The sequence below is a fragment of the Trematomus bernacchii genome, unplaced genomic scaffold, assembly GCF_902827165.1.
Source record: "Trematomus bernacchii unplaced genomic scaffold, fTreBer1.1, whole genome shotgun sequence".
Classification (NCBI taxonomy): domain Eukaryota; kingdom Metazoa; phylum Chordata; class Actinopteri; order Perciformes; family Nototheniidae; genus Trematomus; species Trematomus bernacchii.
In genome coordinates, this window is record NW_022987641.1 from 3,481,812 (window position 1) to 3,616,171 (window position 134,360).

At 40.7% G+C, this 134,360-nt stretch overlaps 6 protein-coding genes and 1 long non-coding RNA gene across 13 annotated transcripts; 5 read left to right on the forward strand and 2 right to left on the reverse strand.

The window, feature by feature from the left end:
- Positions 1-10,267: 10,267 nt before the first annotated feature.
- Positions 10,268-10,889, forward strand: LOC117485089 (leptin-B-like). The gene is made up of 2 exons (XM_034133704.1): positions 10,268-10,420; positions 10,569-10,889. Exons 1-2 carry the CDS (start codon positions 10,268-10,270, stop codon positions 10,887-10,889), a joined length of 474 nt encoding a protein of 157 aa, XP_033989595.1.
- A 6,306-nt stretch (positions 10,890-17,195) lies between these two features.
- On the reverse strand, positions 17,196-20,951 carry LOC117484998. Its single transcript, XM_034133544.1, has 3 exons — positions 20,803-20,951; positions 19,526-20,181; positions 17,196-17,882 (listed from the first exon to the last, which is right to left on the reverse strand). The coding sequence occupies exons 1-3, from the start codon at positions 20,826-20,828 to the stop codon at positions 17,521-17,523; spliced, it is 1,044 nt and encodes a 347-aa protein (XP_033989435.1). The 5' UTR covers positions 20,829-20,951; the 3' UTR covers positions 17,196-17,520.
- Positions 20,952-29,425: 8,474 nt separating this feature from the next.
- LOC117484897 (proline rich transmembrane protein 4) lies at positions 29,426-49,757 on the forward strand. Its single transcript, XM_034133359.1, has 4 exons — positions 29,426-29,536; positions 34,312-35,507; positions 40,832-40,966; positions 47,021-49,757. Exons 2-4 carry the CDS (start codon positions 34,403-34,405, stop codon positions 49,072-49,074), a joined length of 3,294 nt encoding a protein of 1,097 aa, XP_033989250.1. The 5' UTR covers positions 29,426-29,536; positions 34,312-34,402; the 3' UTR covers positions 49,075-49,757.
- A 1,575-nt stretch (positions 49,758-51,332) lies between these two features.
- impdh1b (IMP (inosine 5'-monophosphate) dehydrogenase 1b) lies at positions 51,333-67,881 on the reverse strand. Of its 5 annotated transcripts, none has more exons than XM_034133360.1 (16): positions 67,427-67,881; positions 62,470-62,568; positions 62,210-62,287; positions 58,962-59,010; positions 57,358-57,459; positions 57,173-57,247; positions 56,598-56,804; positions 56,415-56,502; positions 56,136-56,335; positions 55,722-55,812; positions 55,494-55,589; positions 54,907-55,050; positions 54,586-54,730; positions 54,361-54,504; positions 54,191-54,274; positions 51,333-53,464 (listed from the first exon to the last, which is right to left on the reverse strand). In XM_034133360.1, exons 1-16 carry the CDS (start codon positions 67,642-67,644, stop codon positions 53,443-53,445), a joined length of 1,842 nt encoding a protein of 613 aa, XP_033989251.1. In that variant the 5' UTR covers positions 67,645-67,881; the 3' UTR covers positions 51,333-53,442. The 5 variants fall into 5 exon arrangements, with proteins under 5 accessions (XP_033989251.1, XP_033989255.1, XP_033989253.1 ...); XM_034133364.1 differs by lacking the exon at positions 67,427-67,881 and adding an exon at positions 64,702-64,767; XM_034133362.1 differs by lacking the exon at positions 67,427-67,881 and adding an exon at positions 64,615-64,747.
- A 5,126-nt stretch (positions 67,882-73,007) lies between these two features.
- On the forward strand, positions 73,008-74,579 carry LOC117484992. Its single transcript, XR_004556185.1, has 2 exons — positions 73,008-73,260; positions 74,036-74,579. It is a non-coding gene; the product is annotated as an uncharacterized LOC117484992 (long non-coding RNA).
- A 1,492-nt stretch (positions 74,580-76,071) lies between these two features.
- si:dkey-159a18.1 (sortilin) lies at positions 76,072-85,423 on the forward strand. The gene is made up of 21 exons (XM_034133713.1): positions 76,072-76,656; positions 77,147-77,209; positions 77,499-77,575; positions 77,677-77,773; positions 78,149-78,316; positions 78,447-78,520; positions 78,747-78,793; positions 79,183-79,319; positions 79,411-79,494; positions 80,544-80,604; positions 81,998-82,150; positions 82,637-82,734; positions 82,856-82,955; positions 83,070-83,244; positions 83,345-83,538; positions 83,955-84,147; positions 84,234-84,347; positions 84,426-84,573; positions 84,666-84,772; positions 84,856-84,973; positions 85,087-85,423. Exons 1-21 carry the CDS (start codon positions 76,399-76,401, stop codon positions 85,099-85,101), a joined length of 2,481 nt encoding a protein of 826 aa, XP_033989604.1. The 5' UTR covers positions 76,072-76,398; the 3' UTR covers positions 85,102-85,423.
- A 775-nt stretch (positions 85,424-86,198) lies between these two features.
- Positions 86,199-97,873, forward strand: fam3c (FAM3 metabolism regulating signaling molecule C). Of its 3 annotated transcripts, none has more exons than XM_034133618.1 (10): positions 86,199-86,285; positions 86,966-87,017; positions 87,133-87,237; positions 91,479-91,505; positions 91,862-91,985; positions 93,313-93,371; positions 93,580-93,630; positions 93,716-93,800; positions 93,894-94,020; positions 96,363-96,452. In XM_034133618.1, exons 2-10 carry the CDS (start codon positions 87,002-87,004, stop codon positions 96,450-96,452), a joined length of 684 nt encoding a protein of 227 aa, XP_033989509.1. In that variant the 5' UTR covers positions 86,199-86,285; positions 86,966-87,001. The 3 variants fall into 3 exon arrangements, with proteins under 3 accessions (XP_033989509.1, XP_033989511.1, XP_033989510.1); XM_034133620.1 differs by having other exon boundaries at positions 86,202-86,294; XM_034133619.1 differs by lacking the exon at positions 86,199-86,285 and having other exon boundaries at positions 87,002-87,017; positions 96,363-97,873.
- Positions 97,874-134,360: the final 36,487 nt, after the last annotated feature.

The window sequence follows — 134,360 nt, forward strand, 5'->3', positions numbered from 1 at the left end:
CATGTGGTAATTGAATGTTTTATACTTCCTGTTTTGCCTGTAGGACAGTTTGAGTTCATCACAAAAGGTAATCACTGCCTTTTTTTGTTGATTTCTCGAAAGATTCAAATTTCGATTAGTAATAAATTCAAGCCATTTGTCATGTTTTCCTTCTAACTGTGTCAGCTCGATGAGGTGTGGATGTTGTAATTGAATATTTGTGGTTTTGTTGCTGTAAGCAACCTTTCAGAGTTTCTAAATAGATATGTGATTTTGTCTTAAAGCTAATGGAGTTGAGTTTTGAAATATCTGTATTCAGTTTGAGATGTATTGCCGGTGCTGTATTTTGAATGGAGCTCTATACTTGAACTATACTGGAGGAAAAGTGGAATAAATTGTTAATCGTTGTCTATGTCTCGGGATAAAACTTAGATTTAGATTTTGGATATTACTTTTTTTCTGAGATAGATAAAAAAAATCGTTAGGAGTGTGTTATGTTGTTCAAGAAGTCCAGATGTACCTGCAGTCCACTACAACAGTCAAATAGATCAAGGACACTTTTTCACATAACTGGAATGCTGTCTTCCATATTTACAAATACTGTATATTGATTTCTTCGGAAAAAGTCAATTCAAAGGAGATGAAAGTTTGTAGAATATTTTTCATTTGATACCATAGCCTATTCTCAGATCGTCTCCTGCCACAGCCGGTGCAGTTAGAGTTTGAATGTGGTGAAGGTGGAGGGCACTACGTCACATCGAGGGGTTTAACACCCGAGGCAAGAACGAGCCTCACTCCTTTAAGGACCGGACTGTACCAGCTCACTGCTGTGTAGATAAGATCAGGGCCAAGAATCAGGTCCACAGGTTGTGTCTCATCAGGTGAGAGGACGGGGGGAAGATGTCAGGTGTACCCTAAAGTCACTTTGGCTCTGTGTTTGCAGATGGGGACATCATGTATCACATATATGACAAAGATGTTAAAGGAAGATCTAAAAAAGACATCAAATATAACCTGACCTCTGGAGAATTCGGGTCTCACTCACACATTGTGGGAATAATCAAATCGATTATGATGTCTTTGTCCAATGATTTATTTGAATCTTTTTGAATGGAGACTCTGAGCAGCTCATATATTGATACTCACATCAACAACAATGTTACTTTTGCAGTTTCAAACATTTGCACTGTAATCCATCATAGATAGAATTGGGAGGGATGAAACCCTATTTAATGGAGAGCACACACAGTGACATGTGTTCTCTGCATTTAACCCATCCTAGTACCAGGAGTCTAGTACTAGGAGCAGTGGGAACAGTATATCAAATCCTCATATTGCGCTAGCGTGAAAGATCGCTAAAAAGACATTTACGTATGTTAAATGTGAAGATAACACTTTAAAGGTGCAGTTATTCAGAAACACTGACGTGAACCTCCAAACTGTTTCACTGCCGGCTATCGTCTTTTTTTATAAGTTAAGACCAAAATCTATCGCTGATTGAACCCTGATCGAATGTAAGACCCTTCATTGTATTTCAGTAAGATACTGGCACAAAAACACGTTTCAACAATGTAGACAAACCAAAAATCTAAATTCCCATTATGATTTCATCCAGCCAAAAGTCTCCTCTGAGAAACATGATACATGATTTCAGATTGTGAGTCCAATTAATAATCAATAATATGCCACAGTTCTTGCCTTGAAGTCTTGTTTCTATCATGACATGTCTTGTTTTTCCTGAAGTAGCAGTATTCAGAGTCTCTACATTTTGTCAGAGTAATCTCAGAGTAAAACGTAGCCTGTTGGGCTCACTGGAGAAAGAGTTCAAGCCTTTTCAAAGTGTGTGGCATCAGATGTGCTAATGGCTCTGTTTCTTTCTCTAGATGCTGAGGAGGTCACCACAACATGATGAAGTCCATTTCTTTTGTCCTTTGTGGGTCTTTTTGCGGTCTGGGCTTGCTGTTCCTAAGGCAGTAGCCAGGAAGCCCTTACCCCAAAAAGTATCTGCACTGGACTCTGGCATCTGAACCAGGAGTCACCTTTCCTCCCCCCCACCAACCCCTGATGGTGCAGTGAGTATCTCTCATCACTGTGGGTGTTTCAGAGTGAGGCCGCTACTCATTTGTGGCGTACACAAAGCACTCGGAAGTGATCATTCACAATCCGACATGTTAATGTAAAGCATTTGAGAGGCATAACACAGGATGTGGCAGAAACAATGTCTTGATGTCTTACCCAACCTGAATCCAATCTGATTTCAGAGTCTTATTACAGTTAGAAAACACATAGCAGGTAACCCTAACATCATAATGAACCTCCGGGGAAACACCTGTAGTATTTACTTTTGCCAATTTGAACTTACATTCACCACTGTGCACATCAAGGGAAGTGTCATTAAGCTGCGGACAAAGAAGGACATCTGCTGTAAATATATGAAATAAATGGGGCGAAGCCTGCGAGCTAGTTCAGGCAGTCAACTCGAGCACTTATGCTGCATTCATACAGAACGCCCCTTGCCACTCTACAACCAACCAAACAGAGTCTCCTTAATATGCCGCTCTATTTAACCTGCCAGATATCTCTCCATGCATTGCTTGCTGCTGCTATTGCTGCAGCTACCTCTACGTCGCTGCTGCTTGCCTGCCCCACCACCACCCCAGCTTCCACCCCAGCTTCCACCTGTAGGCTCGGGGGGGTTAGTTATTTAATCATCACTCATCGTGCTATGTAAATCTGTGGAGTGATGAGGCCCGAGCCTAGACGCCAAACTCAACTATATGCTGCTTCTAATTAACATGTTAAAGAAACACGTGAGTTGTCTGACTGAACTATTTTCACAGAGGAATCCATGTAGAAGCGTTAATCCATTTCCAGTTCATACCAATAACAATAATAACGACAAATGAGCAGGTACAGACATAGACATGCAGATAAGTTGGTGAGAATTTGAAGTACTCAAGAAGTGGATTTGAAAAGAAGGCTTAATTTCCAGCAAATCATGAATACCTGGACATTAAAAAACGTCAACAGGCTGTATTCACGATTTCATTTTGTATATGTTTTATTGATTTTTCCCTTATCTCTGATTTGTCAAAGTGTGTGAAATAACTGATGTAAATACTCCCTGATGCTTTCCACATCCCCATTACTTCAAAGGACTAATTGCTCATCAATGTGTGCATTACGATACTATAAATTGCATATAATGTTGTATTTAAAGAGGATACTTTCAAAATAAAAAGTACATCATGGTATATATAGTGTTATCTCCTTCATTGACAAATGACATCATTATCAATGGAATTGGTATACCTCAAGAAGACGCATACAAAGGATGCACAGTGAACAAATGGGCTGAAGGAAAATGAACGTGTATCTCGGAGCCTCTGACGCATGTGTTACGTGATTATTAACGCAACCCGTGAGCCTTCACAATGTGGTTTTCTACGTGAAATCCTGAGGCGCTTCTCGTGCGCTGACGAGGCCACTTACAGTAACCGCATGACGTCATCGCTCAGACTGCTCACGTGCATCTGTAAAATACGTTTAGGAGATTATTCAGATGAGTAGCGTCCCTTTCTTTCCATCTCAGCATCCTTTCAACGTGTCTCTCTTTTTCTAAATCTACATTGTTCCCTCTTCTCCTGACTGTTTATTTGTTTAATCCATGTTCTGTTGTGTTTTATTAAAATGTCTTCTCTGCCATCTGAATGTTCATTATTGTGAGCTCGACATTTCCTCTTAAGTGTTGTGAATGTTTAAATAAAGACTCAATCAAATGAAGATAAGATTGTATTTTCTTATTGTCTGTGCAAAATAAACCTTTCTATAGTTGTAGAGTTTTACACACACAAAATATTACTAAATACACAATTACACAAATGCAAACGATTGAAATTATAACCAGTGAAAACATTTACAAATTGAGTGTGATTTTTGTATCTAAATTTCAATAATTGCTTCACATAGATAACATGCTACTCTACAGCTGCTACTAAATCAAATAAAAAATGACAATGCACAGATTATTTACATCTTAGAGTAAAACTGCTTAACTAAATCTCTAAATCTCCTTCCTCATGGGTGGTTACAGTATCAAACTATTGCCAGGGACATGTTTTCCAGTAGACCGGGCATCTGCATCCAATAACTGACCTAACAAATGTCTGACTGACCTTCAGAGTCCAGTGTCCCATTTGAAATACAGCGTCCCACAATTTGTGTGTCACACATCGCCCTGGGAAATAGGCCAGTGCCTCATCCCTGTCATCAGATAGAGACGTGGGGTTGGTGGATGCACTTTTTCTCCTCTCCCACTTGTAATGAATCTGTCGCTCCAAGCCATTGATATCAAATAATGTTTGGTAAGAAGAAGGAACATTGAGGTATTTTTCATGTCATCAAATTATGATGGAGAGTTTATTTTCTCTTTAAAAATGTATCAAGTGTGTCAAAGGGTTTAAATATGGATTGGACAGAAGCATGTCCTCCAACAGACCCAATGAGCTTTAAAATGTTAAAGATTCAAACTATGAAATGTATAAAAACAAGCAAGAAAATAATTTTTGTGAAGGAAAATACATTCAATCAATCATGAAGAGCTGTGAGCAAACACCACAGGAAGACATCTACTGGAGATCCATCGTAGTTCAAGGATATAAATAAGAAAGGAAGAATGTCCTACAGTGCTAACACATGCTCAACACAAACTGACGGATCTCTGGGTGACTATAGCTCTCCAGAGGATGTTTTGGGAACTGCAACCAGCTCAGAAAAAAACACCAAATTGGTTCAGGAAATAACGGAAGTGTTCCAGTATGCTTTTCACAAACTGGACACAGAATGTAAAGCAGGTTTAATCAATTAAATATGATATTCTGGTCATCTGCTCCCCTGTGACGCGTTCACAACAAAGTCACGGTAAAACTGTGATTATTCCATGCCTCATTTGGTGTCAACAAAACATCCTGTCTGGACAAGATCGCTATTCTTGGCTTTTGGACTTTAAGAAATATGGTCTGTTTTTTGGTTATTTGTAGGTCTGGCAACAATGTTGTGTTTCCATTCACTGGGTTGTGTTACTGCTAAGAGCAACCACTTCTTTACATGAGAATTACACTTAAAACATGGTGTCGTCGTGGTGTTCAAATCTTCGTAGTTTTACAAGCTCCACATTGGGTTTTGGTGAAAATAATATATAACTGCCATTGATTTTGACTTTGTGTATTTCTTCATCACTGCAGCTGTCACTTCTATAAGGGGTATACATACAATTCAAGACAGGTCTGGATTCAAAAGTATTTCTTCTTTACTTTTCAGAAACCCTGTTTGAATATGAAAAGCGCAAACACTTGAGGTCGAGGTAACACTAACTTAACTCAGTAGTTTATTTATTACATTTACACAAAAGACAAATCAAGTTATTAGAATTCATCTTGAGGTCGGACAATGTCTCAAACTCTCATAATCCATCCAACAGTCAAGATATTTCCCTTAGAAATAAAAAAAATAGTAAAGATATTAGTAAAAACTAGTAGAAATATTAGGTAAATATTAGTAAGAATATTAGTAAATTTTAGTAAAAATACTAACCTTGTTTTGGTGCAAAAGGAGACGTTAGTGTATCACCAAAGTCTAAAAGGGGCTCTATAGAGAATTGCCTTTCCTGTATCAGTTGATAAGAAGAAGAAGAAGATGATTGCATTTTTGGAGAGGTCTAGAGCGGTTGGTCCGGCGCCAAAGGTCAGTTAGGGGTTCGGTGCCTTGCTCAAGGGCGCCTCGGCAGTGCCCAGGGGGTGAACTGCACCTCTCCAGCAGCTACCAGTCCACACTCCGTTTTTCTTTTGGTCCGATCGGGATGTGAACCGGCAACCCTTCAGTTCCAGGTCCCTACAGAATGGTATGCATTGGCTGGAAAATAAATAAAAGATAAGTGATATCATGGAAGACATATACCAATTGTTTTCCAAGATTCCAAGGAACATACACTTTGACAATCAATCACTGAACTAATCAAAAGTGTGTGTCATATCTGACCCTGAGGGAGCTTTAGAATCCTAAGTATTAAACCACAGCTATTTCCTGTGCCGATAAGTTGTTCTATGGTTAAAAAGACAATTAAAAGGAGGTCCATTTCTCCATTCTAGTTTCCATCAGTATTTCCCTCTGCATTGTTTCTCCGACATAAAGTAGTGATGTATTTCCACGATCCGTGCAGAGGGCCCACCTGGATTATGACACTGTTTGTTTTGGCAAAGTACACTTCATGATTCTTCCTCTCTGACAAAACTATTGACGTCGATTTCAGTTCTGGGAATATTGTGCCACTGAGTCACTGAGTTTAAAAGGGGGGGATAAGAAGGTAAAGACAAGAACAATGAGCTTCAAAAGAATAGGTTTACTACCATAGTCATCTCAGTGATTGAAAAACATAATTCATCCATTAAAAAAAGATATATTGCGTGAAAAAAAACGTTGTTGTTTCCCTCAGAAGTAAAACACATTTAGAAATGTACCAAAAATAACTAGGGCCTACAATTAGCCAATGGCTCCATGTTTCAGCTAATGTACCGATCAAATAAATAGGTCAGTATATTAGGTGTAATTATTAACAACAGACCTGCAAACACAAAATGTCTTGAAGGCTTAATCAATCAATCAATCAATCAATCAATGTCTATTTATATAGCCCAATATCACAAATGTTACATTTGTCTCAGTGGACTTCACAGTTTGTACAGAATATCAGTATGACAATACGACACCCTCTGTCCTTAGACCCTCACATCGTACAAGGAAACACTTCCAAAGAAACCCCACAGTTTAAAGGGGGAAATGGGAGAAACCTCAGGGAGAGCATCAGAGGAGGGATCCCTCTCCCAGGACGGACAGACGTGCAATAGATGCCGTGTGTAAATCGAAGAGATAATACATTTTACAGCATAGGTAGACCAAATGTTTGGAAATGCATGTGTCGTGTGTTGTGTGTGTGACGTTACTATGTTTCTATTTTTAACTTTGCCTCTAACAGTTGTTATACATGTCGGAAACGTGTAAGGAACTACGTTCAAGTAGACAATTCCTTTCACAGTTCTTCATTCCACGCATATCTCAAACATATGATCAATGCTTTCAGAGACACAGAGGACTGTTAAAGATGGTCAGAAACAAGTGCAAAACTTAAAGGATTTGACCTGAGTTTAAAATAGCTTTATTTCCTGATTCTTTATTGCTCCATTTTGTGATTCACATTATCTATTTGTTATTTGTGCACAAAAGGTCTAGGGTGTTTGCACTGCATGGTAGTTCAAGCTACAATCTACTCACACATGAAACAGTACAAACATATTTAAATGACAGTTAAATACACATCATTTTTAAATTAGGGTTAGAATAATAGACAATTGTTAAATAGTCTTTTATTATTTTAATATTTGGTTATTTATATATATTTTTTTTATAGGCCTCGACTTAATTTGACCATTTTATTATTATTATTATTCATTATTTCATTTGTATTATTATTGTCTTATTTGGATTCTATTTTAATGTTATTTTGATTATTTAATAGGTATTTATATTTTATCCTATTTATTGATTTGGTCTTATATTATTTTACAGAGAGGGATCACCATTTCATTGTGTTTTTTTTTATCATACCTTTTAAGTATGTCATGATGTGTTTTGTTTTGTTTATTGCTGCATGTAAAACTGGTTGTGTTTTAAATTGTGATTTGTGCCTTTTTAAAGCACTTTGAGCTGCACCTGATGCATGAAAAGTGCTATACAAATAAAGCTTATTAGGGTCTGAGACCTAGGTCGGCGAAGACCCTATTGAAATCGGTTGCGCAGCGACCGATAAACCTTTGACCCCCGCAACATATGTGAAAACTCACCAAATGTTGCACGCGCGTCAGAAGTGGTGCAACTTCAGATGTGTAATTGGTTCCGGAACTTTGCGTAAAAAATTGCGTAGGCCACGCCCACTTCCGTTTTTAACGTAAACTCCCCCCACTTTAACTTTCACGTAAACGAACGAAACTCGCTACGCATATCTAGGGTGCGGAGACAAACCAAAAAGCCTCTTGGAGGGGTATAAAATAACGTACAGGAAGCCGGCCATTTTGAATTTGGTGTCGGAAAAACGCGATTTATCGCGTTTTTCGTCCTACGCACGAAATCTATCTTCTCCCAGGGACTTTATCCGTACGACTCGAAATTCGTCGGGTAGCGTCTCGAGACATGGGCAATTCAAAGTTATCACGGAAGTTTTTTTCTTTCGCACGGCATAGCCGTGAATTGGCGCCAAAGTTTGCGTTCGCTCCGATGCTAGGCGATCCCTCGCCATGGAACACGATGATGTCATAACGCCAACTGACATACTCAGAACGCCACCAAACTTCACATGATGGTTAACACTGCGGCCCTGAACAGCTCTTCATCAAATTTGATGTTACTTAATATGGCGTTACCATGGCAACGAATCCCTCGCCATAAAACACGGTGTCGCTGTAAATCCAATGGACACGGTCCCATCGTCCCCCAATCTTCACCTTTATATCACTGGTCCATGACTCAACAGCTCTACGTGAAATCTGAGATCTCACCGTATGCCGTTTCCATGGCAACGCATTCCTCGCCATAAAACACGGTGTCGCTGTAAGTCCAATGGACACGGTCCCATCGTCCCCCAATCTTCACTTTTATATCACCGGTCCATGACTCAACAGCTCTACGTGAAATCTGAGATCTCACCGTATGCCGTTTCCATGGCAACGCATCCCACGCCTTAAAACACGATGTTCTCTTAATTCAATGGAAAAGGTTCAAAACGGCACCAGACTTCAGATGACAGTTAATGGTCCGGCCCTCAACAGCTCTACGTGAAATCTGAGATCTCACCGTATGCCGTTTCCATGGCAACGCATCACTCGCCATAAAACACGATGTTGTCTTAAATCAATGGAAAAGGTTCAAAACGGCACCAGACTTCAGATGACAGTTAATGGTCCGGCCCTCAACAGCTCTACGTGAAATCTGAGATCTCACCGTATGCCGTTTCCTTGGCAACGCATCAGTCGCCATAAAACACGATGTTGTCTTAAGTCATTGGAAAATGGTCCAAACTGCACCAGACTTCAGATGACGACTACTAGTCCCTCCCACAACAGCTCTACGCCAATTCTGGGATGTCATCATATGCCGTTGCCATGGCAACGCATCCCACGCCGTAAAACACGATGTTGTCTTAATTCAATGGAAAAGGTTCAAAACGGCACCAGACTTCAGATGAGTTAATGGTCCGGCCCTCAACACCTCAATATGACAAAAGTAACTTTTCCTCAAAAGCTGTTGCCATGGCAACGCATCCCTCGCTGTTAAGCACGATATTGCTCTAACTCCTCTGTAAATGGTCAAAAAGGGTTCAAATGTCACATGTGTGCTAACCGTCAAGCCCTCGACACATATATGTGTCAGTTTTTAGATTTCGTCAAATGTCGTTGCTATGGTAACAAAATGGTCGCCGTGAAACACGGTTTTCTCATAACTCCAGTTAACATGCTCCAAACGGCACACAACTTTACAGGTTTGATAACGATGCAGCCCTCAACACATCTAAGCGTAGTATGGGGTGTCATCAAATTCCGTTGCCATGGAGACAGATCACTCGCCATCAAACACAATGTTTATGATACTGCTGTAACTCCTAAATACATTGTCCCATCGGCCTGAAACTTCCCACGTTGGCCGAGTCCTCGAGACACCTACACACCTTGACGTGCGGACAACAGCCTGCGGAGCGTCGAAGACCCGCTCAACGCTGCTTGCAGCTTTAATTATTATTATTATTAGATTGAACTTTAACAACAAAAACAGGCTTACATCAGCAGACGTGTGTTTCAAGTGAAATCACCTTACAGGATTTGGTGTGTTAACTTCCTGTATGACGAGATGTTGACCTGGAAGGGTCAGGTTCAGGTTTGAGTCAGGGGAGGAGAGAGGAGGGCATTAGGAATGAATCCAGAGACTATTTCAATGGGGGAAACCTGCAAAGCAGCATGTGTCATCTCACTATCATTCAGTGTTACAGGAGCAAAACCACCAGTGGGAAAACAAAAGGTAAGATCATATTTTACAGTTTATGAGACCATTATTGAGAGGATAGAAACTCTTTAATAAATGTATAATCTATTTAAAAAAATGAATGTATTTAAAAAATGCAATTTGAAATGCATGAATTTTAGTTTTATTGTGGTGTCTTTATTTATATAACTGATTCTTTTTTAGGATGTACATCTTCCTGGCCCTTCTTTATGTCTCTTTGGTGGCTCCTGGGTGCTCAAGATTTCTAACAAAGAGAGACTCCACCAGAAATAGTATACAAAGCATCATAACCATAGCCAAGATAACCCTGGTCCACATCAAGATGGTAAGGACAAAGGTTTGCTTGCAGTTGTAAAAGCACAATTTGCCAGATATTAACAGTGGAATCTAATAAGTGTGCTTCAAGAAACATGTGGAATATTTATCCTGCTTCACTTTTAGAAAGTTTAGGTATAAAATGACATGTTCTCCTTGTTTTTCTTTAGTTTCCATTGGATCCACAGATAGAAACCAGCACTCCTTCCATAGAGGGACTGACTAGTATCTGCCATGACCTCGGACATTTAGAAAATGAGCTGCAGAACCCTTTCACAGATGTCGTCGGCCAGATTGTGGCTGATGTCTCCAGTTTGGAGGGAAGGGTTCGTTCCTTCACCCTGACTATGGACTGTCCCATCCAGGCACGACCCAGAGGAGAGACGTCCAACACCAACTTCCCCGACAGCCGGCTCCAGCTGACTCTGACCAAGGTGCAGCGCTACCTGGATGAGTTTCTTCTCCAAGAGGACAAACTCAAGGTCTGCTGAGAAATCCACACTTCTATCAAACGTATGCAAGTCCTTCCATAATAGCTCAGCGACGTCAACAACCTTTGCACATATCTTGCACTTTATTTCATATTTCTACAATAATGCTCCTCCAATGGTTGCTAAACTTTTTGCATGTAATCCTAGTAGCTTTTTTTATAAAATGTTTTAAATGGTGCACTTATTTATTGACTAGACTATTATTAAAATTGTTTTAATATTTGAAAAAAACTGAATATAGCAAGCTTTTTTGCCAGTATGGTTTACAATTAGAAAAAGGTTTTTTGGTTTTTAGTATGGGTGATATGTTAAAGTTATTTTAGAGGAAAAGTACACAAAACTATTTGATGATTGTGCAATGTTATTGGTGTTTGTGATAACAATGTTTGTATACAATAAAAGAAGACCTAAATTCAAACAAAAAGAGTTGGGTCTCATTTTCATTGAGTGCACTTATAACATATGGTATGGTTAAGGAGTTACATGACATGAATACCATTGGAAAGAATTAAGACTTTTCAAACTATATTTTCATTGAATTATTAATGAATAATTCAATGAAAATACAGTTCGATGATATGAATGTTAAATGAAAGGTGGATTAAAATCTAATAAAAGCAGTGTGAACTACTTGTACCCTGTGGTATAACAATTTTGCATTGATTTTGACTCATAAAGTCTTCGAGGCTTTCATCAAAAAACATTAAATAAATATATCCAGATAAAATAGAAAAAGCATTACAATCCCAAGAGGTGTTCCTTCTCTTATAGTGTAGGAATAGCCTACAAATCTGAATCTGCAAGAAAGGAGACTGCTGGGTTGTCATACAAAAATCTGAAATGTATCTTCTTTTTACATTTTAGTTAAATACATGTTCACTAATACTGGCAAGTTAGCGTGAAAGTAATGACAATAAATGGTTTTGTGTCTTTCAAACAGAGGTGGGGGAAGTACTCAGATCTTGTGGTTACTGAGTATAATTAGAAGTACTAAAGTGTAGGAATAGTCCTGCATTCAAAATGTTACTCAAGTGAAAGTACAAAAGTATTGGCATATAGGCCTACATATACTTAAAGTACCAAAATTAAAAGTAGTCATTCTGCAGATTGGTCCATTTCAGAATAATATATATGATATGTTTTATTATGATTGATGCATTAAAAGTGTTATCAAAGCTGGTAAAGGTGCAGCTAGTTTTAATGACTTTGTATACTGCAGGGTAGCTTGTGAATTTACTCCAGGTGGAACTAAAGTCTGATTTAAGAGTTGATTATATTTCACATTAGGCCTATTTATCCAAATCTGTAAAGTAACTAAAGGTAGTAAAAAAAATGGGTGGAGTAAAAGTTAACAATTTACCTCTGAACTGTAGTGGGGTAGAAGTACAAAGTAGCAAAACATTGAAATACTCAAGTACAAGTAGGCCTACCTAACAATTATATTTACTTTGTACTGAGTAAATGTACTTAGTTAATTTACACCACTGCTTTCAAACGGTTATTTATTCACGGTCTATCAAGTGTAACCCTTTGACTGAATGTCTGTTAAATATCCAACCTAAAACTAATGTCATCTTGGTTTAGCCAACTACCTAGCTAAAAACCAGCAGACATTTTTAGCTAGCATGCTGCTCCACGTCACATATTTGTCTACGTCACTTAACACTCTCTTTAGACATCCATGCTAGCTCATTATAGCAAGCAGCAACCATAATCTACATTTATGTCTTCAATATAACACCACCAGTTAGTATGAGTGCTGACGGTACACTCGAAACGCACATCTCTCCACAGGTTCATCCGGGCCTCACATTAAATGCAGAAAGCCACTTGCAATACCAGTGTTTCAACAGCAGATGTCACCATTTCCTACTGTATCAAATGCTTGGAAAAGGTGAACCACAACACAAGCGCTTTCAGTGCTTCAGAAGGCCTCTTCCCCAAAACCCTTACGTTAAAAGTTTACAATTCTGCAATAATCTCAACACTCACCTTTCTTCTATCCAACTGGAACTGGTTGCAGTGTCGGCCATGTTTCCATCACCTGCTTGCTTCAAATTCACTTTTTTAAATCCAGTTCAGGTAATGGATACACAGTTCTCTGATGTTTTTAATGCTTCTCCGATCTGTAAATTAGATGTGAACTGTGCTTTTAATGCTGATGAGCTTATCTCCATGTTTGACTCGACATGCACACTAATACTGGATTCTGTTGCTCCTTTTACGCTTAGACGCACCAAAGTTCTCTCAGAGTCGTGGCTCAATGACTGTACTCGCGCTCTTAGAAGCACCTGCAGGCGTGCAGAGAGAAAATGGAAAAAGGATAAACTCAATGTCTCCCTAGAAATCCTTCGTGCTTGCCTTTCTGACTACCAGACGGCAGTCAAAGCAGCCAAAACAGAGCACATTTCTCTGTTAATCTCCAAAAACAGCCATAAACCTCAGGTTCTTTTTAATGTCCTCAACTCTATCATTAATCCCTGTGATGTTTCTTCTATTGTCCCATCGACTACTCTCTGTGATAAGTTTCTTACATTTTTTATTGAAAAAGTATCTGCTCTTAGGCTAGCCCACACTAGTGCTATCCCAGATCCTGCTCCTTTTCTGTGCCCTGCTGTCCTCGACCACTTTGAGCCTGTATATCCCTCTCTTCTCTCTTGGATGTAGTCAAGCACCTGCGGCCGACAAACTGCACCTCAGACAGCATTCCCTCTCGCCTTCTCAGAGATGTTTTTGATTCAGTTGGAGCAAGTATTTTATTACTTTTAAACACCTCTCTTAGCTCAGGATGTGTCCCAGCTGCCTTCAAACATGCTGTGGTTAAGCCACTACTTAAAAAGAAAAATCTCGACCCCTCCATTCTCGCAGATTTTAGGCCCATCTCCCAGCTACCTTTTTTATCAAAAGCCCTGGAGCGAGTAGTCTACGCCCAGCTGCAGTCTTTTTTAACCATGCATGGAATCCATGAAAAGTTTCAGTCTGGCTTCAAACCCATGCACAGCACTGAAACAGCCCTTTTAAGAGTTTTTAATGATCTGCTCCTAGCCGCCGACTCAGGTAGCCCAGCTGTCTTGGTGCTGTTAGACCTGACAGCTGCCTTTGACACTGTGGACCATAGCATCCTGTTGTCACGGCTTGAACAGTCCGCTGGCATCACAGGCTCTGCCCTTGCATGGTTCAGGTCCTACCTCACAGACCGTAGCTTCTCAGTACAGCTAGGTGCCTTCTCCTCTGCCAAAGCCCGTCTTACCTGTGGGGTTCCCCAAGGCTCGATTCTGGGCCCCATCCTTTTTCTACTGTACATACTGCCCCTAGGTTCAATTCTCACTAAACATAATATTCCCTTCCACTGCTACGCCGACGATGTACAGATCTATCTGCCTCTCAAAGCAAATGTCAAACACTCACTACAGCAGTTGATGGACTGCTTAACAGAGCTAAAATCCTGGCTGAGCAAAAACTTTCTCAACCTCAACGAGAACAAGACTGAGGTCATCTTTTTTGGACCCCAACCTCCGGCCTCTCCGGTTGATATTCTGGGCTCTCTCAAAAAAAACATCCTCCCCTCGGTCATGAACCTTGGAGTGACCTTCACTAGCACTTTTAAATTCGACAAGCAGGTCAGCACCGTAGTCAAATCCTGCTTTTTTTAAATAAGACTATTGGCCAAAACCAAGTCGCATTTATCTTTTAATGACTTAGAAAGAGTTATTAACGCCTTTGTAACCTCAAGACTGGACTATTGCAACACTCTGTATGTGGGTATGGACCAGGCCTCAATTAAACGCCTGCAGCTAGTCCAAAACGCAGCTGCACGTTTGCTGACTGGCCACAAAAAGCGTGACCACATCACCCCAATTCTGGCCTCACTACACTGGCTTCCAGTTCGGTTCAGAATTGATTTTAAAATCCTTTTATTTGTTTTTAAAGCACTAAATGGGCTGGCTCCGGCCTATATAGCCGAACTCCTCCAGCGCTACACCCCAGCCAGAGCTTTAAGGTCTGCTGACCAGCTGCTGCTGGTAGTGCCCAAGACCAGGCTTAAAACCCGAGGGCACCGAGCCTTCGCAGCAACTGGCCCTAGGTTCTGGAACACTCTGCCCCTCCATGTGAGGTCGGCCCAGACCCTAGGGGTTTTTAAATCTACACTAAAAACACACTTCTTCTCTCTGGCCTTCTAGTTAGAGCGGAGTACGACTCCTGACTTTTCCTTGTGTTTTTTATTTTATTTTTTTATATATATCTGTTGTAATTTATTGTCTTTTATTGTGATTGTATTAATGTGTTTTTATTACATGTACAGCACTTTGGCTCGACCAAAAATCGCTTTTAAATGTGCTTTATAAATAAAACTTGATTTGATTTGATTTGATTCCTGCTGCCAGCTGACAATCCATTGCTGCCTTAGCTCCCTGGCCTTCCGGCCCTAGCCCTTTCTTGGTCCCCCGGCTTCCTTTATTTTTTGTTTGTCTGTTTGTTTTGTTTGTCCACCATGTACAGCGACCTTGGGTCCCTTGAAAGGCGCTATATAAATATCATTTATTATTATTATTAGCTGTCCTACATCATGTTGAAAATGGCTTGCTGCCTGACCTATTATCCCTCAAGTAACAAAATCCCACCATGCACTGACTATCTAAAGCTGCCTTTGCCGTTCATATACATTGGTGTCGGGAAAAAAAACACGGGTGACGAGAGAGGTTAGTAACAATTAGGGATGTCCCGATCACCTTTTTTTGCTCCCGATCCGATTCCGATCATTTGATTTTGACAATCTGCCGATACCGATTTTTCCCGATCCGATCTTTATGCAATGCATTAAGAGGAAAAAAAAGGTAACAGATAACGGCTGGTCATCCAACGCGATGAATTCAGCTATCTTGGCTGTTCTGGGGTAGTTTCTCTTTCCTTTTAAAAGTCTCTGAAAGTGTCGGTTGTTTCAGTGCCGTTACCTGAGTGGCCGCTGTGTACTCGTCGTGTTGTTGTTGGTGGTGTTTGTATTATGGCGCATTTCCACTACACGGTCGGCCTCGGCCACACTCGGTACGGCTCGGCTGCGTTGGGCCTTAACAGGGCCGACTCACTTCATGCTGCGCTTCCATTACAGTTTAGGAACTGGGGTAGTTACTATAGTAACGCAGTGTAGGCGGAGCCGTGACGTCATCTTCAATGAGAAATCCAGAAACACAACACAGCCGTTAGCTGTGAGCACTCAGAGCTCACAGCTCCTTATATATGTTCAGAAACTCGACAAAAGTTAAACAAGTACACACCACAGACTGCCTGTGTCATGGTGAATACAGTCGCTGCTTTATTTATGTCTGTATAGGCCGTTGTTGTGAGTGTGGACGGTCGGGGCATATACTGCGTTAGCTTAGCCAATCTCCATCTAGAAAAACACGAATTTTAAAAGGTTTTTCGCCTGCCGTCTGTCTGCAGACTTGACAAAGCATTAATTCATGGTTTTTACTAACCGGTATCAGTATGTTGTTACTTCGGCATCATTTTGAAACGTGTATTACAATTAAATCACGGTCAAATATGTCCATCTTGTTGTAGTTCTAGCCCTCTTGCCAGCGCTCCTCTCTCTAGTTTAGCATACTCAGCCCGACTCAGCCCTGTTTGTTGGCCCCGATAGAACCACAATTTTCTAGGGCCAGAAAAGAGGGGAAAAAGTGGCCCCGCGCCGTGCCGCGCCGGAACGAGGCCTAGTGGAAGCACAACCAAAAAAGGGGACGGCACGACACGGCACGCTTAAAGCGAGCTACGCGCTGCAATGGAAATGCGCCATTAGATTGGTCATGTTGAACGTAGCTCTGTTCTTTCCACCACGCGGAACCTCCGCCTTGCAAACATTGCATCTGGCTGTTACACTGCCTTCGCTTTCAATTTTATAATACTTCCAAACTCCTGACATTTTCTCTGTCCCGACTCCCGAGTCACCAGCTGAACGTAGCCTCTTGTTAGCTTACTGCTACTATTAGACACTGCGCCCTGCCCACTCTGTTGCCAGATTTGAGAGAAATCAGCAACCAGGTCTATGCAAACAAGCCCAAAAGAAGCAACACATACATGATGTTGTGTAATTTTAACCCAAAACTAAGGCCTCAGGATGACTTTAAGACGTGAACATGGTCATTTTTGTTTTGTAACATTAAATAAAATGTATAAAAATATTTTATAAAAAAAAAAAAAAAAAAAAAAAAAATTCCGATCCCCGATTTTTTTCTCCCGATCGCCGATCACGTGAAAATCACGTGATCGGCTCCGATCCCCGATCACGTGATCGGATCGGGACATCCCTAGTAACAATGCAATGCACATTTAACTTTATTTCTAAATATTATCTTACATTTTGTGCAAAAACCTGGTCTCTGATATCAATGTGCAAACACAGGTAGTTAAAGAACACGTCTTGTGCAAAGCAAGCATCTCATGACAAAAGGCTACTCAATCAATAGTTAAATAGTGCATATCAATTTAAATATATCCTTAAATAAAATCTGAACTAAACAATACAGAATGCTTTACAAGGAGTCAAAATGATCTGTTAAGTTATACTAGTAAATAATGCCACAGCTGCAAGATGAAAGGATCAAAGAGCATTGTCTTTGAATTCATAAAAAGCAGTTTACATTTCTGCTTTGAGGGAGGAAATAGGCAGCAAGTTCAAGAATTTCTCCAGCGTGGACAGGTAGTCTTCTCGGTGGCATCGCAAGTGGGCTGCATGTTTGGACTCCTTCCACTTCCTGCTCTCCACAGTCATACCCCTCCTCTTCCATCGGTCCATTAACGTTTCCATGTCAGCCGAGTTGGATAGGGCGTCGTTTTCACTGAAGAAGAAAAGTGCTGGCGCAGTAATCGGGATGTCTTGGAAAACTTGGATGCTTTTGTTGTAGAGGTCTGCTGTGTGGGTTTTGAAGAGCCAGAAGTAAAGCATAGCGATATTTTTGACAAAGCTCTCTAAACGCGGAACGAGAGTCTTGCCAAGGCCTGAATAGAGAGAAAGTAAAACAAGAGGGTTAATATTTAATAGTAAGTGGTATTATTACATAAATATACACAACATATTACTGTATGTGGCTGGGTTTCAAACTTTAATACTGCTGAAGGTTATGAGCCACAGCTGAAGTGCTTTCTAGTGGGTTTTTTGTCTATATTTTCTTACATTTCTGAAGAATTTTCCCCATTTAAAGAATGCTGAATTAGCCATTAGTGGTCCCTGTTTACAATAGTTGAACACGCGACCATCACTGGGTTACGTTGATACTGAAAAAAACTTAAAGGTCCCATTTCATGCTTTTCCGGTTATTACCCGTCCCCTTGTGTGTTATGTAGCTTGTTCTGCATGTAAACGGTCTGCAGAGTCACAAACCCTCAAAGTACACCCTGTAGCGAGTAAAACTCTAACACAGAAAAGACCTGTCTATGCTGCCCCAGAACGCCTCGTTGGAGATTTTTATTTTTCCACTTTAATTCTTCCTGGTCATAGTGACGTAACGGCTCCGAGCTCCACACACACACACACACACACACACACACACACACACACACACACACACACACACACACACACACACACACACACACACACACACACACACACACACACACACACACACACACACACACACACACACACCACACACACACACACACACACACACACACACACACACACACACACACCACACCACACACACCACACACCACACACACACACACACACACTCACTCACTCACTCAGCCTTATCTTTTCCACACACACACACTCACAGCCTGGCTCTGAGTGTGTGTGTGTGCTCAGGCTGAGTTCCGCGGTGTCTCGCTGTCTCGCAGACCCCACGCAGCAACCAGGAAACAACACCAGTAATCCAGCTCACACTGTCCGCTCCTCGATCCTCAAAGGGCGGAGCAGCGAGCCCCGCAACGTCCCGCCAACACGGCACCCAGACCCCACGCAGCATTCTCATCTGTTTGTCATTACTGGTGTCATTTTCTGGTTGTTAACAAACGCCATTGTAACACATAATCACTGATGTTCCGCTGTAACGGTGGTGGACTCATCAGAACAGTGTGGGCTAGCTGACCAATCAGAGCACAGTGGGCTCATAGGGAGGGGGGGGGGGGGGCAGGAGCTCCAACAAGCCGTTTAGGACAGAGAGTGAATACACATACTATACAGAGATGCTGTATGAGAAACCAATGTGATTTTGGAACATTGAACAATGTAAATCTATTCTAGTAGACCTCAACAATGGAATTATGATCAGTAGAAATGGCCATGTCATGGGACCTTTAAAAATGTGAAATGTGTGGGTAGGTTCTGAAACCTTTTCTACAATTTTAAGGCCGATTTATAAGAGATTATGATATACTGGCATATTTAAAGTCATACTAAAGTTTGAAATAACATGTTAAGTCTGTTATATGCCTAAATCGTAAAAAAATATGAACACCATGTCCAAATATTATAACTGAACTGATGAATGTATAAATCGTTTGCACACACTCTCCTTAGGCAGCACAGAAAGGAGCAGCCACAAATAAAACTGGTCAGCTGACAAGTTAATTATTTAAAGATCTGACTGGCATATAACACGAAAAGTAACCTGAGGAGAGCGACACTCACTCACCTATCGCCATATGCTCCAGACTCCCAACCACCAGGCTGTCATAGATGTGTCCTATCACCCTCTTGGCCAGGCCTGCATGTTTTTCCTCTCCCTCAGCAATGTGGGTAAGTGTCTGTGTGAAAGTGTAGCCCCCGATGGAGGAGGCATGGACCAGCACCGCCCTCCCTGCAAACTGAGGCTCCTCCAGAACCTTCAAAACCTCCATCCCGTAGTCTAGCCCCCACCGAGGCCACAGGAAGTGCATCACACTGCTCTGGACCAGCAGGACATCCAGGCCCCGGTCCAGGTAAAGGTCCCGGTACTTGGCCACTGCCACTTTCCGGGCACCGAGCCAGGAGAAGAAAACAAGAAGGGGCCGGGCAGTGGATTCAGATTGTGATTGGTTTTGGGAGGAGGCAGATGTGTGTGAAGGAGAATCTGAGAGCAATGGAGAGGAGGAGGAGGGGTCTGCGGGGGAGGGGTCACTGAGGGGCTGAGCTGAGGGTGATGGGGTAGAAATAGGGCAGAGTGCAGTGTGCAATTGAGATTCTTTGACAGCAGATAATGTCTGTTCCTCTGGCCCCGAGAGTGGAGCGAAATAATAAGTTATGCCCTTGCTGATACTCCTGGCAACGCACTTTCCTCCATTGATGTGATCAGACGGGCATATGTCACGCCTAAAGAGAAATCAGAAATCCTTTATTGGAATGGGTAATATGCATTGCTACAGCAAAGGGACCAGTGCAGATAATAGGCACACATAAAACAAGACAATCATATATAGACAAGCTTCACATACATGGTAAAACAAATATAAAAGATTTAAAAACTGTCAATTTTAATTCATTCCTACACTCAGGGAATATGGAAATGGTTATTTTGTATTTAACTGACGATTTCACTCCACATCGTCCTGAGAATCAGAAAATCAAATATTGCAGTTTTGTTTGGCATCAACAAAAAACTAAATATTATTTTATTTTTCAATAATGTCACTAATCTCCTATGTGACACGTCTGCTACATCCATGATAATCATGAGTTTTTCATCTTGCCTGGGGGGGAAAGGTTAAAATAGATGAGATCTGCTTTAAAACCATGTTTAAAACGCTTCAACTACAACTACCAATGGCGATGCAACTGGAGAAATATTCCTCGCTGATTATAAATGCGTATTGCAAAAATCATAACCGGTTCTCAGTTTTTTAGACGGATGTAGAACAACATCAGCTTCTTCCTTTTTATTTAAATGCTCATGCAAGTTGCCCTTGATATCAAAGCAGAATATAATCGTGTTACCCAGAGGAGAGCAGCAGGTTCCCCATTCTGCGGAGTTACAATGTCCCGGGCCGCCCTGGTGCTCCTGTTCGCCTGAAAATGACTTCGGTCGGCCGGCCAGATCTGTCGCGGAGGCGGAGGTGCCGGCTCGGTGACGTATGAGGTGCTTCTTCTTCTTCGTGTGGTTGGTGGTGTTTTATTGGCGGTTGGCAAACAACGACATGCTGCATTACCGCCACCGTCTGGTGTCTGGTGGATTGGGACAGTAGCACCAGCGCCATATAGATAGATTCTATTATACGGCTCTGAGTAGCACTAATAGAAAAATACAATAAGAAATATGACATTATGAATGAATTCAAACTACATGATGCTTCAGTCTGTGCTTTAATACACTCTAAATGCATGTCGTAGCCTCCTAAAAGTAGCTGCCTCTTTTGAAATATGATAAGCATATTGTTTTAATCCAATAGTACCATAGCAAAATATCACTCGTTTTAACTCTGCATCATGTCATTGTCTGCTAATGTTGTTGCCCATCAGTTATTATGAATTCCACGTCTGTGTCTTTACCCAAAACATAGCAATACAGAGTTATTTAGGCTAAGATAGTAAACATTTTATTAGTGGAGCTTAAACAGAGCTTACGCTTATGCTATTCATATTTCAAAGGACCTCGTGTTCGGAAAAAGCTATTACTGTGGCCATACCCTCATGAAGTCACATTGGCCTCACTACCCTTCATCTAAACAGGGAAACATAATAAGGTCATGTCCCATATTTGTTCTGACCTACTGATATCTGACTGCAATACAAGTTAGTGCCACTAGATGAAGCTAGAGACTAACGCAGAGGATTTGATGACTTCCAAAGTCACTTTTTGGGCCTCGTGGTGTTCATAAGTCTTAATTCACATCCTTCCCTTGAGAAATGTTAAGAATTAGATTGATGTAAAATGAAATGCATTCCAGAAATGCAATATATTCGCTATCTCCTTATTATTATTTTTAGCTGTCCAACTACTCAAACCCTGCTAACTATTTCTAGGATATGTCTTTTTTAAAACTGCCTTTAAGACATGTATATTTTATTGTCTCAGAATTCCTCAAAGATTAATCATTATAAAACGATGATATTCTATAATTCCACTTAAAGTGCCATACTTGATCAAATGTATTTTCTCCTGTTATTCTTTTACCTTAGTTGTATCTGTTATGTCCATTTCTACTATTATAAAGAGCAAAACAAAAAGTGAAAATCTTATTTTATAAAGGTTATTGCATAATTATATAATAAATCGGCCATGTCTTCATCCATTTTAGTTTTTTATTTAAAACGTACCATTTGAACCTGAGATACTGATTGCATAATCTGATGTTTACAGTTCTTTTAGATCATTTCAACCAGCAAATGACTTTTTAGCTGCCGTAAACACGTCACCTTGTCCACATTTGGATGGCTCAGTGGGAAGACACCAAACCAGCAAACTGGAAATATTAGGCACATCAACCTGTTTGTGATGTACCTATCTTATCCCTGATGCTTTTTTTTAGCTCCAGATTGACCTTTAAATCCCCTTTAGAATCAGAAATATGTTCTTTTTCGACAGAATCACGTACAGTATATTAAATGTATCTGAATGTAAGAATATGAATCTTGAGTGAGATAATTAAACAGGCTTTTATGGCTGTACAATTTCTACAGTTCTTTTGTATCATTTTATACATGTTGCCATTAGCAATTCATATTATTCCTAACCTTGGGATTTTAAAATAAGGTTACGAGGGTTTAAAAAAGGTTTGGCAGCGCAGCATGAGTTTTCAGAGTTATGTTATTTGCATTACGCTTGCATGCATGTTACTGTTTTTCTTTGTGGCCTTCAAACCACAAAAATGTCTTCACTGAAATCAGCATCACTTCATCAGTACTGCTGGCTGTAAATGTGAACCACGGTTGTCATGACAGTGTTTTGTGTACACTAGGTGACTGCAAAATGGCTGCCATAGTTGTGATCAGGTCTTTCCATTATTTCACATACAGGCAGCAGAGGCAGTTTAAGGTCAGCACATTCACTCACTTTCTCTTTTTCCCCCTTTTCCCCTGGATATATTTTCTGCAGTCATTTCAGTTGTGACTTGACTTGCTTGTATCCTAGTTATGTGTTGCCCACATAAACATAAGGTTGTTTTTTAGAAACCTGCACACACATTAAATACACATTTTGAGGAACCTTCTGGCTGTATTCTGTTAGAAACCAATAATTAAACAATCATATCCAGGTTTCTGATCCGGCCTCATCAACTCTTTATAGCAGCAGTTAGTCAACAAAACTAATCATTTAAAGGTAACCAAGCTGTATTTTCTTAATGCATCAACATATTCACCATGGTTGCTAACTTTATCAAAACTAAGAGCTGAAATAGAGCTAAGGGGAAGTGCGAAGTCTGTTGACCCCTTTTACTTTACACAGTTGTTAACAGGGTTGGGAGGGTTACTTTAAAATGTAATCTGTTACAACTACTAGCTACCTGTAACAAATCTTATCTTACAATATATAAGACAATAGATAGAGGTAATAGAGGTAATGTAACCTTAAAAAGAAGAAACCAAGATATTTATGATAAAATATGTGTTCTACATTTAGGCAAAACATACAGAATAGTAGAGCATAAAAAAGTGTTTTAGTTTAATATATCAATTAAAAGCAAACAATATTTTTGTTTTAATAAATCAGGTGCCCACCTGCTGCATTAAAAAATATATTTAAAATAAAGAATAGCCTAAATGAAAACCTAAAACAAAATTCAGGCAGTACGTCTACCTATAATATATTCATCTTTATTGATACATTACAAAAATGTACTTTTTTTTGTCATCCGCCACTCCCAAAGCCTGATTGTAAGCATAAACATATGTATCCAGGTTTAGTTTCAATAGTGTGATTAGTGTGATTAGTGTGTGTGTGTGTGTGTGTGTGTGTGTGTGTGTGTGTGTGTGTGTGTGTGTGTGTGTGTGTGTGTGTGTGTGTGTGTGTGTGTGTGTGTGTGCGCGTGTGCAACAGAAAAAGCCGGACGTGATCTCTGCCTGGCTCAGCATGATCACTTTCGGGTTCAGTCTAGCAGGAAAAAGTTTGAGTCCCACAAAAACTCAACCCTGGCCTCAGAGGCCACGTGCTTGTCTTACCCTCAGCACTAACCCCCCTCTCTACCCCCACCTAACATTATCCTATTTAGGACCCCCCCCCCTCATCCCTGCTGATCCTCTATACATTTCCCCTCATCAAAACGCTCTCTCCTAGGAAGAGAAAGCCTCCATCACTCTCTTCTGACCCCCCTGTAAAGCTCCAAGGCCTCTCACCCGTCTCCCCCTCTCAGCCCCTCAGACCACCCCCATATTGCTGCCGCACAAAACCCCAGCCTTTTCTTTTTGCATTGTTTCACTGTGTCCCCTATTGTCCGAGTAAAGAGAGAAAGTTGGGAGGGGGGGCAGAGAAGAAAAAGAGGGGAGGAGGGGAGAATGTGCCCTCTCTGTTCTCTGGGCGGGGGGGTCAACCCACATCAGGGTGTGGACATTCCGTTTCAGTTTCCTGCTTTTCTCCAAGACTTTTCCTTTTACTCCTCTCTTTCCTTATCTCTGTTAGATATTCTCCTGGTATCATGTGCCGTTCTAACCTGATAAAACACACAGAGGATTTACTTTATTTTCATTTTAGTTTGTAGGGGCAGGTGGCGATAACACCATTTGAGGCTAAGTAATCACAACAAAACCATCTGAATAGGTATTTCTTTACCCAAACTATAACTCCAGCAATTTGCAAGTTTATGGTGACTCATGTTTTCAAGGCCTACTGAATTGTTATGAATAAAGAGCAAAACACTCTGGAGTTTTGCTTTTATCCAGCGTATTCTTTCCTTGCGCTCTTCAATGCTTTAAACGTCTGACATTTATGGTTAAGGAGGTAAAGGGCACAACTCCATCGGCTTAATTTCTATATAATGGACTTATATAGTATAATATAGTACTTTGTGAATCTCCATGAGGCATTCATTTAAAGCGACATGTTTTGCAAGGAAGTACATTTAATCCCAATATTCACTCTCCTTTTAGCTCTAATTTGGTCTCCACCATCTCCTTAAGCAGATGTTATTTAGTATACAGAGGCATACAGCCTTTCACTAAAAACACTGGATACAAAATATTGATTACAGCTAAATATACAATATACATTTTCCTGAATACAAGCAAGAGGCAAATGACACAACACTGAGCATGTTCATCCAGCATTTCTTTATCCCTCATTCTACTTTCCCCCTTTCATCCATCTCCATCCATCTTGCACCCTTCTCCATGTGAAGGCTGTGATTTGCATTCATAACATGCTTAGTGCTGTTGTAGCTGATGTGTGACACCTGTCCTCTGAGGGAGGAGCTTTTTTTATCACATCAATCGTCCTTATTGGTATGGAAACCATGTCTAATCCCCAGTAGGTACACAGACTAATGTATTAAACATACAGTCATTGATTACAGATGGCAAGCCAACATCTTAGAGGACCCCCCCTCAAACAAAATCCCATTTCAAACCTCTGGCTGCCATTTTGTATTTTGAACAATTTACTATATTCCTAATGTAGGTTTACCATATGTTTGGAAAGAACTTAATTGGCAAGAAAAACAAGATATATTCACAATCAAATGTCACTATTATATAATAATGTTACTGTCTGTGTTTAAAAGCCACCGAAGCTAACAATACAGCAAGCTAGTAGCTAAGACGATGCAGGAAATCCAGAGGCACATTGACTGGGGACAAAGATAAAGCCACTGGGAATATGTACATTTATCTCAAACATATGAAAAGTTATTTATACAATTAAAATGACAATATATTTACTAATTAGGTATTTAAAACGTCCATGGCCTCCTATACTCTGAAAATGTCACACCATTCGAGGGCAGCAATGTTTAACTGCATATATATATGGAACGAATACCATGGCACTATCAAATATTCCAACCCAGTCTCACAAAAAAACGTGTAATATCTACGTTGATCCAGAGGGCAAGACATACTATGTTCACAAGTAACCCTCTCAAAACGTGACATGGCTACAAGTGAAGATGGCATTATTTGTATGTGTGTATCTCTCCAAAAAATACAGATGATTTGTCCACCAAGGTCATCTCTGATCCTCATCTAACAGCCATATCAAATCTGCAGGGAAAGCTGTCTGGGAACACATTCATAAAAACACGCCAGTAGTTACACACACACACACAGCCCAAGTTAGCAAGTGTGTATTGGATTTTTCCCCCAGTCAGATTTTCTTCATAGATTTTTTTAAAGGTTAGATTTACACCGTGACTGCTGCCATGCCATACATACAGAGATCAATTCATAACGCTACTCAGTCAGTATTTACATGACTGAATGGTCATTACTGTATGTGAAACCTGAAACTTCATTAACAAGTATTCATAGATGTTAACAAATGGTGGAAGAAAGGCATGTGACTACAGACAGACCCATGAAATGTTTTACATACTTAAAGCAAAAGTTAAAAAAAGATAACCCTTTTTAGCCTAAGTATACAATAAATTGGGTTCTTGACCTTGCTATTGTATTTTCCTTTCAGATTACAGTTCCACTAAACTATTGATAGAGTCTATTGTTTTGTTTCTCTTTGACCTTCACAATCTGCCATTGTCCAGCACTTTCCGTTAGCTAGAGTCGGCAGAATGTACATGGAGAGGACATTAGTGTGAAATCACACACACACACACACACACACTGAATTCTTAGTATTCTCTGGGCGACTGCAATCAGCTTCACAGTGTCCTCAAGACGTCAGACAGACCTGAGAAACCATGAAAGGTTCCTTTTACACACTGCAGTCCATTGTCATTAGGCACACTGAAAACACAGGAATATGTGTAAAAGTGCACGATACAATCCACGTGGGTTGTCTTAAATTAGAAGTGGAAGTGTTCAGTATTATAGTAAAACATAAATACGATACTTATAGCAGGTGAAAAGCAGTGGAAAAAAATAAGCTAGTGTCATTAGAGCTGCAACTAATGATTATTTCCTGATTGATAAAATGTCAGTGAGTACTGTGGACACTTTTGATAACGTTTTACCGTAGGTCAAAGTTACGTGTTCAGATGCCTTGTTGTGTCAGAGTAACAATCCAAGACCCAAAGATGTTGAATGATATAAATAAGCCAAGTAACAAATCCATACACTCGAGGGACTGAAATCATGAATGTTGAACCAGCTCAGTGATTAATACTATGTACCACGTATACTCCCAGATGCCATTAACTTGGCTCGATTATGAAAAAACATAAGCAGATCTTATGATCAGACCCAACATTATACTTAAAGACAGCTTTGGAATGCTAATGTCAAATCAATAACAGATACACAGTCCCTGATAACAAGTGTGCTCAAGGTAACAATAGGGTGAAAGGGGCATTTCTGGCTCAAATTATTAATCAATGACCAAAATAGTTGCAGGTTAATTGTCTGTAATTTATTTGTAGAATAGTTTATCTATTTTTGTTTACATTAATTGCCACTTTATTATATTTGGTGGTGTATCCATTTTGGTTTTGAAAGGACAAGTTACAATTCTATGAATATATGACACACTTGTGGGTAAATAAATGTGTACAGATTATGATAAATGAAGTATATTGTATAAAATATATTTGTTATTACTCTATTATCTTCCAGTTTTGTCATACATGTGTTCTATACAAAGACAACAAAAGACTTGTATGAGGATATGAGTAAACAAAGACTGATCCTGGCCTTGACTAAAGATCCTTAATTAGAACAAACATCTATGTTGCTAAATCTGTCCCCAGGCGCAGTTTAAAGACTATCCTATGTTTGTCCCAAATATATATCCTACTAAGAGGATTTCCATCTGTCCTGAGAACAGAAGGAGACTTGATTTCACCTTTCATATTCCTCTCCGCAGTCTGGATGGAAGCCCTTGTGTCTAAAGTTATTGCAAAAATGATTACATTTCTTTTATCGCATGAAACCAGGCTTGAAACAAACCTTCTTTAATATCAAAGTCTAAATTCTTCATAGCTAGACGTCTTCTGTATCGATCCCTAATACATCTCTGCTTTTGAAGGTCAGGATAATAGAGCATGCATCCAATCTGAATCCTATCATTGTATATAAAAAGATAACAATACACAGGTAGAAGAAGCTGCCATGTAGCAAGAAAACAAGTCTTTTATCTCACCAGGGTAAGAGTAAAGGTGGTAAGAATAGCAAGGAGACTCAAGGTCAAATATGTTATTCATTTCAATTCAATTCAAAACCTTTATTTATCCAGATGAAATCCCATTGAGATCATTGATCTCTTTTTCAAGGGAGACCTGCAGCAGTAGGTTCCACATGAAGACATCAAAACATAAACAACAGAACAACAAAAGGACATAAGGAGAACATCTATTAAGGAGATGTTGCCTGCGCCGGCGGGACTGAGCTGAGCTGGGTGGGGGGGGGGGCTTCATCACATGCAGGACCGCTCAGCCACTGCTCAGGAAATGATGTTTCCTTGGACTGAGAGTTCTCTGATTGTTTCTATATTTAGGGAATTCCTGGGGATCAAAGAGGCAAAGATCTGGGGAATGTATGTGCACAATAATAACCCCCAGCATCGATTGTATACCTCAGATTGACGGAGATAAGTCATTGTTTGTGTTAAACTGTATCAAAGGTGAGTCTCTTCAACCTCGAGTAAACTGTGTAGGAGGCTGGATGACGTGAGTAGTTCTGTGCCTCGGAAAGCCAGGATGGAAACTAATAAAACAGATGGTTCAAAGGAGAAATGGGTCCTGTTTTGGTAGTTTTGGCAGCCCCATATCATTAGGAATTGTGCTGATATTGGACAATTCTGTTCCATACCATTATATCCAACTTTTAGTGCCAAAACAGGAAGTTGTTGTGCCAGATACACAGCATGGTGGAATACTGTATAAGCTACTTTCATGCATCAGATTAGGGTTTTCTCTCTAAGATAAACATTTATATAAACTGTAACCGTAGCCTTTCCCTAACCTTAACCAAGGTACATTGCCATAACCAAGATTATCCACTTATCTCAGTAGCCCATCACAGATATTGCAGAAGGAGTGACTGAATATAATTCTGGGTTGTACACCTATGTTGATGTGGATGATGTCAATACCTGACCCGAGTTGTTATAAATTGGAAAAAACCATTAAAGTTTGCCTTAATATGAGGATTTGTTTCTGTGGAGTGGATTTGTTTGCCAAGCCAAAATGTCAACATCAGCATTCTGGTTATATAGGGTCTAAATATAGTGCTTGGAAACAGCTGCATTCAGACTCAACCAGCTGACAGTGGGTGTGCAGATGTGTGAAAGCTGAAAATTGTAACATTCAGCATGTGTGTTTGCACGACACTGTTTCCCAGTGTCCGCAACAACGGGCGATCTCCGCTAATGAACAATCTGCTCGCTGAGGTGTGACCAAAGGCATTGTGATGGGAGCCACACAGTGGACTACTGATGCAGTGAGAGAGAGAGGGAGAGAGAGAGAGAGGGAGAGAGAGAGAGAGTGGGAGGGAGGGAGGGAGGGAGAGAGGGAGACTGGAACTCAATTCCACACAGACGAACGTACACTGGCTCAGTGAGACGGTCTCCTCTGCAGGACACACACACACACAGCTGGCTCTGGATTGTGATTCTTATTCCCTTCATCTGCAGGTACGTTTCATCTGTCTCTCTGCATGTGTGTGTTAATCAGCTGCTCTGCATCTACGGTAGGAATATATGGGGTCTGACTCCAATATGCACGCTGTCACACGCTGAGAAACACACTATAGCTGCAGCTATAGGTAAACCCACTGACACACACTTACATATTTCCTTTCAAACATGTAATGAGGCTTGTGGTTGATCTAAATGCATTGATGCACATTTGAAAACAGGGATCAGAGGGAATCTATTGGCAAAAATGTAATGTGTACATTGGATGTTGTATATGTTAAATATGACATCTGGATAACCCTGATTGATACACATCTGTCATTTTCACGTTATTCCTATTGGATTATGTAATCATATCCATCCATGTTAGCATAAGGATGTACGGAATGTTTTGATGTCAGCAAAACAGTCAAATGCTCTTGCAGGCATGGGTTGTTTATGTGTGTGTGTGTCTGTTTATGTGTGTGTGTGTGACTGGCCATTTGCATGCGAGTGCAGCACACTCCCACAAGCGGAACAGCGGAGCCCAAAAGGTGCTGAAATCCCAGGGATTAGCAAGACGTCTTTGGCTTCAGCTGTCACCATGGCAAAGGCAGCCGGTGGAACGCCTGTGTTTGAGAGCGTCTTTTGTAATCAGGCATTCATAAGCTATAGGGCTAACACAAGCATTAGCTCGCCACTATTAATGTCATTCTAAAGCATAAATGGGAATATGTTTGATCAGTGCTCAAAGTGGGGATTTAAAGAGGTGGAGTATATGAGGCATGGAAAGTGTGAGGAGAGCCAACCTGAACCAAGGAAAAGGAAAAATTGAGAGAATCAACAAGTTTTTGACCACACTGTTGATGTTACTGGAGGAGTTTTGCATGTGGAAATGGGATTTATAAGAGTGCATGTAAGAGAATCAAAGAAGATTAGAATAGAAAGGCATTAATCTTGTTCGTAAATAGCATGACTCAGGATGTTTGGTTGGAAAGCTTACCTGTTGGAGTCGTGCCCGTGATGATGCTTATTTGACCAGAGGTGTCTATTCTTGGACACAAGAGCAGCAATCATTACCAGGGGACTATTGACTGAAGCTGGCTGCATCATGTCTGTGTGGGGGTCTGTTACAACGCAGTGAGGGTATGAGAGAGAAACCACTTGGAAATGGTGCCAAAAAAGGAATAACAGTTCACTTCGATGGGGAATGATGTAGCACAAACAGCAGTGAGAGAAATGTTACCAAGACAGATATAAGAGTGCAAGATCCTCCTAAAGATGTTCAAAACGGTTGATCTATTCCTTTAAAATGTGCGAAACAACACATTTCTGCTCTTGTTTTTAGACAAACTAGCCAGTGGAAATGTAATATCGCAAAATATGGAGGCCAATAATACGAGGGATTCATTTTATATTACAGTATTGATATTGTGTGTAATATCTTGAATCAATCTTTATTGATATAAATAGTGTAGTGTTATCAGTAACAATGAAGTTAATGACCTGTTAAATGATTACTGGTACTGAAAGAAAACAAATAAGGTTGCAGTTCTGTTTTTGAGGACATTTATTATCTTAAATTCATGTTTTTTTTCTTGGTGGTTTCTGCCCTGGCCGTATTGACGCCTACATGGATTGATAGATGGATAGTCCGACACTTGGCCGCTGTATTAAGCTCTTTAACACTTCATAAAGCCCTTCAAATGTACTGCTTTACGCACAAATAAATCCCTGCCGGCTTAAAGCGGCCAGTCAGATTGAATTCCTGCAATATTGACATCCGTGCGTAGCGTCAAAGTCAGGAGAGGACAACAGGAACAAAACGTTGACTCCTTAGATGGGAGATAGCATTGAGATGTTAAGGAGCTGCAATCCAACAGCACGTGGGAGGATGTAAATACAAGTGCACCTACAGATTACCATAGGAATAATTCTAGAGTGAGAACTAGTGCTTGTAAATATGTACGCCCACACAGAGCATTCAGAAAACTGTCTCCCCAAACAGCAGCCATTTGCAGGGAGGTAAATTACTCCATTATCCTGGACGGTGCCATTGATTCACACGCTTATAGCTAGTTTGTTAAGTAGTGATGACATGGTCACACCGTCAATCCGTCTCCATTTCAATCACTCAGGAGCGACACTCTTATTCAGTCCTACACCTTTCCGTTTCTCTCCTTTTCCATTCTCAGACAATCCCATTTTCATCTTTCTCTCTCGTTAGATTGACTACAGTGGCCTTAATATGCTCTCACAGGGGCTTGTAACTCTGCCCTCAGACTCATTTAGAAAAGAGGATTTTCCATAGAGAATTATGTTACAGCAGGTGGGAGGCTGATTGAGAACAAGATGGCTGATGGTCCTCGGAGAAGTGAGAGAGTGGGGGCTTCTCACAAACCCACACACACACAGACTCAATTGGAAGGCAGGAGTCTGTTTACAGAGTTAATGAAAGAGGCTCTGGCAACAAACTAAAATGAGCATTAGGGAGACTGCAGCAGAGTTGACTCTCCTTGACGACCGATGCCTCGACTGCATGTCAATATGGAGTCTTTGTCTCTCTTTCTCTCCTCTATTGCCCTTGTCTTTTGCTCTCTGCCCTTCTCTCCACGACAGTGTCTTTGTCAGAAGCAGCCAAACAAACGCCAGTGAAATAATAGAGGAGGACTTGTAAATTCCCAACAGACACTTTTTATAGTTCCTTTCCACTTGCTCTGTTGCCTGTCAAACCAGACGATGCTTCAACCAGGAGGCTTGTTTTTGATGTGGTGACGAGGGGTGTCAAGGAAGTTAAGGGCCCAATCAGGAATGAGAGTAAATCACAAGCTGTGGTGTGGTATTTCCATTAATAAGTGGCTAGCACTGTACATAGTGTGTTAGCTTCACTGCTAGTAATGTTGTCAATTAGTGCAGTTCTAATGGAGTTCATGTAGTGGGATATACAGTAGCTAATGGTAGAACACCCTTCAAAAGTGATATATGCACATTATTATTAATTTAAGGATATTCTTAATAGATCATTATAATGCTATGATCAATAGTTGGATTACATTCTAACAACTTGAGGAGGATAATCTTTGATAAAGTGCCAAGATAAGATGAGTCAGCCCTCACCAAAATAACAAAATAACTTGAATCTAATTAAAAAAAGTAATAAAAAGCAATGTAAATGCTTATGTTAGTGGAAAGAATGGGATCGATACATCCTAAAACTGTTGTTGAAAATGAAATTTCCTGAACTTGTAAAAGTGATACTGGAGTGAAATGTGAGAATATTAGCAAGACAAAACTATTCCCTCTGTTTAAATAATTGATCCGTTCAGATCAACAAAAAGGCAATCAAGGATAAAAGATAATTTCCCCCAAGCTTCAAAACTAATTATAATGTTTCTATAAATAAACTTGGTTACTGAACAAGACATCTTTCCCTTTTGCTTTAAAGGCAGCTTTTAATAGTTTATTGGCCATTATGTAAGCAATCATAAGTAGCTGGCAACATGTCTTGAAAAAGGGAACGAAGTGTGCATGTGTGGGTGTGTGTACCTTCCACAGATCAGTACATGTGGGCGAACCAGTACACATGCTCTAACATGCAGAGTCAGATCTAAATTCATTTACAATCATATCTCCGCACGCATCAAATGTGACCAAGTGCGGGCTGGTTGGTGCAAGCTTGAGGTCGGAGTTATCTAAAAACAACCTTACTTCATTGGAAGCTGGTTTTCATGTTGTTTAGTCAAAATGCCAAAACTGGTGAGTGTGTGGGAAGCTTTACGTTTGACCGCCCACAGTCTTTATATCTCAGCATCTGACTGTGCAATGGCTAGTTTCATCCTTCCAGGTGGGAACAGAGGGGGAGATGGCAGGCAAAGATTCTGCAAGCAAGAGTCTCTGATGGTAGGGACTGATTGATCTTGTTGACGGATACAACATAAAAAGCTATAACTTAGAGGAAGATAGAGAGAACTGGCGTGGACTAGGTCATAAATGTTCAGAGAAGAACAGAAGATGGAAAGTGTAAAATGACAGTCATAAAGAGCATTAGAGCATGATAGAGAAGCAGGAGAGAACGTCACTCTGATGGCAGATTTCAGTGAATATTGATGGTTTTTTGCCCTCCCACACAAACAGAGCTTTCCCTCCGCTTTAAAGAACAAATAAATCCGAGATTGAAAGAGAACAAGGCCAGAGCTGGGGGTTGGGGTGGAGGGTGGGGGGGTGTAAGTACAGCTAAGGCATACAGGTTGTTGTTCTCACAGGGGAAATTCCTTTGGTGCTCCAGTCTTTTCACTGAGGCAACAGACTAGTGACTTTGAACCTCTCTGAGCTCCACAAAAGAAAAAGAGGTCCCCTCTTTTCTTATGTTGGCAACCCGGACCCTAATTCTTTACTAACCTCCCCCCCCTACCCTACACACACATTATTTCTTGACCACTCCTCACTGAATACTATACATTAAGATGGTAGTCCTTTAAGTTTCAGTCTTCTAATTGGTCAGTCCTTGTAGCCGCCCAAACACAGCAAGACAGCATGACATAAATACTGACCCCCACATAACGGGACACCACTAATTGTGGGGTGTCTATAATACCAAAGTCTTGTTGTGATTTGTGGAGGGTAAGATATTGTTTTAGCTTGTTAACTTAGGCAGCGTGTGATGGCTGGCATAGTTTCTATACTTGATTTACTTCAGCTGAGAAAGCAGGTCGCAGTTTTCATCAACTCAAATTTAGCTGCCTGAGAGTGGATAAAGTGTGTCACTAAGTGTCCTGTGTGTTCTTGTCTTTTAGGCCATTTTGCCGGAGAGCCAGCCAAACCCGCCTCAGGGAGCAGGGGAATGGAGAACACCATGTGACCGGTCCGTGCGCCACTGTCGCCAGCATGCTTCGCCTCCTCCGGACCTTGGCTTTTTGCTTCTGGTGTTTTTTGCTACTTCACAAGCAGGCTGTGGCTGACGAAGAGGGCCTTTGGGGACCAACGGCATCAAGAAAAGACCCACCTGTTAAAAAAACAAGCTCCTACTGGTGGACCCCATCTCTGCCAAAGCTTCCTTCGATTCCCTCACTACCCAAACTACCCTCACTATCCTCACTACCCTCACTACCCTTCCATATTCCTTACTTATCCGGGAGCAGGGACAGTGAGGATGAGGCTGCTGCGCTGACCACAACCGCCAAAAGTCTGACAGAACCAATCGATCCCTCGCAAGACAACTCGGGTTCAGGCGAAGGGAGAATTCTTGAATCCTCTGATCCACCCATCACTTCCACTCAGGGGTTCCTAACTAGCGTGACACAGATAAGAACGGACTCACTTCCCACAGGGACATCAGATTCTCCACACAGCAGCATAGCGCAGAGCCACAATGACACTCTTGTTTCAGACTCCTACTCTCCCACAAGCAGTTCTATCAGAAACACTCTGTTCACCAACAGTCCCACCAGCACAAGCACTCCTGGACAAAATGCAACACATACCCACCCACCGAGGGGCACCCCACCAGCAGCAGGGCCCAGCATGGGTGCCACTACACAACACCTCCCAGAGGAACACACTGATAAAGAGGAGGCGGAAGATTTTACAGAGAAGATATATTTGACGATAGCACCAGAAACCACAGTACCTACTGTGTTGACATGGGCAGAAGTACAAACCACAACAACAACCCCAGGCATAGTGGAGACCACACTGACCAGCACACACTCTCTGAGGCATATCACTCCCGCTACATCCTCAGAAACCACGTTTGTCAGAAAACCACTAGACTCCACTGTTGGTGTTACCCTCCGTGCTGGAGAGGCCACGATGACAGAAACTCTACCCACCCAAAGTGAGGCTTACCTGGGCTTCTCTGAGACCAGGTCGGGGCCCACTGAGGACCAGCCGGGGGTAATCACCACTGCCAATGGGATCGATGACAAATTAGTGCCAGAATCCATAACAAGCACAACCCAGAGCCAAAGGGTTAACTTCTCAACAGCAGGAGGTAAGCAAAGTTAAACAAATCAATGGAGGCTGGATTGACTCTATAGATGTGATCAATCATTGGAAGGCAGGTTTTAGGTGTTCAATAGCTGGCTGTCAAAAGGCTACTAGCAGTTTGGTTCGATCAGTGACATTTCTGACATGGTGAGTGGTCAAAGGGCCGACATCAGCATGAATCTAGATCTTCTTGAAACCCTGTGAAATTACTGAGTCTAGAATCAACATTTACATGATTGTAAACAATGATTATGTGTTGGAATTTCTGTTTGCGTTGCTTGGACAGAGATTCTTAAAGGTAGAGTTTGATATGTGTTATTACTAGGAGGAGGATTTATTGGATGGATATTTGCTTAGGCTACTAATCCTGTGGGAAAACAATTTTAGCAACATAACGGCTTTCAGGAATGGAAGTTAATCCACAACATAGCAATCAAAACCATCAAAATGCATTCATCTTTTATTATATTTCCAATTCTTGCTTCCCACATACTTTGAAGTATTTATTAAAATAGTTTCCATGGCATCAAAGCCTGTTGTGCAAGGCTTCTTTGAGTGATGTGTTATTGTTCACTTAGTACAATTATTAGTGAGTCATTTGTACCGAACTGTTAACTATGAATTTAACAGTGTATGATGAGTTTTAAAGCCACAAATCCAATCCAACATTAAAACCATTACTTTAGTGAATGGAAGGAGAGGGTATTGGATTGAAATACCGCTCAATGGGGGTTTTGTTCCTCACAGAGGAGGAAAATGGGAAGATGATGATCTAAAATAGCTTCTGGTAGCCAGTAGGTTCCAGGAGTCTTTGACACGACATTGAGGCAGTACCTCTTTCTTCACGGCCCATCCCCCAGCACTGGTGGCAGTCTGGTGTCTGTATGCCTAATGAGCCTTCAGAGGAAGGGCCTCCTCCAGGTACAAACGCATCTATCATGTAGGGTCAAAGGTCAGGCAGGAAAATGATGAGTCGATTATTCTAAGCCTGAGAGATTGTGTCCATATGATAAAAGCATGATTGTTTGGAGGATGTTTACACAGAGTAGTGTCTGCAATATGTAGGGCATATTGATATTTTCTGGGTGCCTATAAATTAGCTTTTGCCACCAAATGGTCCATTTATATCAGTTCATATACATATGATCAAATCCAACAGATAGTGCCTATACAAGTACAGAAACCATAGTGCAAAAACAATAACGGACCAATACAATTCTATTAAATGAACAAGTGATCACCAAGTTTGCCATTCAAAATAAAAAACTATTATTTTCCAGTTGTAAACCCAAAACGGAATCACATATTTTCAAAGCCTATTTGTCAATATTTTAAACAACGCTTAGCTTATTGCTAGAAAATATATCTTGGTATGATCGATTTAGTAGTTCATCTGGAGCCTTCAATCATATGACAATATCTTTCTCTGCGGACAAAGTCCCTTACTCATATGCGATACGATAAAAAGCTTGAGAACAGCTAGAAAATATACATTGATGTAAGATCGTCAATTTGTGTTTCAGAGGTCAACTTTAAGACATCCGCTTTTAGAGATTTATAGATAGCGATCTATTCTTCACAATAAGTAAAGTAACATTAACAGTTCATTTGCTTTAAAAAAAAACAGGTTGGAGGGGAATCTTTTCTCCCAGTGCTGGAATGCAAGCTTTTGAGATCTCCCACTCGGCTTTACGCTGATTGTTTTAAAACTTGTGATGTTTAGTCTACCCAGTGTTGTGTCTGCACTTGTTTTCAGCTGTGCATCGTGTGGTGGCATACAGGAAAGACAAGGGGTTGGGGCTGGGTGGGGGTGGGGGGGGCTGCTGTGGCCGTGTATCAGTATTCCAAGCGCACACTCAGCGAAATCACCTCCTCTCCAGTGGGACCATCGGCTCGCCAGTCGCTGTTCATGGATGCTGAACATGCTTCTCGCCATTTAGTCTAGTCCCTCCCCGTTCCCCTCATCTGCTATTTTTTGCCTCTGTACAAACACACATCCCTGTCACTTGTTTCCCAAGGACAGATGGCTATGGCTGCTCTGAAGGGTGAAAATGTCCTGACAGGGATCTGGGAAGCTTCTAGTCAGCCATGTAGAAATGAAACCCATTAAAAAATATGGTGCATTTACACATCGTAGTAGTCTGCTTGGTGTGGTTTTTGGCTGGACTCTTACAGTGTTTAAACACTCCCACCTTGCCAAAGGACATAGGAGGAGACGATTATGAAAATGAAAGCGTGGCACCCCTGCATTACCATACATTATCCCAAAGTGAGCATTCTGTATGTGTGCTGTGATGTATTTTAAGCTGCACAGGGTGAATCACTCCCCTGCTGGAGGTGTGGAACATCTTCATCACACAAACGGGTTTTCATTGATCGAGAGGGTGTTCACCATGTGACGATGCCCTTGAGAATGCTGTCAGGTATCTAAAAAAAAAGAAAACAGCTCTGCATCGGTTTCAAATCCTCCACTAAAGGACATCTGATAGCAAGGGCAATCATGAGAGAGAGCAGAAACACAACACAGAGGCTGTTGTGATGTGGGGGCTGAACATGTAGGCTTTCTAAACCCTCGCAGAAAGCCACTGCTGTAAATTCTCTTCCAAAAAGCTTTCCTTTCTCCTGCTCCTTCTTTCCCCTCCTCCCACCCTTTTCATTACTGTATGTCGCACTAATAAGCAGCAGCCTCAACACACTCCATTAATACGTGCAAGGATGAATTGACCGGAGAGATACCAAAAACCTAAAGCACAGCCATTGATAGATAAATTGATTAAGGAAATGGATTTGCATGGAGATGCACGTGACATGAATATCTGATGCCCCAGTATGGAATTTACATGGAAAAATGGCATTAATGCTAATAGAAAGCTGGGGTGACTTTATATTATGTTAATATTCTCATAATGACTCCTTTAGCCGAGTCCATGAGTTATACAAATCTGGACGGATTTGGCCTGTTTGTTTTTCGGATTTCACATACAAATACGCAATTATAGAACAATAGGGATTATTTTTCACCTCTATTCATACTGATTTTTAAAGTCAGAGGGTGTAATGCAGTTTGAATATCCTGTATACCCCCTAGTAACTATCCTAGAACTGAACCAAATTAGCAACAGCATGATGACATTTTGTGCAAGTAGATTTTGGATGAGTCCTAATCATGTTTCTTCATCTGATTATGCGCTTCCGACTCTCTAATGTACCGCTATCCAAGCCTTTCCTCTTCTGTGTTATCACTCTAAGCTCAGGGTGTTTGCTACAGAGCCGCGCACTCTTCACAAACTCACTCGGGGCTTACTGTACGCAGATAAAGAAGAGTGTAATGGATTCCATCGTCTTCTATTGTTCCTTATTTCTGGAAGCAAAAGATAATGAGGAGCCTCTGAAAATGTAAACACTATGAATAACTACCGTGGTTAAAGGGCCTTCATTACTTCAACAATGTTGCCCACTGTGGGTGCCACTTTAAATTATAGTTTGGCAATAAGTGCGATTGAAACCTAAATTAAAAAAATAGGAACAACAGACAGAACGTGATACTCTAAGGTCATGAAGGCCATATGAAATGACGTGGTAGTTAAACTAAATCAGTAAAATGACAATTCAGCACATGTGTAATGATGAGCTGTTCAGCAAAACCTCTCTCATCTCTTTTTGCTTTTATTTACTCTGTCAGCAGGGTCTCTGTAAATAGCCAGTCATCAGAAATGTTGCTTGTGATGTGCTAAAGAGTTGATTTCCATCCATGAGTGAGTGAGCTCAGTTACTAAGTTTTGACAAACATTATCGTCTTCCAACAATGAATCAACTGAATAGCGTGATCTTGGCTTTTGTGTATATTGTGATTTGTGCGTTCTTGTGTGCAGCAAACACTGGGACTCATTCCTTAAAGGTCCCCTATTATACTATTTTTTAACAATAAATTATAGGTCTCAGATATATACAAAAAATGTCTCTTAGGTGTTTGGCTCGAAATAACAAACAGATCATTGTAGCATGCCATAATCCCCTCTGTTTCAGCCCTGTTTCTAAAGTGCAGATTCTGTATCTGTAGCTTTAAATGCAAATGAGCTGCTGCTGGCCCCGCCCCTTTGTTAAGTTATTGGTTTAAAAAAAACAACAATGGTGCTCTAGGAGGAGATTCAGGTGATAAAGTGGGCGGGTGTTACCTTGGTTGGTTATTGGCTAATGGATGCACAACTCAAAAAAGACATCACAAAGTGTCCAGAATCTGATCAGCTTATTTTCAGACTGGTTTTTATGTAGATGGATCAGGACAAAAAGAGAGAGAATCTTTGTTCCTGGAACTTTCCAAATCTCTTAACACAGAGGGGACACACATTTATGTATAAAATACATGAAAAAGTGGATTTTGCATTAGGTGACCTTTAAGAAAATGATGCTCAAACTGGTCAAAAACTCCACAGGGCACCTTTACAATTTTCAAACGAATACGAAAAGTTCTGCAAACAAACAAAACTCAAACTAGACAATCTAACTTACATTTCTTATATTTTGATATATTGTATCTGGCTCAAAATATAATATATAAAAATAATGGTTTTTCGTGAAATAAACTGTGCAGGTGTGTAGACTTCCAGCTGTTTGGAAGAGACTCTGATTTGAAAACTGTTATAAGCTAGCACTGTACCTGCTGTCCCAGGCTTCATCACTGAGTCAGCTCTTCCCATCAGATTTACTCACTGAACATCTCATCGTATCCAACATTCATTTATAACTGTTGTAAAACACACAAAGGCTGTACAGAGTGCTGTCTGTGAACATATATTTAGCGAGGGAACCAAAGGGGAAAAGAGAGAGTCTTTTAGCCATTACTTTATGATTCTATCTGTCTCTCTCTGTGATCTTTACGAGGCAGGTCTGGGATCTGGATTTGTGATGGAGCAGGACGTACACACACACACACACACACACACACACACACACACACACACACACACACACACACACACACACACACACACACACACACACACACAAACATGCACGCACACATCAGGATGTCAATGTAATTAGACTACAGAGGGCCAGACTACTGTGCTATGGATGACTGGCTACAACTAAGTGGGCAATAGGCCGATCCATTTGACAGAACTGGGTTAAGAAATGTAGTCCTTCCGTGTTCTGCGGTGTGAAATCTCAGACTTGCTGTGAGCAGAGAACGTAGAGGGTTTACATTTTCTTTTGGCAAACTGAAATTTGCTAATCCGCTTTAGGACTACTTAGAGCTACAGTAGTGTGTCCTTTAAATAGCACAGGCTTCGAGATCGCTCATAGGTTAAATTGCATTTGTTTTCCCAGAGCTGCCAGGCAAGAAGGATAAGGAGGATGAGGAAGGTGTGGTTCCTTCAGCAGACTGGGATGGTGACACAACATTGGCAGACGTTTCCACGCCATACGCTAAGCTGCTAACAACTTCCCCGCCACAAAGCACAGGTGAGCGAACAAATCCCCTGAGATGTAAACAAAGACTTAATCCAAAATGTGTTTGCACTGCCATACTGTTAGGAGGCAGTGGTACAAAGACTGCAGGCTGTTTGTTTTATAGGCTGTCCTGTAGATGTTTCAATATCTGTCAATCTGTCAGAGGACTGAAAGAAACAATTACCCTGCATCTTTTGCCTGAAGCCACTAATTACTTCCAACGGGAGGAGAAAACTGCTCATTCAAGCTGTGAGATCCCCTGAGAACAGAAGAGATAGGGAACTATGCCCACAAAAATGTATTTTCCATGAATAATCATTGATCTGGTGACAATAGCTGACTGAAAAAAGTAAAAAAGTATTGATTTAGCGCTGGCCAATGACAGTAGAGAGCTTCAAAATGAAGAGTTGCTGCAATAGTCAGTTTCAATAAATAAAGTATAATTTATTCTGTTTTGGAATCTATTCATTATGGCAGGGTGACAAATTGATCTTATTATAGATGTGTGATTTATTACTGGGTTAGAGATCAAACATACATAAACATTAGGCTGAAATATTATTATATATCCAGACAAAATCATGGAAAGATTCAATATTTTCATTAGTGAGTGCATTTTCAGCCACCTGGAAGTTGTACTACAGTAAGCCTGTAAAACGTCTTAGAAACATATAGTTCCACTTTCATAAATAGCTCACTAATTTACTACGATAAAAAAAAGTGTTCTAATTTAAGTAAACAGGGCATTTGTTAGGGACTATTTTCAGGAGCGGAGTGATATATGACTTGCACTCTTGTTGATGTATTGTATGTTGGATTGGCTCAAAAGAAACTGTTGTTATTATTTCTGGGCAACAATAATTGGAGGTCTACCCTAACTCCCCTTTGCTCTAATTACACAAAAAGGTTCTCATAATCCCACTGGAAAAATGTGGTATGCTCTCAAATGTCAAATCCCATGTAGATTAGTCCATCATAATGAATTTGACTTCCACTCAACTATGTTTATTAAAATATCTACTTTCAGCCTAGTTCGCAGGAGCAGATGTAACCCACATTACGTTGCCCAGAATAGCAGATGTAATCAAGTGACTTTCAAAAATAGACCTGTCAAATGTGCCACTCGCTAATGACGGGGCGCTACGGGGCTCTGGGTGCTTCACAAGTGAGTGAGTGAAACAATAATGTTAGCAGTCAGCCATTTCAATGTGTCCTGCCTGAAGCTAATATCTGTTGTTGATAACATTAAAGGTGGGGTAGGTAAGTTTGAGAAACCGGCTCGAGATACACTTTTTGTTATATTCCATGGAATGCTCTTAACATCCCGATAGCAATGAATATCTTAAGTGCTTTGACAAAAAATCCATAAAAAAATGTCATCTGTGGAAGCCGTAGTGCTGTAAAAAGCACGACCAATCATTTTAGCCGGCCCGGGTAAAATAACTGGATGGCCTACCTGCCTGTCAGCCTTCCATCGGGGCACAAACTTATCTCGTGCCCTCATTGGTCATGTGCACGTTCGTGTGTGTTGGAGGAGGGGCTCTATAAGGAAGTGGCAGATTTTCTCAGGTTGTGTATTTTCAAATTCTAGCGATCTCGAGCCAGTTTCTCAAACTTACCTACCCTACCTTTAAGCACATGACCAAATGTACAGTTATCCTACCACCCTCCCATTTGGCATAACAGACCAAAAGCAGGTGATTCAGCTTTTACTCAAAGAGTTAAGAAAGCAGATGAACCCCCAACCTCATGTGTCCAAACCCACACAACTGGCTCCTACTCAGTATTCATGAACTTCTTCATTAGCTCCTACTAAATAGCTTTTTCTAATGTGAGCCAAATTGAAAATGAAGGCAATCGGTTAAAACCTACATGTGGCTCTCAGTTTCACTCCGCAGAATCAACACGCAGCCAATTAAAAATGAGTGCGTGAGGTTGTTACCAATTTAACATCAGAAGAATCCTTCACCTTTATTACCTCGGCTGGTCTACTGATTAAGGTTCCTTACATGAGACCTTTTGAAAATGACTAGCATCTGGTTGTGTAATGTGTGCATGCTCGCTTTCAGATGTATCTTTTATATCGTGTGCTGTTGAGCTGTAATTATTGAGTAAATCACCTTAAGACAGCTCTAGGATCTTCTTTAGATCTATCCCGACTAATATATCAAATGTTCATCGTAATCTTTACTTATTAGCTGCAGCCCTTATGAAAGAAGGACTAAAAGTGAAATATTGCCATGTTGATCATATGAAACCTTGATGTATGATGTAGAGCCATGCTATTGTAGACTAGCTTGCCAGGGATGGCAACCCCGAGAGTAGGTCTTTCAACCACAAACAATTGCATGGGTTCACACAAAATGCTAATGATACTAGCTTCAAGACACGCATTGCAATTTCTTTATGCGCCGTAATCATCTCAAAATGTGATTTCTCCAAAACTGTAGTTTAAGACCAAATACTTTAAAATGACTTATTACCTTTCTATCATTCTTGGCTGTACTCTGTGTTTTGTGGTACTTTCTGTTAGCATGCACTATAAACACTATACCTGCTAAACATCCCCCTTAAATGCTAACGCTATCATGGCTCAACGTACTGTTTTTACTAGATGCAGCTTCACTCTCTTTTAACTCTGCTTTTGGTCTACCATCCTAACTGCTGAGGGAAATACCTGGTTATTTATCTGCTAAACGCACCACTATGTTCACTAGCCACATTTGCTAATTGTCTGCCATTTGTTGCTGATAAGGTAAGATAGACTCAGTGGAACTAAGATTCCAAGCCTTAAAAGATAACATTTAGACTTTTTTACGAGTTCAAATGACATCTCAGTTTGTCCTCAGGCACTTTGCTTTCAGGCTGTGTTTCTCCTGTAATGTGTGCGCTATCCCTCGCATGGGATACTTGTTACCACAGGAATGTGTCAGATGACCGAGCAGCATGCAGTGGAACGTAACACTCTGATCCGCGTACTGTAGTGACCACATACCAAACCCCGTCCAGGCTGCTCGGCCAGCCCCGCATGCTCAGATGTGACATTTATCGACATGAGCGAGGCAACAAAACTTGGCACTAATTCAATACCCGTCACGTTTTCCACTTGGCCAGGCTGGCTTGCAAATCATCACTATCGCCCTGGAAAGTAAACAAACAGACGAATGAGTCAACCACTGAACCCATCCTACTTTATCAGTGGCCCCCACATTCGCAGTCCTCTCAGCTGTGTGTTTGTGTTACACCTCAGCCCCATTTCCCACACTGCAGCTGTCTGTTTTGATGGGATGACATTGTCAGTGCACTCATACAGTGCAGGTTTATTTGAGCACTGACATATTTAATGCCCTCATTTAAAGCTGCTAATGTCATAACTTTCAACAAGCTTAAAAATAGCTTCTAATTTTCTCAACATGACACCGGAGTATCACTGACATGGCTTTCAGGCAGTCTGTATGAAGTCAATATGCAGTGGCCACATTATTACATCAGTGAGTAAAACGTGCTGTTATCAATGATTCATCTATTGGTTAGTGGCCATACAAGCGGCAAGGCACTAGGTATGACAATGTCGGTCAGTGATGGATTTGAAATATCTTCTGGATAGATTATGACTAAATTGGACATTCATGCTCACCAGATGAATAACTTTGGTGATCCCCTGCTTTCCTGCTAGTGCTAATGTGATGTTGACATTTGGAGTTTGTCCTTACATTTCCATAGCTATATTATAAAATATATATTATACATATTGATACATATATGTCAATATTAATGTTGGCATTGTCAAAAACATGTTACCATGCTGGCATTAGCATTTAGCTTGAACAGAATTAGGGATCTGCTAGCATAGCTTTAGACTGAAAGATCATTATGACAATGATACACAAGCAAGCTATCTCAAAAGCATTTCACTGTTGCTAATGATTATTCAGCAGGGTTCAATTAAAAAAACAGCCCATCAATGCATAACCAAAGAAACTCAAAAACTCATCCATCCTTGTTTCTTCATTTAGCTTCCAACGACAGCTCAGGATGTTTAAAATATATCTGCTGTGCTGCTACAGTTTAAGACCCATCAGCAGCTGGAAGTGAATTTATCAAGCTTGATGTTTTTATCACAACCTGGGAGAGTGACTCAGCTCAGATGGTTAGGAGACGAATGAGGGAAACATTATAAAGGCTTTCTTACTGTATCAACAGGCAGACAGCAGACAATGCCAGTGCTAAAGCTAATGCTAAAGCACTTGTCAAAATCATCTTCCCCTCTTCAGGATCTGTGGCCGGAAAAGAGCAATGCTTTGTTCACTTGGGTACTTGAGTATAGCAAATGTCAACATTGAACAGGCATGCAAACGCACCGGTAGACACTCCGATATGAGTGCACACAGACACAAATGTACAAGAAACAATTACATGAAACAAAAGTGAAGGGGCTTTATGTTGTTTGAATCATTTACAGTGATGTAAAGTGCTTAAAGCAGGCACCAACCATTTCGCCCCCCTCCCTATAGAACTGCAAAACTACACATGTTAGATTTAATGGATGCAGCAGCTGCCATCGTTTGATCTATAGAATTGGAGGAAAAAGCAGCAAAAGCAGAATAACTAAAGCATGAGAAGAGACTTCATCAGGGCAGTCTACAAGAGTGAAAAACTGTCCGTGCTTAAAAATAACAAACCCACCTATGGGAGTTTTCCCTTTTGAGGCGGCTGTTCAAGGGAAATCATAAACAAAAGAGCAAATTAGGGAACCCGGATAGGGTGGGATGGGAAATACAAGAATATATCTCAGAAAAGTACATTAAAGGACAGAGGAGAAAGACTTAAAACAAAACTCTAAACCACAGAGATCCCACTTTCAGATTTATTTAGGAAATGAATTAGACATCCTCAATCTATACATCAAGATTAAGGGGTTTCTGCGGTGCTGATGTCTGCACATTTAAGTTCTTTAACTGGCACATAACGTTACCACTGGATATAATCTATTCCCCAGGCATTGCGGGACATATTTATACCCCTTGAAAACCCTAAGAGCTGAAGAAATGTCTTTATCTCATACACATTACAGCAAAATACGTATTAATGTACAATCTGCCTGCTGTGTGATTTACTGTGCTGTCAGTTTATCAAGTTCATTTGTCCCCATCTCTTTGGTACATAGCATCTGGCTCTTTATGGAGAAGTGATTGCCTCTGATCTGCAGCAAAATGACTGATGAGCCTGTGTAGGTGCAGATGAAGGATGTAAAGTTAGAATCTGCATTTCATTGCCTTTTTGAAAAGAGCCATTATTAGACATATTCTTTTCAGTAGTTAAAAGAAATCTTGTTTGTGTTGACGGTGATGTTTTATGGAAAAGAACAAGGGCTATGATGTGAAACTCAGTGTAAGGAGACTAGGAGGCTACATTGTTTTGCTCTTTTTGCCCATCTGTGAAGCATTATGCTGTGTGAAGTGACTTGTGCTATATCCTATGCAAGTCGTCCTCCAGTAATTGAACTACAAAAACAAGTACGGCTCAGATGAGCTTCGCAGGCGTCTCTTTAATGTTCACGCAAACACATATTCACATGGTTACCCCTTAATTTCCAAAGCTAAACCATTTCCTTTGCAGTGCAACAACATGTCTAACACAATCATAATTAGCTGTACGCATGGAAACTCCAGATGGCTGACGTAATGCAAGAGAAACAAGCTCTGTGGTTCTGAGTGGGCTGTTCTCTTACACACTCACACACACAGTTTGAAGTTGCCTTTCTACAAGCCTCTAAACAGGATTAGCACATTAGGAGGAAAGCACACTTTCACCATCTTGGATCTGAGCCAACTTGTTCTCTGACTAAGATAGTTTGAATGTTGATTAAATGCTTCTGTGTAATCTCATGAGTGGACGATTAAAATGCTTTTAAGTGAATTAAATGATGTAGATGTTTTAAGCTGCTAGCATTTTGAAGATTTGGGATTTCTCTATATAATTACTCATTCAAGTATTACATGTGCTTATCCATCCAGCTATTTAAAAGTCATTTGATAAATACATTTCTACTTTATTTTTCCCTAGAAACTCCAACTATTACTCTGGACACGGAAGACTGGATGTCCAACGAGGGGTACAGTGACACCACCCTTCTTCCAGACTGCAATCAAGAGCGCTCCGGGATCTGCAACCTCTCCGACTGGGACTTCACAACCTCCTCGGACATCAAACCAACACAAAACACCACTGTCACCAACCAAACTGACGAACCCTTCCTGATCCCAGCTCCACCAATGTTGGTGCCGCTGTACACCGACTGGAACAGTGCCATGGCAGCTTGGGGCCTGGCCTGGGATGTGCATGTTTACGGTGCTGGCTGCATCTTTGCAATGCTAACGCTGGCCTGTGCACTCAATCTGCTCTGCTTGCCACTACGATGCCCATCCGGATGTGGTTACTTTGCCCTGGTTAGCTTGTTTCTACTAGCTGCTGGTTGCACAAGATCTTTCTCGCTCCTTTACGATGCCTATGGCCACCAGGACCGCCTACCCTCCACAGAGGCGTCACTAATACTCTACGAAGCACCGTTTCCCTGTTTAACAGCGGCCTTCGGTCTGGTTTTCCTTCTCCTATCCATGCGCTCGAGAATGCAGCTCTCGTACTCAGCTTTCCAGAGACCCTGTTTCCTGGCCTGCCTGGTTGTCCTGCACTTTGGTGCCGCATTTGGACCAGTGACCTTCCTGAAGTTCTACACTCAAAAGCCTCCCCATTGCCTCTTTCTTGCACTTATCTCCCGTGGAGCCTTTGTAGCACTGGCTTCATTTCTATCTGTTGCCTATTTTGTGTTCTACATCTACGTGCGGGCAGATTCGAAACACATCTACCACCTGAATAACACATCTCCAACGCCCGCTGAGCGCTACAACCGCTGCCCTTTTGCTGAGAGCCGGGACTGGAATCGTGCAGCTGTAACTGTCTGTATGTCAGCATTGTTTTGTTTAGCTTGTGCAGGACTGCAGTTATTTGCAATGCTCAATGCTATGGGTGTTGTAGGGGGAGAGGAGGTCTTTCACCCTTGGCCATGGTGGACTTTTCAGTTTAGCTGCAGACTGTGTGAGCTCGGGGTTTGTCTCACCTTGGCCTTGGTGGTTGCACAACCAGTCTACTGTTCTGACCACCTCCCAGCTGCCGGGAGCTGCTGGACTGAACTGTTGGCATCAAAGTCGCCCATCATGCCTGGGAGCTACCAGTGGACCCTGAGCCAGCAGGAGAAGCTTGCAATTGTCGATACCATGGGGCTTGGAGAGATAGAGAGCCTTCCTCTTTACACCCTGGTGGATGAGAGGCTTGGTAGCAGTATGAACGGCCTGGACCTTCTCTACCACAGCAACCGGGCCTTGGCCTACCGAGACCTGGACTTGGATTTGGACTTCAAGGGTTCAGGGACTCCTGCAAACGGAGGAGGCAGAGATCCCTCGGGTGGATCCTCGTTTACCAGTGACTCCACCACAGACCTGCGACCGCCTTCGCCAATCAACCTGCGTCGCAGCATAGACGAGGCACTTTTCAATGAGGCCCTCTTTCCTATGAGCCTCTTCAGCCCTACTCGCAGCAGTGATCTATCAATAAACAACCACTGTTCACTTCTAAGCAAAGGGCTTTGTGATCCTCTCTCAGCTGACCCTGGCCTTTATCGGACCACTTCCTGCGTGGAGATGCCTTCTCAACACTTGCCCTCTTGCGCCCAATCTCAAGGAGACACTCTCGTAGGTGCTCCACCATCTCCCTCCCTGTCCTCATCCACGAGCAGTTCCTCTCCTGAACGTTGGAGGGGCAGCTCATCCTCTTATTCCCCCTACCGTGAATCTTTCGGAGGCTCCTCGCTGGTCCTCTGCCCGAGCTCTGAGAGACATGCTCAGCAGATTCTGCAGCAAGGGGGTTTAGGCCACGGGGCATCCTCTGGCCACCAGGGCCACTCTGACCCACTGAGGCACTACCAAACACTCGGCGCTGCCTCACAGGAGAGCCTGGACCTGGACGTGTCGTCTGAGGCAGACCGATCCGTTCAAGAGGAGTTCATCAGTGTTTGCAGACAAATCGATTCTTACAGCATCTGCAGCGAGACTATCGATTTGTAAAAGGACAGTCTGGTCAAACGGGTTCCACAGAAGACTCACTAAGAAGGACTTTAGTAGGGTGACTGTAAAGGAAACCTATTTGGTAGTGCATGGTAGCTTTTCCATACGCCATAGACCAATAGCTGCCAAATTTACATTTTTGGATGTTTGATGAACTTTCTTATGTGGTCATTAGTGAATGTCTTTAAGGGTCTAAGTGCCAAGAATGTCAAAAGCCAAAAGGTAATTTGTAACTTTTTCATGTTTGATACAGTCAGAACAATAGTTACATTTACTGAGAGAAGATAAGAATTTATTTGTACAAATGTCTTTATTGCATTCCAACATTCCAATAGATAGTACTGTGACTAAAACTAAGCACTTATTAAACACTACTGAAGTCATATGCTTTCATATTAAGCTGAATATCATTGTCATTAAATCTAATGTTAAATAATTGGAATAAGAGTTACGTTTCTATAAATGCTCCGTACCAATATATGCTACATCTTATTTGCAGCTCTAATACAGCAGTGCCCTCTACTGGTAAAACCTACACCATGTTACCTTATCCTACATGTATCACTAATGGACTGTGCTTCTACATACACTGACAGCATCTTCTTTGGACCGGCTAACTAATTTATTTATGTTCAAACATAACTTTGCTCGGCACATTGTTTAATAAAGTTTGTTTTATAACATTTGGTTTATTTTCCTTAAGGTGCAGAGACATCCAGCAGTGTGACTGCAGCACATGTTCAATAAGCAGGGATGCAAACTCATCAGGTATGAAAAAGGTGACAAGGATCCGAGCCCCCCGACCCCACGGAATATCGGCTTTAAAATGAGGAATAACAGAGGATTTTAGCAGTCAGAACAACTAAAGCAGCAGTTAATAATAACAGAAACGCCAAAGAGTCACATCTAATAGAAATATATTTAAGCATTTATTTTAATTGTGGAGCAGTCAGTTTATAATTTTGGCAGGACTGTTGAGCATTTTGAAAATGTATTTTCATGCCTCTGTGCAAGGCTGTCTTTCTATCTTTATAGCCAGTGGTGTAAAGTAACTAAGTTCATAAACTCAAGTACTATACTTGGGTACAATTTTTAGATACTTGTACTTTATTTAAGTATTTCAATGTTTTGCTACTTTGTTCTTCTTCTCCTCTACAGTTCAGAGGTAAATGGTGTACTTTTACTCTACTACATGTATTGAATACCTTTAGTTACTTCACAGATGTGGATGAATGATGTGAAATATAATCAAGTGTTAAATCAGACTTTAGTTCCACCTGGAGTAAATTCACAAGCTACCCTGCAGTATACAAAGTCATTCAAACTAGCTGCACCTTTACCAGCTTTGAGAACACTTTCATGATCAATCATTATAAAACATATCATATATATTATTCTGAAATGGACCAATCTGCACAGACTACTTTTGCTGTTGCTACTTTAACTATATTTTGATGATAATACTTTTCTACTTTTACTTGAGGAACATTTTGAATGCAGGACTTTTACTGTAACAGAGTATTCCTACACTCTGGTACTTCTACTTTTACTCAAGTACAAGATCTGAGTACTTCTACTTTTACTCAAGAACAAGATCTGAGTACTTCTACTTGTACTCAAGTACAAGACCTGAGTACTTCAACTTTTACTCAAGAACAAGATCTGAGTACTTCTACTTTTACTCAAGTACAAGATACTTATACCACCTCCGTTTATAGGCTATGAAAGATACTATTTGAAAACGAAGGCTAAAGCTAACGTTAGCAGATAGTGACAATGTATGCTAGTTAGCTAGCTCAACGATTCATTAAATAATATTGCGACAAACACTTTTCAGTGCACATCAGGCTCTGCTGCTCCGAACACCCCGTTCTAACCAGCGGTCCAGTCTGTGCCACAGTGACTCCGGACCGCACAGTTAATATTAACGAACGCACCGTAGGTAATGTAGCTGCTGAAGCTAGACCCTCATCCCGGAGCAGCAGAGCCTTATTATACATCCATGAGCAGAGCTGACAGGCAGGAAGACTTGTGCTCGCGCTTCATTATAATATATAAAAAAGAACACCATGCGTGTCATGATGGCACATAACAGCTCGCGGCCGCAGATTACTCCGGGTCCCAGACCCCCCCCCCCATACCCCAAAAATATTTGTATTGCAGATCTACATGAATCACACAAACGACCTATTTTGGAATCAAAACGGCGAATTTCGCCGAAAGGTGACAAGTTTGCATCCCTGAATAAGACAATAATCCATACACAGTTTGTTTATTTATTATTTTTGTATCATATTGAAAGCAACAGCAACTTTCTTTTGTGTGTTATACTGTAAACATGTTCCAAAGTGATATTCCTCAGGAACCCATTATGGATTTGTTGCATTTTGAGTATTTTCCATCCATCTAAAAAGTATTACTTATTGTTTTGGTTGTTGGTTGCAGAAGCTCCTGTAGCTTCTTTGCAATATATTGAAGCTGAAATCATACAAAAGTGCAACACTACAAAAAAAGTACTTTTTAGATGGACTCACAGGACTCAGTACAAACATGACATTTAAAAAACCTGAACTATCTCTTTAGATGGGGAAACTGAAAACAAGCAGCAGTCATTTCCAACTGGATATAGGTATATGTTTCTCCATATATTTAAATTGTACAATGTGTTTGCAATTTAGGCAAATTGCAAGGCTTTTGTTAGTCAAGGGGACCCTGTGCAGGGTAAGGTACATTAGTATGTTAAAGAAAGCACATCAGCTCCTACAATATGGGACATTTTATTTAAAAAAAAAAAAACATCTGGCCAAAAGGACATCCAGAATGGGAATGTTAGAAAAGCCTACGCCTACATAAGCTGAATGAGAACAAACGAAGCAATGCTGTTTCAAAGTAAGAAAAAGAGGCAAGAGGAAGGGTAGCATTAAGCTTTTTCACTGAGCTGTCGTGCAGCCTGTATCCATCCCTGTTTCAAGGTATATCTCCGGTAAAAAGAAAAAAAAATACATCAGAAACAAAGTAACCCTGCCACTGAGAACGTATGCCACATTGTGAGAACTGAGGAATGAACAACTGACAAGGTAACGAGCGACTTCTCGTGCCAATTTTGGTTTTGAATTTACAAAAGGAAAGTGTCAAAGGAAGTGTAAAGACACTTGGCAGTATGTATGTCATTACAATAAAGCAGAATATAAATACAGCCATGTTTGGCTTAGTGAAAAAACAAACATGCATATCAAAAACATTTCATGCTCAATTCAAAGCCCCCCAAGACTATACAGGTTTAATATAAAGCTTCTTTAATCTAAAAGTATTCAAATTAGAGTATATGAACAATTTTTGATTGATTTATACGTTTTAGGTTCTTTCAAACATACCTGATCTTTAGCCTTTTGGTCCCTTCCATGCTCAACATATGAGCAATGTGCATGGAGATGGGACACTGATTATTAGTCAAGAGGTTGTTGAGGGGGAAATTAATGTCCAGACTGTGGGTCTGGGTTTTGGCTTTTGATTGTAGGGGACAATGGAGGATAAAGTCAACAGGATAATCTGCGCAGCTTATGGCTCGTACCTCGGGATCCACAAAACAGGAAGTAAACAATATGCAATGAATCAAAAGCAGCTACTGTACGTTAAGTAGCTTTTACATTTAATGACTTAAAAATGCACAAAAAAAGAATTAAGATTGCCATGATGCACTGACACTACACATAGAAAGTGTTTTGCCTTGTTTTTCCGCATGTACTTGTGTGCTAAGAGCTATGATGTGAGGCTTCAGAGGGAGGAGCGTGCTGGGAAGCGTGGATCCCAAAAAAGCCAGATAAGATGCTGATGTGATTTGCAAAATGGCTGTTGTAGACTCAATAATAATAATAATAATAATAATAATAATAATAATAATAATAATAGGACAAATAAACGCAGTGCACCTTCACTTTCTTTGTCCCAAGACACATTTTAAACTATGACGCAGTCAGACACGCACCTTAATCCACCAAACCCACACGCAGTTCCTTCTCTCACCGCCATGAAGACACAAAACACGCTAAAATGGGATCAGCCACATACTCAAGATACAGGTGTGTACGTGATTCCCAAAAACTCCGATGTGCCACTTCTTGAGTGCAAAATCCCAGGTGTTCGGAAAGTCGGGTTTCAGTTTGAAGGTTCTCATTTTGCTACTGTGCCTCTTTCCTCCCAAAAACAGCTTGTTGGACTCAAGAGAGAGTAACGGTGGATAGTACGGAGGAGAGGGCAGAGAGGGTGTAGTGGGAGGTGCGTATTTGAACAGAAGTGGCAATTTAACATTTGGTCACTGTTAGATTGGTTGTGTCAGGTGCCCCGATGATCTGCATTCCATCCCCCCGCTCAGTAAAGCCGCTTCTCGTAACTGTAGAGGCAGAGAAAAATCGTGGAGAAGTTAGCGCTTGCTTGATTATAAATGTTAAGTATTTCCGCTACATGTCCACTAACTGCGTTTATTCAGCAACCTAGTTTAACATGTTTTCTGAATGCTTTCGGCATAAAACTGCTAAATCTGCATTTGCACAAAAGTAATGGACGTGTGAAAACAAAGTCTGGGGACACAAAGCAAGATTTGGTGTAACAAAAGAGAAGCTTGCTTTTGTGCTTTTAAATCAAGTTTGCTGCTAGTAAAGTTAATAGCAATGGAATTGAAAATGCCAACACTCCCTGTTGCATTGCCCCATGTTTTCTTGTAACTCAGGGGGGCTATATTTTCTTTTTGCAGCACAACACCTTACAGACAGTTGAGTCATTTTGTAGGCAAGCGGTTTCTTAGCAATGTAATAAAGAAATAATCTATGAGAGATGACAAGGGAATCACAGTTTAGAGCTCCCATTCCTGCTTCTTGGACAGATTACATCTGCCTTCATAGTAGCAACAGCTTCTACAATTCGTTTTTGCTTTATTTGTAACGGGGAACAACAATTGAATAATGCAGATGATAATAATAACGTTAATGATAATAACCTTAAAATGTAAGATTTATTTTTGCATGATCCCGCCAGTGAAACAAAACAGATGTACTTAACCTAGGTCTACTAGTGTACGATTTAACACAGAAAATCATGTTATTGTGTGTTTTGTACTTACGAGTGGAGTCCATGAACTCCTCCCTCCACCTGTGCAGACATGGTCCTTTTTTCGAACTTCAGCTCCCCAGAGTACATCATGGAACTGAGAAAGAAAGATAGTAAGACACCATGGACAAAAACATGTTAAAGCTTCCATATTATAAGCAGAAATTCCAGCTAGCTACTCACCGGAGAACAGAAAGACTCTTTGCCCCGATGTCCTGGCAGCCGTGCTGGATCCCAGCTATCAGGTAGGGTACAAACTTGTGGATGGAGCCCTTGTCTTGGACCGACCCTGACACCCCCTGGGCCACCTTCACATTGTCACCCTCACTGTGGAAGCACATCAATCAATATTCCTCCATTGTCACCACAGCATGGGAAAAGCTTTCACTACTTTTAGCCTCCACATACCTAAAATAGCGTTTCTGGCTGCTGGTGCTCTTCTCCATAGCGTCCAGGGAGCCCATGCCACGGTACTTTTTCAGCCGCACACCGTCAGAGAAGAAGTACTCCCCTGGAGCCTCAGTAGTCGCCGCTAGCAACGAGCCCATCATCACTGGAGTGGGAGACAGGAGAGAATTATCGGTCTGATTACACAACCTAATCATTGCTGCAGTGATAAACCACTTCGTTGCTATGAAGACTGGATGTTTCAAAGATCAACACGAATAGATGAGGCCTTTTTATCCCACACGGTTACAACACTCCATGTCAAAATGGTTCAGGTCTCACCAGTGGACGCTCCGAGAGACAGAGCCTTCACCACATGGCCCACAGTCTGAATACCCCCGTCAGCGATGACTGGCACCCCGAACCGCCTGGCGTACTCTGCCACCTTGTACACCGAGGTCCCCTGAGGCCGCCCGCACGCCATGACTAGAAGGTAGGGAACAGATTTGATATGAGTGCCATGGCAACAGATCAGGAAAAAAACAAGCACATTTTTGGGGAAAAGAGATCAGAATCTAAAATTAAATGTAGCAGTTAAAGCAATGTAACTGGTGACTAAGAGTTATTTCAGGTGAAGCACGTATTTTCTATTCTTGTTGGTGAACGTGACCCAGTTTGAGCAGGAGAGGCCTGTCCCCATGGCAACCCAGAATGGGGCCTTGCTAGATCACCATGACAACTAGGAAGATATTCTTTACTGTTAGCAACAGATAGCCTTTTCTCCTCACTGCAGCTCATAGCCAGATTAATAAACGGTACAGCAAGGATTCATTTTCTACATTTTGAAATATGCGATTCCTTATCTCAATTCTTCTTCTTTAGTTCATACAATAACAGTTCATTTTAAATAAAGAACAAGGGCCGCTGACCTTCCTGTGTGATGCAGATGGAGCCGCAGCCCATGCCGACTCTCAGAGCATCGACACCAGCATCGATCAAATTCTTGGCCTGGGCTGCTGTAACCACTGAAGAAGAAAGAAAAATTGTCAGTAAATGTGCACCAAGAAGCTCAGCAATTCAGTGAGTTCTATGTGTACAAATCAGAGTCTTCTGAATAAAATAATGTCTGTATAGGAGCAATAAAGACACAAACTCACCATTTCCTCCCACTACTTGCAATTCTGGATGCTTCTGTTTAATATAACTTATCATGTTGATTTGATACACAGAGTTGCCTTGTGAAGAGTCCTGGAGAAGCAAAACATTCATGGTTTAAACACAAGGACGTTAGATTAGATTATTCAAATGTCTCACACAGATAAGACAGGCTAAGGAATGCATACAGTGTGGATATCACTGTAGATGCATAATTCCCAGACAGACAAAATGTTGCTTATACTTACTGTAAATATTGATAATACCTATACATGAGTGAATCAGTTGATCAAAAACAGGTATTGTTATGCAACATCTGCTCAAACAATAATCTAACATTGCTCGAAGCCTTCTTACACACAAATACCTAGTAGTAGGAAATACATTAACCACATTTCAACCATTAAAACACCCACCAGAACAACCACATCCACTCCGGCCTGCACCAACAGGTCCAGTCTGTACTTGTCGTCCTCCCTGGTGCCGATGGCGGCTCCACACAGCAGCTGTTTGCGTGGGTCTTTGGAGGCCAGCGGGTAGTCTCTGTTCTTCTTCAGATCTGTCCTGGCAATAATGGCCACCAGCTCGTCATTGTTATTTACGATGGGAAGCTTGCCTGGTAACAAAGAAAATTAGGTTATTAAATGTCATGATAGTGAAAAGCTGCCGTCGCACACACATGCACTTTTATTCACCTTTTTTACTGCGCTGCAGGATATCATTGGCCTCCTTCAGAGTAACACCGGCTGGGGCCACTGTCAACTCATCCCTCTTTGTCATGGCCTTGGGAATGTTTGATAAGAAACAATCAATAAAGTGAAACCTTTTTAAACGTATGGATGTACATAAGTTGGTTTGTTATTTTATTGAATACACACCTCTTCCAGAGACTTGCCGTGGTCTTTCTCAGAGAGGAAGTCGATATCTCGGGAGGTGACGATGCCCACCAGTTTGCTGCCCATTTTGCCCGTCTCTGTAACAGGAATACCAGAGAAGCCATGTCTAACTTTGGCCTCAAACACATCCCCCACTGTGTGGCGCGGACTCATCACCACTGGGTCTGTGATAAAACCCTGTTCAAACCTCTGGAAAACCAAGAGAGAATAAACAGAATTATAATCCATATTATTTTCCCTTACATTGTGCAAAGCAGCGCAAAACACCACACACACAATACAAACTAAAAAGAAAACAAAAGTAGCAAAACAAAGACAAACAATTACCATAACCTATACAGGGACAGTACAAGAAAACAAGAATGGTCAGAGGAATGGTTCATATGAAAGTAAAAAAAAAAAAGGTTTTATTAAAGTACTTTTACTTAATTTAGTCAGTATACATATTTGAATTAGTACCAAATGGTGATGACGACAAGAAAATATATTATACAACATAAACTACAAATAATATTTAAGAAAAAATCATTTTGACATGAAGGATAATCATAGTTTACCTTGACCTTGCGGACCTCATTGGCTTGGAATTCTGGTGTGCAGTTATGGTGAATCATGCCAATGCCTCCCATTAGCTACAAAATAAATGCAAATATATATTTGAATTAATTTCTGAATAAAATAAAGCAATACATTTAAATCTGGGCTAAATATTTTAGCTGATGTGGGACAAGCAGTCTCTTACCGCCATAGCGATAGCCATAGCTGACTCTGTAACAGTGTCCATGGGGGAGGAGATGAGAGGAGTCTTTAATGTGATCTTCCTGGTCAGCGCTGATGTCAGGTCCTGAGAGACAAAAAACAGAGAGAACATGCATTTTATTGTCTTAGCAAGGAGTTTTTGGTCATGTTTGGCATGTTAACCACCAGGGGGCAGACTTTACTCACAGACTCAATATCATGTACAATTGTGTCTTGAGGTGGTTATACATAACTCTGTTTTGGGTGACAGTTAAGGTCATGGATGCAAGTAAGGCCAATTCAAGCAAACTTTAAAACAATATGCAAGTTAGAGCGTACAGAATGTAAGCTTTAGTGTCTCATTAGGTTGTGAGCTAAATCAATTGTGTGGGTCATAGAAAACACAGTCCTTCCTCTCAGAGACAGAAACCTGGCTAAGCGTGGAAAAATGAGCCACTCTTGTATCTCAGTCACATTTAACATCAACATCTTACAGACTCCCACAACAGCCAACACCGGTTTTTGCTATCTTCAACTGTGTGAAAAGAATTCCTTGCACATGGGAATGACTTCTGTGGTGTCCAAGCTTTTCGTCCTTATCTGTGGCCGACATAAACTAGGGAGGCTTTTTTCAGGGGTTCATGGACACGGCAGAGGAATTACCTAACACCACATGTCCATTAACGAGTGCACCAACCTGCTAAATTCAACCGAGAGTTAGGAAAACATCTTTAGAACATCATGATCCAGGAGGAACAGCAACAGGCACATGTGGCCCTTCTTCATGTTTCCAACACCTTACACGGTGCACAAAAGCTACATATTATATTATAAATTGCGACACGGTCTACTGAGTCGTTGTGGGAACATTGACTGCTCCGTTCAAAGTGGCAGCCAAATGTGGAATCATTTGTTATTCAAGCTTGGATAGACTCACTATCCAGTGGAAAAACTAGGGCAAGACAAAGACTCTGTTGAGACGACCAGACCTTGACAACACGGCAAGGCTGACAAGCATCTCACACAGCAACCAGACTTTCTGTAACTCTGAAGGAAATACACAGATATCAATTAAATTAAAATCCACTGAGAAGTGAAGAGAGGGATTTCATCTAAAGCTCAGAGATTAACTCTCCCGTCATATGCGGAGAGAGGTGGATGAGCAGCCGAGCAGACACAAATGTAAACACCAGGGTGAGGGAGCAGCCGCTGGGTGACCACATCGGGCAAAAATAGCCGGGCAGAAGGGAGAGGAGGGATGATGCAGCGGTTTAAAAAAATAAAAAAGGGGGAGAAAAACAAGAGTATTATTGAAAGAGCTGCCATTATAGTTGAGGTCTGGAGTAAAGAGGTTTGTTTTTATAAAAAGGCTCTGTAATAAAGGCAGATGGTTAAGGAAGTGGTTCTGCCAAGAAGGCTCTGTCGGCTGCCACATCATCACGAGTGGAGTGGAAGAAAACTGAAGAAATCATTAGCTTGTCCTTCGAAATAACCCGGAGAGTTCTTACTCAATGTGGCAGATACTTGCAACAATCTTCTGCCAAAACCACCAACCGTATGTGCCCTTTTGTGCTCTCCATTATGTCATTCACACACATGTGTACTTACCACTTCGTCCGAGGTAAAGTCAATGAAGCCAGGTAATATCAGGAAGTCACTGAAAGACATAAACAAAATGTCACTTAGCATCTCTGTGAGAATATGAGCATCCATTCAAATACAAACAGCCAAGGAGCCTTTCATGCTTAATCAAACATGAACAATGTAATATATTCTGCTAAATATCTCCTATAAAAACAGAGAAATTAATTGTTTTCCAGCTCACAGGGTTAATTAAAAAAGTTGAGTGAGAACTATTGAACAAGATTGTGTTTTAAAGAAGGTTTGAACCACATTACTGATTTAGATCACATAACTTTACTCGTTAGACATATGTAGTTTGTCCTTTCCTGATCTCTTTCCACTAATTTGCTTTTTTATACCAATTTCAACTAGTAAGCCAGAACATATTGTTGGGCAGTCTTTCATGTCTCCTCATGGTTCTCAGAGTATTGCTCAGTGGCTCAGTATAGACACTGATTGCGTCCTGTACTTGGTGAAAAGCTACAGTTGCTCTCGCTCAGCTCTTAGACTGTATAAACAAAATGAGGGGGGAGGTTGGGATGAGTGGGGGTGCAGGAGCTAAACACAGGAATGGTGAGTTTGTTTTCCAACCAGAGTCTGTACGCATTTTGTGGGTTTTGCAGATTGGTGTGAAAACAGGGCAGGGAACACGTGGCAAGACGGAGGAATAAGGGGGGCTGTGTGTGCCACGTGAAGGGTGTTGAGGGAAACTACAGAGTGGGGGTATGTGAAACAGGTAGATGGTGAGCATTGCAGGTGGACAAAACAGGATATAGATGACAGATCAAAGGAAAGAAGAGGACTGTATCAGTTCTCTAGTGCCTCAAGTGTGGTTGGAAGTAAAGTCTAAAATAGTCACACAAGTTGCGTCGCTAGAAGGGAGGAGTCCTGAGTGTTTGTTCCCCCTCACTTTAGAGACCAAATCATCAACATTGAGACGACCAGGAAGTCTAGCACACATCTGCTAGTGTTTAGCAGCAGCCACAAACCTCAGCTGCACCTACTGACTCAGGACCAGCACTCCACCAGAGCTCATTCATTTGAATTCTAAAGACATCACTGGCTTGGTGATGCCTTATTATGGTTTTTATTTGAATGTAGACAAATGTGTGATGCTAATCGGTAGTGTTTCAAAGTACAACCAGAAGCCATACCTGAAACATTCCTAATTGTAACGTTTTCCTGTCTTTGCACTGGCATAACAAGCAATAAACCTCAAACTTTTTTTTTTTATTATATGAAAAACAGCTGTGAGCTTGGCATGCTCATGCTAAGAGATGTTACTCATTGGGTGAATCCCAATGAGCATCTGCATGTCTGCCTCTCATCGCTTTCACAAGGTTTCAGTTGACTATTGTTGCCAACAGTTAGCAGCAGGAATACAGTAGCTGACAGAAGGAAGACAACAGTAAGAAATATGTGCTCTTATCTTAGGACAGCCCTACCTGTCAGGTAATCACACAATTGTGGTTGATATAGAATAATTATTTAATAGGCATAGGGTGGGGTTTGCCTTACTTAACAATAAGGCTTTAAAAAAAGTGAGACAGAGTTTATGGGTCAATAAAGGATACAGTACGTGATTAGAGTAAGCTCTGGACAAACTTTGAGCCAACGGATAGAATGCACAGTATGTAGATGTGTAGCATAGAGTGTATGGTTTTAATTATATGGTTTGTTTAGACTTGTGTGAAAGACCCAATGTTTAACCGACAGCCTGAGGCTTGTGTGAGAGTTTCAAAAGAGGCACATTTTAGATATACAGATCTTAAGTAAACACATTTAACAGTGTCCAAATGTGTTCACTACACTTATTTACAAAAAGTTGAGCTAAAAACTGCACTGTCGCTTTTTAGGGTTATTTTAGGAGTATTGACAGAACTACAAAAGTTCAGAAGTACCTTTGATTAAAAAGATGTTAACAATCACACCCAGGACATGATTTCTGCACCTAGTTGAATGTCACAATGCAACAGGAAGCAGTTTCTCATACAAAGCTGCCTTCCTGTGTTTAACTTTCTCTGGGTGGCTTGCTTCCTTTTCCCTCAACTAAAATAACAAACAAAAGAGAAACTAAAAAGATTTAATAGTAATAACCTGCTTAATCGTTTTCTTAGATACAGTACCTGTGATAGGATTTAAATGTTGATCAAGTCAACGGGGAGTTAAGATAAACAGGAAAAGTAGTCAGAAGTTTTAAGCAGTAGAATTTATTCGAGCACCATCCCCCAATTCCTCCTGCATTCACATGATGTCAATTCCAGCCATCATGTGCGCAAACCTTGCTTTGGTCGTGATGCACTTCATTACAGTGTGGAAAGAATCACACGCGGACACACTCAAACGCCAATACGTTTTCTATTCAATTAGCTTCTGAAAAGCAACAGCAGCGTGATCAGAGCAAATCATTGGTGGATCTTTTGCTAATTAAACCTCCCCACTGAGCTTGAATTGCTTAAATCAAAATCGAGTTTTGTTGTGCAGACGATAATGCAGTATGGAGAATTATATACCATATATTTCATATTGAGAATTAAATTAAGTCATTTTCAGGGAACGCTGAGAGGGCATCTTAAGCATTGATTGTAGTGGTTATAGAGGTAAAGAACAGTGAGGTGGGATTCAGGAGACAGTTTAAGAAGAAAAAAGGCATGCTTCTTAGTGTCCAACAACCACTACAATTCAGCTGCACAATGCTTTGCTTCTTGTTATTTGTGATGGAGAAAATGAAAGGGTGATAAGAAGGATTAATGAAGAAAATCATGTCAGTCAAACCACATTATGAGTTCAAAAAGATAGATTATTCCTATTTGTCACCAGAATGCATACAAGAGCTGAGTGAGGTTAAGTAAGAAATGAGAAATTAGTAACTCAATCAAAGCAAAGTGTGTGTAAGAAAGTGCATGAGCTGTTCTGTCATGCATGTTGCATTCACAGGATAGGTCATGCACTTTGATGGTTAGTTGAAGTAAATAATGCAATCATGTCCACTGGAAGCAAATTTGATCCCCATGACCAAGATCAGGTTTATCATTGCAACAAGCCCTCCATTTACATTCTGCATTCATGCACTATTATGACGCCAGATTAAATTTTTGACACGTTTGATGTAAATCAAAGTAAAGGTGCTTTAGAAGGACTGTCATTTGCTTCCCCTTTATGAATTTACTTTTTGTAGAAGGATTTGTAACAGCACAGTTTCAAAACAGTTTGAAGATGACTGTTCTACTCACTTGTAAGTCAACCCATCTCCTTTAGAGCATAGCTCTTCAGCCGTATGACCATCGGAGACAACGCACTGTTGGTCAGATCTGCTGGTTCAAAATGTGTTGGCCATTACAAAGCACTGCTGCGCACACTTCACCCACCACTGCGCGTAGGTGAGGTTTGAAAATAAGGAGACCTTACTTTGAAATAATTAAATAATTGTACTTAGATTTTTTCGGAAAATCAAATTAAAGTTTGCATTGCAAAGAATGTGAGGGAAACGTACTTGTATGTAAGGCCATCTCCAACCGAGAAGAGCTGCTGTGCTGAGAGTCCATCTTCAGGGACGTAGCCAGTCCCACCGCTGATTAAGTAATCCGCCATGCTGACAAATGAAAAAGAGAGGCACATTCAATCAACTGTGAAACCCAAGAGTCGGATACAGATGTGTAACTTAAGTTAGAAAAAGGATGCTCTGCAAGAAAACAATACATCCACTTTGCAGACAGAGCTTTGGTGACCTTCTGGCAGGAAGACATCACCATAGCAACATCAAGTTTTGTCCTTGTAGTGACCTACATCACGTTATCAGTAGCTAGCAAACAGCTGCTTGCAATGCACGGCCCTAGTAAACAAATACTTCAAACCGGTCTTTGATGTTTATACAGTAAAACGGAGAAGCAACACCCTTCCTACTGCTGATCCCTGTACAATATCCATGCTAGGATCCCACATCTGTCACCTCAGGAGCCCTGGTGGTTAACCATTTAGTAAACTGACATATCCACGAAGCAGCACCTAAGCATCCATAAATGTCGTTTTTAGAGTTGGTTACATTTCTTGTAACTCACAAAGTACGATCAAGCAAACCTAAATGCAGTGGTGGAAGTACATTTACTCAAGTAATGTCCTTAAGTAAAAACAGGTACTTGTACTTTCCTTGAGTATTTTCACAATATGCTACTTTATACTTTTACTCGACTACATTTTGTAGGCAAATGTTTTACTTTTTATTTTACTCCCATTTATTTTACAGATTTAGTTACTAGGTACTTTTCAGATTTAGATTATTAAAAATATATATAAATTAGCTAATACATTAGCATATAATTATTATAGGTTGGGCTACACAGTAGTATATAAAGTCATTAAAATAAACCCTACTTTTACCAACTGCAACATTAAAGTGATGAACACATAAATTAATCAATATTTTTTATAAAATAATTGGTGCTTAAATGGGCCATCCTGCATAATGAGTACTTGAAGTATATTTTGTTACAAATACGGTTTAACTTTTACTGAAGTACAATTTAGAATGTAGGACTTTTACTCCTTCCACCTCTGCCTAAATGTAAATAGGAATAATCTGGGAATCAGTACACCAACAGTAAAGGTTGAGATTTTGAGAGTTCAGTACATGCCGAATTGAAGGGTGGCTATTGTTATGTACTTGAGAATCTTAACATATATCAATGCGACAAATATTTGTTAAACTACGTAGAAAGCCTTTTTTGCGGATTTCTGAAGGTAGTTTGGTGATGCGTTCATGCGCAGGTCTGGTGTCATGCCACCAGAATGTGTGCATGATGATAAGCCTATATTTAACATTTTCGAAATACGAAGCACGTGCGATGTAGAGTATTTAGCGTAAATTAACAAGAAAATACACCGTTAAAAGTTACACGCTCTTAAATCATCGCATTCAATAATTACATGTTTGCATGGTCACCGCAAAAATAGCTAGTTAACACTTTAAGCCCTGGGTAACAATGCCTGTGATGTTAGCTAACCGTTAGCCTGAGGATTGGATGAGCAGTCACTACAAACAACTAGCTGGCACATGCTGTGATGTACATGACAAATAAAAAGTCGATATTTGACACAAATATTATATCTTCACAAACACAAACGACACCCAGTTCACCTCATATAACCCGTTACTAATGTATTCATAACTTACACGACAACGTTACAATTTAGAATAATTTTAAATGTAGTATGGCAGTTATATAAAATCCCCAATTAGTGCTACTATAAGGGTCCCAGCTGCTGCAGGTGTTAATAATCCTGAGATACATGCAGTCCACAGACCAAACATGAGCTCAGTGCAGACTGCAGACATGTGGGAGCACCGTTAGCATTTAGCATTAGCAGCTTGGTTATTTTTAGTTTGCCAACGAAAAACGCTTCCTTAAGACGTTAAAGCAAGGTTGTCTACCCGTAAGTATATAAACAAGTGGTATACACCGTGTAGCATCGTAGCTAGCGTAAATTCAAACATCTTTTATAACCCGAATACGTTTAGCTAGCTAACCTTTTTGGAGCAGATGCCCACGTTGACCAAAAGGAAGCAACTTTCCAGCTGTGAATCTACAAGGGGGGGGGGGGGGGCGGGGAAGCGATGATAAGAGACAATAATTCCTTCTACCTCGAAAGACAACCTCGATGAAAAAAACTTCGTGGCTCCAAGATGTAAAAGTAGTGGTTGGCAGTAAAGTGAGTGAGAAGTGCTTGCCTGCTGTCGCTGCAGACAGTGCGTGTTGCTGTTATGTACTAGCAGCAGCAGCGTCACATCCCCTCTCCTCCTCGCTCAGAGGCGGGTTTAACCCTCTGCATGTTCCTGCTGTGAAATCAGCCCCAACAGTATGAAGCCACAGTTAACCACGTGGAAGTGTTGCTGATGAATGCTGGCTGACCGGTTCATCAGAGAAAAGTTCATTGAATTTAAATCTAAGGGCAATTGGAAACCAGAACATGTTGTTGGAGTATATGCGGTTAAATCCAGAGGTGGGAGAAGTACTTAGATGTTGTACTTAAGTGGAAGTACCAGCGTGTAGGAATACTCTGTTACGAGTAGAAGTCCTATATTCCAAATGTTACTCAAGTAAAAGTACAAAAGCATTAACATCAAAATATATTCAAAGTACCACAAGTAAAAGTACTCATTATGCAAATCAAGCAATTTTATAATAATATGTATATTATATGATTTGATTATAATTATTTATGCATAAATGTGTTTATCAAAGCTGGTAAAGGTGCAGCTAGTTTTAATGACTTAAAGCTCATGAATGTTACTCCATGTGTAACTAAAGTATGATTTAAGGGTTGAATATAATTCAAATCATTAATCCAAATCTGCAAAGTAACTAAAGATATTTAATAAATGTAGTCGAGTAAAAGTATATTATTTACCTCTGAATTGTAGTGGGGGAGAAGTACAAAGCAGCAAAACAAATTAAATACTCAAGTAAAGTACAAGTACCTCAAAATTGTAGTTAAGTACAGTACTTGAGTAATTGTACTTAGTTCAATCGATAAATATTCAGTGAAACATTAGTGTGAGTAAATGGTAATGTGAAACTTGTAAAAACGTTTCAATAGGAAATCATGTGGCTAAGCAACTATCACAGATAAAGTGAAATGGATATGTGTGCATTGGTTTTCTTACTGTCATTACACCTTTCATGCCTTCATTTCCCTTGATTTAGAGAAATGTCACGTGAACTTAAGCAGCGCTGTCGGATTTCTAGTCACATGTAGATCATCTTAATTTGATTAAGTGTACTGACAAGCCAGCATCGATCACATTTGATTCACATGATAATAATTGCAGGAGGTGTGCAGAGAAGCCGCACGAGGAACAAAATGTCTTGAAATAAATCAAAATGACTGTCTCTTTTTGACGCAGTTCATTTTTATAACCATCTTTTTGATGGTTATAAAAATGAACTGCGTCATAAATTGTGAATCCCTAGAAGTGTATGTGCTTTCATTTCAAAGTACTGCATTAGTTAAGGAAATAAAACTAGTTCAACCACTACCAAAAAGGGCACATTGGGTCACAGAGCTCCTTTCATCAGGTCATGTGATATCTAATGAGTAGAGTTGGATTTATGAGCAGTAGTCTTTTAAGAATACATCCAAAAGCTGCAATCCCCATTATGCTCTACATGAGATAAGTGTTGGACAGTCATTTATCTTTCTGACAAAGACAATAAAACATTGTCTCTTTCCAGCTACTGCTCATTGCTCGACTGAATGCCAGCATGCAGGTTGTCATCCATTTGTCAGCCACATAAATGGTTGGGATGAGCCGCTGACAGAAAATCATGATTACTTTCTCACAACTAAAGATATGGCTCTCGGTATCTTTGTATCACCTCTGCTGCAGCTTCACGGAGCAGAGTAAAATGTTTCATTATTAATAAAGCTTTATGTGGAACAGCTGCCAAATATGAAAGCAAATAACTTGTTATCACCTCTGTGATTTGTTAGGGCTCGCTTCACTGAAACAGCCCATTACGTAACTCTTGTACTACTGGCTTTTCTTGTTTAATGATTATTTCTTGAAGGGAAGTTTCAATGATTACATTTCAATTATTGAATGCAATAGAGGACCACGTGGTCTTTCCTGTAACCTAATATGCTGCACAGTTCTCTTGTTGTGTTAAGGTTGTTGGATTTGTCTGGCAAGGTGACTCAGGGGATCTGTTTCCCACTCTATGTTGTTTCAAATTAAATGTGGGTCATTGCAGATATGGGTCAGTGGTTCCTTTTATGCACTGTAGCTATTCCGAGCAGTTGATTCAGTCTTTGCTATCCTCTCTGCAGCATGCTGCCCACTCCTGTCTTTTTGTTGCATCACAGAATTGTCACAAAGGGCAGTTAAAAATAGCACCGGACGACATTTCTTTCTGTTTAGCATTTGCTTATTAGAAAGAAGTATTAAGGCCTACAAACAACAACAAAATGAGTGTCATCATAAACAAGGAGTTTAACTTCAAGGGCATTTGCAAACTGATCTAAATGCAAGAGTGTGTGGACATGTAAACTGACCCGATGGCATGCCAGTCATTTACATGTGCAGCATTATGAAGGCACAGCCAGTGAAAGTGAATCACAAAAGCTAAACGATCATTGTCTTTTTATTTCACATTTTGTAATGAGGGCTGTTATTACTTTAGCACTTTTTTTTCATTTAAAGTTTTGCTTTTGCACTTACATTTTCATAAAATCAAGACTAATCCTTTTAGCTGTAAAATCTAAAAAGAGTTGGACCTTTTATAAATGTGTTTACGAGCTCCTACTCTTCCTGGCAATAAATGAATCCTGCAGCAGGCACATTTGCAATCAAAACTGTGTTTATAATAAAACAAACAGGTATATTTAAACCTTTTAAATTGTTTTAGATGCACCCAAAGGGAGCTCAAGCCACATAAACCTTCTCAGAGACTCACCTCTCTGGGCCTAGTCCTGCCTGGATGCGTGTGGCACTGTATCTCTGGGCTGCAGTTTCATGCCCATGTCCATGTGAGGTTTGCCGGACAAAGACTTCACATCCCCGGGGTGAAACGTCGGCACATGGGGGCTGAGTTTCTCCAACAATTCTCTGATAATCCTTCTGGCTCTCCCTCGCTGCATCTGCACCAAAGTGCTCATGACCATACCCCTCCATCGTCCCTCCAAGGTCAGTCTCTGAATCCAGTGCCACCGTTTGCTTGCTCTTCAACAGAATTTCAGTAAAAAGATCCAACAGCTGAAGGTGACATCTGTGTCAAAACAGTTTGAATTCATATGAACTTCTTAGTTTGGCTCAAAAGAAGCAGGTACAATTAGGAAAATGCCCACTTTGTTTCTAAATATCCTTATCTGAATTCTAGTGTTTGCTCTATTTACTTTCAAGAACAGATATGGAGCTTAACAGGTGTTCCCACACAGAGCAAAACGGAAAAAAGACCAGTCAGGCTCCTCCGTCTGCCCCTGCTCAGGATGCACCTGCCTACAAAAAGACACCAGCCACCTCTAGGCGTGTCAGTAGAGGGCGTCACCTAGGAGATTCTCCCACTGAGAGGGTGTCACCGTGGAAATGATGCCAGCAGCAGAGCGTTGTTGTGGAGAGGCTGATGTCTTCGAAATCTTGAAGGAGATTTCCTTTCATGAAGGCAGAGGGTATAATGGCAAGGGTATATGCGCCCTGCACAGTGTGTACACGCAGGATAAAGCCACCATTGCCCTGAGCGCTTCTCTACAAGTTGAGTGCTACTGAGTGCTCCATGAAGCTCTATGTCTTGCTCCCTCTCTATGGGTTAATCCTGCTTTCTATCGGTTGCACCACGTCACTTTCACAAAGAGGATTTCAGAATTAAAATGAACAGGAGCGGAGATGAGCTCTGCGAAGAGAGCAGCACATTTTCACAGCAAGATCATTACTGTGGTGGGTTATTTTTATCCATCTGAATCCATTGCTGAGTGAAACTGAGGCTTACAATGAGTCTATGTAAAAACCACCACAGAGGCCGAGGTTAGCCCCACATGCTAATACAACATGTACCTTGACGCTGCTAAGTGAAGCTTGCACCAACGTGTCAGTGTTACATAATCACTCTTAATTTTTGCATTTAGTTTTTAAAAGAGTACACCCATGTTTTGTCTTTCAGCACCACCCTGTTGCACCCATGTCAATGGTTTCTTTCTAACATCAGTAATGAATGTTAACGTCTGCCTTTGTGGGATGTATAAACAGTAGGGAATATATATAATAAATGTATTGACTTATTCAAAATTCATGTTTCTTTTGTGCAACTTGTCCACAGTTTAGCTAATGGAAAGGATTCCCCTCCACATTCACAGAAGTGTCTGTAACCCTGCTTAAAGGGATCACCTCCAGGTGACGGACTGTTTGTGACAGTTGGACGTTAAGATGGAAAATCCTCTTAGGCCAGCCCTCTGAGGTTCCCCACTTCCCCCACTTAGAACTATCTTTAACACATGCTAAACGGAAACCCCTCACCAACACAATGCAGATAACAGATCAGGATTTACTAACATGGAGACACTCTAAAGTAGCCTACATAGGACGGATAGACAAACTCCTGCTCCGAGGGTGCACAATTGCTACTGTTGTACCTTAAAATCACATTATCAATGGCATTAAACGCTTAGTGTCTCATGAACTCAAAGGGATGGGAGCACACTAATTTCTTATATGCATGTCGTCAGGTGGTGCACGGTTCTTCCACTCATTCAATTAAATGTATCATAATAAATGTCATGTGCACAGTGTGGATAGTCATGCGATTGAACACATGGGTAACCATTGCCAACAAAGGAGCACTCCTTAATTGTGAATGACCCCTGCAGAAACCTCAGGTCAGATGATCTAAAACTACAGTAAACTTGAAATCAATTTCACGTCAAACTCTAATAAAGCAGAGGCCTCTTTGAGGAATGAGCTAGAACTACAGCTAAGTGACTAAAACCCCTTTCTATTATGTATTGAATTAAAATACAGGTATAATGTCCTGAAAGCTTGTTGTAGGCGATGTAGAGAGTAAGAGAAGTAGCTATGAAGAGCTGTGCAGGAGACAGAATAACAGTATTTAAGTCAAACTTGATCTAACACATCAAGATTAGTTCACTCGTCATGTAAAGCCTGAAGAGATCAGTTATATAATGTAATCTGTGGCTGTGGTGAGAGCTATTTAAGTCAGAGAAAGTATAAAGGGCAGCCTGAGCTACAAAAAACCCCCGGGCAAAAATGTGCAGTTGGTCCATCGCCACCTATCTCGGTGAACGTATGGGCTTCCCTGTATTCACCATTAGGTACAAAACACACAAAAGACGGTGCATGGCAGCCTTATTTACAGAGAGAGAACATCAAGTACTCTAGCATGTGAGAGAGTTTGATTAAATACAATATATGTAAGGTAGAAATATGTAAACTAGCATAAATAAAGTCTCAAAAATAGATTTGGGCTGTTCTAAAAGACAGCTTGTTGCAGTTTCAATGTTTTACACAATCCTCTCCTCCACAATTTCTTGTCTGGTGTCTGGTTTGCAGCCAATTACAAGAACCAGCCTTCTTAAATAGATTATTGAGTATGTTGGTGTCACCAGCTCCAATGCTGCTACCCTAGCAGATTGCAAGGACTACTTCCTCTCCTGATAGAAGATTTCCAACATCTTGCTGCACAAGTTAATGGATCTCAAGAAAATAGGCTTTTCATACTCTTTCCTTCGTGATGGCTGTTCTATTTAAGTGCCCCATAACCCACAAACTGACAGTCTAAAATTGAATGCATCCTTAAATAATGTTTAAGTGAACATGTGAACACTTTTTTTTTACTGATTTTTGTCACCAAATGTAAAAAATAGTTGGAATTAATGAAGTGAATAACGGCTGAGTTCCATTTAGCTGCTGCAGTTTCAGGGTCCTTGCATTGTCCATGTTTGCTCACTGGCACACTCTCATGGCTTACTGGATCAACACATGTGCTCTGGTTCGAAACCTGTGATCTGAGATCTTAACTGTCATACACTGACATCTAGTGGATGCAATGTCTTATTGCCCAAAACACGGTTATCATTTCCTGAGTAAGGGATTTCTTTAGGTGCAGATGTAGTTTTGTTCTGCACAGATTTACTGTATACTGATGTATTTGTCAACTTGCTGAACATTAACCCAGATCTATTTCTTATCCTTGGACAGCAACTTTGAAATACTATAAGTGACTACCACATAATTATATTGCATTTTTTGTTAACTATTTAATTGTAATCACCACAAAGTCCTAAATTCTTCCATTTTAATTATCAACTCAAAACAATTGGATGGACTTTGTGTCAAATTGTGTCAAAACAGTGATTCATAGTCTAGTGATTTGTATCCTTTCAATTGTTTGCCTATTTGAAACACTGCCAACTTTTGTCTAGTGTTAGTATCTTATGGAATACCCTTGTTTCTCATTCAGAGTGAGCTCTGAAATAAGGCAGTGAAATAAGAAACAAAAGGATTTAATGTTTGTGTGGGAACAGTCTGAACTTTTGGCTGTCTGTCAATTTCTGGCAGTGAAAACTAAGTAGGTCCAGATGCTAAAAGCTCCTTACACAACTCCAATTCTTTTTTAAACAGGAAATCACAAGATTTTCTGGAAATGATCCAAAATGGAAAAAAAGGATCAAGCGACGCGCAGAGGAAATACATTGGAAGTAATTTCCAACTTAACAGGCATGTTTCAGTAAAATATTGCAGAATTTTCAGCTATTTTGACTCATATTTCTAGGAATGTTGCATTGAAAGTTTGGAATGTGCCACGGGTACAAGAAAGTGTAAGCCATGACGAAGCATAGTAGTAATTAGTCATACGGTCTTATATCAAAGGTATAGTCTTAATTTATGAGTTAGTTCTAAATCTGTGCTATTATCCTTCCAGTGATCTCTTGGCTACTGGTTGCAACCTTAGCTGGAGACTCCTCAGAAACTGTGCTGAGCCTCAGGGGAAGTGAAATCATGACGGATAGAACAGCACTGCCATTTTGCTCTGCTCATTGGGGAATTTTCTGGAAACTCCGCTCTGGCATGTGTACAAACTCGAAATCCCTAGACTTTATTTTCCCTTTAAAAGGTATTGTCCTGACAGGTTAACACAGAGTGGATCCTGGTGAAGGAACAGGTCTGAGCGAACCCACCCAGGTATGTGCGTGACCAAAATGAAACATGAGTAAACTTCATGCTCAATCACCCTTCAGCTGTGAGTCACTGAGAAAATACAGATAGTGCATCAAACATATTGCTCAATACTTAATGTGTCCAGAAATATTAACCTTACTGTTTGATCAAATAAGATACAATCTTATGACTGGATCCAAAATGAGGATGTGAAAACACGAGGTAGATTTCATGAGAGACCAATGGCTCCATCCTCTTACCATGGGACGAAGAGCCATGGAAAAGTATTTCTATTTGAGTGTATTAAAAGATATTACTATCATGAGATTCCATTTCAACAACTAAGCTTTTTAGTGGATTTTTATAAACATTTGTTGTCCCAAGAGTATACATCCTACTGACAAAGGTGACCCCCTGACCTTTGTGCAGCTTCCTCCAGAGGTCACAAAAGGATGTTACAACTTTTGCGTTATTATCCCACCCCCAGATACAGAGTGTTATGACATTTTGTGGAGTAGTAGCAGACTCAGGCTTTCTGAAGGGCAAAACATATTAATGTCTTCATTACATTTTCTCCAGTGTAAGGGACTTCAGAGGGCACTTTATCATGCTTTATCCTGAGGCATTAAATAGGGCACTTTTGCAATGCATTTACATTCTATACAAATAAACAGTAGACCTATAACATTTAGAAAAATTCATTTTGAGCAGTATATTCAATTAATGGCTTGGAAACAGGCTCTAGGGAGATGACAGGAAATATTATTAACATCATAGGTGGGAGGTAAGTACATTTTTCAAGTACTGTACTTAAGTAAAATGTTGTGCTTTACTTGAGTATGCTACTTTGTACTTCTTCTCCACTACAATTATTTAATACCTTTGGTTACTTTACAGATTTGGATTAATGATGTGAAATATAATCAACTCTTAAATAAGACTTTAGTTCCACCTGGAGTAAATTCACAAACTGCAGTGAACAAAGTCATTCATAACATATAATTATTCTGGGTTAGGGTTAGGATTAGGGCTATTCTGAAATTGACCATTTGCATAATGAGTACTTTAAGTATATTTTGATGCTGATACTTTTGTACTTCTACTTGAGTAACATTTTGAATGCAGGACTTTTACTTGTAACAGAATATCCTGCACTCTGGTACTTTTACTACAAAATATAATCCCACCTCTGATTAACATGCATTAATACATATAATTCAGTATGCTGTGCCAGGTTTGTGTAAACTAAAATAATTAAGAAGGCAAAATAAAACAATGAAACTTTTGATAGCTCCATTAAAGATTGAAATGGATTTGACCAACCTTAGGGAAACTCCCACAGGTCTTTAGTGTGACATTCAGGAAATGCTGCTACTTACATGGTGAGGTCATTGATACCTCAGTGCTTGATACATAGCAGAGAGGAGGCAGATACAGTAGCAGCAGTGGGGATTTAGCTGCCGTTGGATGAGGAGTTTATCGGCGTATGAAGAAGGAAACAATATCTTTTCACCGACATTATTCAGCGGGTCTCTCTGATGCTACGCTGTTTGTTGCTGTTTATTCATCCTACCAAAAGAGAAGGAAAATAAAACCCTACATTTTAAATCAGCCGAACTTCTGGTAAGTTCTTATACTAACTAAAACAGTGGGTCTCGTTTTAGTATGGTACCGGTAAAATGACAACATCGTAATTTTAATTCTCGCTACGACATGTTGTTTTGTATTATCGTTTCGTTTCCACAGCCATGTGCTGTGATGTGATGCTGCTGTGATTAGTGACTCGAGAGATTTAAGTCGACTTTGTGTACTGTAAAGTGCAGAACAAAACTGCCAAAACTCTTGTTACAACTGTTTCAGAGGCGGATATTTTATAAATAAGAGTTACTGACTCCTCTGATGTTTTTAAGAATAATCAGAGTCGTGTGAATTTGACATACGAATATTGAATAGTAGGCTACTGGCAGTCATTTTTTTAGACCCTTTTTTGACAGCAGGATTGGAGTGCAGTCATTTTGCACTCCAATCCTGCTGTCAAAATCTGATAAGACCCACTTTGAGTTGCTTTTCAACCTAATGTGTTATTTCCTGTTTCTGTGGTCGCTTCCTTGTTTGATACGCATCCTTTCTAACGCATCCTTTCTAACAAATCCTCTAACAATTCCTGCTTAAAAATCATTGAGTGAATTAACATATTGTAGTAGATGTCATGTTATCCAAAAATATTGGCTGAAACGTATATGTAGTATGACTATTGACTACTATTGAAAAATGTGAATATATATCTATTCAGAGTTAAAACACCTCCTAGAATCCCCTTAAATCTATAATATCAAATACTGTGTTGTGAGTGTAAGCGTTATAATCCTAAAAACTGATAATTATTTTTCTTTTGCAGACAGCCTTTACAACAGGAGCCATGGTGGCAGCAGTCCTTAAGATGTATTTTATTGGAACGGCTCTGAGTGTCCTTGCGGTCTTTTATGTCATCGTGGACTCCTTTGGTGGTCTGATGTACGTCCAGGACGATCACTACACAACGGACCAGCAGACACAGAGACAGATCTCCTCAGGCCACAACAGGAAACGATCACCTGTGACTAAACACATTGGCTAACAATGAGAACCTTGAGGTCACAATTGACTTTCGTGGCAATGATTGTCCAATCGCTGTGGATTATAAATATCCTGCTTCCATTCCTAAATATGGACATAATGTCTAACCTGCAGGACTTTTACTGGATTAGACACTTGTCGTTGTTAGAGCAGCTCTACAACCAATGATAAATGTAACGGCACTACTGAACAATGATTTGCACTAAAAATGAGAGTTTGTATATTTATTATGTGAAATTTAAGAGTTTGTTTTTTTCAAATAAAGGCATTTTTAAATGTTTGAAATGTTGCAATGACTACACACAATTAAACTGTCTTATAATGCCTACTAGAGTTTGTTGTAATGTAACCAATCACAAATAAAACCATTTCAGCAGTGATTAGGAACTACAGGTTGAGCCTTGCAATATGGCTAAAGGGCAAAATACAATACAATATGCCTTTATTACAAGCAGGAACAAGTGTGCAGAACATAAGTTATATCAAGTTGAAAAACTAGTCCAGTCATGTTTGTTTGTTTTAATTCAACAAATGCCTGCAGGGCAGTATTAGTCAGCACACCTGGGTGTCCGGTGTGCACAAAATGTACGGTCAAAACATCTTGACCGGCGAAAGAAACTGAAACTGAAACTCTGCCGCGCGGTCCCCTCGTTCCTTCGAAGAGGCGGAGAGGTGGGTGTTTGTCATCTGCTGGTGGACAAACACCCACCTCTCCGCCTCCACTTTACTGACGTCAGTAAAGTGTTCAAATCTGGATCAGTTTTTATCAGATCCGTTGCAGCCCCTTTTTTAGAGATTTGGGTATGGAGGAAAATAGAGAGGGTTGTGTTTTCTGACACTTGGTGAGTTCCCTGGAACACCGGGGACACATATTCATGTATAAAAGACGTACAAAAATGCATTTTGCATGATAGGTCCCCTTTAAAAAACAAGGCATGTGCAGCACACGTCCACTGATCAAGTCCCTAAACCTCTGACTTTATACATTTGTGCTACCCATGTGTTCATTTTGTGTAAATTATGAAACAAGGCCTTGGGTTTGTAGGCTTTTAGTGTTTTTTTCTCCATTAAGTTGATTAAACATTCAAAAACAGTGGAGTTTTGGCAGTTAGGCCTCCATTATGCCCGCTGAAGTGCTCATGTTTCTTTGTCCTCTTTTCCAAGTTTTTCCTGTCCTGAGGGTGAGGGAGTGTACCAACTTGCTTTAAACGTGTTTCACTATCAGGGATATCAGTGTTGAGGTTCACACACCAACAGAGACTAGTCATTTGCGTTGACGTCATTGAAATTGCATCTCATGAGTTATTTCAGAAATGTTAAATCTTATTAAGATTCAAATGTGGAACAAATAGTAACCTTGTGTTACTTAAAATGATCAGCAAAAAACTGTGGTAAACAATAACTGTTTTGAATGAGCTACTTTCACTTCAACCAGTATTTTTTCAACCATATGTTAACATTTTTGAGCTTATTCATTTTCCATGTTAGTAGTATAAAGTAAACTCTCACAGCTGGGTTTCCAGAGGAGCCTGTGGCAAAACAGCTGTGCTACATCCAAGCACAACTCATATTACTGTTTGGTGTGTCTTCTGATTTCTTAGTGAGAAGTGGCTTCACACACCTAAGTATCATCATTTTGGAAATATATTGAAACCGCACTACAGGAATCATAAACCATGTTATGTCGTGCGTAAAAGTCTAACCCCGTCAGCAGGGAGCGTTATGTCGAATAAGTGGCGTCCTCTAACGTTCAGTGGTGCACTACAAGGAAGAAAACTTCTCTGATATGCTGCATTCACGCCTCCTTCAACTTGCAAGAACTTCTCCATTTTTGCTCTTACGCATTCGTTTTTATATTCCAACGTATTATCTCACAATTCGTCACACTGATTCCCACATCTCCTTTCTTGCATAGGTTGCAAACGGCAACAAGGTGCGTTTCCATCACTTGAAATGTAAATCCGTCTATACGCGCAGGTCACCTGGATGCGGGCAGAAACACCTGCTGGTAGAGGAGGCAGCACTTTTTATGTCCAAGCACGTCCCACTAGCTGTTAGAGCTCAGCACAAATAACCGAGTTTCCGCTGGCATCTCGGTCACTGGGATACTTATTTTGGTGAGATCCCCTTATTTTCGCATCGGATATGATCTGGAGACTGGTGGTCCTCGGTGGGGTGTACGTCCTTTTCCTGGGGGCTGAAGGCAGCAGCCGCGGGGGGAGGACGGTGACTTTCAGCCGGACTCCGCAGGATGAGAGCCAGGGCCAAGGGCGCGCACGCCAGAGGAGGGACACAAGCAGCTCCTCCGGGACCCCCAGGCCTTTCCACGGTCCTCCTTTCACCTCCTGTCGGACCCCCCTCACCCCTGACGAGCACAGGGTTCTGGATGACAATACAAAAGAGGTGAGGTGTGTTTGAGTTATATATTGACATTAATATGAAGCTGAGAAAGGCTTGGTGCATACTGTATGGCATGAGCAATGTTCATTATACATTTGCAATAAATACCTTTAATTAGACATGACAAATCAATTTCAGAGCACAGATTAACTTTTTCTAGGACAAAAAGTTATAATTTTTTCTTGCTTCTTTTACATTTTTTGCATTGTTCCAGAATATCTAAATTAAGACGTTTCTGAAAAACCACAATAAAGTAGTGAAATTGTAAAAGAAACAAGTGGAACTATTACACCAACAATAAACCCAAGCATGATAATGATACTAAATAGCAACTGTTTAAAATGATAAAATGACTGTTTGTTTATCATATTTCTCAGCCCATTCACTTCATTTGCCATCACAGGAAATGGGCATTTTGTATTATTTAATCAATTTATGAGTTATTTTTTACTTTAGAGGAAATGATGTTACATGATTATCTTCTCTCTTCCAGACAGGGTTTAACGGGGATGATGGCTCCCATGTGATTCTCACATGGGTGGGCGATGGTACAGGGGTGAGTGTCTAACAGTACCAGAGGTCAGATCATTGTCATCAACACACCATGCTGTCTACTTGACTCTTTACAGAAACGTGTTTGGAATGTCTTATGTTTGGCAGTGTTTGTAATCTCTTTATTCCGATATTCTATTTCTGAAGTTGTTCTTTGAAAAATTGGTCTGAAATACAGTTTTTGTGCCCATATTTAGAAATTTAGAAAAATGTCTACTCAGATCTTCATACTTGTCTAAACTAGATTACTATATATTTTATAAAATTATTTCAACCACATTGCTGCATTCCAGGTCGTCCTGGTGCTATCGACGTTTAGTGCTCCTATAGATTCTTTCATGACCGGAGGCTCCTCACGACTTTACCGAAGGTGAGTAAGGATCTCAAATAATATGAGAAATTTCATGAGCACCACATCCCATCTTGATCAGATCTCAAACATACAACAAATTGTATTTTCTCTCTCATCAGCACGGATTATGCAAAATCCTTTCTTGACATTTCCCATCGGATCAACCACACCTTCATAAGGGAGGAGTTTGAAGTCAGTGTTGGACCTGGGAGCTCCGTAAGTCAAGAGTAGGGAACCCGTTGTGTGAGCACTTAGAATTTGGGGAACCAGACATGTTGCCAACAGTGTTTGAAATTGCCTCACAAAAAGTGTGAAGACATCTCTGCTGTCTGATGATCTGGTGCCACATCTTCTCTCTTAAACCACTTAGTTTAGCCTTTTCTGTCCTCAAAAGTACACCCACACATACTATTTATATTCAAAATGTGGATGTTTTTATACATATTTTCTGCTTTCTCATTATACATTAGGAATATTTGTGAACTGAGGAAGGTTTAAGCAGTGTTAGAATGTAAAACTGTATTTTTCTTCTGACATACATGTTGCTTTCTTACTACCAACTTTGCATGTCATGTCTGTTTTGATTGACAGGTGATACTGACAGCAGATATACCGGTGGTGGATCACCCAGGAGGTATCATCTTCACCTCCACGGACGCCGGAGCGACCTTCAAATTCATCCAACTTCCCTTCCACCTGGCTAAGCGAATCACGTACCACTTCCTCAATCCTGACTACCTCGTGGCCCTCAGCATTGATGTTAGTCACACGACTTTATGTGGTGGTCTTCCTTGCTCTGTGTAAAATACTGGGCATTATTATAGCATTATTCTCCTCCCCACACCTTAAAGTGAAGGTAAACACTGCTCTGTTTCTTCCTGACTTCCAGGGCGGTCTGTGGCTCTCTCTGGACTTTGGTGCCAAGTGGACAAAAGTGCATGATGGAGTGCATTCCTTCTCATGGTGAGAAATAAAAGGCAACAAAACCACACACACCAAATGACAGGCTCTAAAAGAAAGCAGATGTTAGAAGAACCATGTTTTGTAAGGTTTTTTGGCCAGTCACACAATTACAGTTTTCCTTTGAGAAAAAAAGTATATTATACATGCAGTGTGTTTTGTTCTGGCTAAGAATGTAAATCATCATTTTTCATGTTTGTGACCTTTTTTAACTTTGTTTTTCTATAAGGGGGGCTGGCATTGATATGTTCTTAAGCTTCAGTAGAGAAGACACAGGTAAGAAGTTATATGAATATAATATAAACCCAAAAAAGTATCAAATGTAACCTGTTTTTTTACCTGATCATAAATGTTTTAGAACATTACAACTTTGTGGTGCTAAATACCAAATCTCATAAGAGAAAATCTGCAACACGCCAGCATAAACATGATGAAACAATAGATAGATAATAGATAGAACCTGGGATTACTGCATGCATTCTATATTCGATTGAAAAAAGGCAAGAAAAGATAATAAGCAATCAAAAACAACATTTTAGATATGTAGTTTTCCCCTTTCCCTAAAAATAAAATGCTTGATTAAATTAAATCAAAGCGAAAAATCTGTGAATAAGAGTCCTGAGTGTCTCATTTCCTGCCACTAAGTCTTCTTCTTGTTGCCGCAGTTGAGACAGATGAGAGGGGGGATCTCGTGCTGAAGAGGACAACAGATCTGGGGAAGACCTTCACCACAATCCATGAAAACATCTTCAGTTTTGGCTACATCGGAGCCTTGGTCTTCTTCTCTGTGATGGAGGACCCGGTAGGTTATACTAATCTTCCTGTACACGCATATTAGTTATATAGCCAAATCACATACAGTAAAAAGGCAATGATGCATTCTGTCCCCCCAGAGATCCCCCCGTGTCATGTATTTCTCATCAGACCAAGGAGAAACTTTCAGTCGGGCGCTGCTCCCCTCAGCCTCCACTGAGCAGGTGAGAAACTATGCATACTGTCAGAGACTTTAAATTACTCTATATATAGTAATTAAAGGAAAAAAAACGCTTTTTGTTTTTACAACATTAGTCTTATTTTCATTTCCTTTCTATTTTCATAAGATAAGATGGACCTTTATTGATCCCCGTAGAGAAATTCAGTTACAGCAGCAACAGATACAGTAAGACAGAAACACAGATATTACACATGGAATATACACAGGCATATTAAGAATAAAGTAACAAAATAAAATAATAATAATACAAAAGTATTAACAGTAAGAATAGAAATAACAAAAATAGCGTGAAATTCTGATCCAGTGAATGTACATATACAGATATGTGAGCATGGTAAATATGTATATGTTAATATTTAAAAATGGCCACAATCACCAATCTGATTTACCTCGCTTTTTTAATATCAATGAAGCCCAGAGTATCAAAATCGAAACTCTTGTAATGAATTCCTAGTCAGACTAGTGTTTACTTATTCTTTGTATGGGTAGTTCCTGATTACAATCATCATTTTGACAATTTAAGACTATTTTATTTAGGCGACATTCTGCTATAGCTACTTCTGATGAAGCAACATTTATTATTTGAGAGCCTTGGCTTTTGACCTTTTCAGTAGTATCAAAAGATTATAACAAATACTCTGCCATACCACAGGGAATGTGCAGATGGTAATATAATTATTAGTCATGTTTCTCTCACACGTTGAGTCATCCTTGGTGTCCGGGAAGCTTTAAACTCTCAGACATACACATGCTTTTTATGGCTATCGAGGTTGATTTGTCTTGAGTAAAAACATTGATGGCAACATTTCCTTTTTTCAACACCAACTGAACACACATCTGTTCTGGCGAAACACCCACCCACATACACACCTTGTTGACAGCACAAACACACAATCTCTCTCACGACGATTAGCCAAGGTTTTTGGCAAAGATCAAATTAGTCATCACAAAGTTGTTTATTCATTCATTGCAATTACAGACTTTCTCACCCGCATGTGTTCTATAACTCTATATAAACGCGTGTGTTTTCAGTTCTACTCCATTCTGGACGGAGATGTAGATATGCTCTTCATGCACGTGGACAACCCAGGAGGTAATACTTTTTATGAAACAAGCTTAATAAAATCATGCTTGACACATATTTGCAAATGTTGTGAAGAAAACAGGGCATTATTTATGGCTCTCTCAGCCCCTTTTGTTGTCATGGAAAATGTTAACGGTAAAAGCAGGACTGGTTTAGCAAGTTCTCTGTGTTGCTGACAAATCATTCCATCATACTGAGAGTGTTTGTACATACAAGTCCAGCGGCCCAGTCTTGTTCCTTTGACCCTCCCCCAGCTCGCTTTCTTATTCACGTGTATTTCGGTTCCCTTTCTCATATTTCTGATTATTTATTTCCCTGGCAAGTACTCATACAGTTAGTGCTGTATGGGTTTAGGTGACAGGACTTTTGTACTGCTGAGATAAATAGGGGGGATATGGGGTAGAGTGGGCTTTATCTTGTGTTGGCTCTAGGGAGGGAGATTTAGTTTACACTGCAAAAGCTGACAAATATATCTTGGGATCAGGGTGTAACACACACACACACACAAAACGAACAGCATGTCATCACCTCCCTCAGCTGAGCTTGTGCGTGAGCTTCACACACCTTACATATGATTGATGATGACTTGTTGTTATTATGCTGATGTTTGTGTGTCAGCGTTGCATTACTTGTTCCCAGGTGCTTACTCTCTTTGAAGGTGACACACCTCAATACATTCAATTAAGGACATTGAAGAAAAGTGCACTCCAAAAAAAGAAGAGTTAAATCTCCTGTTTACAATGAGACCAAACCTTTCTATGGATGTCATTTTTTGAGCCCCAACAAAAGTTAACAGACTACAGCTGATTGCCAAAAAGGACTAGTGTTACTTAAGCAGTAGTTTTCAAATAACCACTATGTTGTACCAAACAACCCCTGACTCACATTTCCAAGAACCTATGAGACCCAAAGGGACTGTGTGTTGGATTTCGTTTGAATGAAATACAAAATAAAAAACTCCCTTGCGTTTGGTATGTGAAACATTTGTTGCTCACTGTGGCCGTAACATATTTGGTGGCTCGTCATAAGGCTGTCTTGGGCAGGTGCCAGTTTGGTGGTGCTACTTTTTACTGTGCTTTGCTGCTGTGAAATCAAGTGTGGGAAGCAGTAGTTTTCCAAATAACCACTTTAGATGAACATACAAAGTGTCATTTCAAACGTTGAACCCTTTACATTGATTTCCGAATGTTAAATGGTAAATGGACCGCATTCATATAGCGGCACAATGCTGAAAAAGTCAATCTGAAGCCTTTGATAAGAGGACACATTTTGAAAGTGTTAATAATTCCTGACGTCTGCTTGGACTGCCTTCAACCATGTATTTCCATTAAACTAAATATGCTACTGGCTAACTTTGACCCTTGTCACACAAGTCTTCCTGCGGTTTGCTGTTTCCCCACAGACACCTTCTTTGGAACAATGTACACATCAGATGATCGCGGTATCTTATTCTCCAAATCACTGGAGCGCCACCTGTTTGATGGGCACAGGAAGAGCGACTTCACCAACATCACTTCACTGAGAGGAGTCTACCTGACTAATAAACTAGACAAAGGTAGGGTTTTTTTGTGTGGAAACTAATGTGATTGCTCAACTAAATAAAACATCTTAGTGTGAAATGTATTATCCCTTTAATGTTGTGGTCCAAAACTATTACAAATGCATTATTGAGCCACACAATGGGTGACATGTTCCTTGATCAATATGAACATGGGCAAGTTAATCCATTGTTTTTGTACTGTAAATACTCCCATCAAATGTTTATTATTCCTCCAGTACTTGAAAAGTCCCCCAAAAGCAAAATACAGATGCAATACTTACTTATGTTGAGTTAAGTTTGTTAAGAACTACAGTGCACAGCTATTTTGGGCCTTTACAAATATGAAAAATGTTATTTTGTAATGTAAACATTGCTGGTTTTCGTCCTATAATGCGATTTTTCGACAATAAAAAGTACAACAATGCCAGCCTTTCAGCTAACCTGTCACACAACCATTTAATCACTTTTTAAATGTATTACTTTCATGTGTTTTTTTTGCAGATGGCCGTATAAGATCTGTCATTTCCTTTAATAGAGGAGGGATGTGGAGACAGCTTAACAAACCTGAGAATGTGGAATGTGAAGATCAGGTCAAGAATGTATGTTATAATCAGAGAAAGAGTAAAACCCGGTGTGCCCACTTACAGTACACTACGTGTTTACTTTACTATCGTACAGATTAGTCTGTGTCACTGAACCATCACATGTGTTTTTTCCCAGTGCAACCTTCACATTCATGGAGAGCACAGTCGTAAGAACCGCATCGTTCCCATGGTGGCTCTGTCTGAGCCCACTGCTATCGGCCTGGTCATCGCTCATGGTAATTAAACAGTAATGCCTTTTCTTTCGCAATTATGACAACATTTGGATATGTTGGGTAACTTGTTCTGACTCTTAAGTTATAATTATTTTTGTGATCTTCTCTCTTCTCCAGGTACAGTGGGTGACTCTCTGTCATCGTCGCAGCACCCTGATGTGTTTGTCTCCTCAGACGGGGGTTATAACTGGAGGGGGACACTGAGGGGTCCTCACCACTACAGCATATTGGACTCTGGGGGTCTCATTGTGGCTGTGGAGACTCAGCGTGAAGGACAAGTCAAGACTATCAAGTACTGAGCGGATCCTTTGACTTTATGCCCACTGAAACCAGTATTATTTAGCCTTTTAGGGCAGAATGTTCTAACATTTGCTATTTTTTCTTGTTACCAGGTTCTCCACAGACGAGGGACAGTGCTGGAAGTTGTATAACTTCACCGAGCAGCCCTTCTTCGTCGCAGGCCTGGCGTCTGAGCCGGGGACTAAGGTCATGAACGTCAGCGTGTGGGGGTTCAGGCCTGAGGAGGACGGCCAGCCGATGTGGGTGGTCGTCACCATCGATTTTCAGAGCCTCATTACAAGAGAGTGTGAGTCAAAAGGCCTTCTTTACAATATCTATACCTCCCCCTGCTCACATATATCACTCCCTGGGGGTAGGTGCGTCAGCAGTGAAGTAGAGCCTTATGGCAGTTTGTCATTACGGAAACAAGCCATGACCTGGGACTTTCCATAGTCAAATTACTAAGAACCTGTGAGACGTAAAGTAACAGTTTGTAGGATGTGGCTCCATCTAGTGGATGCAGATTCTTAAAGGGCCTCCAGTGCATATAAACATTTCTTTTTTTTGGCCTATTTTGGCTACACTTCTAGTAATGTAACATATGCATTACAAGGGTTACCTGGTTTGGAAATCCACTTGAAGTATTGCCAGGTCACATAAAACTAGCCTCTTTTCTTTGTTGATGACAGTTGCATTCTGATTGCTCATGCTTTGATTCTTCAGGTAATGACCAGGACTATGAGGAGTGGTTGGCTCATGCTACAGACGAAGGAGACTTGAAGAGAAAGGGTTGTCTCCTGGGTGTCAAAGAGACCTACAGGAGGCTAAAGAAGAAATCTGTGTGCAGAAATGGCCGAGGCTTTGTGGTTAGCAAGAAGCAAAGCCCCTGCCTGTGCACCAGAGAAGATTACGTATGGTACGTCAATTTGTTTTAGATTCTAGATATCATGACATACTCAAACCCCACATTTCATGGAAAATAATCCCTGTATTTCACAACAGTGATTACGGCTACTATCGCCACGTGAACACGTCAGAGTGTGTGAGACAGAACGCTGCAAATAAAACCCTGGAGCTCTGTCTGAATGGAGAGGAGGATGAGCTTCTGACAGCTGGGTAATAACAGTCACTCCTTTTTAAAAAGAGGAAACAGGACTCCTGTACATGCTCACACACGTCTGACTATGTTTGTAGGTACCGTAAGGTCCCGAGTGATCGGTGTGAGGGGGGATTCAATCTCCAGCTGGCAGTGCAGACAGTCATCAGACCCTGTGGTGTTAAACCCAGCCTCGGACCACCACCTGCCAGGTCCCCGTCTCCAATCACACACTTTGACACAGCGGTCAGTTGTTGCTCTAACGAGTGTGTGTGCGCACCTTCAGTTGTTCCTGAAGTTTTTTTTAGGAAAATAACAGTTATTGTGTTTTATTCCAGCGAGAGAGGCTAGTTTTGATCCTGGTGTGTGCCGGAGCAGGAGTCATCGTGTTGGTAGTTATCGTCTCCGCCATCATCGCTGTCAAAGGGGTGGTTCAAGGAACCAGGTAGCCACACACACACATCTGCATGTCTACCTTTATGCACCCAATGGTAGCTGACCACTCTGGTTTCATGTCCCCATCTACAGTTCCCCAGTGTATCGTTTCTCCAACCTCCGGATTCAGGATGAAGATAACAGCATCACTGTGGACCTTGAAAGCGCCACCAGCAGCAACGGCACAGTCTGCCCGCAGGACTCAGACGACGTAAGAGCTATTATCACTTGTTTTATTCTATAACTTTTTATATATTGCTTTTTAACTTGAAAGATTATGTGATTTTACCATGTGTATTTATACGTGTTGTTCTTATTTTCCAGGATCTTATTGAATGACACGTGACCCATTTATATGGATTCAATGAACTTTTCAAATTCCTCCAGCAGAGCTGAAAAAGACTGCACAATGCCTTTTGTTGGAATAATGTTTTACTCATCATGGAGGGTTCTGAGGATTGCAGGACAAGCATGAGAATGTCTTTATTTATTGAGCTTGCGCAATTTCACTGTTTTATTTGCTTAATCTTATGATTTGTACAGTTTTTTTTCCAAATAACCACTTTTCTCTGTTTGCACTACCATTTACTTTCTCTTTTAATGTGAAAACAAATGAATAATCCTAAAAATGTGCATTTATATTAAAAAAAACTACAAAATATTATTATGTTTCTTACAGTTAAATACATCATGATGATTCTTAAATTTACAATAAATCTCTGGGTCGATCAATGAAAGGACACTGGAGGCGCTGTAACGCCATCCCATATGCGTCGAAGTGAACAGAGAAGAAGAAAAAGCAGGAAGTCAGGGTGAAGGAAACAAAGATCCCTTAATAGTAAGATGTCTCACTCGTAATAAACTGCCCACTCTTACAGAGAGTCAGACACATTTGAAATATATGAAAGAAATTTGCATGCGTTAAGGCACAATTTCACACAAATAAACATCATCACACCAACATCTTAGCTTGAGCCTCACAAATAGCCATCTGCTGACCACAGCAGCAAACACATTTACACAATAGTATTAAAAAACAAATAAGGCTAAGCATAAGTTCCCATATTACCATAATACACATTAATGAATACATCTGTTTTTTTTTTCACAGTTGTATATTTGTCAAAAAACAGTTTTTACGTGTTAACAATAAAAAATGAAATACAAAATTAACAGAATAAAGGTTTAAACAACATCTACCCCGCTTTGAATGGAAGAGAAATTGTGATAAAGTGTTTTGGTTCATCAATATTATCTAGTATTTATTTCACTTAAATGTAATGTTTTATTTTTTTAAATAAGGGTTAAAAACGTGCTCTTAGATTTTGCTTAGAGCTAGAAAACAATCAAACAAGAACCTACAGAACTGCCTGTTTGTAGGCTCTTTGATATCTCCGACAGAGTGGAGCATCTTCCCGCCTCTTGTCCCTCTAACATCTCAGCTGTCATTACACGAATTACTGTTATCTCTTTGGTTTCGTGAACTGCACTGAGTATTCGTGGTTACCGTGGCAATTGCACAGGTAAGCAAGGTGTGACCCTCACCCTAATATTACTTTTCAACGTATTACTTCAAAATGATTTATAACACTACCATTAGAATCCCGCTGGAGTTATTTAGGTGTAAGTTAGCAAACGTAGGCAGAGACGAGGAAGTTACACTGCAGTGAACGTAACGTCACGTTAAATGCTAGTGGACGCTAGTTACTAGTTAGCATGTTTAAGTGTAGCTTCAGCGCTATGTACAATATGATACAGCCAATAAAGGCTAGATAAGTGTAATATAAAGACCTACTACAGTGTAATAACTCATTCAAGGAAGCTAAAGTGACTTCAAAATACCCTACTAACTTTCTGTTGCATTAGCAAATTGTATAATTTCAACTATTGGCAACCAAAGGAAAGTCACCTTAAGTTAATGCCATTGTATATTGGTTAATGTCTCCCTATTGCTATTGGGGAGGACATTTAGACATCACAACTTTTGGAAAATGAACCCTTTATTTTCTAGTTTCCTGTTATGTATTGGAGAAAAACAGGTAGTAAACCATCAATGGTACATATTGTTATTATGTGGTTTTTTTCATCAAAAATGTCTATTACCTCATTATCTAACTATATCGTTGACATGGTTGTGTTCATTTCGAGTTGATTGCTAATAAAAAGGGTTAATTGTTGTAACCTTAACATGTTTTCATCACAGGTTGTTTGGTGTGTAAACATCTGACTGAAGCCAAAGATGGTCAGGGCGGGTGGTAAGTATATCCCCCTTTTAAGAAATACAGCATACGCCATAGTACAACACGATTGGAAAGTATTTTGTGGTGTTATTATGAAATGTTGATTCATTTGTCTATCTTTTTATTGCAGGTATTTTGAAGATTGCGGCGCTCGTATTTGCGTTTCTGCTAGCTGTCTTTCTGGCTTTTCAACTGCTGGAGATTAACATGGACTTCAATCTGAGCAGTGTGATCTGTGAGTAACATTCGCTGTAGTAAAATCACAACGTTCAACAGTGCCCTGAGGTGCTCCATCAAAAGAATGAACTGGGAGAGTTATCAGTTGTAAAGGAAACACGAAACCTGTTCAAACAGTTATTGTGAAGGGGGGATTTCAGTCATTTCTCTAAGATATGCCCTTGTGTTTCCTATAACACAAGGGCATTTCAGAAACCAAATATATTATTTGTTGAGAGAGGGAGTAGTCATACAGAGCTGCGTTTGAATGAGCATTATTGAGCTGTCGATGGATAATTAAGCAATAGCTCACGACAGGCCGTGGTATATGCTCATTTTATAAAACGGACAAGTAAAATCAAGCAATCTGATTGGTTCTTAGCCGTGGTATACTGAGCGTATACCACGGGTAGAATTGTAAGTTACTTTTCACAACAACTCAGTATCCCTCCGCGTCTGAGATAAACAGTATACAGTTGGGCTGAAAAGCAAACTGCCTGCAGTTTGCTTTTCAAACTGGAACAAGAAAGCAGCGGAGAAGTAACGGGGCAGAAACCCTCCTTTTTACGCAACGGTCCAGACATAGACATCAAACGGCAAAAACATATTCAGTGTGCAGTTCCTTTGGCATTAGGGCAGGGATATCTAGATACTTTCCAAGGTGCGACATCATGAATTGTGCTACTTTTAAAGCAAGCAACGATGTTTTCAAATCTGTAATCAAAAAGGTCCGCAAACACATTTAAGATTAACTTCCACCTCCGGGGGGGGGGGTCTTACTATGGAGGAGTGGATTGAGGAGTGCCTATCTCCAGAACAAAAAGCACCTAAACGACGACATGTAGAGCTACGTGAAGAGCAGGTAGACCAACTGGAAAAGTATCACCATTCAAAAGCTTTCTGATGCGGGTCTTGAAACAAAGCAGAGAAATTATGACCGTTAGTGGCCACAGGTGCGAAAGCTCTCTCCAGAGCTACTGGAAGCCGAATCTCGGGGACCGGAGAAAGTGGAGCAATATTCTCGCCACGCCAAGCAACAGCCTAGAACAACCTCAGCCTATACAAGTAACCACGTAAGCCATGCTACTGATGCTGGACAGTTTTTCAGTGGGTGCACAATAAACGGCAACATACACTAATGTAAATAAATAGCCAAATAATGGATCAACGCTCTCTGTCTAATATGTTCGCTAGCTGTTGTTAGTGTTGTTGCATAGCAACCACCTCGCACTATGTTTCGTGCAGAAGGCAACGGAGGGACTATTTTATTTTGAACATCATTATTTAATAATAACAACTATTTAAATTAGAGTGTGTATTTTTCTTTCATATTGCCACACTTGGTAACCGTTTTATAAAAGCAATAGCTCACTTCAGGCCGTGATATATGCTCATTATATCACAGCTAAGGGGGTTGTCGACCCTCCGCTTCGCGTCGGGCCGAACCACGCCCCTTAGCTGTGATATAATGAGCATATACCACGGCCTGTCGTGAGCTATTGCTTAAATATCACAGCTAAGGGGCGTGGTTCGGCCCGACGCGAAGCGGAGGGTCGACAACCCCCTTAGCTGTGATATAATGAGCATATATCACGGCCTGAAGTGAGCTATTGCTTTTATAAAACGGTTACCAAGTGTGGCAATATGAATGAAAAATACACACTCTAATTTAAATAGTTGTTATTATTAAATAATGATGTTCAAAATAAAATAGTCCCTCCGTTGCCTTCTGCACGAAACATAGTGTGAGGTGGTTGCTATGCAACAACACTAACAACAGCTAGCGAACATATTAGACAGAGAGCGTTGATCCATTATTTGCCTATTTATTTACATTAATGTGTATGTTGCCGTTTATTGTGCACCCACTGAAAAACTGTCCAGCATCAGTAGCATGGCTTACGTGGTTACTTGTATAGGCTGAGGTTGTTCTAGGCCAGGGGTCTCCAACCTTTCTTCATCTGAGAGCTACTTTCAAAAAATGAAAGTGGCCAAGAGCTACTTGCATCACATCGCTTACATTTATTCACATAGCCCTCATCAGTTGAATTAAGCTATACTTTTTTTACACGTGTGAAATTGCAATACCTAAAGCTTATCAAAAATCTTAACTTCACATCAAGGTCCAAGAAAACGAAGATTTCTCACATATTATTATGGCCCACGTAATAAGTACATCACTTAACATTCACATAAGTGTCCTTAATCACCACCTTACAAGCATTTCACTCTTTTGTTAGTGAGATGAATGGCACTGGCAGTCCACCATACAGGTGTATGCTGGAGTGTACCCATTAGGTTCACTCTAATAGAGTCATTTAAATGTTCTTCAGTCAGTCTTGTTCTGTATTTAGATTTCATTCATGTCAGAAAAAGCTGCTTCACAAAGGTATGTAGAACAGAACCACATAAAGCAGACATTTTCAGTGCTGCTTGGTGAATGTTCTATAGTTTTCGGGGTCTACAAGGCTCCAGAAATGTTGTGAGTTTTGCTGAGACTTAAGCTGAACATTATTTTGGAGATCTCCACAGGATTGACACTGAACAGTTGTTCAGCCATCTTTTTCTTCTTCTTCTTCGTCTTGACATTAAATTATAAACCATAATAAATCAATTGTATAGGTCTAGCCTCCCTATATCTGTGTGTGAAAATGGTTCCATCCTCAAAAACAAAAGACTAATGCTTCTGCAGTCTAGCTGCAGCTTCTAGCTACGGTCTTCTGTTAAAAAAAAGACACTGAATGTCCTGAATGTGGCATCACACACAGGACTTAAGTCTGAACACAGCAGACAACAGGAGTATTTACAACAGCATTATAAAAACAAAAATAGTGCATGTGGGTGCACACTTACATTCTCTGTCTTACTGTTACATAAATCCCATGAATGTATGAGATTAGGTTAGCTTCATCATATCTCAATCAGTGATTAAGTGAATAATAAAGTTTCTATCGGGTCACTATCAGCCTGTCACTCATTATTTTCAGGGAGGGGGCGGGGTTTGGAGGAACGGAGAGGAGACGGTGATCGCGGAAGCTTTATTCCTGCCTTCAAACTTTACACAAGTATTTATCAACTGAAAATAGCAAGAGGACATTCATACTCTGCAATCCAAGACTTGATTAAATCCACCAAAAACCTGACATGACGATAACGAGTGTTTTTCAAAAAACACAAATCCCTCCCTGTGTCTCTGAGCCGCAGCGACAGGGCCTGATTCAGAGCGGGTCATTCTGCTGTTGGTTCTGGACTGGTGTTGGTGGAGAAAGCAGACTGCTCCGTGTGTGGTGTCGCTGTGCTGCTGTCACGTCTGTTCCTAGATCTCTGCGTCACCGACCATTTGATATTCGTGTGACAGAAACAATTCTAAAATAAAAAAACGTTATTGTCCAGCCGCGGCCGAAAAATCAATAAGCAACCTTACTACGCTATAATCGATAATCGAGCGGCGAGCTACTGAAAAGCTGCCCGCGAGCTACCGGTAGCTCGCGATCGACGTGTTGGAGAGCCCTGTTCTAGGCTGTTGCTTGGCGTGGCGAGAATATTGCTCCACTTTCTCCGGTCCCCGAGATTCGGCTTCCAGTAGCTCTGGAGAGAGCTTTCGCACCTGTGGCCACTAACGGTCATAATTTCTCTGCTTTGTTTCAAGACCCGCATCAGAAAGCTTTTGAATGGTGATACTTTTCCAGTTGGTCTACCTGCTCTTCACGTCGCTCTACATGTCGTCGTTTAGGTGCTTTTTGTTCTGGAGATAGGCACTCCTCAATCCACTCCTCCATAGTAAGACACCCCCCCCCCCCGGAGGTCGAAGTTAATCTTAAATGTTTTTGCGGACCTTTTTGATTACAGATTTGAAAACATCGTTGCTTGCTTTAAAAGTAGCACAATTCATTATGTCAAACCTTGGAAAGTATCTAGATATCCCTGCCCTAATGCCAAAGGAACTGCACACTGAATATGTTTTTGCCGTTTGATGTCTATGTCTGGACCGTTGCGTAAAAAGGAGGGTTTCTGCCCCGTTACTTCTCCGCTGCTTTCTTGTTCCAGTTTGAAAAGCAAACTGCAGGCAGTTTGCTTTTCAGCCCAACTGTATACTGTTTATCTCAGACGCGGAGGGATACTGACTTGTTGTGAAAAGTAACTTACAATTCTACCCGTGGTATACGCTCAGTATACCACGGCTAAGAACCAATCAGATTGCTTGATTTTACTTGTCCGTTTTATAATCTCCTATAACCTATATACTTTTTTGCTTTTCAGCGAGATCTATGCCAGTGAATGAACCATGTAAGTATTGTTACATTTGTATTATTTCCTCTTTTTACTTGTTTCTTAATGTCTGATACTTCTGATGCAAGTTCCTCCTTTTTTTGTTTCCTTTTTTAAATTCTTTCTTTACCACTTGATGCATGAATGGTAATAATGAGCCTCACACAGACAAAAGAAGCCCTGCACATTTGAATGTTTTGTTCTTAGCTTAGTGCTTTAGTGTAAATAGATTCCCTTTGGTTAAGTAAAGGATAAACCGTTGCTTTTTATTCTCCCTGTGTCTGCACCTGTTTGTGTATAGGCGTATGTGATCCACTTGTTACCAGACTATGAGCTAACTGGTGCGTGTTGTGTCAATTATTTTTCATTCACAGCAATTAAGCCGTTGAAGTACAAGTGTGGGATGTCCAAGTTGTGTCCCGCTGGACACTTGGCCTTCAAGATGGCGAGTGGAGCAGCCAGTGTGGTGGGGCCCAGGATCTGCCTGGACGACAAACTGTACGTGAACGGCTAAAATGATTGGTCGTGCTTTTTACAGTACTACTATTATGGATTTTTTGTCAAAGCACTTAAGATAGTCATTGCTATCGGGATGTTAAGAGCATTCCATGGAATATAACAAAAAGTGTATCTCGAGCCGGTTTCTCAAACTTACCTACCCCACCTTTAAACTAGGTTTTATTTGTCATCAAGATACTTTATTGATCCCAATTTGGGAAATGTTTCCACCACAGAAGCATAAATGAGACATCGCACATCAATGAGAAGTAAATACAATAAAAAACATTAAAGTTATACATAACAGCAGTAGAAGATAAACAAAATACGCAAACATATATACCGGTACATACCAGTAATGTAGGATATCTATAGAGTATACATATTGAATACACAATATAAAGGCAGTACATTATGGTTGTCCAGCCTATCAAACTCCCAAAATGTAAACATTGAATACAATATACACTTTACAGTTTACATTTGAGTTAGCAGAAAAATTACGGTTTTCATTTCAATTTGAATCCTCGAGGGACCACTTTAAAAAAAATAAAATACAAATGAGTGAATTTGTGATTTGAGTGGGATATAATTCAACAAAGAGCAAATCACTAGTTGAATTTGTTAACATTTGCATACTTGTCATAGTAGCTTATCCACATAGCCCTAGGTGTTGTTTTCTTTGCAACAGCTTTCAATGTAAATACAATAGCAGGGTATATGCAGGAATCCTGAAGTCAAATGTAATACCTTTTAAGACCCCGCGGACACCCTGAATAGACTGCAGCTCCCTTTGATTAAAGTGTTGATATCATCATTTTCATGATAAATCATTTATGGAGCAAAAACGTCAAATATTGGTTTGAACTTCTCAAATGTGAGGATTTAAAGGTTCTCGTAAAAATAATGAATTGTAAATCTTGCACATGATGAGTGAGTCGTGTTGGTCAGACATAAAAATACATTTGAAAATATCTTGAAGATGAAATCATTCATTACTGAATAGCGAAACATGACCAACAATAATACAAACGTAAAATATAGTACATGAAATGATCATGACAGTTCTCATTAGTTGCAGCCTATTGTATTTTATGACATTTTTAAAACGCTATCCATTATCAAGTGTTCAAAAGTTCTGACCTAATGTTTGATAAAGATGGCAAACTGATATGCACCAAGTCTGGGAACATATCTCTTCATACACATGTATTAAAACAGTTTATAACACAATAATGTACCTCTGAGGCATGACTTCATCACACGTTTATATTTCAAAATAAACACATGTGTTCTCTTCTCATTGTCATCCATTGTTTTATGTTAGATTAATGAGCGGAGTGAAGAACAACGTGGGGAGAGGAATCAACATCGCCCTGATAAATGGTAACATTATCAGAGTTCCATGCCTCAAGGAAACTGCTGCTGATAGCAAATCAATACTGCAGCAGTTCAACACCAGTGCCACGACAAATGTAGCCATTTGATGTGCTAAACCTATGATAGACAGCAATAAACCACCTCCAAGATTGCGTGATATAACTATGAGTTTAATGTCACATTTGCTTCAACCCGATATATTTCTACCCCACAGGGAAAACAGGGGACCTTATCAACACAGCGTTTTTTGATATGTGGGGTGGAGGTGAGTGCATTTGAAATCATCATAAAACAAATATATACTGTATAAAAGCATTGTATTAACCATCTTAATTACCAACCTTGTGCAGATGTGGCTCCGCTTATTAAGTTAGTGAAGGGAATTGAGGATGGGACGATCGTGATGATGGCCTCCTTCGATGATGCTGCAACAAAGTAAGTATACTGTTTAGATTCTTGTTGCCTAGCTGTCTCTATTATCGGCTGGGATGTGGCCATGACATAATATCTGTCTTCTTTGTTCTGTAGACTCAACGATGAGGCCAGGAAGCTCATTGCTGATCTGGGAAGCTCGATCGTCAGTAACTTGGGATTCCGTGATAACTGGATCTTTGTAGGAGGGAAAGGCATCAAGACCAAGAGTCCATTTGAGCAGGTAACATGACCCACACATGGTTACATCTACTGGGCAGTTTGAAAGTAACAACGACAGTATCATTTGTCTGGAAACAACTGTAAATGTTGACATTTAACAGAAGAACTTGTTCCCAAATCAGCCGTACCACAGATATAACTATTAAAGTTTACTCTACCAGCAAATCCACAACCCATACGCCTATAAGGAACATATCAGTATTTGCACAACAATTGGACGGAACACTTAACATCAACATTTCCTAAAGAGCTCCTGTGGCCTGTACTACGAAGCAGGATTTTCGGTTAGCGAGGTAACTTCAGGGTCATAATATATTTCCTTATCTGTGTCAGCTTATCGAGACTTATCTGTATCTGGCCGTGCAACACGTATTGTCACATACTGTAGGCAGAAGTATTATTTTAAGTAAACACATTAAGTTGACGAAACACTCGAGTCAAATGTAATTAAAGTCAGATCCACTCGTGTCTTAGGTGCTTGCCCCACGGGAACGCATACGGCCGTTTGAGTAACTGTTTAGTGTCATATAGACCGTTCTGCCACACTAGGACGACCGAATATGACAGTAAACAACTGCGGTAACGATAACGGGTCCCAAGGTGGATAGCACGGCATACGCACCGCTCTGGGGGGTCCAACGGCTCCGTGTGTAGGACCTATACGATCATTTTGTGATAATGATGACGCAATAGCCCCGCCTCTCCCCACCTCTGCTGCTCACCGTCAAAGTAAACTGCACACTGAATTCAGATTATTTATCTTTCTCTCGATATGGACATAAACGCGAGTGGAGTCTAATCTGACAGGACGGAGACACGCAGCTCCTCCCGCTGTGATGCAGCGGGAGCAAAACACACACTTCAAGTCAGATCATCACCCTTAGCTATTTTAATTACCTCTCAAACTACCTAAAGTTATAAATATGTTTATTTTTACTGTCGGCCGGGTCACTCATTACAGGATCAGCTGCTGCATGAGACAGACACTGACGCTGTCAGAAGAGAGGGAGGAAAAAGAGAGGCTCCATGTATTTTATGATTATATATCATTATATCGTCGTTATTCATTTGTTTTAAAGCTCAACAAATAACAAAGAAGACCTTTGTCCGGCACTTTTATAATTTTGTGCGGAAGATTTAAACTTTAACACACGTTGACCGGCGAAAAACTCTGCCCGGTTCCCTCGGCCCCCACTACGGTGAATAAACAGAAGGGTAACCATGACAACCATGCTTCTTCGCTGCTTTTGTGGAGGAAGTTACAGCGCCACGTACAGGCTCGGCATATGTACTGCAACGTTTTCCAGCGGTTGGAGCTAAGCGGAGCTGTCTCGTGTGAACAGACACTATCCGGTGTATATTGCGTGTGGACGGAAGCTTTTTTGCGATTGCGTTAATCCTATGCGTTTTGCCGTAAGCGTCCTCGTGGGGCAAGCACCTTAGACGGGGCAGTGATATCATAAAACTGTTGATGTACGCATTCAAACACTGTAGTTTTTTACCAGCTGTTCTGTATTCACCCTGCAGTAGCAACTATGTTGCTTTTATCCTGGATTAAGTGTTTAAGTCATTTTTCAAGTTTAACTTCTTCATATTTGTCTAACACGATGGTTTACTTTTCATTCAGGAAGTATGACGCTGCGCTGTCAGTACGCTTCTCCATGTTTGTGATTGGTCAAATGTTGCTAACCCCGCCCCTTTCGCGTGAACGCGCTCTCAGCCGGACAGAGAAACCCTGGGTTGATTTAACGAGTTGATAACCAGCGTCGTAGGACCGCTTAGCGAGATCGCGTTTGTTAGGATTAGTTAAGCCAGATAACTCGGAGATATCCAGGGTCTGTTGAACTGGCTTCGTAGTACAGGGCACTGGTCAAGTCGACTCTATGAGGCTGCCGTCATCACTCTGATTTTTCAGCATGTAAGCAAAACAGCGCAATAAAAGAGAAATATAGGCGAGGAAAACAAACAATCGACTCAGGTCAAAAGGGTACACACGCTTCATATTGGTCTCATTTGATCACACTAATACACAGATTGAAATATGTGAAACACCTAATAAACACAATGTATCCGAGGGCAGCCCTGTGTTTAAACTACCTGGGGGAAACATCCCATCCTGCAGGCAATATGGTAATGACTGTGAGAACACAAGAGCTGGTGAAATCCCAGAACACCTGGGACTCAGAGGCTGCTGCTGGCCTTTCATTAGCTGGTTAAAACAGCCCCTTCACATCAGCTGTCTGGCAGTATCATTTATTATTTCTGTCATGGCCTGTCTGATCAGGAGACAGTAGCCATTGGAGTTGACGTTACAAACGATGTGTGTTGTGTTTCCCTCCCCAGCATATAAAGAACAGTGCAGACACCAACAAGTTTGAGGGATGGCCCGAGGTGTTGGAGATGGAAGGCTGCGTGCCTCAGAGGCAGGACTAAGGACCACCACCCCCCCTATCCCCTACACCTCCCATACATTCCCGTTCCAATGAGACTCTTTAAGTGGTTACACTTGTTTGGGCGGATAAAGGTCATTCTTACAGCTCTCACCCCAAAGCTTCAACCGTACCTACCAGAACAAAATCACTCGCTGCTGTGAACCCGTTCCTCTGTATTGAAACCATGATGTAGTCTGGATTCAGGTGTTTGGAACTAGATGGTAGAGAGCACTGATTTAAAGGGAATTACCTTTGATTATTGGCTTACTATCGGTGAGGCCCAAAGACTTGATAGTGTTGCATTATTGCACTGTTGCAGAGGGAAATGAAGCCACATTTCCTTAACCTGTCGCCTGCCTTAATCTCATTTTCTTATTCCTGGTTTTTAAACAAACATGACTTTGTGATTTATGCTGTTCCTTTAAGAGTTTGCGGTAAGAAAATTATTATTAACAGGGTTTGAAGACGTCATGATATTAAACCAAATGTACCAAATTCACTGTGAAATTTGTAAATATTTGTTTAGAGGAGCCTTTGAGAATATAAAGACCCAAACTAAATGAACGTCGTAATAATAATATAATTTCATAAAATAAATGATATTGTTAGCAGTGTGTGTATGTGTGTGAGTGGATTAAAGCGTTATTTCTTTGTGCCTGTGAGTCTAGTACGGCTATGTCGTTTTGTATTTGCATTTACAGTACAGTAGACATCGTCACTGTGCAAACTGAACAATCAGTACCTAGGAGTTAATCATTAGTCTGTTTCATCTTGCCTTTCTGTCAGCCACATTCAAAGAAGTTCCCCTCAGACAGGTGTGTCTGGTGGTGATAGCAAAGTTATGAGTAAAATCCACACCCTGTGTTGTTCATTTTTGTAATCTAAAACGTATTTTACCCACCCACCAGTCTTACTTTGAGTTTGCACTTTATACAAAAGCCTTTTAAGCAGTAGTACTTCACAGCGTTAAGAAGCAATTTTGTAAAGTAAAACAGTCTGTAACTCCTTGTGTTTCTTTTTTCTTAATTAATACAAATTTATAAAAATAAATGTCAACTAATGAGCGGCATTTAAAGGTTGGCATTACCATCTTATGGCTGAACCATACTTATAATTGGCAATCAATTAAATTCATTTCAAACACTTCTGCAGTTATGTTTGTAATTTTTCTTTATATAATATTCAGTGCATCTTTTTATATAACCTTAAAACTGTAATGAGCACAGAGCAAAGGAAAATATGATTCAGTCCATAAAATATGGCTCACCTCTACTGTGTCATTTAGGACTCAGCTAATCTTTTAATATGATTTTCTTCAGCAGTCATTTTTAACCAGTGACTCACAAGTTGTGCAATTCCTTCATCATTTTATCCTCTACTTGTTTTAATATTCTTCAAAATAAAATCTCAAGTGTCACTAAACTGGACCATGCTGTCATATTGTGCAAGAAAGAGTCTTAATGTTGACCAGCAGAGGGCGGCATTGCCTTATTTAGTTTTGTGTCCTGCTGTTGTTCCTAGGCTACAGTATGTGTTTGAAGTTGTTCCTTAATAGATCCATTTCTATGTATTTCATTAAAGTCAACAACCCCAGCACCTGATTTTGCTCGGTAAAAAAAAGAAGAAGCTAAATAAGAACTTGGTCTTATTTTAACAATTTAACATTGCCTTTGTTTTCACAATATGTACGCCAAATATGATCAGAAATACATGCTGTGTGTATCAGTTGAGATATTATGAATTATGCTTATGATGTCCTTACTGTGTTTGTTTATGTACAGTTTGTACATTTGACTTTTTATCCACTTCTGCTACAACTTACCATAACAGGATGGACACAACCTACGCAAAAACCTCACACAAAGTCTTTACTCAGAGTACATTCAATATCTCCGCCTCCATCTACACTTTCACATAGCAGTAATCAGACAACTCTGACATGTACTTTCACTATCATTTGGAGTATTTCTGGTCACAAAGTACACGACTCCTCTCAAGGTTTGCCAGTGGTCTGACCTTCTGATTCCCCGTCACAGAGCTCTTAGTGAAAAAACACGCCGATGCTCCCCCTCTGATCTCATCGGAGCCCCTTGCACGACATCCCTCTGACATCCCATATCCCCATGTGTGTTTATGTAAGGGAGAGCATTTGTTTGGCAGCTGTTACATATATTGTTTATACAGAATATTGCATGTGGCCCAGTTAGAGAGGTACATGCCTGGGATGCTTTAAAGTAGTGTGTGTGTGTGTGTGTGTGTGTGTGTGTGTGTGTGTGTGTGTGTGTGTGTGTGTGTGTGTGTGTATAGTGATGTAGGCTGAATCTCCTCTCCTGTGTTTCCGCGCTGAGAAATGAGGTGTGGGAGTGTATCGGCTCCAGCTCGTCTTATATAAGACACGCTATATGATGCATTATTTATCAACATATATTCCATCCCATAAACCTATGATGATGAGATATCCCGTGGGAGCCTGAGGGCAGAGCTGCACAAACGCAGGAGGACTATGGCGGATAGCGGGCTCTCACGAACCAGGAGAAGGGGGTGATTTTTTTGTTTTCCTAGAGTAGAAGAAGTTCTTTTCTTTCTCCCCCCTCTCTCTGCATGCTTCCCAAAATAAATCTGTGCACAAAACAAAAGAGCTCGCTCTCAAAGAAGCTTAACTTTATTTTGCTTGGCCTCGATGTGACCTCTGACCCCTCACCTCTGCTCTTTCCCACCCTGACCAAGCCACCCTCCTGCTTCTGTTTGCTGCAAAACAACTCCTCAACTTAGGGTGAACTTTTTGACGTAAATGCGTTTCATATTAGCTTGGTCGCCCTTCTTCTGTTACTAAAGCACACTCAATTCTTAAATGACATACCCTGCAAACCATATGTCTGATGTTGACTGCACAGCTAACACAATTAAAGCTGACCACTGCTTAACACATCAAAATGTACACAAACTTACACAATAAACCTTTACCCTGTGGTTCAGCTGACCAAAACTCATACAATCAATAAGTGCAATAAAGATGCAAACATGCATTTACATCTGTTTCAATTAAGCCAAAAACATCTGAAGTGCTGGTGCATTAGCTTCAAACAGGCGAAACCTTGTAACTGCAACCATTTTCTTTTTTTATTTGATGGCCAAGATGCAAAACAGGTGGGTTTTCAGTTGATGACACAATATGTGTAGGCTCTCAGCTGTCCTGATATTAATTGTGTCTCCGCACAAAACCCAAGAGGCACTTTATCCACCTCTGCACCAAACGTGACTCAAACATGACTCATCCAGTACATGTAGGAACATCCTACACAAAGCCCACTGGTGGTCAGAGGTGATATTGCAGTATAGTACAGTCTGTTCTCCTTTGAGTGTTTTTGCAATACACCTTCTGGCCAGCAATGGCAGCACTGAGCACAAAGCTGCTTCCTCTCTCGAGTCGTGAGTGAACTTTGCAGCTCCTTTTTTTATGCATATATTTAACGTGGTTATTTATCTGATTGAACACATCAAAATAAGTTTGCTTGTCATGCTGAGTCAGTTTGTGCAAACACTTTTTATACATGCGTGGCTGTAGTACAGTCAGTACATTCATTTGGGTGACACTTGGCTAAGATGACTTTTCAGGCTTACAATTGGACATGCTTCAACATTGATGTTATGACAGAGATATGATAAAGAGGTATTAGATAGATTGAGACTATATCAGACCCATTTTGTCCCAAGAGTTTTCTTTTTAGCATTCTTTTTGTAAATATATTCTTTAAAATCTTCAGTTTCCCCCTTGTGTACGCCCAGCTCTGCACATTAACCCTCCTCCTCCCTCCAACTTCTGCCACAACTGTTTCTTTCAAGCTCCTCAACCCCCGCACTCAGGTCAAGTCTAGCCAGTGATATTCATAAGATAAGATGGGAATTTATTGTCATCTATAAAAAGGGGAATGTGCAGATATGAAAACAGGTACAGAAAAAGGGTATAGATAGTGAGCAAACATATGGTGCAATATAAATATAAATGCTGTTAATATAAATATAGGCAGTGTGGATAAATGTGAACAACTGTTAAATGCTTATAGTAAAAATATGTTTGTATACTCTGAGGATAAAAAAAATCACACATTTTCCTTGATGACTGTTCCACTAATCTACCTATTTTCTTAGAACCACCCAAAAAATGTAAAAGAAAATTGCGAACAATGACAATTTGAAGTGACAAATAATCAATAATAAGCTTTGAAGGTTCCAGAAATGACCAGCTGGTAGGGGGGTTATGGAGTCCTGTAGCTGGTTAAGACTGCACCCCCTGCTAAGATAATGTGTCGAGAGATAGTCTCAACTGGGAGTCAACTTAAAAATATCTGAACCACGCCTCTGTAGATATAGCAGGGAATGTGGAACTCGTTTTTAAATCCTCCATTTGCGTTCCGATCTCATGCCAGCAGTAATCCAGGCTGCTTTGCCAAACTTGTTTTGGTTGAGTTAGAACTGAATCCAGGAGACAAAACAGGGCTTTGTTTAGTCACAATTCTCAACACTGCCAGTCACTGCAGATCTTACGATTCTATGCAGAGATCCAGGAACCCCTTCCCCCTTTAACTTCACTAACGACCTCACTGCCCTTTTTTTCCGCCCCACCTCCAGCCCTATAATTGCCTTTCTAACCCACACACACATAAATCCAGACAGCTGTGTTTAGACTCAGTGGGTCTGTGGGAACTTCCTGCTGACCTCAGCACAGACAGGCTAACACCAAGCAGGCCACAGAGCCCTCCCTGGACCCATAGCTGATCAATAACAAACTAAATGCACACGCATAATCAAACTTCACAGAAAGAATCAGACAGAGCTGGTATGCATGGCAGTATATTTGAAGTATTGCCCTATACGCTCAGCTTTCTGTTGTTGTTGTTATGAAAGTACATGTGTTTTCTTTTTCTCCACCTAAACTTTTTTCTAGGAAACATAATCAAGTTTTTACAAGAAAACACGCTAAGCACTGAAACAGCACTAACCTTTTCACCCTCGTAATGGCCCACATGGTTCATACACAAATACACACACACACAGTCCCTCTGGTCCCGTGTGTTCAACAGAGCTCTCATTCATGGTCGCCATTCTGAATACTTCCAGCTCAGGGTCAGGAAGTCGAGGTTGATCTGATCCCTGCTGGTGAAAAATAGACACCTCCAGTTTTTTTACACACTTACACCCAATCCCCTCCCTCAAAGTGGTGTTTCTTTAGGTGCAAACTGTGCTCTGCAAAGTGTTGTTGTACTTTTTCACAGGATCATTTATGACATTGTAACAGGGAGGATTCCTATAATGTCAAACATGGGAATATAATTGTCTACAGATGTATATTTGTTGCTTTGTATTTAAAAGTGGCACATTTGTAAATCAGTGCCAGTAGTAAGGATAGCTTTCACACAGCTTTCAACATAGCGACAGCTGAGAGCTTTATAAACATCAGGTCCTCCTCTGTTTTAGATATGTAGTCCTGATGTTTACAAAACTAACTGATGTATGGAAACCTTTTATTTCAAGTCACTCTCTTTTTTTCTTGTTGTACTATTTGCTTTTTAGTGGCAGGACATTCATTCTGTTTACATTTGGACTAAAGTGCTTTTATACCTAAATTATCTAAGCCGTGCATTCAGACATTAGAGCATATAAAAGCTGTCTGGAAGAATAGGGTTAATGTAGCTGGCGGACTTTCACTCCCATGGCCACACAGTCTGCTTCATTCATTATGCAACTGAGTGTCTACAGTCCAGACAGCCCCACTATCACCCTGCAGGCTGGGATTAGTTCCCAGAGTAATACACAGTGCTTTTGGGCAGCAGAGCACTCGCCACTCCAATGGCTATCTTGTTTGTATTTCCAGCATTAAGTGGCTGAGATGATAATATACATGTGTACTTATTCTAAAAGCGATAAAGGAAAACAGTTAATACATTAACCAGAAGTGGGAGAAGTACTCAGATCTTGTACTCAAGTATCAGAGTGTAGGAATACTATGTTACAAGTTAAAGTCCTGCAATCAAAATGTAACTCTAGTAAAAGTTAAAAAGTATTTGCATCAAGATGTACTTAAAGTACCATAAGTAAAAGTAGTCATTGTGCAGATTGGTCCATTTCAGAATAATATATATGATATGTTTTATAATGATTGATCATTAAAGTGTTATCAAAGCTGGTAAAGGTGCAGCTAGTTTGAATGACTTTGTATACTGCAGGGTAGCTTGTGAATTTACTCCAGGTGGAACTAAAGTCTGATTTAAGAGTTGAATATAGTTCACATCATTAATCCAAATGTGCAAAGTAACTAAAGGTATTCAAGTAATGTGGTGGAGTAAAAGTACACCATTTATCTCTAAATGTAAAAAAGTAGCACACAATTGAAATACTCAAGTAAAGTAGACACACCTCAAAATTCTACTTAAAGTGGACCTATCATGCTATATTTGAATAATATAGTGTAGGACCATACCTATATAAGTCACTGTTCTAGTCAAATCAATGACTTGGACAAGACTTACTACACTGTTGTAAAAGTGTATGTGGCATAGCAAGTATTGGGCAGACCTGCACCCTTTTATGGGCTGTGGAGGCAAAGTTAAATTGGGATGTTTTTAAATCACTTTCTGGCATTGTTCCTGAGTGTGGAAGGAGAAAAAAGATCGTCCTCTAACTCAAAAATCAAGTCAAGAATGTTTTTTTTTTCTTAAACGTTTATATTTATAGCTTGAATCAATGCCACTACCACAGCATTTACAGCCTGAGCAACTTTCCAATATGTGTCCCTAGATGGTTATGAGTGTGTTAAAAACCCAACCACAACATTATAATAGCTTAAATAAAACAAATTAAATTGTTAATTATATATTTCTTAAGACAATTTGGGTTATCTACTGATAATTGTAACCTGCCTTCAACTGCAATGTGCTTTGGGAGGGACTCTTCCTTGTTAAACTTTTGTTTACTACTCTGAACTCAAGGAAAAATATGTTTACATTTAATTTTTTATATTTTCTGTGTACTCGAGAATAGCATAATTATCTCCCTGCCTCATAAAGTGTGTAGTTATTGGCATAGACAATAAGAGCGAGGAGTCCTTAAGATGAAAACACCCTACTCTGAAAAAACTTTGACTTAAATTAAAAATATGATGTCAACACATTTCACATAACTGTAGTTATCAGGTTCATTTAAACTTAATATTATTGCTTTCAACTAACCTAATACAGCTATGTGAAATCTGATATTGTATCTGTAAGCGTTTAGAGCTGTATTTTGTTTGACTTTGAACCAGTTTCTTCACCAGCAGCGTTGCATGCAACCTCAGAACTATAACCAAGTGGACCGTGAAAAAGATGTGAGCAGGGGGGCCCCCAGACGAGGGTGGGGTCCTATACCCCCGGGTCGGCCCTGCTTTGTGGTTCCTCTGGAGGCGATGTGTCAGATCATGTCCATATGTGGAGGGAGAAGTATTACGCATTGTAGTAGTTGCTGAATATATATTCTCCATGTTCCTATCCAATAAAGTATTTCTTTGGCTTCTTGTTTTCTACTCTGTACTGTAGATTTCCATCACAACCATAAAAATCACGTTATCTGTGATCTCGTCAAGTTGTGAAATCTCTCTGTACTGCATTTATTTTGACATGCTTTCCTCCTGGAACAAAGCGGACTAAATTAACTACACCTTGTGACTATGTTTATCAGTTCTGTATATGAGGTCAACAAGAAGCTATTCAAAGTGAATCACTACAGAAACAATGTACATCTAACATTATAAAGAATTCACAACTCGCATGGTATAAGAACCAAAGAATCTGAGCCTGGACATGGAGCATGATTTATGCTCAAGAATTTCCTCTTATTGTACCACTGCCTGTCTTTAAGGGTGACACAGAGGCTGGTATTGTCATATGGGCGGAGGTACAATGATCAGATTATTATACGAGATGCTAAAAGTAACAGCGTGTGGATATTTGAGAGCTTTGATTCTCTTTCAGCCCTCTAAATGTTCCCATGCGTCACTGAAATAAATAGGGTGTGCTACAGTATATAACTATGTTGATGGTCTGCTGTTTATATATATATATATATTTAACGTGGTGTTAATTCTATGGTGGTGGAGACATTTTTCCAACAGGCAAATTAAATGGTTTCCATACTAGATGTGTTTTGATGGAAAATACGACATAGTTGAGAGCAGACTGAGCAAACAAAGTCTGCTAATGGCAGCCATGTTGCTTTACCATTTGTGCGTGCATACTTTAAGATCCTGCCAAGCCAACTGTATACGCTGAAGGTGACGGTATTTCACAGTTTGCCCCCGCTGTACAAACGCTGGACTGTCCGCTGTGTGTTTTCACTTCCATAAAAAGGATGCAGGTGTGTGGCTGTAAGTTGAACCTACACCTCATAGGCCCCAACACAAACCCACATAAACACACACATATAGATCCTATGGGAGGTGTATTTTGGTGTATTTTGTGGCGGAAGTTACAGCGCCACTTACAGTCCCGGCATATGTACTACAGCGTGTCCAGCGCTTTCGAGCGGTCTCGTGTGGAAGTACAGCGCCACTTACAGTCCCGGCATATGTACTACAGCGTTTCCAGCGGTCTCGTTTGAACAGACACGTTAAATGAAACGAATGCATGTGAACGGAAGACTTTTTTGAAAGCGCATACTGTGCATAAACGCAAACGTTCCCGTGTAAAAGCAGCCTGAGGGTTGTGCTCAATCCCGAGAGTCTTTGAGTGTCAACACAGCTTCACACCCCTCAGGTCCATTATTGTTTGTATCAAATGGGTGAGTAGTAGTCTTCAAGTGTGCATGTATAAGAATAAGCTAACTTATGTAATATGGAGAAGAGAAACACACATTAGAATAATAGAATACAAATAGACAAACAAGTACACATCCATGGCTAAAGATTAGGGGCAGCAACTTCAGATATACTTGACATAGGTACACATATTAGGTGTTGATACATTATAAGAAATGTTGGGACATTTATAGCAATGTGGCTTTTACATATAAAGGTGAATATTGCACAGTATTGCAAGAAACGTGTCTAATTTCTGCACAATATTGCAAGAAAAAAGTGTTGAATTATTGCAAGAAAAGTGTCTTTGCATGCTTTGTTTTGGAATTTTCCCACCAGATAACTCACGGTATTGATAGTCAAAGAAGTTGCACAGTATGCAACCTTGTATGAAAACAAGGCGAGCTTCAGAATCAACCTTCATTATATCTGTTTGTGCGTGGGAAGCTTAAATAAAAAAACTGGATCGTTTAGAAAAACATTATTAGACGTTGCAGCTGCCTTGACTCGTATTAATTCGTCAGAGGTTTTTTTAACACCAAGGTCACTGAACTTTAAGTGGGTGTTGCAATGTCTATCCTCAGGTAACCAATGAGAATCCTGAATTACCTGGTGTTAGGAGAGCAGGGGGTGGGGCTTGTCCTACCAAAACAACATCTTGTTATTGTGACAGAATGTGTGCCAGGGGGTGTGTTAGGGGGGTGTGTTAGAGGATGGTAGTTAACAGGACTGATAAGGTGATCGAGGGAAAACACACTCTCAAGGTTATTGGAGAGAAGACGGGGTGTGTCGTGTCAAACTGGTTCCAAATGAAGTGTACACATGCAATTCTGTGGGCGTGTGTGTGTTTTTAACTTATGTGTAAAGTCTGTGTTTGGGTTTCATTGTCTGCATGATTGCCTGTGTATATCCACCACCGCAGAGCCATGTGTGTTTCATTTCAGAACCGACACAATCCATCTCAGATCATTTTTCATAACATCTCTGATCTCTGCCCCTCGCGGCAAATGGCCTCCCATGTTACACGAGCCGCGAGGAAACACAACACCATTTGGCCCAAAGCTGTCCAAATATGGCCCGCAGCCCACTTGGTCATGCATGTCCAATGACTTGAAGGCTAGCACAAGTAATTGTTCATCATGTTCCTAATTCAATCAAATGCAATTTCGTTACAAGAGCACAACAGAGACAGATAACGACTGTCCTCGTTTTCTTTGCTCTGTCTTTTCAAACCATTCAAGTGTTTTTTCAATGGTGAATGTAATAACTAACAGAACAACATGTGCAAAATGCTAATATCGGCCACGGACAGAACACCCTCTGTCTCTATTGGTTAGGCACGGGGAATGTTTTGTGAGCCATAGAATCAACTCTACTTGCCTTTATTATGTGACCTCAATATCAAGCCTATCATTTTCTCAGCCATTGTTCGAAAACCCCCTCTCCCACTCTCTCCCTCCCGCAGTAATCTGCGTCAGTTTGGTCATAATTATAGCATACTGGAAGTGATGTGGCTGGCTGTAAGCACTGCCTCTCGGGTAGGAAAAACAGCAGGAAATACTTCCATTTTTCCTTTCTCCTTTGGGAGACAAGGATTGTGTGGGTGACTTTGGGGGTGCGAACAATACAGCAGCTAATCTCCTGGCCTCTAATTTTCTTGGTTTCACTTCCTGCCAAACAAATGGGCTGCCAGGGTGGATGTTCACTGCTGTCATAATTGTATCCCCTTTCTTCTTTTTCACTCAAACAGTCAGGCATTCACATGCTCTCTCTCACACACATAAAATAACTAACTGCCCACTTAACTGCTGTGAGGGGAACAGCCATAATGGTTTCCAGTATGAGTGTGTGTGCCCGCCCTCTTCTTACTGTCTGCAGCACATGTATGCATGTGTGTCGATGCTCTCCAATGTTGTCAATAGTCTGATCCGGTTACGCTAATGGTTGAAGCCTTGCCATCCTTTAATGGTGTAATCTGTTCACCAGGGACAGATTGATGACACGGGAAAGAATGAGACGCACACACAAACACTGAGCACTAGCATGTTGCATATGAGCATGGATTGTATGAAGAAACAAAGCAACACATCTCCATTACTGGGGACTGTTACTTAGAAGTGCATTTAATCATAGAGATGTCTTTCATTTTACCAGATGTGGCAGTTTAGAGTCTCATAGATCTTCTTCCTCTTCATATCTTCCTGCCCTCCTCCAACCAGAGTGTGTTATGATTTGATAAGACAAGGGCATGTTATTTCTAAATATGGTAACCTCCACTATGCCACACTACCTTCCTGATTTAAACATATAAGAAATGTATTATTTTGATGGTGATTTTTAACCATATATGATAATGTATTTTTACTATTAGAATAATCAGCAAGGTTAATATTATCTTAAATATAACATGTAGTAAAATCAAAAGTCAATGTTGTATCCTTACATTCACACATGTACACCCATTCTGCTGGCTGTTTTGGCAGCACTGGTTGGCTGTTCGGGGCTGGTGACATCAGAGGGTGAAGTCAAAAAAACTATTTTTCTTTGGTACAATTACATTTTTGGTTTGATTGGATTCCTTTCTTTAATAATGACAGAAAAGTATAAACATAGCTTTTGGATTTCAAATGTCCTATTCCATTTCTGCCTATTCAAGTGTGTTTATGTGTATACATTACAAAAATGGTAAAAGGTTTTGGTATTATAGATCTTTGCTTTATTGTACGATTTGATTTCTGTTCAAATTTGGTGACATTCTGATCAATATTTCCAGGGATACAGTACATGCAATAAGTCCAACATGGATCCATTCAGAAGAGCCTACATTTTCACTAAGTCCGGTTATTGGAAAGTTCTAATAAAAAAGTGCAGTAAACATTTTTTTAACCAACCATCCGTTTCATAAACTATGCATATTAAAATTATTAAAAAACATGGTTGTACTTTGTTTTACCTCGGGTAGGGGTATCTCGAAAACAAAAGCCTTTTTTGGGGGTTTGTTCATCTACTAATGCAAGAGAAGATGCAGATACTGTGGAGGATCTTCAGGGATGTATTTCTTATATAAGAATGTTTTTCTAATGTTTTGCACAGTAGGCTTTTTGGTTGCCTTTTGCACACTTCCCCTATATTCCTATTTTTAACTTTGCAGCTCCCCTGAAGAGAAGTACATTGTTTATGTGAATTTGCTCACACGCAGTTGTTCTCTGTTATGAGGGAGCAGCTGTGGCTTGGAGGTTAAAGAATGGGGGGGGGATTATGGTTAAACAAATACTGGCTAACATCCAAAGTTAGGCTGGGGAAATGTGGGGAAGAAAGTGTAATGCTGTCTTGTCCTTCAGTAAATAATCTTAAAATCCACTTAATTAATATAATCCTCTGTTGCTTCACTGCAAACATAGTATACTATTATTTCAGTCATTATATTAGTGGGTGGTATTAGTGTAAAACATGAGACACAATCAATGTGAAACACCATAATCACATCACAAACATCCATAAACTCAGTATTCCAGAACACTTTGTGGTCCAGTGTCTTGGTTTTGACCACTTAAGCAGACATGTTGGGCTGTGCAGAAAGAATCATCCATCTTTTTTCTTGCTGACGGTGACGCAGAGCTTATAAACAATGCTTTGCTGCCAACCCTGCCCAATTTAACAGTTTGACAGCAAGTTCTAACCTATGACCTGTGCTGTAGACAGAAGGTGCTCCTCCTTTGGGTTTGGCAAATGTTGACGTTGTTAACCATTTGAATGGAGACGCTGCAGGGAGGGGAAGGCTCTTCTAAGGGCATAAAAAACGTTTAAACTGAAGGGCGACCTACAGCACTTGAGCTGATAAACGTTGGTCTTGTTTCGTGTTTTGTGAGCCTGAGTTTCACACAGGCACATTTGGAATCTGCACATACAGGTGGATGTACATACAACGTGTCCATAGGATAAGCTACATATCTCGCTTGTGTCTTTGTCTCCTAAAGAGTGGAGTTTATCAGGTGTTAGCGAGCCAGAACTGCATGGTTACAGGCTCAGCGTCCTCAGCAGGAGATCATTGTTACTACCCTCAGATCCTGGCTCACAACATTACAGCAGACTTCACAGGAACAACTCAGGAACATAAGACAGCAGAACAGGACAGAATATGATGCACAGGAAAAAAAACATCAGAAGAAACTGACATGGACTAGAAATTACAGCTAAATGTACAAATTAGTGTAGGAAGTCGATAGCACTTCAATGCTACATTAGCCGCTACTAGCATAACATACCCACATGTAGGTGTTTTGATCTGGTTACTATTAACTTGGGAACTTATTGCAAGTTGAGGCATGACCTCGGAGAGTTAAAAACACTAACCTGAATCTCAGAACAAACATGTCAGTAGCTGAACTGCATTGTGGGTACTGTCTAAGCCAGGACTCAGATATACATTGATTTAACAGAATGGGTTTTGGTTCAGCTGCATTTAGTTTTATACATCAGTATAGTGTATTTATAATAAAGTTCGCAAGTATCGTCTTTCCTACAAAATGCTCTTGCAAATGAAATTAGTACTATATAAATGTCAATTCTAGGAGACATCCTTGCATTGCGAAACAGATGAATATATTATTTTAATAATAAAGCTCTGGAAAGCTATCTCAGGAGCATGCCAACAAAAGCGTCCCTCGAAAGATTAGAAGCACTTTAACAAGGTTACACATGCGTGGACAAATGGTAGATGAGCAGCTGTGGCTCTTTGGTAACCTTAACCTTTGACCTGCCTGAGTGTGGTTTCTATTTCTGTCCTCCTGATGCTCTATAGTTGCTGACCACAAAAGGTCTTGTTTGTTTATCAGCACTTTCCGACCCATGTTTCCATTTCCAAAGAGATAGGCCTGCATTATCAGGCTACTTTGACTCATGCAGAAGTCTTAAAAACAGATCCTCTCTCTGTCAGTCACTCAACACACACACTATTTGAGCCCCCGCTGCTGTCACAGCTGTGGCGAGTGTGCGTCTGTTTCAGATTTGGAAAGGCTTCCTGCTAATCCAGTTGCATTGCTGATCCTCTTTCTATATCCTTGTGATACTTTCCAAAACACCTCTCCCATCAATTAATTCATAATTAACCCATCATGATTCACGTGTATGTCCTTATGAGAAGCAGCATTGTTACATTTGATGAAATCTACCATGTTGTTATTAAATTCTGCTTTTTTATTTTACCCACAACCCCTCCTCTTTATAGCTTGTATAACAGGTGGGGTTGGTTCTTAGTGATTATGCTGGTAGAACAAACAATGTAGTTAATTTGCTCAGGGAGAATGGCCTGGCCTACTGGAAAGTGGATTATATTTGTATTGTTTGAGGTGTGGAAAACTCCAGCTGGTTTATTCTCACTATTTGATCAGAGTCTAGACATGAGTCTTCATTGAGATTGAATGCTAAAGACAATACAAAATATGCAACACACTAAGCTGTTAATGCTTTGCAAATAAAACCTTATTATGTACGTGTAATCTTACTGAAACATCTTTTCTTTTCTTTTTTTTAAAGGAAGTAATAGTGACCTTTCTCCAATCTTTTGTGGAGGAAAAGCACTTTCAGCTTGAAATAGTAGCTTTTGGTTGCTAAAAGGATTTGTATCTTCTTCCTCCGACACTGTCTGTAATGAAACTGCTCTCATACCCTTTCATTCATCAACTCCAGAGGCATTAAGAGTAATGGTAATGAGGTTATGGGTGAAGTCTGCTTCTCCTTCCGTCCCCTTTCCCAACACTCCCCCGTTATCCATCTCCCTCCTCCCTGCCTCCTATTACACACCAGTCCCTGCCTCTGAAATGGAGTGAATCTCAGCGGGTTAATTACTTTTTCCTTCTTCCTTCACTCTTTGCAGACTTTAACAGATAATGCCTATTTTATTAGGGTTTGTTAATTTGCTCTGATTCAACACACAACAGTACTATCTCTTGTGGGGGGAACCATGAACATAAACTGGGGCCTACAGGTTCAAAAACGACTTTAAAACAGGTTCTCATATTAGAATAATTACAAAATATGTCATAAAAATTGTTTTGATTTTCCCATTAGTGCCCCTTCACCTCTTAGGAAATATTGGTTCTGTCCTATACTCCAAAGGCAATTCAATTTAAATGAATTTTCTGAAAGTTCAAACTAAAATGCCTTACAATTTACCATTTCGCAAGGCTATGTATCTCTACTGTTGTTACACATCTGCACATTTAGGCCCATGCAGTTTGCAATGGTGCCAAATGCATCGCTCAAAATGTATGGTATTTTTTTTAAACAGTTGTCCCTTACTTTAGAAAGAGGCATTATGAGAAGTAGTTTCAGACTTTTATTTCTTTCTCACATACCCTTTTGATGTTTACCATAGAAAGACATACTCTCAAGTAACTCTAGTTTAACCTGGAACTAGGGTCAGATCTCTACCAAGGCCGTTAGCGTACGAGAAAAATAATGTGTGTATCTTTGGCATCCAGTAAACAACGTTGTTTTTTTATGAAACAACATTAAGTGCGGCCTGGAAGTTTTCCTTGGCTTTGATCAACGAGAGAACAACCACTACTGGCTGTAAAATGACTACATCCAACATTGATGGAAGAACGAAGATTAAAGGAAAAGGTGACCTTATTAGATACTAAAATTCAATTGACCAAATCTTTAAGAGAAATTCACTGGAAACAGTCCTTGTACAATAGATGCAAAACAATACAATATTTGGTATATTTTGTATGCAGCACATTTCTCAAAATATATTTCCCCTCCCCCTTGAGAAGCCTTCTGTGTTTCTCTCTGTTTTGTCGTGAATATTGTCTTTAGGGGCACATGCAAATATAATCCATGAGAGGGAAAGACAGAACACATCCCATCATAGACAATGCGTTTGACTGACATGTTCTCATTGGATCACATTTCCATCCCTTTCATAACCAAAGTTGTTAAGCTCTGAGGCGTTCTGTATTGTAATGTATGTAAAACCTTCCTGGTTCCTACAGAACACGTCCTTGCATCAAGGTGAAGATGTGTAAATTGCGTTACGGTGTGTCTGTATGAAATCAGGTTATTATTGAGATTGGAGGGGGGTGCGATCGTGGAGCTGATTGCCAAGTGCAAGTGAAGAGCAGCGGAGATTGATCACAAATGTAATTTTCGACATATGTAGTGTGAGAGAGCTGATCTGAATATCTCAATCAGGTTATGTTGACCCGCTGGCTCATTTTCTCCATTTGCAAGTCTGATTTCTAGCATGTGAGCATGTGCACTCAGGCTTTATGGGTAAACGCAGTTATTTCTCGGTGCGTCTGTTCAATTTCCTGTTTCAACATGTCATTGTTATTGGCATGGAGAAAGGTGTTATAAAGCTTGAGTGCCATCTGTTTCCTTATTCCACGCTACCTCATAACACACAATTAGAACATTAATACGCATTTGTCTCAAAGCTCACTAATAAATCATTCAATACATCCTGGAAACAATGAGTGTAGAGGTAGTTTAAATTACTGGTAGCCTTTTTTGTCATTTGAAATCAAATGTACTTAAAGAAACCATCTGAGAACGTTTCATGGGGTAATAACTGGTGTAAAAGCTCACAACTCACAGATATAAGCAACATGGAAGGATATTTAATAAGTACATGCTTCTTCATTTTAAGGGTTATTCTGTAAGGTATAAAGAATAGAAAGCACTACTTTATGGTCCCCTTAAGACAGAAAACCCCTCGTTTAAGATCCTTTGTCTTCCTCTTCTTATAACCCTCTTTTCTTTTGTACCTCGCTCCATACATTTACTCTTTTCTCTCCAAGGCATCTAATTAGTGGTCAGATTGATAGTTTGGCTAACAGGCATAGCATATTCCCATTTAAGGGACCTATCTTCCAAAAGACTGCCCCTATGCATGTGACTGACTGCAAGGCTAATTTCGAGGACCCCTGTGTTGTAAGAGGCCCCCGAGGAGGCACTTTCAGAGCCTATCTGAAGTATGACAGGATGGTTCCTTACTTATCAAAGAATGCACCTTTCTCTCCCGCATGAAATAACTCACTTGGCCTGGTTGTTTTCATCTCTGAAGCAGTCCTAGTTTCTGTGAGGTAGCCGAAAGAGAGCTAGTTTCCTCTTTCAGGGAAGTGTGGGGATTTTTGTTTCAATAATCCCGCTATGGTTTGTGGTGTATAAACAATATAGAATAAATAGGGGAGTTTGAGAGCTTGTGGATGAGAGAAAAACAGAAACGGAAATGCATTTGAAGAAGGTATTTTCCCACTCAATGAAACATACTTTTTAATCCACATTATTGCCTTCTACTGAAAGTCTTTCTCTCTGACCGTAAACTAATGGGAAAATGTTTTTGGCAGCCAGACAGTAACACAGAGCATTCTGCACATCTCTCTTTGCCGAGCGAAGGTCAGTCAGTATTCAACAGATGTTTAAAGGCCAAATCACACGTCGCTGTGAGCGGGGTGAAAGAGCTCCTGTGTTCCTGCTCAACGTCTGTCCTCTCTCTCAGTGATCAGCTGAATTTGGATAAACTCACATTTTCAGTCACCAGACAAACATACAGATTCAAAAATGGCATTGAAAGCCAGCTTGTCTTTTTCACCCATTCTTTTGATACATTTCTCACGTTGTGGTCAATGAACACTGCTGAGAGTTCAAATTCATGTGAAAAACGTGATGAAAATGTGCTTCTGAAAACACCTTAACTCTGTGTCTGCTTCCTCTTAGCAGCCAGGATGATGACCTGCAGTAAATCATGGCCTTCTTCCCTCTGTCCTCACACAGAGGTTGAAAATAGCCCCAAAGCTAAATAAAGGCTGGGACACATGGGTCGCTGCTACTTGACTGAAGCGTTCCCGGTGAGTTGTTGATGGCTCTTAAAGACTAAAAGGTCAGGGAGTCACAGTTGTAGGTATAGCGGGAGAACCCGTTTCGGACAGGCTCATCACCAGATGCTCCTCGGCCACAATACACTTAGTGTCTTACATTTTAAGCTTCATAAACAATGATTTACTCACATGGGAAAAAGCCGTGAGCAGCTATGTTTGGCACGAGTGAAATCTGGCACAACAGAAAAACATGATGCGAAACTTGGAAGTACTTAATTTGTTCATGAAAGGCCTGAGATGAAACTCTTCCAGTAAAAGGCATGGCTCACATTTGTTTACACCGCATTTGTTTTGAGGACTGAAGCCACTCCTTGAGGAGGTCACGCACTAATCTGACCCAATCTTAGTTAACCCTAGAGCTTCTCTACTCTCATAAACCTTCTTGTGGTTGTATTTCAAAATAGCTTGTACTTTTTTGGTGCCAAACAATTACTGCATGCTCCAGGCTGTTTTATCTGTTGTTATGTTGAAACCAGCTCACCAAACACACCTCTCAATAGGCGCTTTCACACCGGAGTACTTTTCCCAGGAACTAGGCCGATACACTAACAATTTCTGATTGGCTGGGCAAATTGCAAACCATGCCCCGTAAAACTCCGAAAAGTTTTGTGAAGCCGCCATTTTATTTGCTCGCATTAGCATTATTAGCATTAGCATAAGCCCAGCGCACCAACGGAGAGAGACTAACTTATGACAACACAAAAGAAAACATGGGAGCGGTGGAGTGATGAGGAGGTGTCGGTGCTTCTGGCGATTTACTCGGAAGACGCTACCCAGCAGCTTCTACTGAAGCCAGTCCCCAACTCCGGGCGAATCCGGGACTTCGGGTGGCGGTATACGCCGTGAAGTTGTTTGCAGCCTGCCAGTAAACCCAAAGCAGAAGAAGAAGAAGTGACGTCAGCGGATTAATTTGCGTAATCCTCCCTCAGGGACTTATTCCGGTGTGAACACGATCTACTAGGACAGTTCCAGGGACTAAAGAGTTCGGGGGGACTAAGTACCGGGAACTAAGTACCGGGAACTAAGTATCGCAAAGTATTTGGTGTGAAAGCGGCTATTAATCCAACAATTGCTTGTAAGACTTTCACATCTGAGAGACAGTTGGTGATTGTTAACATACCATACTGTAAATAAGAAATCGACATGTAGACTACGGTTGTAATGTCTCGAGTTTGGCATTTATTGCTCTTGCCACCTTGGTTTTTTGGAACCAGTAGTGACTTGAGAGGCCGGTGCTAAGTACAACCAAACGCTTTAACAATTAACTGGCATGAAATGAAACGCACTGCGATAGGAATAGTTGTTGTAGGAGAAAAATACGGACAACACTCTGGTATCGACCTTTAAATAGCAAAGTAGCCCCCCCCCAAAAAAAGCATGCTGTACACTTGAAACTAGCAATACCGTAATATCTCTACACTCACAGACTCACATGTAGTGAACCAGGATCCTCAGGAGACATTCAGCCTCCTCTCTGCAGTCATTGGACCTACCGGGCTGCACGGCTCATTACAGCTCCTTAGCCCTCGTCCTTATCCCTGTAATTATAAACCCCTTAACAACCCATCCACATAAAGCCTTTCATTAGTACAGGAGCACGGGAAAGTATGACTTCATCCCTGTCCGAGATTTCCATCTAACTACCTCTGGGGTTTTAAATGTGCAACACGGCCTGTTTGTTGAAAGCGCAGCTGAAAGGGGAGCTTAGGACTGGTTCAGATCCGCTCTGTTTGACGTGTTTTTGCATCACAAGCCTGTGCAGGGGCTGTTTGAGTGTTTAATAGGTGTGTTTATGTGTGTGTGTCGCAGCAAGAAGGGCCAGGACTGATTTGGTTTTGGAGATGGCAAAGGAGATGTAATCAGCGTAGGCAAATGCTACACTCTGAGAGGACTGTTTACACTTAACAGCCACATACGCACATTTTGTACACACCCATACAGACGACCGTTCGCGCTCATACACACATTCTAACACACACTTGGGTAGTGTTGACATTATCTGACAACTTGTTTTGGTACACAGAGAGCAGTTGGACAGATAAGAAACTGAAAGTTGTGTCATCAAATCCACACATCATCTGCTGTCATTAGTCTGCCTTTGTTGAAACGTCCTTGGTGATACTGTCAAATGTGTGTTTTTCCAGCAGACTCGCTGTCCCCAGGCTGTTTTGTTCCACAGCATGCTTCTCCCAGGACATGCAAACACAGCAGATACTATCTCTCACTCACGTCTTCCCCGTGGACCCTCATGAGACTCCCTGATTTGCATCCCAAACAGTCTGCTATTTTATGACGTTGGTGTAGGTTACAGTAGATTATAAACTGCTATATCGTACTCCATTTGGTTTGATATTGTTTTGCATGTTACATTCAGTGACCTATTTGACTAATGTTGGCACTGCAAACGTGTTAAATGCACAATAGGTAGAATTTGACGGTTGGGTTTGTAAACATAACATTCAGGTTGGCCAGTCCTACCCAGATCCAACCCCAGATTAACTCCAGTTTTGGAACAAACTTTGTCGACTTGGCATTACTCCTTGTTGTGCATTGTTGGCACCAGAGGCCTGTACTACGAAGCCGGATTTTCGCTTAGCCGGCTGACTTCAGGGAAAACTTGGCTTTCCGGTCCTACGACGCTGGTTCTCTTTTTAGCGGGCTAGATTTCCATGGTAACTTATGCTGAGCGGCTAACCTCCTCGGGAGGAGGTTAGGTTGCAGGCTAAGAGATCAACTCAGTGAAAGCACCGCCTGCTGACCAATCAGAGCTCCGTGTGTGCGGAGTTTAAAGCTATCAAGTCATATTACAGGATAGAGGAAATACAGAAAAACTGCCGTTGCAGGAAAGACGGCCGGCAAAAATCAACTGACTGTGTGAACGTGAAAATTAATAGAATATCCCCTCCCATCTTCAGAGCAATCTGACTATTATAACATTAGCGTTAAGAAAGCTTACTTAAATATCTGCCACAACATAAGTAACCGGATCAGAGTAACATTAAGTACAGTCCGCGGCACTGTGAGTGCAGACGTCGATGTGTCCCATTATCATTCATATCACATCATATCACATCATAATGTATCAGGATGGGTTAAAAGCAGAGGCCAAATTTCACTGTGTGTGCTGTGTGCTCTGCATGTGTGACCATTAAAGAGGGTTTCATCCCTCCCTATTCTATCATATATTTCCTTATCTGAGTCAGCTTCTTGAGCCGTATCTGGCCGTGCAACACTTACAGTGTCACATACTGTATGCAGAAGTATTATTTTAAGCAACACATTAAGTTGACGAAACACTCGAGTCAAATGTAATTAAAGTCAGATCCACTCGTGTCTTGGACGGGGCAGTGATTTCATAAACCTGTTAATGTACGCATTCAAACGCTTTTTCTTTTACCAGCTGTATTCACCTTGCAGGTGCAGCTATGTGGCTTTTATCCTGGATAAAGTGTTTAAGTCATGGATGTTTAAAGTTCAACTTCTTCATATGTCTAATATTATAGTTCACTTTTCATTCAGGAAGTATGACGCTGCACTGTCAGTACGCTTGTCCATGTTTGAGATTGGTCGAATGCTCCAAATACCACCCCTTTCATGTGAACGCGCACCTAACTAGATAGGACACGGCTGGCTTGAGCGATCCACTTGATAACCAGCGTCGTAGTACAGTTTAGCCAGAGCGCGTATGTTTTGGATTGGGCCAACCGGCTAACTCAAACATATCCAGGTTAGGTTGAACCAGCTTCGTAGTACAGGCCTCAGGTTGCAATGCTTTGTTGACGCAGAGTAAACAGCATGTAAGAAAATGCAGAGGGCAGGAGATACAAGCACTGCTGCAAACCTCTTCAAGGAATATATTGTTTTTATCTGGGAAAATCCTATTCATTGTACCTTTACATTTTAGATGCTTACTGTCAGCATGGTAACATACTATAGTCTATTTGCCAGCTCAAAGAGTCCTATTGTTAACCCGGAAATGTTGAGTACCCCAAAGTTTTATATTAGAAATTAAAAGTACTGGTCCGAAGCACATAGAAAGTGCCAGATGCTAACTTGCAGAAGTTGGGCAATTTGCACTATTGGCATACATTGCATTAATTAGCATAATGCAGACAATAGTTTAAGAATTGTTAAGCCGATTTGGGCAATTTTTGAGGTTTTTGAGGATGCAGAAATACATTTCTGAAATGTTCAGAATCCAAAATGCCAGTTTTAACCAGAAAGTGGCCATATTGTTACTCCCGGTGGGCTGATCTTTATACATTTTGGGTTGATTTTAAAGTTTTAGTGGACTCAAGACAGATATTGACTCAACATCCTCAATATACCTAAGGCCCCGGCTCCACGAGGACAAATACGGCAAAACGCATCGGAGTAACGCAAATGCAACCGCAAAAAACCTTCCGTCCCCACGCAATATACACCGGATTGTGTCAAGCTCCACGAGACGGCTCCGTTTACATCCAAACGCTGGAAAAGCTGCAGTACATATGCCGAACCTGTACGTGGCGCTGTAACTTCCTCCACAAAAGCAGCAACTTCCTCCACAAAAGCAGCGAAGAAGAATGGTTGTCATGGCTGCACTTCTGTGTATTCTCCGCGGTGGGGGCCGACAGAACCGGGCAGAGTTTTTCGCCGGTCAGCGTGTGTTAAAGTTTAAATCTTCCGGACAAAATTATAAAAGTGCCGGTCAAAGGTCTTCATTGTTATTTATTGAGCTTTAAAACAAATGAATAACGACGATATAATGATATATAATCATCAAATACATCTCTTTTTCCTCTCTTCTGACAGCGTCAGTGTCTGTCTCATGCAGCAGCTGATCCTGTAATGAGTGACCCGACAGTAAAAATGAACATATTTATAACTAGTTTAGGTAGTTTGAGAGGTAATTAAAATAGCTAAGGGTGATGATCTGACTTGAAGTGTGTGTTTTGCTCCTGCTGCATCACAGCGGCAGGAGCTGCGTGTCTCCGTCCTGTCAGATTAGACTTCACTCGCGTTTATGTCCATATCGAGATAAAGATAAATAATCTGAATTCAAGGAGGAGCTCCTGTAGATGTTGCACAAAGAACTGTAGCATGGTCAGTAGCGACTGGAGCACGATAGCAACCCTGCGGGGGAGAGGCGGGGCTATGAAAACTAATGACCGTATAGGCGACTCCACGGCCCCGTTGGACCCCCCAGAGCGCTCCGTTCCCAGATCTATCCACCTTTGGACCCGTTGTCGTTTGCGGGGTCTGTTTCTACGTTTCCCTTACGGCGTCGTCGAGCTTAGAGGGCTATACGCATGAGAAATATGCGGATTCAACCCGTTTTCGTCCTCGTGGAGCCGGGGCCTAAGAAACCACTCCAAAATTGTCCAACTCGGCCAAGGGCATTTTTTTGCTATTGTCTGCATATGCTAATTAATTAAACTTATGCCAATTGTTCGAATTGCCCAACATATGCAAGTTACCATCCAGCAGTTTCTATGTGCTGGAGACCCGTACTATACATTTATATCATAAAACTTTGGGGTTCACATTGCTAGTATCTACACTACTAAGCGGAGTCATGTTACAATGTTTACACACTTATATTTGCAATCAACTGGTAATTGGTGATTGTCTCCTTATTTCTCCTGGGCTGTAATAATCGTGTCACATGGGGTCGTGAAGCCTTGACTTTTTCTCTTGTTCGCCTATCAGTTTTGTTGTCTGCCAGCTTCCCCATTTAAAACGTATTGTGTTGGATCACGAGACTGGCCACGAATCACCCATGCTTTTCCCACGTGCCCACACTGTTCCCTCTCTGTGCCGGTCTTGTTTGGCACTGCCCTCTCTCTCTCTGGAGATATAAGAGGCCCATTGAACTGGTCAGACCTCGGCAGACAGTTGTGTGGGGGTCAGGACAGCTTGCTGACAACAGGCCGCTTATTATGACTCTTGGACAGATGCAGGTTGTTGTGCGTGCTGGAAAGTGATAGTGCTGTGTGCGTTAGTGTTTTTGTGGAGCATCATGAAATGACCATTGTTGATTATGTCTCTGCTGTAGGTCAATGGAGTTCTCCGCCCGCCCCTGCTCGTGGACTTTTTTACTTCTTGCTTTGTGAGAGGGTCCTTTTAGAGCCACTGGCCTGTGGAAGAGGCGGTCCAGGAGTGGTTTGTGTGTGTGTGTTGCCCCGCTGAGAGAATGAATGATGTCACCGATCCCTGTAGTACAATCGGCCCCGTTGATGTCTCCTGGCAGACTGAGAAGAAAGGCAGTATTCATTGTCCCGCCCTGCGGCTACACTCCACTGTTATTGACCGCTCTGGTCAGCACGCAGGATTAAGATACACTACAAACTGTACTTATCCCTTTAGAGCAGCAGACAATGGTGAATTAACCTTAAAGGAATATAATCCCTTAATGGCATGGCTGAGTAAGTCATAAAGAGACAAAACTGATTAAATTAACGGGTGTAACCCAAGTGTGGAAAACATTTCAATCTAAATTGTTTTTAAATCCAAGTCATCATCGTTTATCACTGTCTTCAAATTTAATTCCCATCTACATCATCCTTTTCCTAAAACAATGCATTGTAGTGTGCAGATTTGGAAAGGCAAATATGGTGTTCTCGGAACATTTTAATAACAAATGGTCTCATAATTCTGTTATCCTTTTTTGACATGTATAGACTTTTCACTGTATCGTTTTACTTTGTACTTCTTTGTTTTTGTTGGATTTTTCTCTGACTCTGAATCTTATTTTCTTAATGTTAGCCTTTTTTCTTTCACTTGTTTGTTTTCTCCTTAAGTCGAGCGGAGGTCACTTATATAAGCCTGTGGCCTTAATGAATTATCTGAATTTTATGCAGTCCTATAGTCCTTTAGTTCGTGCAAAAAAAATCAATAATTAGACTAAAATTAAATAAACATCTTCGTGCAAAGTATCTGCTCTAAACTGATCTTACAACATTTTGCATAGCAATTAGCTACTAGCATGTGAATCATGTGACAGCCGAACTACAATCAAATTACAGCCTGAGGGGATGTTTGTCCCCAAGTACCCTGTGTTTACTGCCTGCAAGCTACCCCCCAGCATATACTGCCCAACACTGAACTGATTTATGGACTGTAACATAGTGGCCACTCGTGTGCACAAACACCAGCGTGCATTAATCATGTGTGTTTATGAATGCTACTCCATGCACGTTTGCTTGTGTTTGTGGTCAAGGAGACAGGACTTATTACTGAACGTCGATTTTTGCTTCTAAACTGCTGTTCCACATGTAATCAGGCTTGATGAGGTGTGACACATTCTGCATGACGCTGTGAAAGGTCATACGTAACAATGTTAGCAAACCACATGACCTCTGAGTATCGGGAATAACAACCCATAAAGGGGACATTTTATGCCCTGAAAGTCCTCGGCTGGTCATTCATGGCAGGTCAGGTCCACCTTCTATCTGCTATATCAGTGTTAAGCCTACTGTATAGTCCTTGAACCAGAACCCCTATTATCCCTCTGACATTGGGTGACATTGGGATGTGGTGAATTGTGGATTCCATACATTTCCATTTTTTCCCCAACAGATCTCCCACATAGTTACATGAGTGCACAAAGCTGAAGCAACATCACACATTTAAAATGGAAATATAGCACAGGATGTAAGGATGCAAGCTCTTGTGAAATCAGTGCAACAAACTGAAAGCCTCCTCACACACTTTATGGAGACTTTTCCATCCAGATTTGGCTGGGCATGGTCATTTATGAGGCAATTTAATCATCATAACATTCCTCTGCCTCTTATACTCCCTCCTCTCTCTTTTATTTTGTTATTACTTTCAGAGTTCCAAGCCAGCACATCAAATATTCAACATAATGGCCATCTGTACACTTTTCTCTCTTTATTTATGATTTATGTTTTTGTGAACAAGCACATTTTGTTCATTTTATGGTTGATTTGTAACTGCAAATGATTCTGATTGAAGACAACAAAATCTTCAGTCATGCTAACGGCTTTGTTGGGCTGTTGCTGCTGTGAGCTAAATGCTACCACTAGCTTGGCAACATGCCCACAATGGAAATGCTAAGGTAAGTTTAGCTAATGTGCACCAAAGCACAAAGTAAAAATCCCATTAGTTTTGCAGGTTATTCAAATAGTTTTGGAACAAGGAGAAAAGTGCTAAAACAGGGAGAGAACAGGATGCTTTCTGACATTATTGTGTGGACTATTGGAAAACAGGAAAAGGAAGCCGATTGGCTCTGTTATCATTAAGGAGGTTTAGATTAAACATACACACCCTCAAACTCTATAAACACAATGTTCCCATTTCACACAATGATGATGATAACCACATTCAACGTATGCCAGGACTGACACGGCCATATGTTTACAATGCATTACATTCATTTGTTTGCCACATGGTGAAAAGCGAGACACAGACAAACAATGAGCTCACATGGATTCAATCCTCCCACTGGTCCCAGGCTTGTGATAGCTGCCCCCTCTCATGCCTGCCCTGGAGTATCTAATGGGTTTATCTCTTATTTATAAGACTTTGAGGTCAGCAGCAGTGAGACACAAGGACCCTTGGCCCTCCAGTTTCCATGACGGTAGAGGTGTGATAGAGTATACTTAACCTTTTTGAATCATACACCCTATTTGGATGAACTTTTGTTACTACAGTAAGTGGTTGGCTTATGTTGATTTCTCAATATGGCCACATGAGAACAGCATGTGACCATCCATCAGTATATTGACACTTGGCTGACGTACCATGTCCTCTATTAGAGGAGTGCGCAGATGTGTGTGCGGAGGAGAATCCGTCATGCTATCCCCCTGCTGCCACTCGGTTTCACCCCAGAGGCTCCTGTGGAGTATGATGCTAATACATTTAGCAGAAATTGCATCAAGTAGGTCCATCGATTGTAAAGATGACATCATCCCCCCTCGCCTTGGCCTTTTATTACCCCGGCAGTGAAAGCAAAGTAGGAGAGAGAATCTTTAACCTGGAGAGATCCTCTTTCAGAAAAAGCCTTTTTGTCAATGATCGTTATCACCCGTCTTCATTTTCTCCCTCAAACAACCACATATATGAGCACGCTGGCGAGCATCAAAGTTTCCATATTAGTCTGCGAGAGACAGGGTAGACAATCTATGAGACAATTACATTATAGCTATAAGCGTGTGGAAAAGCTTCTCACACACTTAGGCTGAGCTAATGAATATGAGCCTAAGGGTGTGTGTTGGAAAGAGATTGGTTGGTGGCGATGTAAAAGGGTGAGCGAGCGTGCAGATGTGCTTATTCTAAGCCTTATAAATGTTCTTGTTCCATAAGAAGTTTGGCAACATATGGACATTTAGAGCTAATTGGTTTTGAGCACTAATGAAAGAAGGGTGTTTTGAAGGGTTGTACGGCTCTCTGGCTGCTTGGAGAATTAGCAAAAATATTCTCATTGTGCTTTAGGCCTCGACTCAAGAACCAATTTTATTATAGAAACTTAATGAAATTATTCAAAAGTAGTGATTCAAATGTGGAATTTCTCATTAGTGTACCCGTTGGTTAGAAAGACACATGTAAAGAGTGGTAAGCTAAATAAAGTATGTGCATGTGTGCAAGTGAGAATTTACTGCCTGCAATTTTTCAGTAGATTATATTACCATTGCTATATTCTCTCTATCCATCTGTTACTCAGTGTGGTTGCGTTCTTGTTGTGTATTTGTGTGTGTGTGTGTGTGTGTGCTGGGTGACTCATACATGTGGAGTTCTATTTCCATGAATCCAGGGCTCATATATACCCTCCGTGCCCAGGGGAGCTGGTGAGATCTTCTGGAAACATGTGAACGACCACCTGCAACCTGCAGATACACATCAAAGATTTGATCCGCAACACTCAAAACACCTCAGGTTGTGGGTTAAGGTGTAAAGGAGGATATTTGAGAAAAAAGTGAAATACACAATGTAGGACCCATTTATATCCACTAAAACCTCATGGTAACATCAAGAATCCTACATTAGTTTTGTATTTAAAGAAGACATATTATGCTCATTTTCAGGTTCATATTTGTATTTTGTGCCTTTACTGTGACATGTTTTCATTCTTTAATGTTCTAAAAGCTCTTTATTTTATACTGCCTGTGCTGCAGCACCTCTTTTCACCCTCTGTCTGAAAGCAGAGCCCAGTCTGCTCTGATTGGTTAGATGCTGGGCTCTGTTGTGATTGGTCAACCGCTTAGAGATGCCACGTACAATGTGTTGGATTGCTAGTCAATAAAAGCGCCAGTGTTACATAGTGATGTCAATATGTTAAGGAAATAAACAAAGGACTACAATAGAGGCGTTTCAGGCAGAGGGGAGGAGTGTGTGGGAGAGGAAATTGGGGACCATTTACATGCACAAAAACCTATATAGCACACTACAGGAAAGGGAAAACTCCAAAAAGCATTATAGGACCCCTTTAACACATAGCTTTGAAAGTTGATTCAGTCTTCTCATCTGGCCCTGGGCCATAAAGCTTATTTCTCAAACGATGTCTTTAATCGTCTTATCTGTTTTACACAAAAACACAAAGCAGCTTATGGACTTTTTTGGGTCCTAAATGTCCACTTACAAGATAAGTCTCAGTAAAAATTGTGAAAACAGCAGTCTAAGGGTACTTAAACTGTAATAAAAGGACGCCTGAGACAACAACACAGGGCAGTTGTTAATAATTGTGAAAAATATGTCTGTGCATTATGTTAATATTTATTTATCATTCATTTGAATGTCACAAGAAGGTGATGCTGCAACTCCTTTACCTGCACTGGCTGAATGTATACGCATACTTTGTTGTGTGTTCCTTTGCATTACGTGTTTGCACCAATTTGTATGCAGCTGTGATTCTTATCTGTGACTTTTGTGTGTGTGTGTGTGTGTGTGTGTAGGTAGGTATTTGAAGTGGAAATCCCTTTTATAAAAGCCTCCAGGACAGTAGGATTGAATGTAAGTCTATGTGTGTTTACCCGTACTGATCCTTTAGATTAAAAAGCTCTGACCATTCATCTCTCTGTCATTTCTATCAAATATAACAGAGACACACAATCCCTCCTCTCTGTGCTTTCCCATATGTCCGTTTACGTTGCTGTGGTCAATATTTGTTTCTTTGGCCACCATCTTTCACTTCCCCCGTTTATTAATCTCCTGTCCTTTAAAATACATGACATTTAATTATAAATGGATTAAGAATGCAGGTTCTGACGTATCGGGGAAGAAAACAAAATAGATCGAGGGCATCAAACATTCCGTGACAAGACGAATGGGGCTCCTGGTTGGTTCCATTAAAGTCTAATGCAGACAAATTATGAAGAAAGATTGATTAACTTTGGTCTGAAAAGCAGTCAGAGGAAATTCAATGGAGCCAGATGATTTCTTCAAAGGCTCGCAGTGAGACAAAGGCCTGTGTAAGACTCTGGGTCCTCCTGTGGTAGAATTACTGCCTGCTTCAAATGTTCTGGAGGAGCCATCATCTTGTTCTTCTTTTCATTTCCTCTTTTCTCCTCCCTGATGCTGAATAAGAATTCCCATTCAAAGTAGGTCAGCGCCCCTCTCCCTCCTTCTGTTCCCCGTTGTCTCTCTTCCTCTCTCTGTTTCCCCGGCACAGTTCCCTGTGTAATCCCTATCCAAAGCGCTTCTGTAAAAAAGAAAAAGAAAGCTAGAGATGAGACTCGGGTGCTTTGATTCTGCTTTCTCCGCTTCAAGCTAATTTCTTCTTTCCCTTTGTGGCTTTCAGTCCTCCTCTTGATGTCTGCTTTGATTTTCATATCTCCCTGAAACCTCTCTTTTTCTTCCCCTCTCTTGTCAGACCGCTGTTTCCCCTCTTTACCCTTTCCTTGGGCTATTTATCACTGTCCCTGCACGCCTTTCCAGAGCTACTGAAATTATACATCAAGGCTGACCCCAGCCTCCATGTCTCTGATAGCTCTTATACAGCAGTTCAGACAGTTTAGCTAATGTTCTTATTAATGGGGGTTCTGAAGGACACTTTGATAGGACAGATCGCTGGTGCAGTGATTGAGAGTGAGATCATGTAGTTATGGGGCTATGTTTCTAGCCAATAGGCCATCTTGTCATCCAAAGCATATATCAACACTGTGTATAACTTGATGAGTCTTGCAACTTTCACAGAGACCAGGGCCACCTCAAGGCCAGTTTTGGGCAGTAACAGCAAAATAATGTTGTTGTGATGGTCCGCAGGGACTTTTAAGGCCCTTACACACCAGGCCGATATCGGCCGTCTTGCGTTGTTGGGCGAAAACGGGTTCCTTGTCGCCCAAATTCAATTTGGTGTGTCCCGAACCCTCGGCCGTGACACGCCTTATTTGGCCTTTCACGGTCGACACCCGGCCGATTCAACATGTTGAATCGGCCGGGTGTTGGACACAAGCTATCGGGCCAAGAAACCACTCTGATCAGCTGTTCAGCTTGCAAATGAGAAGCGAAACGGAAGTGAGGGACGTAAACAAACGATTTAAGGCACAAGACAGCAGCTAAACACCAGCAGGTGATACTTAAAGACATCAAACATAGCCCTTAAATGTCCTCTCTTACCTCCCACACATAGCAGGGACATCTCTGATATCGGCGGGAGCATCCCCGGCTGTCCTCTGCTGAGAGCTCCGTGATTTGTTTGGTCAAGTCCGGTTTTTCATCTCATCGTAAATTTAGCAAGAAGTGGCCATTATTACACTGACTCAATAAACGACACACCCGCCAGAACACTGCGATCATCAGATGCAGGTCTATTAACTGTGATTTTATAGTATGTCTGCACTTTATGTGCTCATTTCATCATGCATGTATTTTTATATTCTAAAACATGTTTTCGATGGACGAGAGTGAAAATGGAACGGCACCCGCCGCTATTTGTTTGTATATCAGTCTGTTCTTCTTCTCTGTCTTCCGGTTGTTGCCTATTTTGAATGACGAATACACACTACCGCCGGCTGCTGGTAAGGAGAGTTATTGCCTCTCACACATGCGCAGTTCGTACGTGCTCGGCTGTAGTAAAGCGGTGTATTTCAGTGTACACACGGCCAAGACGCAGGAGAACTCGTCGATGGATCTGTCGGTGTCGGATGTCGGCGAGTTCTCTGGTGACTGCCTGGTGTGTAGGGGGCTTTAGAAGACAGCCAAGGCAGCTGTTTACCCCCATTTCTTGCGCTTAGCTAAGCTAACTGCCTATAGTTTCATAGGAACTACCAGACTTGTGCTATCAATCTTCCCATCCCACAAAAAAACAAATATTTGTATTTTGAGGATGTTTTACTCCCAACTTGTCAAATACGAGCTTGTGTCAGTGGACAACAAACGCTCTATTCCCCTATCTACTGTCAGTTTTACATGTGCAGGGCCGCTCTAGTGAGCATTGTCATCATGACGGGTAGGTTAATGGTAGGTAGCAGAGGTCGCGTTAACCGAATATTTTCCGTCTATGACGGATTATCTTTAACAATGACGGAAAAATTTGAACGCAGTCCGTCATTTTGGCAGATTAGAACAAACTCAGAACAGCGCCAAAGCTTCCCCGCAGCAAGGCTCCGGTGTTATGCCATGTTATGCATGCCCGCCCAAAAGGAAATTATATTGTTTCCAAACCTAACTTTGCCGTACAAATCATTGATATGTCTGTGAGTTTTAGCTTTACGCTGTGGCGCGCTCCCGCGAGGTGCAGTGGGCATGCACAACAACACGGCATAACACCGGCGCTAACAGTTCACGAGCGTCCAGGAAATTGACCCAGAGACTGTGTGCCGTGTGAAACTAAACATTACATAAATTAATCTAAGTAGTGTCATTTCCCTTTGTTAATCACTTACAAATGTAAACCCGAACAATGATTTTTCACTTAACCTAACCAAGTAGTTTTGTTTGATAAGGAATTGGTCTCCCTCTCCCCGTCTTTAATTGTTCCAATCAAAGCCCTCTGCAAGCACTGGAGGAAGAGAATGTATATATAAAAGCGTTACAGGCTGCTGCCCGATAATCCATTTTAATTACCAAGAACAAAAGCAAAACAGTCACTTGAAGGTGACGCTGGGACATTCTTCAAAGGGCCTGTTGCCATGGCAATAGCCATTTGAACAGGACAGACCCCTGTGGCACACATCAGCCTGTGCATGGTGATCCTCTGCCCTAGTCGTGGGAGTGCTTTAGAGCTAAATAGATGCCGTCAAATTCTGAGGCCACTGTAAAAGAACAGTATTAAATGTACTGCGATGTTTAACTTAGACTCTGGAGTATCATGTACAATAGCTTTAAAATATCCGCTGAGCACTAACAATGCATTTGTTCTATTGTTAATGTGACAGTTCTTTCTTCAGGGCCCTCTCTTTGATGGTGGGCACACATTTCAGTGTTCCCTGAAGGCAGCAGCACTCACAAACTGAGCTTTATCTTCTACAAACACAAGCTTCCGTTTCTCTCTCCCACTGCCCTTTGGTTGGATTTCTTTGGCTGGCCAGACAGCAAATTAGACCGCTGCTAATGAAGGGTTGCGTGTGGTAACACGCACAGGTCTTATCATGCTCCTTTTATTATTATATAATCTGTATCCTGGGGGGGTGCAACGGTGGCCAGTGCCCCTGTAACAATGAGCTTTGACCCGCCTATGGCCCCCCTCCAACCTAAGAGTTTATAATGATAATACCATTTTAGGTAGCGTTGTGCTGTAGCTAGCCGAAGCTAACTTGAATGCATTTGGTTTTTCATAACGTAATTGTATAACATTTTAACTGAAACATATTCTGTTGCTTTTTTTTGCGCGCAATGACTTTACCCTCCTGTTGTGTTCGTTTTCCCCCCCTTACTTTGGTGTTTGCGGTCAAATTTGACCGGTCCTGTTTTAACTATCACATTAACACAAAAAACATGAATCATCACCAAATTTCATTTAACACCCTTTCAAACTGTAAATATTGTATCAGACTAATGGTATACATGAAAAACTGCAGTAAATATAGAAAGAATAGATACTGAACATGTATTGCGTGTGCCAGGTGTGATCCATGTGGGGGGATGGGCACATAAAAGCGGGAAATGTATCAAATTGTTCTGTGTGTGTGTGTGTGTGTGTGTGTGTGTGTGTGTGTGTGTGTGTGTGTGTGTGTGTGTGTGTGTGTGTGTGTGTGTGTTTGTGTGTGTGTGTGCCAGTTGTGATTCACATGGGGGGACCGGGAACACCATGGGTGTTACAAAGTTGACTAAATCATCAAAAGTTCAATGAAAGTGGTGATCAGCAATTGTATATGTTCAAATGTCTACTGTGAAGGATATCATAAAGCCTTAATGCAATCGAATGTAAAACAACAAAGTTATGATTGATGAAAGTAGTAAATCGGTTAGATTTGACCCGAACACAACAGGAGGGTTAAACAAAACTAAAAATGTTGAACACTATCTTCTTTCTCTTTTGTCCCGCATTAAATGTGCCTCTCCCATAAAATAACTAGCCCCAGCATGGCCCCCCCAGTACAATCAGTCTAGAACCGCCACTGAGCCTATACTAGTTTTGATCTTGTTTCCAAGATTTATAACATTGCTTTAAATGTCGTCTTATAGCAGCTATTAAAGTGCACCTATCATGCTATTTTTAGACATATATTATGGGTCTCAGATATATAAAAATATATAAAAACACGTCTATGATGTGTTTTTCTCAAAATACAAATCGATCATGCATGTTATACATCCCTCATATCCCTCTATTCCAGCCCTGTTTAGAGAAACGCGGATTTTGGGTCCTTAGCTTGAAAAAATAAAAGAGGAGGCGGAGCTAATGCCTAATCAGAATTATACCGGAGATAAAGTTACATTCTGCTGTGATAAAACGCCATCCTCTTCTAAACCACATCAAGGATTATTTCTGAAACAGTATGAAGCTCAAATTATTTTTCTCTTGCGGGTTTACCACAAGGTGAGTTCCTTTTTTTATTTCCTGCTTTTTAAACACATTTGCTCTCCAGTACAGGTTAGCTCTGAGTGTTAGCGATGCTTGCTAATGTAAAAAAATACCATATTACATCCAAAACACGGCATTGTTTCTGATAGCAACTCTCTGTGGGTCCACCATCCGAAATTACGTAATATCGGCAGCAAATCTGTATCCGCTCGTTGTACCCCCGTTTTTAAAAGATGTGGGTACGGAGGAAAAGAGAAAGGGTTTTATTTTCTGACGCTGCGTGAGTTCCCCGCCACACCGGGGAGACATATTTATGTATAAAAGACATCAAAAAGTGCATTTTGCATGATAGGTCCCCTTTAAGTTGTTTCTTTTTCTTTATTGGTCATTCCAGTGAAACTAAATGATACTGAATTGCTGGACCTTTGAACCTCGGGATTTTCCCACAGTTAAACATTCATTACAACCAGATGAAAGGTGCTTGTTGTGAAAGGTGCAATGCCACAAAATTGCTGCAATATGTCATAATGTATTGTTTTATAGCGTCAAATAAGTCCACATGGGTCAGAAGTACACATGATGAACTTTGATATTTTTTTTAGGAATGGCAACATTTTGAGCTACTCATAGGGATACCATTGTTCTCATGTTTTACAGTATACAGAATTCGACCAAAAAATGATTTATCAGGGAAATGTCTCAGAAATAAGAATTGTACCTTATATATAATACAACATGACAATTACTTGGATGTCTTACTGTAATACACCAATTATTTATTTAATTTCTTGACAATTTTTTCTTAGTATTAGAAAACAGTAAAGTGTTGGCATCGGACTTTAATGTTTAGTCATCTATCTGAAACATAATGAATTAAACAATGAATTCTCAAATTGCAGGACATTCCTTTCATAGTCTTCAAAGATTATGTTTGCATGGCATAGTTAACCTGGCCTTGTGGGAAAAATGTCAGATTTGAAACTTCTTTCCAGTGAAAGAGTTTGTGTTTGCGTGAGTGAAAATATTTAAACACACTTGATTTCCCACAATCAAAGAGCTTCTCGAGTGGAGGCACTGGAATGCCTCAGCCAATTACAATCAGCTGTCTGTCTTTTTCTCCACTTTAATCATCCACTTTTTGACACAAAAACACACATGTGCCCCCTCACACTGACACAAACCCACACTCCCATTAGGGACAGCATGAACTTTGCAAAAACCCAAGTCCAGCAGCACACAGTATGCTAATCTTCAAAGAACAGATTTGTTGTACGAGAAGGGGGCATTTTACGCTCCACTAACCTGTTCCTGCCTTTACTTAATACCTCGTGGTCGGAAATACCCACATAAATACAGAGGGCTCAGTGCTGGCTGGACGCAGGAACAAGGAACTCTGTTTTAGTCTAGACTGACGTTGTGTCTGGTTGCCGTGGCACGTGTGTTTATAGGCTGCATATTAACCTCTGTGTGTGCGCAGGTGAGATTTTGTACGCAGCAAACTTATAAGTAAAGTTGGTGGAGGCAACTGGTCATCAGCACAACCAATGACAATGACAACGCTTTATAAGCCACTAAACCATGACTAGACACTAACACGGTCATGTATTACAGTGCTTGAATTCATGAAGACAATAACTGCATGCTTATTATGAGAATAAGGCTCTGAGATCATAGTTTTTAGAGAATAATGTGAGATAAACAGGACACAGGCTGTTTAGAAAGGGGTCATTCTAGGATTTGAATCTAATCAGATCTTAGTGTTAAGGTTTTTAATGTGTGTGTTTTTGGCCAGTCAGAGTCTCACACACTCAGGCAACGCAACCAAACCTTTAACCCCTATAATGATGACTGTAGGGACATGAAGACACAGTACAGAAACAAACATACACCAGATTTTATTATATTTGGTGTGTGTTTCAAGTTTGACTTAATCCAATCTAAATGTACATTTTAACTTTCAAACTCTTCAACTAGAGTTTGTGATTGTTGGAACAGTGAAAAGAGAGTCAAAGACGGTTTCAATGTTTGTTTTGTCTATGGTGTTTTTTGTACAGTATCCAGTACATTTCCCACTAAAAATAATAAACAAATATGTATAAGTGGGTGTGTGTTGTCTAGTAGGAAGAGGACTCTCCAAACAAACGACCTAACAAACTCCTACAGTCTCCCTGTGTCAGCTGGAAATTCTGGAAATGTTTCCCTACAGGGTTAGAGATGATCAGGTAATGCAAATGATGCATGTCGACAAGCTGGACAGAAATACGAGGAAATGCAGGACAGCTGCTGTAATAGAGAGCATAATGTCTGATTACATGAGTACATGATGTGTCAAACTGCACTGTGCCCGCTTGTATTTATAACTCTACTATCATTTTTATTGCGTGTGTTATCCAAGATTACCAGGCTATAATGTCTCCCTCCTGCTGTCCTACTTTGTCTTCATTACTATTAGACTTTCTTCTCCATTTGATCTCTCCTCTGCCCTCCACTTGAAGTTGGTTAAAGTCATTTTAGTAATTTTCATTGGCCCTTTTGTGCACTTGAAATCTCATCTTTTCTACTTTTTCTTCTATTTAGATTTGGAAGCAACTTTTACATTTAACCTTAGTGTTGTCTTCCCATCAAACGTGCAGCTTTTTGGACTTTATGGTCAATAGAACTAATTTATCCAAAATTAAACTACATTTCTTAATTAAAAAAAAAGGCAAAAATGTTGAATGATTTTTCAAAATGTACACCTGAAGACCACAGCTGCTATCAATTGATATATAATAAAAAAAAACATCCCTAATTCAAAGTAGATCATTATTTTTTTGGACAAAATAACCTTTTATTCCGATATAATATGATTTAGAAACAGGTCAAATTTGACCCATTGACAACAGGAAGGTTTATCATGCCTTTTGTCCATTGACTGATTATATTGAGTGTCCCAATAACACAAAATAAAATAAACACCCCTTGTCTTTTGTGTTGTGCAGCTTTTCTGATTGCCCACCAATAACAGTGGCCTGTTCAGATACCATCATTCTCACAGTGTGAATATGTCCTGGCTCCCGAGGCGTGCAGCATGCCAATACTTGATCAACAGCCTTGCCGCTGGGAGTAAAGGAGTACATTAACTCCTTCTGTCCCCTTCCAGCTAAGTGGAACCATCGCTGAGGGGTGTACAAATTGCAGCCAGAATCTAATTTCAGATGAACACACACCTCAGCTCCTCTAAAGCAGCAAAAAAAAACAATCTGAAGAAACATGATGACTTGAACTTGCCGTTTGGCTTGGCCCATTAAAGTGGTGCATGCTGGGTAGCAGCTCAGAGGAGAGTGGATAGAGGGTGTTTCTCAATCGCGAGTACGCTTGCTTGGTAGCACATGTCTGCCGAGCATCTTGCTTCAGAAGCGAGGCAAGAATACTTCCTGCCATTCGGAAAACAAAGAGTGGAACAGGCTAGCAAGTGTGCAGGTGTGCGTCATATGAGAGGCCCCGCCCTACATCTTCCGCCACAGATTTGGGGAAATTGGTCCGTGCGCAAAGCATTGTGGGGATTTTAAGACCGCGAAGTCTACTCATGTGCAGACTCGATATTTCTCCAAACGGAGTATGCCGGGCTCGGTAGATTTCCAAGTATACTGGAGATTGGAACAGTACTTCGGCGGCACTCGATGACGTAGTATGCTTGAAATAGTGGCTCTGAAGCAGCTTTACTCGCGATTGAGAAACACCCCCAGAGTCTCAACCCAAAGCAGGAAGAGTCCTTCTATGTTGGAAGATGCACAGATCAAAACAAATACAACTTCACATCAGCCCTTTTGTTATACCAAACTAATACTTAGAGGCAAATAAATTGTAATTTCTATTTAAAAAGGCGCCTTTCCCCCTTCTTTTTCTCCTTTACTTCCGGCACCCTTGCTCGGACTGGATCCATCGTTGAACTTGCCATTCATGTTGATCTCATCAACACGTCTGTAAAGTTTTGTGCGTGATAGTATTGCAGTGACAAAATCTGTCCACAGGTAAACACAAATATAAACGCTTGACAATGTACTCAAAACTTTTCTGTGGTAGTTCTTGCAGGTGTCTCCAGAAGACAATGTTGCCATGATGAAAGAAACAGACTCACAAGCTGCAATTAATTCCAGAGTTGCTATCATGGCCCAACACATTGAAGATCAGGCTGATGGAAATATCATTATTTTCCCTCTCATAAACCCATTTAGAGGTGAAAATTGTTTAGTTTACACTTTACAATCCAAGTGGTTAAATATACATTTTCATACTTTTGTGGCGTCA

Coding starts and splice junctions, on each gene's coding strand:
- LOC117485089 (XM_034133704.1), top strand. CDS start 10,268: ATGTACATCTTCCTGGCCCTTCTTTATGTCTCTTTGGTGGCTCCTGGG. Junction 10,421..10,568: donor TCAAGATGGTAAGGACAAAG/GTTTGCTTGCAG, acceptor GTTTTTCTTTAG/TTTCCATTGGATCCACAGAT.
- LOC117484998 (XM_034133544.1), bottom strand. CDS start 20,828: ATGGGGAACCTGCTGCTCTCCTCTGG. Junction 20,182..20,802: donor AACCTGCTGCTCTCCTCTGG/GTAACACGATTA, acceptor ATTTCTCTTTAG/GCGTGACATATGCCCGTCTG. Junction 17,883..19,525: donor TCTGGAGCATATGGCGATAG/GTGAGTGAGTGT, acceptor CTCTCTATTCAG/GCCTTGGCAAGACTCTCGTT.
- LOC117484897 (XM_034133359.1), top strand. CDS start 34,403: ATGCTTCGCCTCCTCCGGACCTTGGCTTTTTGCTTCTGGTGTTTTTTG. Junction 35,508..40,831: donor TAACTTCTCAACAGCAGGAG/GTAAGCAAAGTT, acceptor TTGTTTTCCCAG/AGCTGCCAGGCAAGAAGGAT. Junction 40,967..47,020: donor TTCCCCGCCACAAAGCACAG/GTGAGCGAACAA, acceptor ATTTTTCCCTAG/AAACTCCAACTATTACTCTG.
- impdh1b (XM_034133360.1), bottom strand. CDS start 67,644: ATGGAGGGGTATGGTCATGAGCACTTTGGTGCAGATGCAGCGAGGGAG. Junction 56,805..57,172: donor ATGAGGTCCGCAAGGTCAAG/GTAAACTATGAT, acceptor TTGGTTTTCCAG/AGGTTTGAACAGGGTTTTAT. Junction 54,731..54,906: donor GTCTCTCGGAGCGTCCACTG/GTGAGACCTGAA, acceptor CTCCCACTCCAG/TGATGATGGGCTCGTTGCTA.
- si:dkey-159a18.1 (XM_034133713.1), top strand. CDS start 76,399: ATGATCTGGAGACTGGTGGTCCTCGGTGGGGTGTACGTCCTTTTCCTG. Junction 76,657..77,146: donor TGGATGACAATACAAAAGAG/GTGAGGTGTGTT, acceptor TCTCTCTTCCAG/ACAGGGTTTAACGGGGATGA. Junction 78,794..79,182: donor CTTCAGTAGAGAAGACACAG/GTAAGAAGTTAT, acceptor TTGTTGCCGCAG/TTGAGACAGATGAGAGGGGG.
- fam3c (XM_034133618.1), top strand. Junction 87,238..91,478: donor CAATCTGAGCAGTGTGATCT/GTGAGTAACATT, acceptor TTTGCTTTTCAG/CGAGATCTATGCCAGTGAAT. Junction 91,986..93,312: donor ATCTGCCTGGACGACAAACT/GTACGTGAACGG, acceptor GTTTTATGTTAG/ATTAATGAGCGGAGTGAAGA.